The following is a 124,418-nucleotide window of genomic DNA, read 5'->3' as shown; positions in this document are numbered from 1 at the left end:
ACAGACTGGGTCAGTCCCCGCACAGACTGGGTCAGACCCACACAGACTGGGTCAGTCCCCGCACAGACTGGGCCAATCCCCACACAGACTGGGTCAGTCCCAAACAGACTGGGTCAGTCCCAGCACAGACTGGGTCAGTCCCACACAGACTGGGTCAGTCCCACACAGACTGGGTCAGTCCCACACAGACTGGGTCAGTCCGTGCACAGACTGGGTCAGTCCCACACAGACTGGGTGCGTCCCTGCACAGACTGGGTCAGTCCCACACAGACTGGGTCGGTCACCGAACAGACTGGGTCAGTCCCCCACAGACTGGGTCAGTCCCACACCGACTGGGTCAGTCCCAACACAGACAGCGTCAGTCCCAAACAAAATGGGTCAGTCCCCCCACAGACTGGGTCAGTCCCCACACAGACTGGGTCAGTTCCCACACAGACTGGGTTAGTCCCACACAGACTGGGTCAGTCCCACACAGACTGGGTCAGTCCCCGTACAGACTGGGTCAGTCCCACACAGACTGGGTCAGTCCCCGTACAGACTGGGTCAGTCTCTACACAGACTGGGTCAGACCCCGCACAGACCGGGTCAGTCCCTCACAGACTGGGTCAGTCCCCACACAGACTGGGTCAGTCCCACACAGACTGGGTCGGTCCCAACACAGACTGTGTCAGTCCCACACAGACTGGGTCAGTCCCCACACAGACTGGGTCAGTCCCCACACAGACTGCGTCAGTCCCAAACAAAGTGGGTCAGTCCCCACACAGACTGGGTCAGTCCCCACACAGACTGTGTCAGTCCCACACAGACTGGGTCAGTCCCCGCACAGACTGGGTCAGTCCCACACAGACTGGGTCAGTCCCCGCACAGACTGGGTCAGTCCCCGCACAGACTGGGTCAGTCCCACACAGACTGGGTCAGTCCCACACAGACTGGGTCAGTCCCACACAGACTGAGTCAGTCCCCACACAGACTGGGTCAGTCCCACACAGACTGGGTCAATCTCACACAGACTGGGTCAGTCCCCACACAGACTGGGTCAGACCCTGCAGAGACTGGGTCAGTCCCACACAGACTGGGTCAGTCCCCACACAGACTGGGTCAGTCCCCGCACAGACTAGGTCAGTAACACACAGACTGGGTCAGTCCCACACAGACTGGGTCAGTCCCACACAGACTGGGTCAGTCCCCGCATAGACTAGGTCAGTAACACACAGACTGGGTCAGTCCTCCCACAGACTGGGCCAATCCCCACACAGACTGGGTCAGTCCCCGCACAGACTGGGTCAGTCCCCAAACAGACTGGGTCAGTCCCCAAACAGACTGGGTCAGTCCCACACAGACTGGGCCAATCCTCACACAGACTGGGCCAATCCCCACACAGACTGGGTCAGTCCCCACACAGACTGGGTCAGTCCCCACACAGACTGGGCCAATCCCCAAACAGACTGGGTCAGTTCCCAAACAGACTGGGTCAGTCCCCAAACAGACTGGGTCAGTCCCACACAGACTAGGTCAGTCCCCGCACAGACTAGGTCAGTAACACACAGACTGGGTCAGTCCCCACACAGACTGGGTCAGTCCCTGCAAAGACTGGGTCAGTCCCCGCACAGACTGGGTCAATCCCACACAGACTGGGTCAGTCCCACACAGACTGGGTCAGTCCCCGCACAGACTGGGTCAGTCCCCACACAGACTGGGTCAGTCCCACACAGACTGAGTCAGTCCCACACAGACTGGGTCAGTCCCACACAGACTGGGTCAGTCCCCGCACAGACTGGGTCAGTCCCCGCACAGGCTGGGCCAATCCCCACACAGACTGGGTCAGTCCCCACACTGACTGGGTCAGTCCCCGCACAGACTGGGTCAGTCCCGCACAGACTGGGTCAGTCCCCGCACAGACTGGGCCAATCCCCACACAGACTGGGTCAGTAACACACAGACTGGGTCAGTCCCAGCACAGACTGGGGCAGTCCCACACAGACTAGGTCAGTCTCTGCAAAGACTGGGTCAGTCCCACACAGACTGGGTCAGTCCCACACAGACTGGTTCAGTCCCCGCACAGACTGGGTCAGTCCCTACACAGACTGGGTCCATCCCCGCACAGACTGGGTCAGTCCCACACAGACTGGGTCAGTCCTGCACAGACTGGGTCATCCCTACACAGACTGGGTCAGTCCCCGCACAGACCGGGTCAGTCCCTCACAGACTGTGTCAGTCCCCGCACAGACTGGGTCAGTCCCCGCACAGTCTGGTCAGTCCTTGCATGGACTGGATCATTGCCTGCACAGACTGGCTCAGTCCATGCTCAGACCGGGTCAGTCCCTGCACAGACCGGGTCGGTCCCTGAACAGACTGGGTCAGTCCCCCACACAGACTGGGTCAGTCCCACACAGACTGGGTCAGTCCTCCACAGACTGGGTCCGTCCCTGCACAGACTGGGTCAGTCCCACACAGACTGGTTCAGTCCCCGCACAGACTGGGTCAGTCGCCCACAGACTGGGTCAGTCCCCACACAGTCTGGGTCAATCCCCGCACAGACTGGGTCAGTCCCACACAGACTGGGTCAGTCCCCGCACAGACTAGGTCAGTAACACACAGATGGGTCAGTCCCCACACAGACTGGGTCAGTCCCTGCAAAGACTGGGTCAGTCCCCGCACAGACTGGGTCAGTCCCACACAGACTGGGTCAGTCCCCGCACAGACTGGGTCAGTCCCCACACAGACTGGGTCAGTCCCACACAGACTGAGTCAGTCCCACACAGACTGGGTCAGTCCCACACAGACTGGGTCAGTCCCCGCACAGACTGGGTCAGTCCCCACACAGACTGGGCCAATCCCCACACAGACTGGGTCAGTCCCACACAGACTGGGTCAGTCCCACACAGACGGGGTCAGTCCCACACAGACTGGGTCAGTCCCACACAGACTGGGTCAGTCCCCACACAGACTGGGTCAGTCCCCGCACAGACTGGGTCAGTCCCACACAGGCTGGGTCAGACCCCGCACAGACTGGGTCAGTCCCTGCACAGTCTAGGTCAGTCTCCACACAGACTGGGTCAGTCCCCGCACAGACTGGGTCAGCCCTCACACAGACTGGGTCAGTCCCCACACAGACTGGGTCAGTCCCACACAGACTGAGTCAGTATCACACAGACTGTGTCAGTCCCCACACAGACTGGGTCAGTCCCCACACAGACTGGGTCAGTATCACACAGACTGTGTCAGTCCCCACACAGACTGGGTCAGTCTCCACACTGACTGGGTCAGTCCCCGCACAGACTGGGTCAGTCCCGCACAGACTGGGTCAGTCCCCGCACAGACTGGGCCAATCCCCACACAGACTGGGTCAGTCCCCGCACAGACTGGGTCAGCCCTCACACAGACTGGGTCAGTCCCCACACAGACTGGGTCAGTCCCACACAGACTGAGTCAGTATCACACAGACTGTGTCAGTCCCCACACAGACTGGGTCAGTCCCCACACAGACTGGGTCAGTATCACACAGACTGTGTCAGTCCCCACACAGACTGGGTCAGTCCCCACACTGACTGGGTCAGTCCCCGCACAGACTGGGTCAGTCCCGCACAGACTGGGTCAGTCCCCGCACAGACTGGGCCAATCCCCACACAGACTGGGTCAGTCCCACACAGACTGGGTCAGTCCCAGCACAGTCTGGGTCAGTCCCACACAGACTGGGTCAGTCTCTGCAAAGACTGGGTCAGTCCCACACAGACTGGGTCAGTCCCACACAGACTGGGTCAGTCCGTGCACAGACTGGGTCAGTCCCACACAGACTGGGTGCGTCCCTGCACAGACTAGGTCAGTCCCACACAGACTGGGTCGGTCACCGAACAGACTGGGTCAGTCCCCCACAGACAGCGTCAGTCCCAAACAAAATGGGTCAGTCCCCCCACAGACTGGGTCAGTCCCCACACAGACTGGGTCAGTTCCCACACAGACTGGGTTAGTCCCACACAGACAGGGTCAGTCCCTGTACAGACTGGGTCAGTCCCACACAGACTGGGTCAGTCTCCGCACAGACTGGGTCAGTCCCTACACAGACTGGGTCAGACCCCGCACAGACCGGGTCAGTCCCTCACAGACTGGGTCAATCCCCACACAGACTGGGTCAGTCCCACACAGACTGTGTCGGTCCCAACACAGACTGGGTCAGTCCCACACAGACTACATCAGTCCCCACACATACTGGGTCAGTCCCCACACAGACTGCGTCAGTCCCAAACAAAATGGGTCAGTTCCCACACAGACTGGGTCAGTCCCCGCACAGACTGGGTCAGTCCCACACAGACTGGTTCAGTCCCCGCACAGACTGGGTCAGTCCCACACAGACTCGGTCAGTCCCCACACAGACTGTGTCAGTCCCCACACAGACTGGGTCAGTCCCCACACAGACTGGGTCAGTATCACACAGACTGTGTCAGTCCCCACACAGACTGGGTCAGTCCCCACACAGACTGGGTCAGTCCCCGCACAGACTGGGTCAGTCCCGCACAGAATGGGTCAGTCCCCGCACAGACTGGGCCAATCCCCACACAGACTGGGTCAGTCCCACACAGACTGTGTCAGTCCCAGCACAGACTGGGTCAGTCCCACACAGACTGGGTCAGTCCCCAAACAGACTGGGTCAGTCCCACACAGACTGGGTCAGTCCCACACAGACTGGGTCAGTCCGTGCACAGACTGGGTCAGTCCCACACAGACTGGGTCAGTCCGTGCACAGACTGGGTCAGTCCCACACAGACTGGGTGCGTCCCTGCACAGACTGGGTCAGTCCCACACAGACTGGGTCGGTCACCGAACAGACTGGGTCAGTCCCCCACAGACTGGGCCAGTCCCAACACAGACGGCGTCAGTCCCAAACAAAATGGGTCAGTCCCCCCACAGACTTGGTCAGTTCCCACACAGACTGGGTCAGTTCCCACACAGACTGGGTTAGTCCCACACAGACTGGGTCAGTCCCACACAGACTGGGTCAGTCCCCGCACAGACTGGGTCAGTCCCTACACAGACTGGATCAGACCCCGCACAAACTGGGTCAGTCCCCGCACAGACTGGGTCAGTCCCACACAGACTGGGTCAGTCCCCGCACAGACTGGTTCAGTCCCACACAGACTGGGTCCGTCCCTGCACAGACTGGGTCATTCCCTGCACAGACTGGCTCAGTCCCCACACAGACCGGGTCAGTCTCTGCACAGACCGGGTCGGTCCCTGAACAGACTGGGTCGGTCCCCACACAGACTGGGTCAGTCCCACACAGACTGGGTCAGTTCCCACACAGACTGGGTCAGTCCCTGTACAGACTGGGTTAGTCCCACACAGACTGGCTCAGTCCCCACACAGACCGGGTCAGTCTCTGCACAGACCGGGTCGGTCCCTGAACAGACTGGGTCAGTCCCACACAGACTGGGTCGGTCCCCACACAGACTGGGTCAGTCCCACACAGACTGGGTCAGTTCCCACACAGACTGGGTCAGTCCCCACACAGACTGGGTCAGTCCCGCACAGACTGGGTTAGTCCCCACACAGACTGGGTCAGTCCCCGCACAGACTGGGTCAGTCCCACACAGACTGGGTCAGTCCCAGCACAGACTGGTTCAGTCCCACACAGACTGGGTCCGTCCCTGCACAGACTGGGTCATTCCCTGCACAGACTGGCTCAGTCCCCACACAGACCGGGTCAGTCTCTGCACAGACCGGGTCGGTCCCTGAACAGACTGGGTCGGTCCCCACACAGACTGGGTCAGTCCCACACAGACTGGGTGAGTCCCACACAGACTGTGTCGGTCCCAACACAGACTGGGTCAGTCCCACACAGACTACGTCAGTCCCCACACAGACTGGGTCAGTCCCCACACAGACTGGGTCAGTCCCACACAGACCGGGTCGGTCCCTGAACAGACTGGGTCAGTCCCCCACACAGACTGGGTCAGTCCCACACAGACTGGGTCAGTCCTCCACAGACTGGGTCCGTCCCTGCACAGACTGGGTCAGTCCCACACAGACTGGTTCAGTCCCCGCACAGACTGGGTCAGTCGCCCACAGACTGGGTCAGTCCCCACACAGTCTGGGTCAATCCCCGCACAGACTGGGTCAGTCCCACACAGACTGGGTCAGTCCCCGCACAGACTAGGTCAGTAACACACAGATGGGTCAGTCCCCACACAGACTGGGTCAGTCCCTGCAAAGACTGGGTCAGTCCCCGCACAGACTGGGTCAGTCCCACACAGACTGGGTCAGTCCCCGCACAGACTGGGTCAGTCCCCACACAGACTGGGTCAGTCCCACACAGACTGAGTCAGTCCCACACAGACTGGGTCAGTCCCACACAGACTGGGTCAGTCCCCGCACAGACTGGGTCAGTCCCCGCACAGACTGGGCCAATCCCCACACAGACTGGGTCAGTCCCACACAGACTGGGTCAGTCCCACACAGACGGGGTCAGTCCCACACAGACTGGGTCAGTCCCACACAGACTGGGTCAGTCCCCACACAGACTGGGTCAGTCCCCGCACAGACTGGGTCAGTCCCACACAGGCTGGGTCAGTCCCCGCACAGACTGGGTCAGTCCCTGCACAGTCTAGGTCAGTCTCCACACAGACTGGGTCAGTCCCCGCACAGACTGGGTCAGCCCTCACACAGACTGGGTCAGTCCCCACACAGACTGGGTCAGTCCCACACAGACTGGGTCAGTATCACACAGACTGTGTCAGTCCCCACACAGACTGGGTCAGTCCCCACACAGACTGGGTCAGTATCACACAGACTGTGTCAGTCCCCACACAGACTGGGTCAGTCCCCACACTGACTGGGTCAGTCCCCGCACAGACTGGGTCAGTCCCGCACAGACTGGGTCAGTCCCCGCACAGACTGGGCCAATCCCCACACAGACTGGGTCAGTCCCACACAGACTGGGTCAGTCCCAGCACAGTCTGGGTCAGTCCCACACAGACTGGGTCAGTCTCTGCAAAGACTGGGTCAGTCCCACACAGACTGGGTCAGTCCCACACAGACTGGGTCAGTCCGTGCACAGACTGGGTCAGTCCCACACAGACTGGGTGCGTCCCTGCACAGACTAGGTCAGTCTCACACAGACTGGGTCGGTCACCGAACAGACTGGGTCAGTCCCCCACAGACAGCGTCAGTCCCAAACAAAATGGGTCAGTCCCCCCACAGACTGGGTCAGTCCCCACACAGACTGGGTCAGTTCCCACACAGACTGGGTTAGTCCCACACAGACTGGGTCAGTCCCTGTACAGACTGGGTCAGTCCCACACAGACTGGGTCAGTCTCCGCACAGACTGGGTCAGTCCCTACACAGACTGGGTCAGACCCCGCACAGACCGGTCAGTCCCTCACAGACTGGGTCAATCCCCACACAGACTGGGTCAGTCCCACACAGACTGTGTCGGTCCCAACACAGACTGGGTCAGTCCCACACAGACTACGTCAGTCCCCACACATACTGGGTCAGTCCCCACACAGACTGCGTCAGTCCCAAACAGACTGTGTCGGTCCCAACACAGACTGGGTCAGTCCCACACAGACTACGTCAGTTCCCACACAGACTGGGTCAGTCCCACACAGACTGGGTCAGTCCCCGCACAGACTGGGTCAGTCCCACACAGACTGGTTCAGTCCCCGCACAGACTGGGTCAGTCCCACACAGACTCGGTCAGTCCCCACACAGACTGTGTCAGTCCCCACACAGACTGGGTCAGTCCCCACACAGACTGGGTCAGTATCACACAGACTGTGTCAGTCCCCACACAGACTGGGTCAGTCCCCACACAGACTGGGTCAGTCCCCGCACAGACTGGGTCAGTCCCGCACAGAATGGGTCAGTCCCCGCACAGACTGGGCCAATCCCCACACAGACTGGGTCAGTCCCACACAGACTGTGTCAGTCCCAGCACAGACTGGGTCAGTCCCACACAGACTGGGTCAGTCCCTGCAAAGACTGGGTCAGTCCCACACAGACTGGGTCAGTCCCACACAGACTGGGTCAGTCCGTGCACAGACTGGGTCAGTCCCACACAGACTGGGTCAGTCCGTGCACAGACTGGGTCAGTCCCACACAGACTGGGTGCGTCCCTGCACAGACTGGGTCAGTCCCACAACAGACTGGGTCGGTCACCGAACAGACTGGGTCAGTCCCCCACAGACTGGGCCAGTCCCAACACAGACGGGGTCAGTCCCACACAGACTGGGTCAGTCCCCACACAGACTGGGTCAGTCCCCGCACAGACTGGGTCAGTCCCACACAGGCTGGGTCAGTCCCCGCACAGACTGGGTCAGTCCCTGCACAGTCTAGGTCAGTCTCCACACAGACTGGGTCAGTCCCCTCACAGACTGGGTCAGCCCTCACACAGACTGGGTCAGTCCCCACACAGACTGGGTCAGTCCCACACAGACTGGGTCAGTATCACACAGACTGTGTCAGTCCCCACACAGACTGGGTCAGTCCCCACACAGACTGGGTCAGTATCACACAGACTGTGTCAGTCCCCACACTGACTGGGTCAGTCCCCGCACAGACTGGGTCAGTCCCGCACAGACTGGGTCAGTCCCCGCACAGACTGGGCCAATCCCCACACAGACTGGGTCAGTCCCACACAGACTGGGTCATTCCCAGCACAGTCAGGATCAGTCCCACACAGACTGGGTCAGTCTCTGCAAAGACTGGGTCAGTCCCACACAGACTGGGTCAGACCCACACAGACTGGGTCAGTCCGTGCACAGACTGGGTCAGTCCCACACAGACTGGGTGCGTCCCTGCACAGACTAGGTCAGTCCCACACAGACTGGGTCGGTCACCGAACAGACTGGGTCAGTCCCCCACAGACTGGGTCAGTCCCACACAGACTGGGTCGGTCCCAACACAGACAGCGTCAGTCCCAAACAAAATGGGTCAGTCCCCCCACAGACTGGGTCAGTCCCCACACAGACTGGGTCAGTTCCCACACAGACTGGGTTAGTCCCACACAGACTGGGTCAGTCCCTGCACAGACTGGGTCAGTCCCACACAGACTGGTTCAGTCCCCGCACAGACTGGGTCAGTCGCCCACAGACTGGGTCAGTCCCCACACAGTCTGGGTCAATCCCCGCACAGACAGGGTCAGTCCCACACAGACTGGGTCAGTTCCCGCACAGACTAGGTCAGTAACACACAGACTGGGTCAGTCCCCACACAGACTTGGTCAGTCCCTGCAAAGACTGGGTCAGTCCCCGCACAGACTGGGTCAGTCCCACACAGACTGGGTCAGTCCCCGCACAGACTGGGTCAGTCCCCACACAGGCTGGGTCAGTCCCACACAGACTGAGTCAGTCCCACACAGACTGGGTCAGTCCCACACAGACTGGGTCAGTCCCCGCAAAGACTGGGTCAGTCCCCGCACAGACTGGGCCAATCCCCACACAGACTGGGTCAGTCCCACACAGACTGGGTCAGTCCCACACAGACGGGGTCAGTCCCACACAGACTGGGTCAGTCCCACACAGACTGGGTCAGTCCCCACACAGACTGGGTCAGTCCCCGCACAGACTGGGTCAGTCCCACACAGGCTGGGTCAGTCCCCGCACAGACTGGGTCAGTCTCTGCACAGTCTAGGTCAGTCTCCACACAGACTGGGTCAGTCCCCGCACAGACTGGGTCAGCCCTCACACAGACTGGGTCAGTCCCCACACAGACTGGGTCAGTCCCACACAGACTGGGTCAGTATCACACAGACTGTGTCAGTCCCCACACAGACTGGGTCAGTCCCCACACAGACTGGGTCAGTATCACACAGACTGTGTCAGTCCCCACACAGACTGGGTCAGTCCCCACACTGACTGGGTCAGTATCACACAGACTGTGTCAGTCCCCACACTGACTGGGTCAGTCCCCGCACAGACTGGGTCAGTCCCCGCACAGACTGGGCCAATCCCCACACAGACTGGGTCAGTCCCACACAGACTGAGTCAGTCCCACACAGACTGGGTCAGTCCCCGCACAGACTGGGTCAGTCCCCGCACAGACTGGGCCAATCCCCACACAGACTAGGTCAGTAACACACAGACTTGGTCAGTCCCCACACAGACTGGGTCAGTCCCTGCAAAGACTGGGTCAGTCCCCGCACAGACTGGGTCAGTCCCACACAGACTGGGTCAGTCCCCGCACAGACTGGGTCAGTCCCCACACAGACTGGGTCAGTCCCACACAGACTGAGTCAGTCCCACACAGACTGAGTCAGTCCCACACAGACTGGGTCAGTCCCCGCACAGACTGGGTCAGTCCCCGCACAGACTGGGCCAATCCCCACACAGACTGGGTCAGTCCCACACAGACTGGGTCAGTCCCACACAGACGGGGTCAGTCCCACACAGACTGGGTCAGTCCCACACAGACTGGGTCAGTCCCCACACAGACTGGGTCAGTCCCCGCACAGACTGGGTCAGTCCCACACAGGCTGGGTCAGTCCCCGCACAGACTGGGTCAGTCCCTGCACAGTCTAGGTCAGTCTCCACACAGACTGGGTCAGTCCCCTCACAGACTGGGTCAGCCCTCACACAGACTGGGTCAGTCCCCACACAGACTGGGTCAGTCCCACACAGACTGGGTCAGTATCACACAGACTGTGTCAGTCCCCACACAGACTGGGTCAGTCCCCACACAGACTGGGTCAGTATCACACAGACTGTGTCAGTCCCCACACTGACTGGGTCAGTCCCCGCACAGACTGGGTCAGTCCCGCACAGACTGGGTCAGTCCCCGCACAGACTGGGCCAATCCCCACACAGACTGGGTCAGTCCCACACAGACTGGGTCATTCCCAGCACAGTCAGGATCAGTCCCACACAGACTGGGTCAGTCTCTGCAAAGACTGGGTCAGTCCCACACAGACTGGGTCAGTCCCACACAGACTGGGTCAGTCCGTGCACAGACTGGGTCAGTCCCACACAGACTGGGTGCGTCCCTGCACAGACTAGGTCAGTCCCACACAGACTGGGTCGGTCACCGAACAGACTGGGTCAGTCCCCCACAGACTGGGTCAGTCCCACACAGACTGGGTCGGTCCCAACACAGACAGCGTCAGTCCCAAACAAAATGGGTCAGTCCCCCCACAGACTGGGTCAGTCCCCACACAGACTGGGTCAGTCCCCACACAGACTGGGTTAGTCCCACACAGACTGGGTCAGTCCCTGCACAGACTGGGTCAGTCCCACACAGACTGGTTCAGTCCCCGCACAGACTGGGTCAGTCGCCCACAGACTGGGTCAGTCCCCACACAGTCTGGGTCAATCCCCGCACAGACAGGGTCAGTCCCACACAGACTGGGTCAGTTCCCGCACAGACTAGGTCAGTAACACACAGACTGGGTCAGTCCCCACACAGACTTGGTCAGTCCCTGCAAAGACCGGGTCAGTCCCCGCACAGACTGGGTCAGTCCCACACAGACTGGGTCAGTCCCCGCACAGACTGGGTCAGTCCCCACACAGACTGGGTCAGTCCCACACAGACTGAGTCAGTCCCACACAGACTGGGTCAGTCCCACACAGACTGGGTCAGTCCCCGCAAAGACTGGGTCAGTCCCCGCACAGACTGGGCCAATCCCCACACAGACTGGGTCAGTCCCACACAGACTGGGTCAGTCCCACACAGACGGGGTCAGTCCCACACAGACTGGGTCAGTCCCACACAGACTGGGTCAGTCCCCACACAGACTGGGTCAGTCCCCGCACAGACTGGGTCAGTCCCACACAGGCTGGGTCAGTCCCCGCACAGACTGGGTCAGTCTCTGCACAGTCTAGGTCAGTCTCCACACAGACTGGGTCAGTCCCCGCACAGACTGGGTCAGCCCTCACACAGACTGGGTCAGTCCCCACACAGACTGGGTCAGTCCCACACAGACTGGGTCAGTATCACACAGACTGTGTCAGTCCCCACACAGACTGGGTCAGTCCCCACACAGACTGGGTCAGTATCACACAGACTGTGTCAGTCCCCACACAGACTGGGTCAGTCCCCACACTGACTGGGTCAGTCCCCGCACAGACTGGGTCAGTCCCGCACAGACTGGGTCAGTCCCCGCACAGACTGGGCCAATCCCCACACAGACTGGGTCAGTCCCACACAGACTGGGTCATTCCCAGCACAGTCTGGGTCGGTCCCACACAGACTGGGTCAGTCTCTGCAAAGACTGGGTCAGTCCCACACAGACTGGGTCAGTCCCACACAGACTGGGTCAGTCCGTGCACAGACTGGGTCAGTCCCACACAGACTGGGTGCGTCCCTGCACAGACTAGGTCAGTCCCACACAGACTGGGTCGGTCACCGAACAGACTGGGTCAGTCCCCCACAGACTGGGTCAGTCCCACACAGACTGGGTCGGTCCCAACACAGACAGCGTCAGTCCCAAACAAAATGGGTCAGTCGCCCCACAGACTGGGTCAGTCCCCACACAGACTGGGTCAGTTCCCACACAGACTGGGTTAGTCCCACACAGACTGGGTCAGTCCCTGTACAGACTGGGTCAGTCCCACACAGACTGGGTCAGTCCCCGCACAGACTGGGTCAGTCCCTACACAGACTGGGTCAATCCCCACACAGACTGGGTCAGTCCCACACAGACTGTGTCGGTCCCAACACAGACTGGGTCAGTCCCACACAGACTACGTCAGTCCCCACACAGACTGGGTCAGTCCCCACACAGACTGCGTCAGTCCCAAACAAAATGGGTCAGTTCCCACACAGACTGGGTCAGTTCCCACACAGACTGGGTCAGTCCCACACAGACTGGGTCAGTCCCCGCACAGACTGGGTCAGTCCCACACAGACTGGTTCAGTCCCCGCACAGACTGGGTCAGTCCCACACAGACTGGTTCAGTCCCCACACAGACTGGGTCAGTTCCCACACAGACTGGGTCAGTCCCTACACAGACTGGGTCCATCCCCGCACAGACTGGGTCAGTCCCACACAGACTGGGTCAGTCCTGCACAGACTGGGTCATCCCTACACAGACTGGGTCAGTCCCCGCACAGACCGGGTCAGTCCCTCACAGACTGTGTCAGTCCCCGCACAGACTGGGTCAGTCCCCGCACAGACTGGTCAGTCCCTGCATGGACTGGATCATTGCCTGCACAGACTGGCTCAGTCCACGCACAGACCGGGTCAGTCCCTGCACAGACCGGGTCGGTCCCTGAACAGACTGGGTCAGTCCCCCACACAGACTGGGTCAGTCCCACACAGACTGGGTCAGTCCCTGCACAGACTGGGTCAGTCCCACACAGACTGGTTCAGTTCCCGCACAGACTGGGTCAGTCGCCCACAGACTGGGTCAGTCCCCACACAGTCTGGGTCAATCCCCGCACAGACTGGGTCAGTCCCCACACAGACTGGGTCAGTCCCCACACAGACTGGGTCAGTATCACACAGACTGTGTCAGTCCCCACACAGACTTGGTCAGTCCCCACACAGACTGGGTCAGTCCCCACACTGACTGGGTCAGTCCCCGCACAGACTGGGTCAGTCCCGCACAGACTGGGTCAGTCCCTGCACAGACTGGGCCAATCCCCACACAGACTGGGTCAGTCCCACACAGACTGGGTCAGTCCCAGCACAGACTGGGGCAGTCCCACACAGACTGGGTCAGTCCCACACAGACTGGTTCAGTCCCCGCACAGACTGGGTCAGTCCCTACACAGACTGGGTCCATCCCCGCACAGACTGGGTCAGTCCCACACAGACTGGGTCAGTCCTGCACAGACTGGATCATTCCTACACAGACTGGGTCAGTCCCCGCACAGACCGGGTCAGTCCCTCACAGACTGTGTCAGTCCTCGCACAGACTGGGTCAGTCCCCGCACAGACTGGTCAGTCCCTGCATGGACTGGATCATTGCCTGCACAGACTGGCTCAGTCCACGCACAGACTGGGTCAGTCCCTGCACAGACCGGGTCGGTCCCTGAACAGACTGGGTCAGTCCCCCACACAGACTGGGTCAGTCCCACACAGACTGGGTCAGTCCCTGCACAGACTGGGTCAGTCCCACACAGACTGGTTCAGTCCCCGCACAGACTGGGTCAGTCGCCCACAGACTGGGTCAGTCCCCACACAGTCTGGGTCAATCCCCGCACAGACTGGGTCAGTCCCACACAGACTGGGTCAGTCCCCGCACAGACTAGGTCAGTAACACACAGACTGGGTCAGTCCCCACACAGACTGGGTCAGTCCCTGCAAAGTCTGGGTCAGTCCCCGCACAGACTGGGTCAGTCCCACACAGACTGGGTCAGTCCCCGCACAGACTGGGTCAGTCCCCACACAGACTGGGTCAGTCCCACACAGACTGAGTCAGTCCCACACAGACTGGGTCAGTCCCACACAGACTGGGTCAGTCCCCGCACAGACTGGGTCAGTCCCCGCACAGACTGGGCCAATCCCCACACAGACTGGGTCAGTCCCACACAGACTGGGTCAGTCCCACACAGACGGGGTCAGTCCCACACAGACTGGGTCAGTCCCACACAGACTGGGTCAGTCCCCGCACAGACTGGGTCAGTCCCCGCACAGACTGGGTCAGTCCCACACAGGCTGGGTCAGTCCCCGCACAGACTGGGTCAGTCCCTGCACAGTCTAGGTCAGTCTCCACACAGACTGGGTCAGTCCCCGCACAGACTGGGTCAGCCCTCACACAGACTGGGTCAGTCCCCACACAGACTGGGTCAGTCCCACACAGACTGGGTCAGTATCACACAGACTGTGTCAGTCCCCACACAGACTGGGTCAGTCCCACACAGACTGGGTCAGTATCACACAGACTGGGTCAGTCCCCACACAGACTGGGTCAGTCCCCACACTGACTGGGTCAGTCCCCGCACAGACTGGGTCAGTCCCGCACAGACTGGGTCAGTCCCCGCACAGACTGGGCCAATCCCCACACAGACTGGGTCAGTCCCACACAGATTGGGTCATTCCCAGCACAGTCTGGGTCAGTCCCACACAGACTGGGTCAGTCTCTGCAAAGACTGGGTCAGACCCACACAGACTGGGTCAGTCCCACACAGACTGGGTCAGTCCGTGCACAGACTGGGTCAGTCCCACACAGACTGGGTGCGTCCCTGCACAGACTAGGTCAGTCCCACACAGACTGGGTCGGTCACCGAACAGACTGGGTCAGTCCCCCACAGACTGGGTCAGTCCCACACAGACTGGGTCGGTCCCAACACAGACAGCGTCAGTCCCAAACAAAATGGGTCAGTCCCCCCACAGACTGGGTCAGTTCCCACACAGACTGGGTCAGTTCCCACACAGACTGGGTCAGTCCCACACAGACTGGGTCAGTCCCCGCACAGACTGGGTCAGTCCCTACACAGACTGGGTCCATCCCCGCACAGACTGGGTCAGTCCCACACAGACTGGGTCAGTCCTGCACAGACTGGGTCATCCCCACACAGACTGGGTCAGTCCCCGCACAGACCGGGTCAGTCCCTCACAGACTGTGTCAGTCCCCGCACAGACTGGGTCAGTCCCCGCACAGACTGGTCAGTCCCTGCATGGACTGGATCATTGCCTGCACAGACTGGCTCAGTCCACGCACAGACCGGGTCAGTCCCTGCACAGACCGGGTCGGTCCCTGAACAGACTGGGTCAGTCCCACACAGACTGGTTCAGCTCCCGCACAGACTGGGTCAGTCGCCCACAGACTGGGTCAGTCCCCACACAGTCTCTGTCAATCCCCGCACAGACTGGGTCAGTCCCCACACAGACTGGGTCAGTCCCCACACAGACTGGGTCAGTATCACACAGACTGTGTCAGTCCCCACACAGACTGGGTCAGTCCCCACACAGACTGGGTCAGTATCACACAGACTGTGACAGTCCCCACACTGACTGGGTCAGTCCCCGCACAGACTGGGTCAGTTCCGCACAGACTGGGTCAGTCCCCGCACAGACTGGGCCAATCCCCACACAGACTGGGTCAGTCCCACACAGCCTGGGTCAGTCCCAGCACAGACTGGGTCAGTCCCACACAGACTGGGTCAGTCTCTGCAAAGACTGGGTCAGTCCCACACAGACTGGATCAGTCCGTGCACAGACTGGGTCAGTCCCACACAGACTGGGTCAGACCCCGCACAGACCGGGTCAGTCCCTCACAGACTGGGCCAATCCCCACACAGACTAGGTCAGTCCCCACACTGACTGGGTCAGTCCCCGCACAGACTGGGGCAGTCCCACACAGACTGGGTCAGTCTCTGCAAAGACTGGGTCAGTCCCACACAGACTGGGTCAGTCCCACACAGACTGGTTCAGTCCCCGCACAGACTGGGTCAGTCCCTACACAGACTGGGTCCATCCCCGCACAGACTGGGTCAGTCCCACACAGACTGGGTCAGTCCTGCACAGACTGGATCATTCCTACACAGACTGGGTCAGTCCCCGCACAGACCGGGTCAGTCCCTCACAGACTGTGTCAGTCCTCGCACAGACTGGGTCAGTCCCCGCACAGACTGGTCAGTCCCTGCATGGACTGGATCATTGCCTGCACAGACTGGCTCAGTCCACGCACAGACTGGGTCAGTCCCTGCACAGACCGGGTCGGTCCCTGAACAGACTGGGTCAGTCCCCCACACAGACTGGGTCAGTCCCACACAGACTGGGTCAGTCCCTGCACAGACTGGGTCAGTCCCACACAGACTGGTTCAGTCCCCGCACAGACTGGGTCAGTCGCCCACAGACTGGGTCAGTCCCCACACAGTCTGGGTCAATCCCCGCACAGACTGGGTCAGTCCCACACAGACTGGGTCAGTCCCCGCACAGACTAGGTCAGTAACACACAGACTGGGTCAGTCCCCACACAGACTGGGTCAGTCCCTGCAAAGTCTGGGTCAGTCCCCGCACAGACTGGGTCAGTCCCACACAGACTGGGTCAGTCCCCGCACAGACTGGGTCAGTCCCCACACAGACTGGGTCAGTCCCACACAGACTGAGTCAGTCCCACACAGACTGGGTCAGTCCCACACAGACTGGGTCAGTCCCCGCACAGACTGGGTCAGTCCCCGCACAGACTGGGCCAATCCCCACACAGACTGGGTCAGTCCCACACAGACTGGGTCAGTCCCACACAGACGGGGTCAGTCCCACACAGACTGGGTCAGTCCCACACAGACTGGGTCAGTCCCCACACAGACTGGGTCAGTCCCCGCACAGACTGGGTCAGTCCCACACAGGCTGGGTCAGTCCCCGCACAGACTGGGTCAGTCCCTGCACAGTCTAGGTCAGTCTCCACACAGACTGGGTCAGTCCCCGCACAGACTGGGTCAGCCCTCACACAGACTGGGTCAGTCCCCACACAGACTGGGTCAGTCCCACACAGACTGGGTCAGTATCACACAGACTGTGTCAGTCCCCACACAGACTGGGTCAGTCCCCACACAGACTGGGTCAGTATCACACAGACTGTGTCAGTCCCCACACAGACTGGGTCAGTCCCCACACTGACTGGGTCAGTCCCCGCACAGACTGGGTCAGTCCCGCACAGACTGGGTCAGTCCCCGCACAGACTGGGCCAATCCCCACACAGACTGGGTCAGTCCCACACAGATTGGGTCATTCCCAGCACAGTCTGGGTCAGTCCCACACAGACTGGGTCAGTCTCTGCAAAGACTGGGTCAGACCCACACAGACTGGGTCAGTCCCACACAGACTGGGTCAGTCCGTGCACAGACTGGGTCAGTCCCACACAGACTGGGTGCGTCCCTGCACAGACTAGGTCAGTCCCACACAGACTGGGTCGGTCACCGAACAGACTGGGTCAGTCCCCCACAGACTGGGTCAGTCCCACACAGACTGGGTCGGTCCCAACACAGACAGCGTCAGTCCCAAACAAAATGGGTCAGTCCCCCCACAGACTGGGTCAGTTCCCACACAGACTGGGTCAGTTCCCACACAGACTGGGTCAGTCCCACACAGACTGGGTCAGTCCCCGCACAGACTGGGTCAGTCCCACACAGACTGGTTCAGTCCCCGCACAGACTGGGTCAGTCCCACACAGACTGGTTCAGTCCCCACACAGACTGTGTCAGTCCCCACACAGACTGGGTCAGTCCCCACACAGACTGGGTCAGTATCACACAGACTGTGTCAGTCCCCACACAGACTGGGTCAGTCCCCACACAGACTGGGTCAGTCCCACACAGACTGGGTCAGTCCCGCACAGACTGGGTCAGTCCCCGCACAGACTGGGCCAATCCCCACACAGACTGGGTCAGTCCCACACAGACTGGGTCAGTCCCAGCGCAGACTGGGTCAGTCCCACACAGACTGGGTCAGTCCCTGCAAAGACTGGGTCAGTCCCACACAGACTGGGTCAGTCCCACTCAGACTGGGTCAGTCCCCACACAGACTGGGTCAGTCCCCACACAGACTGGGTCAGTATCACACAGACTGTGTCAGTCCCCACACAGACTGGGTCAGTCCCCACACAGACTGGGTCAGTCCCCGCACAGACTGGGTCAGTCCCGTACAGACTGGGTCAGTCCCCGCACAGACTGGGCCAATCCCCACACAGACTGGGTCAGTCCCACACAGACTGGGTCAGTCCCAGCACAGACTGGGTCAGTCCCACACAGACTGGGTCAGTCCCTGCAAAGACTGGGTCAGTCCCACACAGACTGGGTCAGTCCCACACAGACTGGGTCAGTCCCAGCACAGACTGGGTCAGTCCCACACAGACTGGGTCAGTCCCTGCAAAGACTGGGTCAGTCCCACACAGACTGGGTCAGTCCCACACAGACTGGGTCAGTCCGTGCACAGACTGGGTCAGTCCCACACAGACTGGGTGCGTCCCTGCACAGACTGGGTCAGTCCAACACAGACTGGGTCGGTCACCGAACAGACTGGGTCAGTCCCCCACAGACTGGGTCAGTCCCACACCGACTGGGTCAGTCCCAACACAGACAGCGTCAGTCCCAAACAAAATGGGTCAGTCCCCCCACAGACTGGGTCAGTCCCCACACAGACTGGGTCAGTTCCCACACAGACTGGGTTAGTCCCACACAGACTGGGTCAGTCCCACAAAGACTGGGTCAGTCCCCGTACAGACTGGGTCAGTCCCACACAGACTGGGTCAGTCCCCGCACAGACTGGGTCAGTCTCTACACAGACTGGGTCAGACCCCGCACAGACCGGGTCAGTCCCTCACAGACTGGGTCAGTCCCCACACAGACTGGGTCAGTCCCACACAGACTGGTTCGGTCCCAACACAGACTGCGTCAGTCCCACACAGACTGGGTCAGTCCCACACAGACTGGGTCAGTCCCCACACAGACTGCGTCAGTCCCAAACAAAATGGGTCAGTCCCCACACAGACTGGGTCAGTCCCCACACAGACTGGGTCAGTCCCACACAGACTGGGTCAGTCCCCGCACAGACTGGGTCAGTCCCACACAGACTGGGTCAGTCCCACACAGACTGGTTCAGTCCCCGCACAGACTGGGTCAGTCCCACACAGACTCGGTCAGTCCCCACACAGACTGGGTCAGTCCCTACACAGACTGGGTCAGTCCCTACACAGACTGGGTCAGTCCCACACAGACTGAATCAGTCCCCACACAGACTGGGTCAGTCCCTGCACAGACTGGGTCAATCCCCACACAGACTGTGTCAGTCCTTCACAGACTGGGTCCGTCCCTGCACAGACTGGGTCAGTCCCAGCACAGACTGGGTCATTCCCTGCACAGACTGGCTCAGTCCACGCACAGACCGGGTCAGTCCCTGCACAGACCGGGTCGGTCACTGAACAGACTGGGTCAGTCCCCACACAGACTGGGTCAGTTCCCACACAGACTGGGTCAGTCCCACACAGAATGGGTCAGTCCCTACACAGACTGGGTCAGTCCCACACAGACTGAGTCAGTCCCCACACAGACTGGGTCAGTCCCTACACAGACCGGGTCAGTCCCCGCACAGGCTGGGTCAGCCCTCACACAGACTGGGTCAGTCCCCACACAGACTGGGTCAGTCCCCACACAGACTGGGTCAGTATCACACAGACTGTGTCAGTCCCCACACAGACTGGGTCAGTCCCCACACAGACTGGGTCAGTATCACACAGACTGTGTCAGTCCCCACACAGACAGCGTCAGTCCCAAACAAAATGGGTCAGTCCCCCCACAGACTGGGTCCGTCCCTGCACTGACTGGGTCAGTCCCAGCACAGACTGGGTCATTCCCTGCACAGACTGGCTCAGTCCACGCACAGACCGGGTCAGTCCCTGCACAGACCGGGTCGGTCACTGAACAGACTGGGTCAGTCCCCACACAGACTGGGTCAGTCCCACACAGACTGGGTCAGTCCCCACACAGACCGGATCAGTCCCACACAGACTGGGTCAGTCCCCAAACAGACTGCGTCAGTCCCAAACAAAATGGGACAGTCCCCACACAGACTGGGTCAGTTCCCACACAGACTGGGTCAGTCCCACACAGAATGGGTCAGTCCTTACACAGACTGGGTCAGTCCCACACAGACTGGGTCAGTCTCTGCAAAGACTGGGTCAGTCCCACACAGACTGGGTCAGTCCCACACAGACTGGGTCAGTCCGTGCACAGACTGGGTCAGTCCCACACAGACTGGGTGCGTCCCTGCACAGACTAGGTCAGTCCCACACAGACTGGGTCGGTCACCGAACAGACTGGGTCAGTCCCCCACAGACTGGGTCAGTCCCACACAGACTGGGTCGGTCCCAACACAGACAGCGTCAGTCCCAAACAAAATGGGTCAGTCCCCCCACAGACTGGGTCAGTTCCCACACAGACTGGGTCAGTTCCCACACAGACTGGGTCAGTCCCACACAGACTGGGTCAGTCCCCGCACAGACTGGGTCAGTCCCACACAGACTGGTTCAGTCCGCGCACAGACTGGGTCAGTCCCACACAGACTGGTTCAGTCCCCACACAGACTGTGTCAGTCCCCACACAGACTGGGTCAGTCCCCACACAGACTGGGTCAGTATCACACAGACTGTGTCAGTCCCCACACAGACTGGGTCAGTCCCCACACAGACTGGGTCAGTCCCACACAGACTGGGTCAGTCCCGCACAGACTGGGTCAGTCCCCGCACAGACTGGGCCAATCCCCACACAGACTGGGTCAGTCCCACACAGACTGGGTCAGTCTCTGCAAAGACTGGGTCAGTCCCACACAGACTGGGTCAGTCCCACACAGACTGGGTCAGTCCGTGCACAGACTGGGTCAGTCCCACACAGACTGGGTGCGTCCCTGCACAGACTAGGTCAGTCCCACACAGACTGGGTCGGTCACCGAACAGACTGGGTCAGTCCCCCACAGACTGGGTCAGTCCCACACAGACTGGGTCGGTCCCAACACAGACAGCGTCAGTCCCAAACAAAATGGGTCAGTCCCCCCACAGACTGGGTCAGTTCCCACACAGACTGGGTCAGTTCCCACACAGACTGGGTCAGTCCCACACAGACTGGGTCAGTCCCCGCACAGACTGGGTCAGTCCCACACAGACTGGTTCAGTCCGCGCACAGACTGGGTCAGTCCCACACAGACTGGTTCAGTCCCCACACAGACTGTGTCAGTCCCCACACAGACTGGGTCAGTCCCCACACAGACTGGGTCAGTATCACACAGACTGTGTCAGTCCCCACACAGACTGGGTCAGTCCCCACACAGACTGGGTCAGTCCCACACAGACTGGGTCAGTCCCGCACAGACTGGGTCAGTCCCCGCACAGACTGGGCCAATCCCCACACAGACTGGGTCAGTCCCACACAGACTGGGTCAGTCCCAGCGCAGACTGGGTCAGTCCCACACAGACTGGGTCAGTCCCTGCAAAGACTGGGTCAGTCCCACACAGACTGGGTCAGTCCCACTCAGACTGGGTCAGTCCGTGCACAGACTGGGTCAGTCCCCACACAGACTGGGTCAGTATCACACAGACTGTGTCAGTCCCCACACAGACTGGGTCAGTCCCCACACAGACTGGGTCAGTCCCCGCACAGACTGGGTCAGTCCCGTACAGACTGGGTCAGTCCCCGCACAGACTGGACCAATCCCCACACAGACTGGGTCAGTCCCACACAGACTGGGTCAGTCCCAGCACAGACTGGGTCAGTCCCACACAGACTGGGTCAGTCCCTGCAAAGACTGGGTCAGTCCCACACAGACTGGGTCAGTCCCACACAGACTGGGTCAGTCCGTGCACAGACTGGGTCAGTCCCACACAGACTGGGTGCGTCCCTGCACAGACTGGGTCAGTCCAACACAGACTGGGTCGGTCACCGAACAGACTGGGTCAGTCCCCCACAGACTGGGTCAGTCCCACACCGACTGGGTCAGTCCCAACACAGACAGCGTCAGTCCCAAACAAAATGGGTCAGTCCCCCCACAGACTGGGTCAGTCCCTACACAGACTGGGTCAGTTCCCACACAGACTGGGTTAGTCCCACACAGACTGGGTCAGTCCCACACAGACTGGGTCAGTCCCCGTACAGACTGGGTCAGTCCCACACAGACTGGGTCAGTCCCCGCACAGACTGGGTCAGTCTCTACACAGACTGGGTCAGACCCCGCACAGACCGGGTCAGTCCCTCACAGACTGGGTCAGTCCCCACACAGACTGGGTCAGTCCCACACAGACTGGGTCGGTCCCAACACAGACTGCGTCAGTCCCACACAGACTGGGTCAGTCCCAAACAAAATGGGTCAGTCCCCACACAGACTGGGTCAGTCCCCACACAGACTGGGTCAGTCCCACACAGACTGGGTCAGTCCCCGCACAGACTGGGTCAGTCCCACACAGACTGGGTCAGTCCCACACAGACTGGTTCAGTCCCCGCACAGACTGGGTCAGTCCCACACAGACTCGGTCAGTCCCCACACAGACTGGGTCAGTCCCTACACAGACTGGGTCAGTCCCTACACAGACTGGGTCAGTCCCACACAGACTGAATCAGTCCCCACACAGACTGGGTCAGTCCCTGCACAGACTGGGTCAATCCCCACACAGACTGTGTCAGTCCTTCACAGACTGGGTCCGTCCCTGCACAGACTGGGTCAGTCCCAGCACAGACTGGGTCATTCCCTGCACAGACTGGCTCAGTCCACGCACAGACCGGGTCAGTCCCTGCACAGACCGGGTCGGTCACTGAACAGACTGGGTCAGTCCCCACACAGACTGGGTCAGTTCCCACACAGACTGGGTCAGTCCCACACAGAATGGGTCAGTCCCTACACAGACTGGGTCAGTCCCACACAGACTGAGTCAGTCCCCACACAGACTGGGTCAGTCCCTACACAGACCGGGTCAGTCCCCGCACAGGCTGGGTCAGCCCTCACACAGACTGGGTCAGTCCCCACACAGACTGGGTCAGTCCCCACACAGACTGGGTCAGTATCACACAGACTGTGTCAGTCCCCACACAGACTGGGTCAGTCCCCACACAGACTGGGTCAGTATCACACAGACTGTGTCAGTCCCCACACAGACAGCGTCAGTCCCAAACAAAATGGGTCAGTCCCCCCACAGACTGGGTCCGTCCCTGCACTGACTGGGTCAGTCCCAGCACAGACTGGGTCATTCCCTGCACAGACTGGCTCAGTCCACGCACAGACCGGGTCAGTCCCTGCACAGACCGGTTCGGTCACTGAACAGACTGGGTCAGTCCCCCACACAGACTGGGTCAGTCCCACACAGACTGGGTCAGTCCCCACACAGACCGGATCAGTCCCACACAGACTGGGTCAGTCCCAAACAGACTGCGTCAGTCCCAAACAAAATGGGTCAGTCCCCACACAGACTGGGTCAGTTCCCACACAGACTGGGTCAGTCCCACACAGAATGGGTCAGTCCCTACACAGACTGGGTCAGTCCCACACAGACTGAGTCAGTCCCCACACAGACTGGGTCAGTCCCTACACAGACCGGGTCAGTCCCCGCACAGACTGGGTCAGCCCTCACACAGACTGGGTCAGTCCCCACACAGACTGGGTCAGTCCCCACACAGACTGGGTCAGTATCACACAGACTGTGTCAGTCCCCACACAGACTGGGTCAGTCCCCACACAGACTGGGTCAGTATCACACAGACTGTGTCAGTCCCCACACTGACTGGGTCAGTCCCCGCACAGACTGGGTCAGTTCCGCACAGACTGGGTCAGTCCCCGCACAGACTGGGCCAATCCCCACACAGACTGGGTCAGTCCCACACAGCCTGGGTCAGTCCCAGCACAGACTGGGTCAGTCCCACACAGACTGGGTCAGTCTCTGCAAAGACTGGGTCAGTCCCACACAGACTGGATCAGTCCGTGCACAGACTGGGTCAGTGCCACACAGACTGGGTCAGACCCCGCACAGACCGGGTCAGTCCCTCACAGACTGGGCCAATCCCCACACAGACTGGGTCAGTCCCCACACTGACTGGGTCAGTCCCCGCACAGACTGGGTCAGTCCCGCACAGACTGGGTCAGTCCCCGCACAGACTGGGCCAATCCCCACACAGACTGGGTCAGTCCCACACAGACTGGGTCAGTCCCAGCACAGACTGGGGCAGTCCCACACAGACTGGGTCAGTCTCTGCAAAGACTGGGTCAGTCCCACACAGACTGGGTCAGTCCCACACAGACTGGTTCAGTCCCCGCACAGACTGGGTCAGTCCCTACACAGACTGGGTCCATCCCCGCACAGACTGGGTCAGTCCCACACAGACTGGGTCAGTCCTGCACAGACTGGGTCATCCCTACACAGACTGGGTCAGTCCCCACACAGACCGGATCAGTCCCACACAGACTGGGTCAGTCCCAAACAGACTGTGTCAGTCCCAGACAAAATGGGTCAGTCCCCACACAGACTGGGTCAGTTCCCACACAGACTGGGTCAGTCCCACACAGAATGGGTCAGTCCCTACACAGACTGGGTCAGTCCCACACAGACTGAGTCAGTCCCCACACAGACTGGGTCAGTCCCTACACAGACCGGGTCAGTCCCCGCACAGACTGGGTCAGCCCTCACACAGACTCGGTCAGTCCCCACACAGACTGGGTCAGTCCCCACACAGACTGGGTCAGTATCACACAGACTGTGTCAGTCCCCACACAGACTGGGTCAGTCCCCACACAGACTGGGTCAGTATCACACAGACTGTGTCAGTCCCCACACTGACTGGGTCAGTCCCCGCACAAACTGGGTCAGTTCCGCACAGACCGGGTCAGTCCCCGCACAGACTGGGCCAATCCCCACACAGACTGGGTCAGTCCCACACAGCCTGGGTCAGTCCCAGCACAGACTGGGTCAGTCCCACACAGACTGGGTCAGTCTCTGCAAAGACTGGGTCAGTCCCACACAGACTGGATCAGTCCGTGCACAGACTGGGTCAGTCCCACACAGACTGGGTCAGACCCCGCACAGACCGGGTCAGTCCCTCACAGACTGGGCCAATCCCCACACAGACTGGGTCAGTCCCCACACTGACTGGGTCAGTCCCCGCACAGACTGGGTCAGTCCCGCACAGACTGGGTCAGTCCCCGCACAGACTGGGCCAATCCCCACACAGACTGGGTCAGTCCCACACAGACTGGGTCAGTCCCAGCACAGACTGGGGCAGTCCCACACAGACTGGGTCAGTCTCTGCAAAGACTGGGTCAGTCCCACACAGACTGGGTCAGTCCCACACAGACTGGTTCAGTCCCCGCACAGACTGGGTCAGTCCCTACACAGACTGGGTCCATCCCCGCACAGACTGGGTCAGTCCCACACAGACTGGGTCAGTCCTGCACAGACTGGGTCATCCCTACACAGACTGGGTCAGTCCCCGCACAGACCGGGTCAGTCCCTCACAGACTGGGTCAGTCCCCGCACAGACTGGTCAGTCCCTGCGTGGACTGGATCATTGCCTGCACAGACTGGCTCAGTCCACGCACAGACCGGGTCAGTCCCTGCACAGACCGGGTCGGTCCCTGAACAGACTGGGTCAGTCCCCCACACAGACTGGGTCAGTCCCACACAGACTGGGTCAGTCCCTGCACAGACTGGGTCAGTCCCACACAGACTGGTTCAGTCCCCGCACAGACTGGGTCAGTCGCCCACAGACTGGGTCAGTCCCCACACAGTCTGGGTCAATCCCCGCACAGACTGGGTCAGTCCCACACAGACTGGGTCAGTCCCCGCACAGACTAGGTCAGTAACACACAGACTGGGTCAGTCCCCACACAGACTGGGTCAGTCCCTGCAAAGACTGGGTCAGTCCCCGCACAGACTGGGTCAGTCCCACACAGACTGGGTCAGTCCCCACACAGACTGGGTCAGTCCCCACACAGACTGGGTCAGTCCCACACAGACTGAGTCAGTCCCACACAGACTGGGTCAGTCCCACACAGACTGGGTCAGTCCCCGCGCAGACTGTGTCAGTCCCCGCACAGACTGGGCCAATCCCCATACAGACTGGGTCAGTCCCACACAGACTGGGTCAGTCCCACACAGACGGGGTCAGTCCCACACAGACTGGGTCAGTCCCACACAGACTGGGTCAGTCCCCACACAGACTGGGTCAGTCCCCGCACAGACTGGGTCAGTCCCACACAGGCTGGGTCAGTCCCCGCACAGACTGGGTCAGTCCCTGCACAGTCTAGGTCAGTCTCCACACAGAGTGGGTCAGTCCCCGCACAGACTGGGTCAGCCCTCACACAGACTGGGTCAGTCCCCACACAGACTGGGTCAGTCCCACACAGACTGGGTCAGTATCACACAGACTGTGTCAGTCCCCACACAGACTGGGTCAGTCCCCACACAGACTGGGTCAGTATCACACAGACTGTGTCAGTCCCCACACAGACTGGGTCAGTCCCCACACTGACTGGGTCAGTCCCCGCACAGACTGGGTCAGTCCCGCACAGACTGGGTCAGTCCCCGCACAGACTGGGCCAATCCCCACACAGACTGGGTCAGTCCCACACAGACTGGGTCATTCCCAGCACAGTCTGGGTCAGTCCCACACAGACTGGGTCAGTCTCTGCAAAGACTGGGTCAGTCCCACACAGACTGGGTCAGTCCCACACAGACTGGGTCATTCCGTGCACAGACTGGGTCAGTCCCACACAGACTGGGTGCGTCCCTGCACAGACTAGGTCAGTCCCACACAGACTGGGTCGGTCACCGAACAGACTGGGTCAGTCCCCCACAGACTGGGTCAGTCCCACACAGACTGGGTCGGTCCCAACACAGACAGCGTCAGTCCCAAACAAAATGGGTCAGTCCCCCCACAGACTGGGTCAGTCCCCACACAGACTGGGTCAGTTCCCACACAGACTGGGTTAGTCCCACACAGACTGGGTCAGTCCCTGTACAGACTGGGTCAGTCCCACACAGACTGGGTCAGTCCCCACACAGACTGCGTCAGTCCCAAACAAAATAGGTCAGTCCCCACACAGACTGGGTCAGTTCCCACACAGACTGGGTCAGTCCCACACAGACTGGCTCAGCCCACGCACAGACCGGGTCAGTCCCTGCACAGACCGGGTCGGTCACTGAACAGACTGGGTCAGTCCCCCACACAGACTGGGTCAGTCCCACACAGACTGGGTCAGTCCCCACACAGACCGGATCAGTCCCACACAGACTGGGTCAGTCCCAAACAGACTGCGTCAGTCCCAAACAAAATGGGTCAGTCCCCACACAGACTGGGTCAGTTCCCACACAGACTGGGTCAGTCCCACACAGAATGGGTCAGTCCCTACACAGACTGGGTCAGTCCCACACAGACTGAGTCAGTCCCCACACAGACTGGGTCAGTCCCTACACAGACCGGGTCAGTCCCCGCACAGACTGGGTCAGCCCTCACACAGTCTGGGTCAGTCCCCACACAGACTGGGTCAGTCCCCACACAGACTGGGTCAGTATCACACAGACTGTGTCAGTCCCCACACAGACTGGGTCAGTCCCCACACAGACTGGGTCAGTATCACACAGACTGTGTCAGTCCCCACACAGACTGGGTCAGTTCCCACACTGACTGGGTCAGTCCCCGCACAGACTGGGCCAATCCCCACACAGACTGGGTCAGTCCCACACAGACTGGGTCAGTCCCAGCACAGACTGGGTCAGTCCCACACAGACTGTGTCAGTCTCTGCAAAGACTGGGTCAGTCCCACACAGACTGGATCAGTCCGTGCACAGACTGGGTCAGTCACACACAGACTGGGTGCGTCCCTGCACAGACTGGGTCAGTCCCACACAGACTGGGTCGGTCACCGAACAGACTGGGTCAGTCCCCCACAGACTGGGTCAGTCCCACACAGACTGGGTCGGTCCCAACACAGACAGCATCAGTCCCAAACAAAATGGGTCAGTCCCCCCACAGACTGGTCAGTCCCCACACAGGCTGGGTCAGTTCCCACACAGACTGGGTTAGTCCCACACAGACTGGGTCAGTCCATGTACAGACTGGGTCAGTCCCACACAGACTGGGTCAGTCCCCGCACAGACTGGGTCAGTCCCTACACAGACTGGATCAGACCCCGCACAGACCGGGTCAGTCCCTCACAGACTGGGTCAGTCCCCACACAGACTGGGTCAGTCCCACACAGACTGGGTCGGTCCCATCACAGACTGGGTCAGTTCCACACAGACTGCGTCAGTCCCCACACAGACTGGGTCAGTCCCCACACAGACTGCGTCAGTCCCAAACAAAATAGGTCAGTCCCCACACAGACTGGGTCAGTTCCCACACAGACTGGGTCAGTCCCACACAGACTGGGTCAGTCCCCGCACAGACTGGGTCAGTCCCACACAGACTGGTTCAGTCCCCGCACAGACTGGGTCAGTCCCACACAGACTCGGTCAGTCCCCACACAGACTGTGTCAGTCCCCACACAGACTGGGTCAGTCCGCACACAGACTGGGTCAGTATCACACAGACTGTGTCAGTCCCCACACAGACTGTGTCAGTCCCCACACAGACTGGGTCAGTTCCCGCACAGACTGGGTCAGTCCCGCACAGAATGGGTCAGTCCCCGCACAGACTGGGCCAATCCCCACACAGACTGGGTAAGTCCCACACAGACTGTGTCAGTCCCAGCACAGACTGGGTCAGTCCCACACAGACTGGGTCAGTCCCTGCAAAGACTGGGTCAGTCCCACACAGACTGGGTCAGTCCCACACAGACTGGGTCAGTCCGTGCACAGACTGGGTCAGTCCCACACAGACTGGGTCAGTCCGTGCACAGACTGGGTCAGTCCCACACAGACTGGGTGCGTCCCTGCACAGACTGGGTCAGTCCCACACAGACTGGGTCGGTCACCGAACAGACTGGGTCAGTCCCCCACAGACTGGGTCAGTCCCAACACAGACGGCGTCAGTCCCAAACAAAATGGGTCAGTCCCCCTACAGACTTGGTCAGTTGCCACACAGACTGGGTCAGTTCCCACACAGACTGGGTTAGTCCCACACAGACTGGGTCAGTCCCTCACAGACTGGGTCAGTCCCCGCACAGACTGGGTCAGTCCCTACACAGATTGGATCAGACCCCGCACAGACCGGGTCAGTCCCTCACAGACTGGGTCAGTCCCCACACAGACTGGGTCAGTCCCCACACAGACTGGGTCAGTCCCCGTACAGACTGGGTCAGTCCCGCACAGACTGGGTCAGTCCTCACACAGACTGGGTCAGTCCCCGCACAGACTGGGTCAGTCCCACACAGACTGGGTCAGTCCCCGCACAGACTGGTTCAGTCCCACACAGACTGGGTCCGTCCCTGCACAGACTGGGTCATTCCCTGCACAGACTGGCTCAGTCCCCACACAGACCGGGTCAGTCTCTGCACAGACCGGGTCGGTCCCTGAACAGACTGGGTCGGTCCCCACACAGACTGGGTCAGTCCCCGCACAGACTGGGCCAATCCCCACACAGACAGGGTCAGTCCCAAACAGACGGGGTCAGTCCCACACAGACTGGGTCAGTCCCACACAGACTGGGTCAGTCCCCACACAGACTGGGTCAGTCCCCGCACAGACTGGGTCAGTCCTACACAGGCTGGGTCAGTCCCCGCACAGACTGGGTCAGTCCCTGCACAGTCTAGGTCAGTCTCCACACAGACTGGGTCAGTCCCCGCACAGACTGGGTCAGCCCTCACACAGACTGGGTCAGTCCCCACACAGACTGGGTCAGTCCCACACAGACTGGGTCAGTATCACACAGACTGTGTCAGTCCCCACACAGACTGGGACAGTCCCCACTCAGACTGGGTCAGTATCACACAGACTGTGTCAGTCTCCACACAGACTGGGTCAGTCCCCACACTGACTGGGTCAGTCCCCGCACAGACTGGCTCAGTCCCGCACAGACTGGGTCAGTCCCCGCACAGACTGGGCCAATCCCCACACAGACTGGGTCAGTCCCACACAGACTGGGTCAGTCCCAGCACAGTCTGGGTCAGTCCCACACAGACTGGGTCAGTCTCTGCAAAGACTGGGTCAGTCCCACACAGACTGGGTCAGTCCCACACAGACTGGGTCAGTCCGTGCACAGACTGGGTCAGTCCCACACAGACTGGGTGCGTCCCTGCACAGACTAGGTCAGTCCCACACAGACTGGGTCGGTCACCGAACAGACTGGGTCAGTCCCCCACAGACTGGGTCAGTCCCACACAGACTGGGTCGGTCCCAACACAGACAGCGTCAGTCCCAAACAAAATGGGTCAGTCCCCCCACAGACTGGGTCAGTCCCCACACAGACTGGGTCAGTTCCCACACAGACTGGGTTAGTCCCACACAGACTGGGTCAGTCCCTGTACAGACTGCGTCAGTCCCACACAGACTGGGTCAGTCCCCGCACAGACTGGGTCAGTCCCTACACAGACTGGGTCAGACCCCGCACAGACCGGGTCAGTCCCTCACAGACTGGGTCAATCCCCACACAGACTGGGTCAGTCCCACACAGAATGTGTCGGTCCCAACACAGACCAGGTCAGTCCCACACAGACTACGTCAGTCCCCACACAGACTGGGTCAGTCCCCACACAGACTGCGTCAGTCCCAAACAAAATGGGTCAGTTCCCACACAGACTGGGTCAGTTCCCACACAGACTGGGTCAGTCCCACACAGACTGGGTCAGTCCCCGCACAGACTGGGTCAGTCCCACACAGACTGGTTCAGTCCCCGCACAGACTGGGTCAGTCCCACACAGACTGGTTCAGTCCCCACACAGACTGTGTCAGTCCCACACAGACTGGGTCAGTCCCCGCACAGACTGGGTCAGTCCCACACAGACTGCTTCAGTCCCCACACAGACTGTGTCAGTCCCCACACAGACTGGGTCAGTCCCCACACAGACTGGGTCAGTATCACACAGACTGTGTCAGTCCCCACACAGACTGGGTCAGTCCCCACACTGACTGGGGCAGTCCCCGCACAGACTGGGTCAGTCCCGCACAGACTGGGTCAGTCCCCGCATAGACTGGGCCAATCCCCACACAGACTGGGTCAGTCCCACACAGACTGGGTCAGTCCCAGCACAGACTGGGTCAGTCCCACACAGACTGGGTCAGTCCCTGCAAAGACTGGGTCAGTCCCACACAGACTGGGTCAGTCCCACACAGACTGGGTCAGTCCGTGCACAGACTGGGTCAGTCCCACACAGACTGGGTGCGTCCCTGCACAGACTGGGTCAGTCCAACACAGACTGGGTCGGTCACCGAACAGACTGGGTCAGTCCCCCACAGACTGGGTCAGTCCCACACCGACTGGGTCAGTCCCAACACAGACAGCGTCAGTCCCAAACAAAATGGGTCAGTCCCCCCACAGACTGGGTCAGTCCCCACACAGACTGGGTCAGTTCCCACACAGACTGGGTTAGTCCCACACAGACTGGGTCAGTCCCACACAGACTGGGTCAGTCCCCGTACAGACTGGGTCAGTCCCACACAGACTGGGTCAGTCCCCGCACAGACTGGGTCAGTCTCTACACAGACTGGGTCAGACCCCGCACAGACCGGGTCAGTCCCTCACAGACTGGGTCAGTCCCCACACAGACTGGGTCAGTCCCACACAGACTGGGTCGGTCCCAACACAGACTGCGTCAGTCCCACACAGACTGGGTCAGTCCCCACACAGACTGGGTCAGTCCCCACACAGACTGCGTCAGTCCCAAACAAAATGGGTCAGTCCCCACACAGACTGGGTCAGTCCCCACACAGACTGGGTCAGTCCCACACAGACTGGGTCAGTCCCCGCACAGACTGGGTCAGTCCCACACAGACTGGGTCAGTCCCACACAGACTGGTTCAGTCCCCGCACAGACTGGGTCAGTCCCACACAGACTCGGTCAGTCCCCACACAGACTGGGTCAGTCCCCACACAGACCGGGTCAGTCCCTCACAGACTGGGTCCGTCCCTGCACAGACTGGGTCAGTCCCAGCACAGACTGGGTCATTCCCTGCACAGACTGGCTCAGTCCACGCACAGACCGGGTCAGTCCCTGCACAGACCGGGTCGGTCACTGAACAGACTGGGTCAGTCCCCCACACAGACTGGGTCAGTCCCACACAGACTGGGTCAGTCCCCACACAGACCGGATCAGTCCCACACAGACTGGGTCAGTCCCAAACAGACTGCGTCAGTCCCAAACAAAATGGGTCAGTCCCCACACAGACTGGGTCAGTTCCCACACAGACTGGGTCAGTCCCACACAGAATGGGTCAGTCCCTACACAGACTGGGTCAGTCCCACACAGACTGAGTCAGTCCCCACACAGACTGGGTCAGTCCCTACACAGACCGGGTCAGTCCCCGCACAGACTGGGTCAGCCCTCACACAGACTGGGTCAGTCCCCACACAGACTGGGTCAGTCCCCACACAGACTGGGTCAGTATCACACAGACTGTGTCAGTCCCCACACAGACTGGGTCAGTCCCCACACAGACTGGGTCAGTATCACACAGACTGTGTCAGTCCCCACACAGACTGGGTCAGTCCCCACACTGACTGTGTCAGTCCCCGCACAGACTGGGTCAGTTCCGCACAGACTGGGTCAGTCCCCGCACAGACTGGGCCAATCCCCACACAGACTGGGTCAGTCCCACACAGACTGGGTCAGTCCCAGCACAGACTGGGTCAGTCCCACACAGACTGGGTCAGTCTCTGCAAAGACTGGGTCAGTCCCACACAGACTGGATCAGTCCGTGCACAGACTGGGTCAGTCCCACACAGACTGGGTGCGTCCCTGCACAGACTGGGTCAGTCCCACACAGACTGGGTCGGTCACCGAACAGACTGGGTCAGTCCCCCACAGACTGGGTCAGTCCCACACAGACTGGGTCGGTCCCAACACAGACAGCATCAGTCCCAAACAAAATGGGTCAGTCCCCCCACAGACTGGTCAGTCCCCACACAGGCTGGGTCAGTTCCCACACAGACTGGGTTAGTCCCACACAGACTGGGTCAGTCCATGTACAGACTGGGTCAGTCCCACACAGACTAGGTCAGTCCCCGCACAGACTGGGTCAGTCCCTACACAGACTGGATCAGACCCCGCACAGACCGGGTCAGTCCCTCACAGACTGGGTCAGTCCCCACACAGACTGGGTCAGTCCCACACAGACTGGGTCGGTCCCATCACAGACTGGGTCAGTCCCACACAGACTGCGTCAGTCCCCACACAGACTGGGTCAGTCCCCACACAGACTGCGTCAGTCCCAAACAAAATAGGTCAGTCCCCACACAGACTGGGTCAGTTCCCACACAGACTGGGTCACTCCCACACAGACTGGGTCAGTCCCCGCACAGACTGGTTCAGTCCCACACAGACTGGTTCAGTCCCCGCACAGACTGAGTCAGTCCCACACAGACTCGGTCAGTCCCCACACAGACTGTGTCAGTCCCCACACAGACTGGGTCAGTCCCCACACAGACTGGGTCAGTATCACACAGACTGTGTCAGTCCCCACACAGACTGGGTCAGTCCCCACACAGACTGGGTCAGTCCCCGCACAGACTGGGTCAGTCCCGCACAGAATGGGTCAGTCCCCGCACAGACTGGGCCAATCCCCACACAGACTGGGTCAGTCCCACACAGACTGTGTCAGTCCCAGCACAGACTGGGTCAGTCCCACACAGACTGGGTCAGTCCCTGCAAAGACTGGGTCAGTCCCACACAGACTGGGTCAGTCCCCGCACAGACTGGGTCAGTCCCACACAGACTGGGTCAGTCCCACACAGACTGGTTCAGTCCCCGCACAGACTGGGTCAGTCCCACACAGACTCGGTCAGTTGCCACACAGACTGGGTCAGTCCCCACACAGACTGGGTCAGTCCCTACACAGACTGGGTCAGTCCCACACAGACTGAGTCAGTCCCCACACAGACTGGGTCAGTCCCTGCACAGACTGTGTCAATCCCCACACAGACCGGGTCAGTCCCTCACAGACTGGGTCCGTCCCTGCACAGACTGGGTCAGTCCCAGCACAGACTGGGTCATTCCCTGCACAGACTGGCTCAGTCCACGCACAGACCGGGTCAGTCCCTGCACAGACCGGGTCGGTCACTGAACAGACTGGGTCAGTCCCCCACACAGACTGGGTCAGTCCCACACAGACTGGGTCAGTCCCCACACAGACCGGATCAGTCCCACACAGACTGGGTCAGTCCCAAACAGACTGCGTCAGTCCCAAACAAAATGGGTCAGTCCCCACACAGACTGGGTCAGTTCCCACACAGACTGGGTCAGTCCCACACAGAATGGGTCAGTCCCTACACAGACTGGGTCAGTCCCTACACAGACCGGGTCAGTCCCCGCACAGACTGGGTCAGCCCTCACACAGACTGGGTCAGTCCCCACACAGAGTGGGTCAGTCCCCACACAGACTGGGTCAGTATCACACAGACTGGGTCAGTCCCCACACAGACTGGGTCAGTCCCCACACAGACTGGGTCAGTCCCCGCACAGACTGGGTCAGTCCCGCACGGAATGGGTCAGTCCCCGCACAGACTGGGCCAATCCCCACACAGACTGGGTCAGTCCCCACACAGACTGGGTCAGTATCACACAGACTGTGTCAGTCCCCACACAGACTGGGTCAGTCCCCACACAGACTGGGTCAGTATCACACAGACTGTGTCAGTCCCCACACAGACTGGGTCAGTCCCCACACTGACTGTGTCAGTCCCCGCACAGACTGGGTCAGTTCCGCACAGACTGGGTCAGTCCCCGCACAGACTGGGCCAATCCCCACACAGACTGGGTCAGTCCCACACAGACTGGGTCAGTCCCAGCACAGACTGGGTCAGTCCCACACAGACTGGGTCAGTCTCTGCAAAGACTGGGTCAGTCCCACACAGACTGGATCAGTCCGTGCACAGACTGGGTCAGTCCCACACAGACTGGGTGCGTCCCTGCACAGACTGGGTCAGTCCCACACAGACTGGGTCGGTCACCGAACAGACTGGGTCAGTCCCCCACAGACTGGGTCAGTCCCACACAGACTGGGTCGGTCCCAACACAGACAGCATCAGTCCCAAACAAAATGGGTCAGTCCCCCCACAGACTGGTCAGTCCCCACACAGGCTGGGTCAGTTCCCACACAGACTGGGTTAGTCCCACACAGACTGGGTCAGTCCATGTACAGACTGGGTCAGTCCCACACAGACTGGGTCAGTCCCCGCACAGACTGGGTCAGTCCCTACACAGACTGGATCAGACCCCGCACAGACCGGGTCAGTCCCTCACAGACTGGGTCAGTCCCCACACAGACTGGGTCAGTCCCACACAGACTGGGTCGGTCCCATCACAGACTGGGTCAGTCCCACACAGACTGCGTCAGTCCCCACACAGACTGGGTCAGTCCCCACACAGACTGCGTCAGTCCCAAACAAAATAGGTCAGTCCCCACACAGACTGGGTCAGTTCCCACACAGACTGGGTCAGTCCCACACAGACTGGGTCAGTCCCCGCACAGACTGGGTCAGTCCCACACAGACTGGTTCAGTCCCCGCACAGACTGAGTCAATCCCACACAGACTCGGTCAGTCCCCACACAGACTGTGTCAGTCCCCACACAGACTGGGTCAGTCCCCACACAGACTGGGTCAGTATCACACAGACTGTGTCAGTCCCCACACAGACTGGGTCAGTCCCCACACAGACTGGGTCAGTCCCCGCACAGACTGGGTCAGTCCCGCACAGAATGGGTCAGTCCCCGCACAGACTGGGCCAATCCCCACACAGACTGGGTCAGTCCCACACAGACTGTGTCAGTCCCAGCACAGACTGGGTCAGTCCCACACAGACTGGGTCAGTCCCTGCAAAGACTGGGTCAGTCCCACACAGACTGGGTCAGTCCCCGCACAGACTGGGTCAGTCCCACACAGACTGGGTCAGTCCCACACAGACTGGTTCAGTCCCCGCACAGACTGGGTCAGTCCCACACAGACTCGGTCAGTCCCCACACAGACTGGGTCAGTCCCTACACAGACTGGGTCAGTCCCTACACTGACTGGGTCAGTCCCACACAGACTGAGTCAGTCCCCACACAGACTGGGTCAGTCCCTGCACAGACTGGGTCAATCCCCACACAGACCGGGTCAGTCCCTCACAGACTGGGTCCGTCCCTGCACAGACTGGGTCATTCCCTGCACAGACTGGCTCTGTCCACGCACAGACCGGGTCAGTCCCTGCACAGACCGGGTCGGTCACTGAACAGACTGGGTCAGTCCCCCACACAGACTGGGTCAGTCCCACACAGACTGGGTCAGTCCCCACACAGACCGGATCAGTCCCACACAGACTGGGTCAGTCCCAAACAGACTGCGTCAGTCCCAAACAAAATGGGTCAGTCCCCACACAGACTGGGTCAGTTCCCACACAGACTGGGTCAGTCCCACACAGAATGGGTCAGTCCCTACACAGACTGGGTCAGTCCCACACAGACTGAGTCAGTCCCCACACAGACTGGGTCAGTCCCTACACAGACCGGGTCAGTCCCCGCACAGACTGGGTCAGCCCTCACACAGACTGGGTCAGTCCCCACACAGACTGGGTCAGTCCCCACACAGACTGGGTCAGTATCACACAGACTGTGTCAGTCCCCACACAGACTGGGTCAGTCCCCACACAGACTGGGTCAGTATCACACAGACTGTGTCAGTCCCCACACAGACTGGGTCAGTTCCCACACTGACTGGGTCAGTCCCCGCACAGACTGGGTCAGTTCCGCACAGACTGGGTCAGTCCCCGCACAGACTGGGCCAATCCTCACACAGACTGGGTCAGTCCCACACAGACTGGGTCAGTCCCAGCACAGACTGGGTCAGTCCCACACAGACTGGGTCAGTCTCTGCAAAGACTGGGTCAGTCCCACACAGACTGGATCAGTCCGTGCACAGACTGGGTCAGTCCCACACAGACTGGGTGCGTCCCTGCACAGACTGGGTCAGTCCCACACAGACTGGGTCGGTCACCGAACAGACTGGGTCAGTCCCCCACAGACTGGGTCAGTCCCACACAGACTGGGTCGGTCCCAACACAGACAGCATCAGTCCCAAACAAAATGGGTCAGTCCCCCCACAGACTGGTCAGTCCCCACACAGGCTGGGTCAGTTCCCACACAGACTGGGTTAGTCCCACACAGACTGGGTCAGTCCATGTACAGACTGGGTCAGTCCCACACAGACTGGGTCAGTCACCGCACAGACTGGGTCAGTCCCTACACAGACTGGATCAGACCCCGCACAGACCGGGTCAGTCCCTCACAGACTGGGTCAGTCCCCACACAGACTGGGTCAGTCCCACACAGACTGGGTCGGTCCCATCACAGACTGGTTCAGTCCCACACAGACTGCGTCAGTCCCCACACAGACTGGGTCAGTCCCCGCACAGACTGGGTCAGTCCCACACAGACTGGTTCAGTCCCCGCACAGACTGGGTCAGTCCCACACAGACTGGGTCAGTCCCTGCAAAGACTGGGTCAGTCCCACACAGACTGGGTCAGTCCCCGCACAGACTGGGTCAGTCCCACACAGACTGGGTCAGTCCCACACAGACTGGTTCAGTCCCCGCACAGACTGGGTCAGTCCCACACAGACTCGGTCAGTCCCCACACAGACTGTGTCAGTCCCCACACAGACTGGGTCAGTCCCCACACAGACTGGGTCAGTATCACACAGACTGTGTCAGTCCCCACACAGACTGTGTCAGTCCCCACACAGACTGGGTCAGTCCCCGCACAGACTGGGTCAGTCCCGCACAGAATGGGTCAGTCCCCGCACAGACTGGGCCAATCCCCACACAGACTGGGTCAGTCCCACACAGACTGTGTCAGTCCCAGCACAGACTGGGTCAGTCCCACACAGACTGGGTCAGTCCCTGCAAAGACTGGGTCAGTCCCACACAGACTGGGTCAGTCCAACACAGACTGGGTCAGTCCGTGCACAGACTGGGTCAGTCCCACACAGACTGGGTCAGTCCGTGCACAGACTGGGTCAGTCCCACACAGACTGGGTGCGTCCCTGCACAGACTGGGTCAGTCCCACACAGACTGGGTCGGTCACCGAACAGACTGGGTCAGTCCCCCACAGACTGGGTCAGTCCCAACACAGACGGCGTCAGTCCCAAACAAAATGGGTCAGTCCCCCCACAGACTTGGTCAGTTCCCACACAGACTGGGTCAGTTCCCACACAGACTGGGTTAGTCCCACACAGACTGGGTCAGTCCCACACAGACTGGGTCAGTCCCCGCACAGACTGGGCCAGTCCCTACACAGACTGGATCAGACCCCGCACAGACCGGGTCAGTCCCTCACAGACTGGGTCAGTCCCCACACAGACTGGGTCAGTCCCCGTACAGACTGGGTCAGTCCCGCACAGACTGGGTCAGTCCCCACACAGACTGGGTCAGTCCCCGCACAGACTGGGTCAGTCCCACACAGACTGGGTCAGTCCCCGCACAGACTGGTTCAGTCCCACACAGACTGGGTCCGTCCCTGCACAGACTGGGTCATTCCCTGCACAGACTGGCTCAGTCCCCACACAGACCGGGTCAGTCTCTGCACAGACCGGGTCGGTCCCTGAACAGACTGGGTCGGTCCCCACACAGACTGGGTCAGTCCCACACAGACTGGGTCAGTTCCCACACAGACTGGGTCAGTCCCTATACAGACTGGGTTAGTCCCACACAGACTGGCTCAGTCCCCACACAGACCGGGTCAGTCTCTGCACAGACCGGGTCGGTCCCTGAACAGACTGGGTCAGTCCCACACAGACTGGGTCGGTCCCCACACAGACTGGGTCAGTCCCACACAGACTGGGTCAGTTCCCACACAGACTGGGTCAGTCCCCACACAGACTGGGTCAGTCCCGCACAGACTGGGTTAGTCCCCACACAGACTGGGTCAGTCCCCGCACAGACTGGGTCAGTCCCACACAGACTGGGTCAGTCCCACACAGACTGGTTCAGTCCCACACAGACTGGGTCCGTCCCTGCACAGACTGGGTCATTCCCTGCACAGACTGGCTCAGTCCCCACACAGACCGGGTCAGTCTCTGCACAGACCGGGTCGGTCCCTGAACAGACTGGGTCGGTCCCCACACAGACTGGGTCAGTCCCACACAGACTGGGTCAGTTCCCACACAGACTGGGTCAGTCCCCACACAGACTGGGTCAGTCCCACACAGACTGGGTCAGTCCCCACACAGACTGGGTCAGTCCAGGAACCGACTGATTCAGATCCAGCACTGACTGTGTCAGGCGGGGTGCAGTCAGGTTTAATCCCAGCAGAGGCTGGTTGAGTCCATGTATAGACTGTCCCATCAGCAGGTCTGACCCTTCAGAGGCGGTGTTCACCCCCTGAAATACAGCCAGGAGGGAGTTGCCCTGGAAGTCCTCAGTATTGACTCTGGGACCCCATGAAGTTTCATGGCATCAGGTTAATGATAAGTTCCCCATTATCTGATGGGACAGGACACATGGGGATTGTGATAGTGGTGTCGAGGATATAAGTTATGATTCTATGAGTATCACTGTGTCAGGCTGTTGCTTGACCTGTCTGTGAGAGGGCTCTTCCCTGATGAAGGGCTCTGGCCCGAAACGTCGAATTTCCTGTTCCTTGGATGCTGCCTGACCTGCTGCGCTTTAACCAGCAACACATTTTCAGCTCTGATCTCCAGCATCTGCAGACCTCACTTTTTACTAACTGCCAGGTGTTAGTAAGGAGGGGTTTGCCGTGCCAACACCGCTGGTTCTGCCGTTGACATTTTTGGCTTTTCTTTGTTCAAACTTCGTTGCAGTTGGTACAACTGAGTGGCTTGCATGGCCATTTCAGAGAGCAGTTAGGAGTCAACCGGATTGCTGTGGGTCTAGAGTCACACCCGTGTCAGGGCAGCGTATTTATTACTGGAAACTAGTGAACTCGATGGGTTTTTACTCCCACTGATTGTTTTGAATCCAGTTTCACCAGCTGTTATGGGGAATGTGATACTGAGCACTAATCTGGGGATGTGGATTATTAGGCCTCATTCTTGTTATTATCTGTGTCTGTCGATCTCCGTGTGCCTCTCTCTGTCACTGTAGATCTACCTGTGTGCCTTTGTTTGTTCAACTGTCTGTCTGTCTCTCTCTCTCTCTCTCTCTATAGCTTTGCCTGTACCTCTGCCTGCCTCTGGCTCTCTGCATGACTGTAGCTCTATCTGTACTCCTGCCTCTCACTTTCTGCCTATTCTTGTAACTCTGCCTGTACTTTTGTCTGTCTCTCACTGTCTGTCTATCCATGTACCTCTGCCTGTACTTATGCTTGTCTCTCATTCTTTGTCTATCCATTTAGCTCTGCCAGTCCCTTGCTCTCTGTCCCCCTCAGCCTGTCTGTGCGGGTGTGTGTCAGTCTGTGTGGGTGTGTTTCAGCCTGTCTGTGTGGATGTGTGTTAGTCTGTCTGTGTGGGCATGTGTCAGCCTGTCTGTGTGGGTGTATATTAGTCTGTCTGTGTGGGTGTGTTTCAGCCTGTCTGTGTGGGTGTGTCAGCCTGTCTGTGTGTCAGCCTGTCTGTGTGGGTGTGTTTCAGCCTGTATGTGTGGGTGTGTCACAGCCTGTCTGTCTGTCAGCCTGTCAGTGTGGGTGTGTTTCAGCTTCTCTGTGTGGGTGCATGTCAGCCTGTCTGTGTGGGTGTATGTCAGCCTGTCTGTGTGGGTGTGTCACAGCCTGTCTGTGTGGGTAGATGTCAGTCTGTCTGTGTGGATGTGTGTCAGTCTGTCTGTGTGGGTGTGTAGTCCTGATGAAGGGCTCTGGCCTGAAACGTCGAATTTCCTGTTCCTTGGATGTTGCCTGACCTGCTGTGCTTTAACCAGCAACACATTTTCAGCTGTGTGGGTGTGTGTCAGCCTGTCTGTGTTTCAGCCTGTCTGTGTGAGTGTGTGTCAGCCTGTCTGTCCAGATGTGTGTCACAGCCTGTCAGTGTGGATGTGTGTCAGCCTGTCTGTGTGGATAAGTGTCTGCCTGTCAGTGTGGGTGTGTCACAGCCTGTCTGTGTGGGTGTGTGTCAGCCTGTCTGTCTGGGTGGGTGTCAGCCTGTCAGTGCGGGTGTATTTCAGTCTGTGTGGGTGTGTGTCAGCCTGTCTGTGTTTCAGCCTGTCTGTGTGAGTGTGTGTCAGCCAGTCAGTGCGGGTGTTGCCACAGCCTATCAGTGTGGGTGTGTTTCAGCCTGTCTGTGTGGGTATGTGTCAGCCTGTCTGTCCAGATGTGTGTTACAGCCTGTCAGGTGTGGATGTGTGTCAGCCTGTCTGTGTGGATATGTGTCTGCCTGTCAGTGCGGGTGTGTCACAGCCTGTCTTTGTGGGTGTGTGTCTGCCTGTCTGTGTAGGTGAGTGTCAGCCTGTCAGTGTGGGTGTATTTCAGTCTGTGTGGGTGTGTCAGCCTGTCAGTGCAGGTGTGTGTCAGCCTGTCTATGCGGGTGTATGGCAGCCTGTCTGTGTGGGTGTGTCACAGCCTCTCAGTGTGGGTGTGTGTCACTGCCTCTCAGTGTGGGTGTGTGTCAGCCTGTCTGTGTGAGTGTGTCACAGCCTGTCAGTGTGGGTGTGTGTCTGCCTGTCTGTGTAGGTGAGTGTCAGCCTGTCAGTGTGGGTGTATTTTAGTCTGTGTGGGTGTGTGTCAGCCAGTCAGTGCGGGTGTTGCCACAGCCTATCAGTGTGGGTGTGTTTCAGCCTGTCTGTGTGGGTATGTGTCAGCCTGTCTGTCCAGATGTGTGTTACAGCCTGTCAGGTGTGGATGTGTGTCAGCCTGTCTGTGTGGGTGTGTGTCACAGCCTGTCCGTGTGAGGGTGTGTGTCACTGCCTGTCTGTGTGGGTGTGTCACAGCCTCTCAGTGTGGGTGTGTGTCACAGCCTGTCTGTGTGGGTGTGTGTCACTGCCTGTCAGTGTGGGTGTGTGTCACAGCCTGTCTGTGTGGGTGTGTCACAGCCTGTCAGTGTGGGTGTGTCACTGCCTGTCTGTGTGAGTGTGTCACTGCCTGTCTGTGTGGGTGTGTCACAGCCTGTCAGTGTGGGTGTGTCACTGCCTGTCTGTGTGGGTGTGTCACAGCCTGTCAGTGTGGGTGTGTGTCACAGCCTGTCTGTGTGAGTGTGTCACTGCCTGTCTGTGTGAGTGTGTGTCACAGACTGTCTGTGTGAGTGTGTGTGTCACAGCCTGTCAGTGTGGGTGTGTGTCACAGCCTGTCTGTGTGAGTGTGTCACTGCCTGTCAGTGTGGGTGTGTCACAGCCTGTCAGTGTGGGTGTGTCACAGCCTGTCTGTGTGAGTGTGTGTGTCACTGCCTGTCAGTGTGGGTGTGTGTCACAGCCTGTCAGTGTGGGTGTGTGTCACAGCCTGTCTGTGTGAGTGTGTCACTGCCTGTCTGTGTGAGTGTGTGTCACAGCCTGTCTGTGTGGGTGTGTGTCACAGCCTGTCAGTGTGGGTGTGTGTCACAGCCTGTCTGTGTGAGTGTGTCACTGCCTGTCTGTGGGTGTGTGTCACAGCCTGTCAGTGTGGGTGTGTGTCACAGCCTGTCAGTGTGGGTGTGTCACAGCCTGTCTGTGTGAGTGTGTCACTGCCTGTCTGTGTGAGTGTGTGTCACAGCCTGTCTGTGTGGGTGTGTGTCACAGCCTGTCAGTGTGGGTGTGTGTCACAGCCTGTCTGTGTGAGTGTGTCACTGCCTGTCTGTGGGTGTGTGTCACAGCCTGTCAGTGTGGGTGTGTCACAGCCTGTCTGTGTGAGTGTGTCACTGCCTGTCTGTGTGAGTGTGTCACAGCCTGTCAGTGTGGGTGTGTGTCACAGCCTGTCTGTGTGGGTGTGTCACTGCCTGTCAGTGTGGGTGTGTCACAGCCTGTCTGTGTGGGTGTGTCACTGCCTGTCAGTGTGGGTGTGTCACAGCCTGTCAGTGTGGGTGTGTGTCACAGCCTCTGTGTGGGTGTGTCACAGCCTGTCTGTGTGGGTGTGTCACTGCCTGTCAGTGTGGGTGTGTCACAGCCTGTCAGTGTGGGTGTGTGTCACAGCCTCTGTGTGAGTGTGTGTCACAGCCTGTCAGTGTGGGTGTGTCACTGCCTCTCAGTGTGGGTGTGTCACAGCCTGTCTGTGTGAGTGTGTCACTGCCTGTCAGTGTGGGTGTGTCACAGCCTGTCAGTGTGGGTGTGTGTCCGGGGTTTTCCGCCTCTCACTGATCCTTGGTTCGCTCTGTGAGCAGTGACAGGCGCTGACGTGTCTGAGCCGGGGTTTAAATGTTCGCGACTCGATGCTGAAGATTATTCGGGGCCAGCGGGAGCCGCAGCGAGTCTGAGGGATTGGAGCGAGATGCCTGAAGCTGGGAGAAAGCCAGGTGAGAGCCTGTGGGAGGGAGAGGGAGGTCAGTGTCCAGGGAGCTGATCGTTGTGTCGAGGTTTGGCAGGGAGTCCAAAGACACGCTCCAAACCATCATTGGGAATGTTCAGATACCTCCCTCCCATCGCCACCTCTCACCCTCCCCAGCACCACAAAACAGCTCTCCTCTGACAAGCCCTGTCACCCCATCCTGCCCTCCAACCTGGAGAGTCCCAGATCCAGAAAACCAGCCAGCCCTGAGCTCATTCAAGGCTGCTATCACCCCCCAGGCCAACGTCTCAGCAATAATGCTGAGGACTTATGCTCCCAGAACCTGCTGCTCCCCCCTGGTACCCAACAATGTGCAACATTGCACAGGTCTGACCCAAAAAGCAGGATAAATCCAACCCGGCCCAATCACTGCCCCAGCATCTGTAAAGTGATGGAAGGGGTCATCAATCGTGCTGTCACTTGCTCGGTGATGCCCAGCTTGGGTTCCTCCAGGGCCACGTTCAGCTCCTGATCTCATTAACTGCCTTGGTTCAGACATGGACAAAATGAGCTGAGCTGAGGTGAGAGTGACAGCCCTTGACATCAAGTCTGCATTGACCAAGTGTGGCATCAAGGAACAGGGCAAAACTGGAATCAGTGGGGATCAGGGGGCACATTCACCGGTGGTTGGGGTCATACCTGACACATAGGAGGATGGTCGTAGTTGTTGGAGATCAGTCATCTCAGCTCCAGGACATCTCCGCAGGAGTTCCTCAGGGTAGTGTCCTAGGCCCAGCCATCTTCAGCTGCTTTAACATTCATCTTCCTTCCAACAATAAGGTCACAGTTGGGGAGGTCACTGAGGATTGCATCACTGTTTGTGACTCAAATACAGCAAGAACTGGACAAAATCCAGGCTTGGGCAAGTAAATTCATGCCACACATTATCAATATTCGGGGGTGGGAGTGGGGGTGGGATTACCTCTTAGCAGAAACTGAACAGGACTCTTCATGTAAATACAGTGGCTACAAGAATAGGCTAAAGTCTAGAAATACTGCAGTGAGCAACTCATCTCCTGATTTTCTAAAGCCGCATAAGTCAGAAGTGTGGTGGAATATTCTCCACTTGCCTGGATGGGTGCAGCTCCAATAACACTCACGAAGCTTGACACCGTCCAGGACAAAGCAGCCCACTAGACTGGCACCACATCCACAGTCAGCGGCTCCCTCCATGTCCGTAGCAGCAGTGTGTATCTTCAAGGTAGAGAAATTGACCCAGGGTGTTTAGACAGCATCTTCCAAACCCACGGCCACTTCCATCTAGAAGGACAAGGGCAGCAGATACATGGGAACACCGCCAACTGCAAGTTCCCTCCAAACCACTCCCCATCCTGACCTGGAAATATAGGCAATCCCTGGCTTGTGAATGGTTTCTCTTCATAAGTTCGGTCACAAGTTGATTTTTACATTGGTCAGAACGCAATACAGGTCCACATAAAATAGCCACTCATTGAGTGCAGAAAATGTTCAGATGTTGGACTTTTAACATTGTTTGTAATCCAGGTCATTCTGTTATAACGCACATTTTGTCAACACTGTAATGTGAATGACGAATTGGGGACGCTGTTCCTCAAGCACAAACCTTTAAAAGGTGTGATTGCTGTAATGTGGGTTACAGGGCCAGCACTTTAACCATGGTTTCTAAAGCTCAATTTTTCGATAACACGGGGTTGCACGAGAACACAACCATTGCCTGATAGCCGAACTGACTGTGCAGACGTTTGTAAGTCGGTGGTTTGTAAATTAGAACTCCCTGTATATCATCATTCCTTCGGAGTAACTGGGTCAAAATTCTGAAATTCCGTCCTTAACAGCAATGTGGGTCGACCTACAGCATGTGCACTGCAGTGGTTCAAGTAGGTAGCTCACCACCACCTTCTCAAGGGCAACCAGGGACAGGCAATAAATAATACTGGTCCAGCCAGTGATACCCAGTTCCTGGGAATGAATAATATTAGCAGTCACTAGGATGATGATGTTTTTAATGTTAATAATTCTCCTCTCCATTACACAAAGACTGAAGCTTGTCCCATGTCTTGAGAGACTGCAGGTTCCAGATCTGTAGTTTGGGCTGTTTCCTTCTACATAGGTACAGTCTCTGGAGTCCTACAATTGAGGGCAATGGGACGAGAAGATCAGTCACTTTATGGTTAAACAGAATGGGTCTTAATCCAACCCAACTCATACCTAAAGTTCCTCTGGTGTATCTCCCAATCCAGACCTGGGACATGTCCACTTAGAACCTGTAATACCTGCCTGGAAGAGAGTGTGAGGGCTGTTGGAGGGGATGCGAGTGAGTTCATGGATGGATGGGGAAGGCATTGAGTGGGAGAGGAGGAGAGTGTGCAGGAGGGAGGGTTGGGAAAGGTATTTGAGTAGGGAGGGGAGAGTACCAGGTAGGTTAACAGTGTAGATATGTGGAGGTGTATGTGCATGTGGGTATCTGCATGTTGGAGGGTGTTCTGTGTGTTTGTCAGAAACAGACAGGCTGCTGGTATGGCGAGTGTGAGGCTGAGCACCTTTCTGAAATCCTGTGTCTCTCATTGTGTCCCACCTCCCTGTTCCCCCCCTGCTCAGCTTCCTCCTTCACAAAGAAGCCACGGAGCGCGGTGTTCACCGTGGGCAGTGATGCCACGTTCGCAGCGGAGACAGAGAAAGGGGTGACAAAGGTGAGATGGCAGCGGCATGGTGCAGACATGGCAGCGAGTGAGCGATGGACCATGGTTTCAGAGGGCACCTTGCACACCCTCACCATCCATTCAGTGAGCAGCCTTGACAGCGGAGTCTATGCGGTCATCGCCGGAAGTTCAAAGGTCAAATTTGAGCTGAAGGTCAAGGAGCCAGGTTAGTGTGCAATATAGAAAACAGCAGCAACAATCTGGGCTATTGGGGAATAGTAATCAACAAGGGAATGAAAAAAATAACTTACTCCTCCTGAGACAGGTGGGACTTTGGTTTGATTTAACTTGACCTTTAGCCTGTTGGGGTGCCAACATAGAGGGAGCTTGCATTTCAGGTTAAAACAGTGGAGGAAGCTTTACTTTCAGCTTAAAAGAAAAGAGGCAGCTTTAGATTAGATTCTCTACAGTGTGGAAACAGGCCATTTGGCCCAACAAGTCCACACCAACCCTCCAAAGAATAATCCACCCAGACCCATTTCCCTCTGACTAATGCACCTAACACTATGGGCAATTTAGCATGGCTAATTCACCTAATCTGCACATCTTTGGAGTGTGGGAGGAAACCAGAGCACCCGGAGGAAACCCACGCAGAATGTGCAAACTCCACACAGACAGTCGCCCGAGGCTGGGAATGAACCTGGGAACCTGGTGCTGTGAGAGAGCAGTGCTAACCACTGGGCCGTCGTGCCGCCCTGACTCTGTACCCAACTCCATGCTGACCCTGTCGTGGGAGTATTTGATGGGGACAATATCAAGAGAGCTTTACTCGCAGCTGACTTTTAGTTTAAGAGAGTAGGTGGAACTTCACTTTGTAGGAATGGAGTCTGGCCTGTGAGGGGTGACTGAGACATGATGGGTGAGTGGGCAGGGTATAGGATTTATGAGCCTGTGATACTGGGCGATGTAGTTTGGGTAAGGAAAAGGTACTTCAGTGAATGTGGAATGACTAGAGAAACTGGGAATGTACTCATTACAGCAGAAGAGGAATGGGAGATTGAAATTTCCTGTGGGGTTTTGGCAAAATAACTAGAATGGGAAGGTGGTGCTGTTTCTAATACCAGAGGTTATGTAAGGAGATTGTCAAAAGGTGAGGAAGATATTTTGACACAGAAGCCCATTATGATCTGGAACTCCCTGCCTGAGAAAGCTGGGAATTGTATCCTTTCCTTAAGTGGAACAATTGATCAGGAAAATATGAGGAGAGTAGGATTGATGGGACAGCAGTCTGAAACAGCGCAGTGCGTAGTAAGGAATCAAATCTTGGATTGTTCTGTAACAGTGTAGCAGGAGATTGAGCGTTAGCTGGGGGATGCATTTGGGTGTTCAGCAGCAATGTGGATTAGGAAAGACAGTCAGGAAGTTGCTTTCTGCTTTTGGGACATGTGCTCTATTCTGAGAACTGAGGAATGTCATCGGAGTTGGAGAAGAGAGCAATGTGTGCTGCAGTTATTCATAGTTCAAACAATGCCCATTAATAGCTTGTATCATGAGGGTTGTACTGATTAGGGTGGGGGAGGGTGACCAAGGTGACCAACTGTTGTGAACATCTCCCAAACATCACTTGCCTCTCCACTTGATCCAAACACCCTTCTCCCAAATATGGAAAACAAAACCTGCCAGACAGACACTTAGCTCAAGAGTTTCCACTCAGGACCAGATTGAGTGTTCAGCATTGACAGATCCCCAGAAGTGAGTCATAGACTGGACTCTAATCAAAGGTTTCAGGGTAGCGTATAGACAGGATAACAGATACTCAGGAGTGAGTTACAGACTGGAATCTAATTGAGGGTCTGGGGGTGGTTTATATATCGAATAACAGATATCCAGGAGTGACTTACAGCCTGGAATGTAGAGTGACGAATGTAATGATCAAAGCTTTCCATATATTTTAACATTTGATGCCTTTATATCTTGCTGTGTTGTTCACCTCAACGGGGAGGAGTTCCATATTCTCATCAGTCTCTGTTTCAAGCAGTTTCTCCTGAATTCCTTGTTGGACTTATTTGTTGTTATTTTGTATTTATTGTCGTTTATTACTTCTGGTTTGACCTCTTCCTATTCTCTCTGTGCACTGCCGTGGTTAAACTGGGAATGGGGTGATTGTAAGCCCTCAGGCTTGATGGCATAAGGGAATGTTTCACTTCCCCCTTTTCCTTTTATAAGGAAGACTGGTGGCTGAACCCCAGACCCTGGTTTACAGATTACACTTCGCTTGAAATCAGCCCACAGCAGAAGTTTTTACGATGAAACCAAAAATCAAGTTTATTAAACAGAGTTAGGGAATTGCTTCACTATGCCATTTTCACACAAAAGCACTCGGGAAATTCAGGAAGACGGGAACTGGGTTGCAAATTACACGTAGGAATTACAAACAATTAAGACTAAGTCCACAAGAGGTGCACTTTCCCTGAGGTCAGTGTAATGGTTTCCTTGGTGATTGGGCTCAGTTATTTTACCTTCACACAGGCAAAGTGTATGCTTCTTTCCAGACTGCCATTTGGAGACAGAGGTGAGGTGTCTGAGGCAAATTAAGTCCTGCTTTCTCTCTGAACATTAAACAACAATGAACTTTTAGAATCCAAGAATTATACATGTCGGCAATTATCCCAGTTCAGATTCCAGAACAGGCATTTCAGGATCTGATGACCCACCACGGATAGTTGGGGCGGAAAGGGGTGAAGTTTAACATGGATAAGTATGAGATTATCCATTTTGTTTGGTAGAGCAGAAAGGCAATTAATTATTTCAATGGAGAGAAATAATTTGGACTGTTTTTGCGCAGAGGGAGCTGGGTGTCCTCATGCATGAAACACAGAAAACTAATGTGCAGGAAATAAGGAAGAGAAATGCTAAAGGATAGAAGTTAAGAAAAGGAGGGAAGTGTTGCTCCAACTGTACAGATGTGAGACCACATCTGGAGTATTGTGTACAACGTTGGTAGCTTTCCTTGTTAGTAACATTGGAGGCAGCTCAGAGAATGTTCTCTACATTAATCACAGAGATGAGGGAAAACTCAACACACCTGACAACATCTGGGAAGAGAAATCACATCCAGTGATGCCTCTTCAGTCTGGAACCTACTGTCTGAGAGTGTGGTGGAAGGCAGCTTCACTCAAGACTGCCAAGAGGGTGTTGGACCAATGTGAGCAGAGGCAGGGAGAAGGGGGGAAAATGGCCTTCAGTCACAACGCTCATTGAGAAAGTAGTGCGGACACAGTGGACACTCTCTGCACTGTAACAATTCTCATTATGCAGAGACCAATTCAGGGGATGTTCACTCCGTGCTGTCTTGTTCAACGTGTTTTCACTTATGCTAGAAAGTAACAGGGTGGATTCAATTTGAAATGAACCATTGCTGTTTTACAGCTTTGTTAACCTGCTTTGCTACTTTGACTGGTGGGTATGTGTGTAATCCTAACACCCCTCGGTTCCTCTCTCTCATTCAGAGACCGACATCATAGAATCCCAACAGTGTGGAGACAGGCCATTAGACCTAACAAGTCCACACCGACCCTCTGAAGAGTATCCCACCCAGACCCATTTCCCTACTACTTTACATTAATCCTGACCAACACACCTAACCGACAACATCCCTGAACAGTGACCAATTCATCTGGCCTGCATATCTTTGGTTTGTGGGAGGAAACCGGATCACCCAGAGGAGACCCACGCAGACACGGAGAGAATGTGCAAACTCCACACAGACAGTCCCACAAGACTGGACTCGAACCCGGGTCCCTAGTGCTGTGAGGCAGCAGTGCTAACCACTGAGCCACCATGCCGCCCTGAGGAGGGTGTGAAGCCCTGCCTACTCTGATAATTGGTGTGTGTTTTCCAGTTTGAATTACCAGTCACAGAACAGCTTGGAGTACAGGGTGATACACTCACTGAGTTTGACCCAGACATTGGACTAGCTCCCTTGGTCGATGCTTATGGGAAGGAGCTGTGCTCTCAGTCAGAGACAGGCAGTAGCTGAGCTGTAACTGTTCTGTACCTTCACAGCAGACGGTGGATGTGGACCATTACCTCCAGGTGAAGGAGAACAAAAACTGACAAGAGATACACATGCAGGTAAGAGGTGAGATGGGGTTAGATCAGGGAGGGGATTGAAGGGGGAGCTGGGTGTTGATGTGGGAGTGGGGAGCAGTGGTTTGACAGAGGGGAGAGAGTTTGAGGGTGATGGGGATGGGGAAAGGGGCTAGGATTACGTGTGCTGCCACACTAGTGAATACAGGGACAGATGACTGTGTGGCTGAGGAGTTAGTGCAGGAGGAAAGGTTTTAGATTCCTGCAGCATTGGGACCATACCTGCACTTGAACTGGAATGGGAGATAACACCCCATCGGTTGGCGGGGTGGGGTGGCATTTACACATACTCTCAGCGTGGGGGCTTAAACAAATTTCCCAATGGATGAGAGAGGCTGTGGTGGTTCAGAAGGAAGTGATACACAAGTAAATATAGAAGACCCAGGTCAGCCTGGCAAGTCGGGTGTGTCCAGTCAAGCTCAGACACAAGGAAAGGGAGCTAGACAGATTTATACTAGTGCGAGGAGTCCTGGGGGGTAAGGTGGGTGAGATAGCGATGTGTAATCATTACTATCACAGACGCATGGCTGAGGGCAGGGCAGAAATGATAGCTGTGTATTCCAGGATACCAAATCTTCAGGCGAGGTGGGGGAGAGGTGGGGCAGTGTAAAAGAGGAGAACGTGTCACAATATTGACACAAGAAGGGAATGACCTCAATCGGCAGGAATGGCATTCAAAGGCTCCTCAATTGAGGCCTTTGAGGGTATTACAGACTCCTAAACAGTCAGGGAGAGAGAAGATGGCAGAAATGTCAGAAAATCTCAGGGGCATGGAAAAATATGTAAAGGTAAAAATCAATATTGTCCTTGAGGACTGCTCCCTCATGAGGTGGTGATGACTGGTGATGAGTTTAACCTGAGGGTCACCATGCCTCAGGCAAGGTTGAGTAGGTAATCTCAGCCAGGAAGTGGAAAGCTACTAACATGACACTCACTCATGATGCAGAGGAGGCCATTCTGTCCATCACATCGCTGCTGGGTCTCTGATTGAGCCTAGCCTTTCTCAGTGAGGCTCACAGCTCTGCCTGTAAAGCCGAGTGTGAGGGATATGGGCCTCCCAAGGAACATGAGCTGTCATTTCTCTTATTGTTTCGACAGCCTCCCCCACCGGGAATGTTTCAGCAAACAGCGAGGCAGCAGCTGGAGTCCCGGGCGGACAGAAGGTTCCAGAATCACACAGCACAGAGCAGGATCAGGAAGGGTGTGATGGAGAGAAAGTTCCAGCTCCTTCTGGAACAGCCCTGAAGAGGGGCAGTGTCGAGGGGGCATCTTTCCAAGATGGTGTTGCCTTGTTTCTGGAGAGACCCCAGTCTGGGACAGTTACTGTCGGTAAGGAGTGAACACAGGGACTGTCTTAGCTTAGGACAGTCTAACCCACACCCCTTAACCCCACAGTCACACCCCCTACTCCCATACTCACACCCTATACCCACACTCTGTACACCCTTTACCCTCATCCCCACACTCTAAACCCAATATCACCATACCCCAACTCATACCCTTTACCCCCATAGCCACACCATCTACCCCTTTACTCCAAAATCTACACCCCTTACCCTCATACCTCCATACGCACACCCTATATCCCTTACACTAAATCCACACCCTTTACTCCCATACCCATACCCACACCCCTTTACCCTAACCACACCCCTTACCCTCATACCTCCATACGCACACCCTATATCCCTTACACTAAATCCACACCCATTATTCCCATCCCCATCCCCACACCCCTTACCCCAACCCCATCCCTTACCTTCATACCCTACTCCCCTTACACTAAATCCACACTCTTTACTCCCATACCCATACCCAAACCCCTTACTCCCATACCCACACACTATACCCTCATAGCCACACCCGACGCCCCTTACACCAAATCCACACCATATACTCCTTACCACAATACACCCCTTACTCCCATACCCACACCCTATACCCCTTATTTCGATACCATCACCCTACACCCCTTTGGCCCCTACCCCGACACCCATATACCCACACCCCACAACCCAATACCCCTTACCTCCATACCCACACTGTAGCCCCACTTTACCAATCCCATACCCTCTCCCCACATACACACTTAACCAAATACCATCACCTCAGTCCATACCCCCATCTCATACCCCATACACTCTTCACTCACTCCCCTTTTGCTTTGTAACTCCTGTGTCCTAGGTCCTGGGACTATCACTCCTCATACACTCCATGTCACCCGTACTCCCCCTTCCAACCTCACTCCTTCCTAAACACCCTCACTTCCCCCCCCCAACCTGCCCATTCATTCACAACTGCCCTTGGTGCTCCCTCTCCATTCCCAAACACCCTCACAACTCCCCCACCCCTGCTAATTCCCAAACACCCTCACTCCCCTCCCACTAATTCCCAAACACCCTCACAACTCCCCCACCCCTGCTAATTCCCAAACACCCTCACTCCCCTCCCACTAATTCCCAAACACTCTCACAACTCCCCCACCCCTGCTAATTCCCAAACACCTTCACTTCCCTCCCGCTAATTCCCAAATATCCGCACTCCCTCTCCCTCATGCTAATTCCAAAACACCCTCACTCATTCGCAACTGCCCTCAGTCTTCCTTGTCATTCCCAAACACCCTCACTCCGCTCCCCGCTAATTCCCAAATACCTCACTACCCCCCTCACTAATTCCCAAACACTCCCACTCACCCCGCTAATTCCCAAATACCCTCACTCCACCCCTTGTTAATTCCCAAACACCCTCACTCCCCTCCCACTAATTCCCAAGCACCACCACTCTCTGTGCCCCTGCTAATTCCCAAACACCCTCACTCCCCATTCCTGCTTGTTCCCAAACACCTTTACTCTTCCCCCCCCCCCGAGTCTTTGTTTAGACCCAAATTCCCTCCTTTTCCCCACAGATCATTTCCAAAATGCCTTCATTCCACCCTCCCAGCCTCCCCATTAATTCCCAAATACCCTCACTTGACCCCTCACCTGCTGCCAAACACCCTTGCACCCAATCCCCCCAACGCCACCCCCCCAACCCCACCCCCACTACCACCGTTCCCATCCTGCAGTGACCTGGTCCTGGTGTGTTCTTGTGGCCCTTGTGCTGTGTCTGATGCGTGTGTTGTCATGTGCTGCTCAGGGTCGGACATTATCTTCACCAGCCGCGTCCAGGGCACCAACATCCTGAGGAAGCCCACCGTGCGATGGTTCAAAGGGAAATGGATGGATGTGTCCAGTAAAACCGGAGCTCACCTCCAACTGAAGGAGACATACGACCGTAACAGCAAGGTAGCAGACCTGGTCATTCCCAATAGTGAGCAGTCACTCCACCCAAAAGGGCAATAGCAGAGCAGTCGATTTTACCCTCCAAACCCTAGTGAGAGTGAATAGTGAGTAGTCAATTCCCTGGGGAAGACTAATAGTGAGCAGTCAATCCTCTGGTGATAGCCAATAGCAAGCATCCAATCCCCCTGGTGAGGCCAGTAGTGAGCAATTGATTCCAGTGCCCCCTCCCCGGGTGTAGTGAACATTTGATTCCCCCCTACTCCAGGCCAACAGCAAGCAGTCAGTCGTCCAGTGAGGGCCAGGAACAAGCAGTTGTTCCTGCCTCGTTGGTACCTATAGTAGCAATCTCCTGGTGAGAACCAATAGCACGCAGTCATAGGCCCCATGAATGCCAATCACAAGCAACTGATCCCCCATGAAGGCCAATGCGAGCAGTCATTCCCCCGAGTGAGGGCCAATAGTCCTGTCTGACATGTCACCTCTCTGCTGCAGACGTGCGGCCTGTTCAACCTAATTCAGTATCTGGAGAGACAGAAGGGCTAATCCTCTCTGAGGCATCTTTCACCCAGACTCACACAGAGGCAGGAGCTTCCCACAGGCTGCAGTGCTTTGCAGTGTGTGTCACAGTTAGAGACTGGGTGAAGGCTCACCACATCTCAAAGTTGTTAACCTTCCCTACGCTGTTGTATCTTCACTGAGGTAACGTTTACCCTTGCTGGCAGTCTCTCTCTCTCTCTCTGGTTCACACAGGTCTACACGTTTGAGATGCATATCATACAGGCAAAAAGCAATGACGCCGGGGGTTATCGCTGTGAAGTGACTGACAAAGACCGGTTCGATTGCTGCAACTTTGAATTGACCGTTCACGGTGAGTGCCCCCACAAACAGACAGAGAGGAAGGGAGTCCTCAGAGACCGTTGGCAGGTTGGGATGTATGATGACCAGCCAACATCCCAAAATAACCACCCCTATGTGGGAGTGCCAACATCCCATTTCAGTGCAGCTTACCCTGGTTCAGAAGCGAAAATACTGCCGATGCTGGAGATCTAAATTAAAATCAAAATGCTGGAGAAACTCAGCAAGTTAGGAGGCATCCATTAGGAAAGAGAAACTGTGAATGGTTCAAGTTAATGGTCGATGGGCCGAATGGCCTTACTTCCAATCCTATGTCTTATGGTCTTAAGTTAATGTATGAAAATTGGAAGAACTCAGAGATGTTATCAATCTTAAAGTATAGTTTTAAAAGGTGATATAAATTCTAAATGGGTTGCAGGAACAGAGGAACCTGGCTGCATATGTTGGAAGGTGACAGGATGAGTGAGGCAGCAGTTAATAGAGCATATGGTGTTCTCAGCTTTATTAATAGGGGCACAGAGACCAAGATCAAGGAGGTGATATTGAACGTGTCCATCCTCATGTGGAGTATTATGAAGTAAGTGAACGCACTGCAAAGAGTGCAGAGGTGATTTACAGGAATCGTTCCAGGAATGAGGAACTTCAGTTATGAGGATGGATTGATGAAGGTAGAATTGTTCTCCCTGGACTAAAGATTTAATCGAGATGGAGAAGATGCAAAAGTGAAAAGCAGAAATGATATCAGATCTTTTCCAGAAGACAAAATGGAAGCAGAGACTTTGATTTCATGTCATTGATCTTGATGCTGGGGCCAGAAGGTTAAGAAGTTCTCTGGCTAACATTGAACCTGACCAGAACAGCGCAGTAGGTTAAGGACAGAGGTGGGGATGTAAAATGACAGGTAGCTGATCGTTTTGAATCACTTTGCAGACAAGGTAAAAATGTTGCACAAAGCAGTCGCCCTGTCTGTGTTACATCTCCGCACATGAGACCACATTGTGAGCAGTGAATACCGTAGACTCGGTTGACTCACTGCCATACCTGAAAGGTGTGCCTTTTGGATTTGGACAGTGAGGAGATGAATGGGCAACTCCTGTGGAAAGATGCATGAGAAAGGAAGGGGAGGAAGAGTGACAATGAGAGGACATCAAATCATATTTTATTAAAAATTCCATTCGGGGCAAAGAGATGTACAGCGCAAAAACAGACCCTTCGGTACAACCCATCCATGCCGACCAGATATCCCAACCCAATCTAGTCCCATCTGCCAGCACCCGGCCCATATCCCTCCCAACCCTTCCTTTTCATATACCCATTCAAGTGCCTTTTAAATGTTGCAAGTGTACCAGCCTCCACCACTTCCTCTGGCAGCTCATTCCATACACGTACCACCCTCGAAGTGAAAAAGTTGCCCCTTAGGTCTCTTTTATATCTTGCCTCTCTCACCCTATGTCGTCTAGTACTGGACTCCCCAACCCCAGGGAAAACACTTTGTCTATTTATCCTATCCATGCCCCTCATGATTTTGTAAACCTCTATAAGGTCACCCCTCAGCCTCCGACACTCCAGGGAAAACAGCCCTAGCCTGTTCAGCCTCTCCCTGTAGCTCAAATCCTCCAACCCTGGCAACATCCTTGTAAATCTTTTCTGAACACTTTCAAGTTTCACAACATCTTTCCAATAGGAAGGAGACCAGAATTGCAAGCAATATTCCAACAGTGGCCTAACCAATGTCCTGTACAGCTGCAACATGACCTCCCAACTCCTATACTCAATACTCTGACTAACAAAGGAAAGCATACCAAATGCCTTCTTCACTATCCTATTTACCTGCAACTACACTTTCAAGGAGCTATGAACCTACACTCCAAGGTCTCTTTGTTCAGCAACACTCCCTAGGACATTACCATTAAATGTATAAGGAGAAAGTGAGGTATGCAGATCTGGAGATCAGAGCTGAAAATGTGTTGCTGGACAAGCACAGCAGGTCAGGCAGCATCCAAGGAACAGCAAATTCGACATTTCGGGCATAAGCCCTTCTTCAGGAATGAGGAAAGTGTGTCCTGCAGGCCAAGATAAAAGGTAGGGAGGAGGACTTGTGGGAGGGGCGATGGAGATACGATAGGTGGAAGGAGGTCAAGGTGAGGGTGATAGGCCGGAGTGGGGTAGGGGCGGAGAGGTCAGGAAGAAGATTGCAGGTTAGGAAGGCGGTGCTGAGTTCGAGGGATTTGACTGAGGCAAGGTGGGGGGGAGGAAAAATAAGGAAACTGGAGAAATCTGAGTTCATCCCTTGTGGTTGGAGGGTTCCCAGGTAGAAGATGAGGCGCTCTTCCTCCAACCGTCATATTGTTATGGTCTGGCGATGGAAGAGTCCAAGGAGCTGCATGTCCTTGGTGGAGTGGGAGGGGGAGTTAAAGTTTTGAGCCACGGGGTGGTTGGGTTGGTTGGTCCGGGTGTCCCAGAGGTGTTCTCTGAAACGTTCCGCAAGTAGGCGGCCTGTCTCCCCAATATAGAGGAGGCCACATCGGGTGCAGCGGATGCAGTAAACGATGTGTGTGGAGGTGCAGGTGAATTTGTGGAAGATATGGAAGGATCCCTTGTGGCCTTGGAGAGAAGTAAAGGAGGAGGTGTGGGCGCATCTCCTCCACTTCCCGCTCCTCCATTGACGATGCCGTCCACCGCATCTCCTCCACTTCCCGCTCCTCCGCACTTGAGCTTCGCCCCTCCAACCGCCACCAGGACAGAACCCCACTGGTTCTCACCTACCACCCCACCAACCTCCATATACAGCGTATCATCCACCGTCATTTCCGCCACCTCCAAACGGACCCCACCACCAGGGATATATTTCCCTCCCCTCCCCTATCAGCATTCCGAAAAGACCACTCCCTCCGTGACTCCCTCGTCAGGTCCACACCCCCCACCAACCCAACCTCTACTCCCGGCACCTTCCCCTGCAACCGCAAGAAATGCAAACCTTGCGCCCACACCTCCTCCCTTACTTCTCTCCAAGGCCCCAAGGGATCCTTCCATATCCACCACAAATTCACCTGCACCTCCACACACATCATCTATTGCATCCGCTCCATCCGATGTGGCCTCCTCTATATTGGGGAGACAGGCCGCCTACTTGCGGAACATTTCAGAGAACACCTCTGGGACACCCGGACCAACCAACCCAACCACCCCGTGGCTCAACACTTTAATTCCCCCTCCCACTCCACCAAGGACATGCAGCTCCTTGGACTCTTCCATCGCCAGACCATAGCAACACGACGGTTGGAGGAAGAGCGCCTCATCTTCTACCTGGGAACCCTCCAACCACAAGGGATGAACTCAGATTACTCCAGTTTCCTCATTTTTCCTCCCCCCCACCTTGCCTCAGTCGAATCCCTCGAACTCAGCACCGCCTTCCTAACCTGCAATTCTTCTTCCTGACCTCTCCACCCCCACCCCACTCCGGCCTATCACCCTCACCTTGACCTCCTTCCACCTGTCGTATCTCCATCGCCCCTCCCCCAAGTCCCTCCTCCCTACCTTTTATCTGAGCCTGCTGGACACACTTTCCTCATTCCTGAAGAAGGGCTTATGCCCGAAATGTCAAATTTCCTGTTCCTTGGATGCTGCCTGACCTGCTGCACTTTTCCAGCAACACATTTTCAGCATTAAATGTATAAGTCCTGTTAAGATTTGCTTTCCCAAAATGCAGCACCTCGCATTTAACTGAATTAAACTCCATCTGCCACTTCTCAGCCCATTGGCCCATCTGATCAAGATCCTGTTGTAATCTGAGGTAACCTTCTTCACTGTCCAGTACACCTCCAATTTTGGTGTCATCTGCAAACTTACTAACTGTACCTCTTATGCTCACATCCAAATCGTTTATATAAATGATGAAAAGTCGTGTCCACAGCACCGATCCTTGTGGCACACCACTAGTCACAGGACTCCAGTCTGAAAAACAACTCTCCACCACCACCCTCTGTTTACTACCTTTGAGACAGTTCTGTATCCAAATGGCTAGTTCTCCCTGTATTCCATGAGATCTAACCTTGCTAATCAGTCTCCCATGGGGAACCTTGTCGAACACCTTACTGAAGTCCATGTAGATCACGTCTACTACTCTGCCCTCATCAATCCTCTATGTTACTTCTTCAAAAAACTCAATCAAGTTTGTGAGACTTGATTTCCCACGCACAAAGCCATGTTGACTATCCCTAACCAGTCCTTGCCTTTCCAAATACATGTACATCCTGTCCCTCAGGATTCCCTCTAACAACTTGTCCACCACTGAGGTCAGGCTCACCGGTCTATAGTTCCCTGGCTTGTCATTACCACCTTCCTGAAACAGTGGCACCACGTTTGCCAGCATCCAGTCTTTTGGTCCCTCACCTGTGACTATCGATGATACAAATATCTCAGCAAGAGGCCCAGCAATCACATCACTAGCTTCCCACAGAGTTTTGGGTACACCTGATCAGGTCCTGGGGATTTATCCACCTTTATGCATTTCAAGACATCCAGCACTTCCTCCTCTGTAATATGGACATGTTTCAAATGTCACCATCTATTTCCCTACAGTCTATATCTTCTATGCACTTTTTTTACAGTAAACATTGATGCAAACTATTCATTTAATATCTCCCCCCATCTACTGCGGCTCCACATATATGCCGCCTTGCAGATCTTTGAGGAGTAAAAACAAGGTTGCTGGAAACCCAAGTCTAGATTAGAGTGATGCTGGAAAAGCATCTGAGGAGCAGGAAAATCGATGTTTCGGGCAAAAGCCCTTCATCAGGAATCGACGTAGGGTGCAGTTTTGAGGCACCCTATTCTCTCCCTAGTTACCCTTTTGTCCTTAATGTATTTGTAAAAACCCTTTGGATTCTCCTTAATTCTATTTGCCAAAGCTATCTCATGTCCTCTTTTTGCCCTCCTGATTTCCCTCTTAAGTATACTCCTACTGCCTTTATACTCTAAGGACTCATTCGATCTTTCCTGTCTGTACCTGACATACATTTCCTTCTTAACCAAGCCATCTATTTCCTTATTTATCCAGCATTCCCTATACCTACCAGCCTTTCCTTTCACCCTGACAGGAATATACTTTCTCTGGATTCTTGTTATCTCATTTCTGAAAGCTTCCCATTTTCCAGCCGTCCCTTTACCTGCGAACATTTGCCCTCCAGTCAGCTTTCGAAAGTTCTTGCCTAACACCATCAAAATTGGCCTTTCTCCAATTTAGAACTTCAACTTTGAGATCTGGTCTATCCTTTTCCATCATTATTTTAAATCTAATAGAATTCTGGTCACTGGCCCCAAAGTGCTCCCCCACTGACACCTCAGTCACCTGCCCTGCCTTATTTTCCAAGAGTAGGTCAAGTTTTGCACCTTCTCTAGTAGGTACATCCACATACTGAATCAGAAAATGCTCTTGTACACAATTAACAAATTCCACTCCATCTAAACCCTTAACACTATGGCAGTCCCAGTCTATGTTTGGAAGGTTAAAATCCCCTACCATATTCTTACAGATAACAGAGATCTCCTTCCAGATTTGTTTCTCAATTTTCCGGCTGACTATTAGGGGGTCTATAATACAATCCCAATAAGGTGATCATCTCTTTCTTATTTCTCAGCTCCATCCAAATAACTTCCCTGGATATATTTTTGGGAATATCCTCCCTAACTATAGCTGTAATACTATACATTTATCAAAAACTCCACTCCCCCTCCTCTCTTGCCTCCCTTTCTGTCCTTCCTGTAGCAGTTGTTTGCTGGAACTTATGGAACTGGCTGGCCCACATTTATTTGCAAGTCCCTAATTGTCTTTGGGAATGTGGTGGTGAGTTGTCTTTTTGAACTACTGCAGTCCTTGTGCTGTAAGTTGACCCCCAGTGTTGTTAGGGAGGGAATTCCAGGAGTTTGACAAGGATGTTTCTATCGTTGTCATTTCTGGTGCCTAAGGTTGATGCCAGGTTTCATTTCTTTGTTGAGACTTCCTAGCGGTCGATATAACTGAGTGGTATAGTCAGCCAAATCAGGAGTCAGTTCAGAATCAACCAGATTGCTGTGGTCTGGAGTCACATGGATGCCAGCCCAAGTGATGCTCGCAGACTTTCTCCTGTGAACGACATTGGTGAACCAGCTGGGTTTTTCTGACACTCAGCTGTGGTTACATAGTAGTGAATCGATTCTTTATTCCCGATATTAACGGTAACAGAGGAGGGGAGGGGAATGGCAATGGCCTCACACTAAAGGTGACAGAAAAGGGGCAGAGTTGTGTGTTGAATACAGACGTGTGGAAGGGGAGGTCAAGGGGACTGTTATTGCGGTCCTGGAAGAGAGGGGAAGGGTAGAGCAGGAGTGTAGGAAATATAGCTGGAGCCTGGGAGTGGAGGTGGGTGGTATACGTAGCCAGTGATGAACATATTGGACACACTGGTGTGGATGGATGGTGCTGTTTTGGATGGAGCGGGAATCTGAAACCCTCCAACAAGTCGGGTCAGATTTAGTGGGGGGAGATGCAGAGCTTCTCTGAAGAGAATTCCAGAGCTTGGGGCTTTGAAAATGGAAGGCATGGCTATGAATCCTTGACAAGGAAGAGGAACATAGGAACAAGAATAGGCCATTGAATCAGTCCTACATGGTCTTACAGTTCCAGAATTGGAGGAGTGTAGTTACCTCAGGGTATGGACTGGAGGTTACAGAGTTAGGGAAAGGCTGTGACAAGGAGGGATATGAAATTTAAAGGGAATGGACTAGGCCTATGAGAAGAGGGTTGATGGGTGTGTGACAAATGGAAGGCATGGTGTGAATCTGTTCTGGAAGTACTAACCCTGTGCGTTTTCATTCCAGATGCCCCGGTGCAGGAGGAGGTGAACCTTTTGTCTCAGTTCAGACGCACGTAAGTGATTCTCTGTTACTCCTCGGGATCACTCTGACAGGACAAAGTTAGCAGGAAGGACAGGAGGCAACAGAGAAGGTGCACGGAGATATAGAGAGGCGAGTGATAAATGGTCACAAGGTGTGAGGTTATTCACTTTGATAGTAAAATCACATATTTTTTGAAAGGTTTAGAAGTTGTAAGAGGTATTGTTCAGAGGTTTAGGTATGGTGATGCAAAAAACACAGTTGCCATATGCAGGAAGGCATATTCCTGCACTCCAATGCTCTTGTATTGAGGAAGTCTTGTTCCAGTTGTTTGTTGAGTCGACTGCTGGAATACTGTGTGCAGTATTGTTCTCTGTTCTCCATACTGAAGGAAGAATGTCCTTACATTGGAGACAGTATAGTGCAGGTTCACCAACTCGGTCCCTGAAGTGGGGAGCCACTGTGGGATGAAAAGCCGAGTAAATCAAGTCTACCCTCCCAAAATAGAGGGACATGGAAGTGGGGTTGAACCCAAGGTGGTTTTGAATGGTGATATAGCCTCGACAGGCTGGATGACCCACTTGTTTCCTGTGCTTGACAAACTCCACCTCGTACCCCTCTACCTTATTCCTGGAATTCCAAACAAATCATTTGCAGCCAGAACTTCCAACAAATCTATCATTATGTTGGGCCACTTGTCTCTGCACTGGAGCTGTATGTGCTGGTAGCTGGGCCAGGCCAGGCCAGTATTTGCCAGTCTGCGGCCTAGGACAGCTGAACACACTCACTGAGCAGGACAGAATGTGCCGGTCTAGTTGAGTCCACTGGGGATTCTCTGGGGATGGATCTCCCTATTGGGTAGCTTGCTACCCTCATTCCTGATGAAAGGCCCATGCCCGAAATATCGACTCTCCTGCTCCTCAGATGCTGCCTGACCAGCTGTGCTTTTCCAGCACCACTCTAATCTCGGCATCCATCCCATGCCTGAGGCAGGGAGGGTAAGCAGGCAGCTCCCACAGGTCCAAGGTGCCAATGTATTGGTCCATCTCTGTAGCCCAGTTCATCGGTCAAATGTGTGTCAGTGTAAGCTGGGAGATGATTGATTCAATGGGGCTGCTCACTGATTGCTGCAGGAAGCCAGTGTGTAACCCACCCGATTCCCACAGCCTCTCAGCTGCTTTGCTTTGGTAAATCGGCAGTTTATGCAGGTTTTGAAATGTAGGCCATGGTGACTGAGAAGTGCTGGGGAATATCTGAGATTGTTTGTGGACTTGTCACTGGGATCGACTTGAATCAGACAGTTACCGGACACAGCAGCTGTAACCTCTAATTCAACCTCCCACCAGGAGCCTGGCAGCAGCGGGATCTCGCAAGAGGACATTGACCAGTGGCAGGTAGTTACACTGAGTGGCAGCACTCCACCTCCCGGCTCTTAAAGGACCATCGACCACAGTGGGAGCCTCCAGGGCCTGCTCGCTGCTTCTCAATTGGCCAATGGGAAACCCCAGTGAAATCACAAATAGCAACGGGGAGATCCAGGACCCTGACAAAGGCCATGGATCTTTTAAGAGCCTGGAATATGGAAGCTGGTTAAACAGAATCCCCCTCCCCAGCATCGGGCCTCACTTGTCGTTGGGGAGGTGTGAGGATTCTGCAGGCACCTATGCTAAAAGAGACGAATCACCCAGTTCACATTGGTAACCTCGTGAGAATGACACACTTGGTATCTGGCTGAGACTTTCCCACACTTGACCAACCCACACTCATCCAGCAACACCCCTACACAATTTCACCGACACTGACCTATACCTCCAAAGACTGTGCACACCCAACAAGGGCCCAACACAATCCCTCCACCCCCATACCTGCCACTCCCTCTGCTTTTGCCTTCCCACATCCCCCTCCCTAACCATGCCCTCTGTCCTCACGTTTCTACCATTCAGCCCTCACACCCTTCACAGCTCTCCAATCTCCCACCCGCACCCCACTTCCATCTTATCTGCCCTCAACCTGCTTCTTTCCATCTCTCCCTCCCTCTTCCCATCTCGTCTCTCTCTCTCTCTCTTCCTCCCCCTCCCCCTCCCGACTACCTCTCCCCCTCTCCTTCCCCCCCCCATGCATTGTGCTGCCATCTCACTGCAATGACACAACAGCAACACTGCACGATTCCTGTAATCACCAGTCTTGATGGTGGCAGTGATGAAGAAATGAACTTTGCAGGATGAGTGAGTCAGAGTATGTCACAGTTTATGACACAAAATATAACCTAGTCTGAAGGAAGGTCGACTTCTGGAAGTCTCAACATCCAGGGCAGTGCCCAGTTGGTGAAGTCCTTTGTGAATATTGTCATTGAGGATTCTGGAATGGGGACAGTGTAGTGGAAACTTTACTCTGTATCTAACTCCGTGCCATCCCTGTCCTGGGAATGTTTGATGGAGGACAGTGTAGAGGGAGCTTTACTCTGTACCTAACCCTATGCTGACCCTGTTATGATGGGGGAAAATGAGCTCTATTTCTGTGTACAGCAGAGATGGACCAGCTCAAGAGGTTCCCTCCTGTAAAGGAATTGGTTGATCCATTCGGAATAATTTGAGGGGTGGGGCCTGGTGATATTTGAGCGACATTTACTGCATTTGAAAAGTTTGACCAAAGAAGCCAAAAATAACAAAAAAAAACAGCCAAGATTCCAGCACTCCAGCTGATAATTTGCAAAATGTGAGTTCACTAACTGTGACATACATCAATGACTCGCTGGAAGGAGCAGTTCCACTTTCTACGACTTTCTGATCTCTAACTGCCTCATCTCTGCAGTAGCACCGACGGAGGAGAAGAAGCTGGTGAACTGGACTTCAGTGCACTCCTCAAGAAGAGGTAAGATCCAGGACAGAGACCTCCCCCCACCCAACAGCACTGGGGCGGATACCACGCCACACTCCCACACACTAAGGTCTCCATCAAGACCCCTTCCCCTCCCACCCCCGCCACAGAGACTACCTCACTGATACTGTTTTCCCCTTACTGTGACACAGACTGTCACAGCATCTCCCATTCTCTCTCGCTCGCTCACGCACGCTCTCTCTCGTGCTCTGTCTCTCCCTCTCATGCCTTCTCGCTCTCTCTCCCTCTCTCTCTCATTGTTACAATCCCTGCAAAGACCCATCATTTTCCGAGAGACAAACATTATGTGAAATCTAGTCTTTCAGACTTTTATTGTAACAATCAAACCAAAATCCACTAGGCTAAACATCACTTACCAAGCAACTAATATATTAAATGGAAGTAATGTTCATTGACCCTTTAATGAACTACGACAACTGAATTCCTTTTACACCTCAGGTATCTGCCCCTCAGAAAGCACCCTGGGAGATTCAGTATGCAGGTATCTGGGGAAAAAGCAGGTGATTGGCACTTGGGTACAGAATTGGCACAGGCACGATGGACTGAATGGAGTGTAAGAATTCCGAGATTCCGTGAAAGACAGTGCCACCAACACAGAAAGCTGGGGCAGTCAGGAACAGGAGAATCGACGTTTCGGGCATGAGCCCTTCTTCAGGAATGAGGAGAGTGTGCCAAGCAGGCTAAGATAAAAGGTAGGGAGGAGGGACTTGGGGGAGGGGCGTTGGAGATGTGATAGGTGGAAGGAGGTCAAGGTGAGGGTGATAGGCCGGAGTGCGGTGGGGGCAGAGAGGTCAGGAAGAAGATTGCAGGTTAGGAACACGGTGCTGAGTTTGACTGAGACAAGGTGGGGGGAGGGGAAATGAGGAAACTGGAAAAATCTGAGTTCATCCCATATGGTTGGAGGGTTCCTAGGCAGAAGATGAGGCGCTCTTCCTCCAACCGTCGTGTTGTTATGGTCTGGCGATGGAGGAGTCCAAGGACCTGCATGTCCTTGGTGGAGTGGGAGGGGGAGTTGAAGTGTTGAGCCAGGGGGTGGTTGGGTTGGTTGGTGCGGGTGTCCCAGAGGTGTTCTCTGAAACGTTCCGCAAGTAGGCGGCCTGTCTCCCCAATATAGAGGAGGCCACATCGGGTGCAGCAGATGCAATAGATGATGTGTGTGGAGGTGCAGGTGAATTTGTGGTGGATATGGAAGGATCCCTTGGGGCCTTGAAGCACCCTCCGCTTCTTCCTTTCCTGCCGCACCAACCAGTACCCTTCCACTGACACCCTCCTTCGACTGACTGAACTGGTTCTCACTCTGAACAACTTCTCTTTCCAATCCTCCCACTTTCTCCAAACCAAAGGAGTTGCCATGGGCACCCGCATGGGCCCCAGCTATGCCTGCCTCTTCGTAGGATATGTGGAACAGTCCATCTTCCGCAACTACACTGGCACCACCCCCCACCTTTTCCTCCGCTACATCGATGACTGTATCGGCGCTGCCTCGTGCTCCCACAAGGAGGTTGAACAGTTCATCCACTTTACCAACACCTTCCACCCTGACCTCAAATTCACCTGGACTGTCTCAGACTCCTCCCTCCCCTTCCTAGACCTTTCCATTTCTATCTTGGGCAACCGAATCAACACGGACATTTACTATAAACCGACTGACTCCCACAGCTACCTAGACTACACCTCCTCCCACCCTGCCCCCTGTAAAAACTCCATCCCATATTCCCAATTCCTTCGTCTCCGCCGCATCTGCTCCCAGGAGGACCAGTTCCAATACCGTACAACCCAGATGGCCTCCTTCTTCAAAGACCGCAATTTCTCCCCCAGATGTGATCGACGATGCCCTCCACCTCATCTCCTCCACTTCCCGCTCCTCCGCCCTTGAGCCCCGCCCCTCCAACCGTCACCAGGACAGAACCCCACTGGTCCTCACCTACCACCCCACCAACCTCCATATACAGCATATCATCCGCCATCCTTTCCGCCACCTCCAAACAGACCCCACCACCAGGGATATATTTCCCTCCCCTCCCCTATCAGAGTTCCAAAAAGACCACTTCCTCCGTGACTCCCTTGTCAGGTCCACACCCCCCACCAACCCCAACCTCCACTCCCGGCACCTTCCCCTGCAACCGCAAGCAATGCAAAACTTGTGTCCACACCTCCTCCCTCACTTCTCTCCAAGGCCCCAAGGGATCCTTCCATATCTGCCACAAATTCACTTGCACCTCCACACACATCATTTATTGCATCCGCTGCACCCGATGTGGCCTCCTCTATATTGGGGAGACAGGCCGCCTACTTGCGGAACGTTTCAGAGAACACCTCTGATACACCCGCACCGACCAACCCAACCCCTCCTGGCTCAACACTTCAACTCCCCCTCCCACTCCTCCATCGCCAGAACATAACAACACGACGGTTGGAGGAAGAGCGCTTCATCTTCCGCCTGGGAACCCTCCAACCACAAGGGATGAACTCAGATTTCTCCAGTTTCCTCACTTCCCCTCCGCCCACCTTGTCTCAGTCAAATCCCTCGAACTCAGCAACGCGTTCCTAACCTGCAATCTTCTTCCTGACCTCTCCGCCTCCACCCCACTCTGGCCTATCACCCTCACCTTGACCTCCTTCCACCTATCACATCTCCAACGCCCCTCCCCCAAGTCCCTCCTCCCTACCTTTTATCTTAGCCTGCTTGGCACACTTTCCTCATTCCTGAAAAAGGGCTTATGCCCGATACGTCGATTCTCCTGTTCCTTGGATGCTGCCTGATCTGCTGTGCTTTTCCAGCAACACATTTTCAGCTCTGAATCTACCACTATCAACATCCTGGAGGTTACTATTGACCAGAAACTGACCCCAACACATTATACAGTGGCTACATGAGCAGGTCAGAAGCTGGGAGTACTGCAGTGAGTAAGTCATCACCTGACTCCCCAAAACCTATCCATCATCAACAAGGCACAAGTCAGGAGTGTGACAGAATATTCCCCACTTGCCTGGATGGGTGCAGCTCCAAGAAGCTTGACACCGTCCAGGACAAAGCTGCTCCTTAATTGGCACCATATCCAAAAATGTCCACTCCCTCCATCACTGATGCTCAGTAGCAGCAGTGTGTGCTGTCTACAAGGTGCACTGCAGAAATTCACCTAGAATCCTCAGATAGCCCCTTCTGAAACCATGACCACCTCTGGAAAGACAAGGGCAGCAGATACATGGGAGCATCACCTTCAAGCTGCTCACCATCCTGACTTGGAAATATCTTGTCATTCCTTCAGTGTTGATGGTCAGAATCCTGGAATTCCTGTTCTAACAGTATCATGGATCAGCTTGCAGCACATGGACTGCAGCAGTTCAAAACAGCAGCTCCACCACCATCTTGTCAAGGGCAATTCGGGATGGGCAATAAATGTAGGCCCAGACTGTGATGGTTGTGTCTTGTGCACAAATAGAAATGAGAAACTCCCCTAGTCCCCTGACCCTGGAGGCAAACTAAGTCAATAAATCCAACCGGGGATGGGGTGGCTGAGGAAGCTAGTCCCCTTTCTAGAAACATGGAAACTAGGAGCAGGAGTAGGCCACTCAGCCCTTTGAGCCGATTCCACCATTTAGTATGACAGTGGTTGGTCATCCAACTTAGTACCCAGCTCTCATTTTCTCTCCCTTACCCTTTAGCCCTAATAAACATATCCAACTCCATCTTGAAAACGTTCAAAGTCTTGGCCTCAATCTCTTGTTGTGACAGAGAATTCCACAGGCTCATCACTCTTGGGGTGAAAACATTTCTCCTTATCCTTAGACCGTGACCCCAGTCATTGGGAATATCCTTTCTGTGTTTACTCTTTCTAATCCTATTAGAATATTATAGGTGTCAATGAGATACCAACCTTATTCCTCTATATAGTGGTAACCGATCCAGTCTCTCCTCACACATCAGCCGTGCCCTCCCCACCCTGCAATGTGGTCCACTTTAAAGAATTCCTTTCTTCTCACAGGAATGTAAAGGTGGAGGAAGGGCCAAAGATTGACGTCTGGGAGATTCTCCAGAACGCTCCACCCACTCAATACGAGAAGATAGCGTTCCAGTACGGAATCACCGACCTGCGCGGGATGCTCAAGCGTCTGAAACGAATGAGGAAGGAAGAAAAGAAAGGCACAGGTTGGAGGAGGGAATGTGAAGGGGTGGGGGGGGGGGGGGGGCGGTGTTCCAGGAGCAGTGGTGGAGAGGGGGGAGTGGAAAGCTGCAGGGGGCTGGTGTGTTGGGGAGGCATTTTGTGATGTATGCCCACACTTTTGTTTCCTCTTGCTACGGCCCCACCCAGCCTTCCTGACCAAGTTAGCTGGAGCCTACCAGGTAGACAAGGGCCAGAAGATGAAGCTGATGGTGGAAGTGGCCAATCCAGACGCGGAGGTGAAGTGGCTGAAGAACGGCCAGGAGCTGCATCCCAGCGGCAGGTCAGTGGTGGAGGAGGAGTAACAAACAAGGGACATACACCCTCGGGGGGGAATGGCATCTGTATATAAACCCCATGTGGAGGGGGGGGGGGACAGTGACAATATATAAACCCCACGGCGGGAGGGGGAAGCAGTGACAATATATAAACCCCACAGGGTGGGGGGAGCATGACAATATATAAACCCCACAGGGTGGGGGGAGCATGACAATATATAAACCCCACGGGTTGGGGGGGGAGGAGCAGTGGTAATATATAAACCCCACGGGGGGGGGAGGGGTGGGCAGTGACATTATATAAACCCACAGGGGGGAGGAGGTGGGCAGTGACAATATATAAACCCCACGGTGGGGGGGGGGAGGGGGTGGACAGTGATAATATATAAACCCCACAGGGGGGGAGGAGGTGGGCAGTGACAATATATAAACCCCACGGGGCTGGATAACATCTGTATATACGCTCCCAATGCCAGGTGAACAATTGGACATAAATGCCATAGGGTGGCAAGTGATATAAACCCCAGAGTGGGATTCAATGTGGGGAGGGCACTGGTGGGGTTGGGGTGGGGGTGGGGGTGGTGGTGGCAATGAAGAACTGTCCATAAACTCTGCGGGCATCAATCGCCTGTTGACCTGGGCAGGGTCCTGTTTGTTTTCCTGAGTGAGGGCATTGAGCGGAGTGCAGGAGTGTGGTGGGAGGGAGTGAGTCAATGAGGGAGAGTGAGTGAGTGAATGAGGGCAGTGAGTGAGTGAGGGCAGTGAGTGAGTGCAGATGGCCATCACAGGTTGGAGGTGTGACAGGACAGAGGGGCTGGTTGCTGCAAGGCAGTGCCAGGTGAAAGGGTGGGGTAATAAACTCTGGGGCAGGAAGGCAGATTGGGAGCAGCCAGTATTGGTCATGCTGTAAGGGACCAGGGTCACACTGAGGGACAGGGAACTGTAGTTGGTTACTACCTGCTGTTCTCCTAATGTCTCTCTCTCTCTCTCTCTCTCTCTCTCTCACTCCATGTCCCTGGGTCATGGATTCACTCGTTCATTCTGCAACTGATTGGCTCCACAACTGATAACAAACATAGCAAGTATGTGATCTCAATCAGCAATGAGTGGGGGGTAATCCTAGGGCCGTGGTATTCGGGGGACATGGGGGTAAATGTGTGGTTGGGAGTGGGTTTATTTGCAGATGGGGGGGGTCAAAGTATTTGCAAGTGATGTGGGTGCAATTTTGTGGAGTTATTTGTGGGTGAGTATGGAAGCATATACACTTGGAAGTGTTTGTGGGTGAAACATATTTGTGGATTTTGAGGAGGGGTGGTACTTTGTGTGACATGAGGGTATTTGAGAGCAGGGGTTTTTGCAAGGTTTTTCCAGGTGGTAGTATGTGAGGGTGGTGGGGTATTTGCAGATGACTAGGGGATATTTGTGGGCAGGGTAATTGCAAGTGATAGGGCATTTGAGGGTTGGGGATTTTGTAGATGGGGGTATTTGTAGTGGGGTCATTTGAGGGTCATGGGTTATTTGAGAATTATTTGAGGGTGGTGGGGTATTTGTAGGTGGGGTTGAGGGTGATGGGTTCTTTTAGGTGGGATTATTTAAGGGTGGTGGGGTATTTGGAGGTGTTATTTGAGGTTGATGGTTATTTTGTAGGTGGGGTTAGTTGAGGATGTTGGAGTATTTGTAGGTGGGATTATTTGAGGGCGGTGGGATATTTTCGTGTGAGGATGCACTGGGGTACAGGGTTGTTGATCGGTTTAATTTGTGCCGTCAGGTTTATCTTTGAGAACATTGGGAACAAACGGATGCTGACGATTAACCACTGCTCACTGGCTGACGATGCAGCTTACCAGTGTGTGCTGGGAGATGAGAAGACCATCACAGAGCTCTTCGTCAGAGGTACTGTCAGAGTCCCTGACTCCCCGACTGCACCTTCCCCAACATTCCCCTTACCTGCCACCCAACTCCCCCCCCCCCCCACCAGCCCAGATCACCCCAACCAACCAACCCCAAATCACCCCAGGCCCTTGCCCACAAGCCTGACCCCATCTTGACCCTCAACCTGACCCAAACCTGACCCCAGCATAGACTTTACTCCTGACTCCAAATAAAACCAGAGCCTCCACAAATCCACCCACGACCCTCAACCTGACCCCCATCAGAAACACTCTCCATGATTGCACCCTTGCCCCTACGCTGACCTTTACCCTGAGGATGTAGCCTTCCCTAGAGGGAAGATCAATGTACTGAGGGGGAGGAACCGTCACTGTCTGAGGGGCCCTCAGTGAGGGGGAGGAACCGTCACTCTGTCAGAGAGACCCTTAGTGAGGGGGAGGAACCGTCACTCTGTCAGAGGGGCCCTCACTCTTTCATAGGGACCATCAATGAGGGGGAAGGGGCATTGAGCTGTCAGAGGGACTGTCACTGTTTCGGAGGCACGCCGAGGCGAGGACAAGGGGCCATCTCTAAAGGGTAGATGCCATTATTGATGCAGAGGGGCCTTCACAGATGAGTGGCTGTGTGCCCATACTAACTGCCTGTTCTTTACCATGACAGAGCCCCCAGTGTTGATTACTCACCCCCTCGAGGATCAAGTGGCAATGGTGGGTGAGAGAGTGGAGTTTGAGCTCGAAGTGTCTGAGGAAGGGGCTCTGGTCAAGTGGTAAGTGGCATACTAAATCCAGACATAGTAAACCCTGTAATACAAACAACTATATGTTACAAATCCATGCTACAGCTGGACATTATAAAACAACCTCATGTTAGTGAGAGCACGCATGTTGGACATTATGAACCCATCACACTGTAATGTGGGCAAGACATAGACTGCTGCTTCAGCTCCTACTAACCCATCACACTGTGCCAAGTGCGGTACAACTAGACATTTACTCATTTCACTGATGTGTGACAGACTTAAACAGAGGGAGGAAGGCAGAAAACTACAGCCAGTTAGCATGATCTCTGCCATCATCTTAATTATCATTTTCCTAATCGTTTATGTAAATTATAAATGGCCTAGTAATGAGAGTGGGTCTCGGGCCTCCCCACTGTTGGGGGTGATTGTGAAGTGCTAGGTTGGATAAATGCAAAGGCTAGACAAACATGTAGCAAAAGCAGAGAAATTGTAATGAAAATTTTATCTTCTGTAGGGGTTGGATTAAGCTTTCAAATGTCAGGCAGGCAGTGAATTTCTTGAATGTGTGAGAGTTAGTTTTCTGTGAACAAGCGAAAGCAGCGTGAGGAGTAATCAGTCAGATTCGGTGAACAGCTAATGATATCATACAGCATAGAAACAGACATTTGGCACAAATCTCAAACCACACTGATCCCATTTACCTGCAGTTGGTCTATGAAATCACTCCACAGAGGCCAGTATCTTGTCACACATGCACACTGATCCAGCTCCCTCACAGGTGAAGCCGATTTATGGATCGGGTTTACCAACTTGTCTCGGATCCCATGGAGCTCTTCCCTTTCGGAGCGGCTGTCCAAGTAGTTTTTTACTGCAGTCAATGTAAACCACAGCAAACCACATTACCCTCACTAATATACTTAGCTTTTAAAAACCTCAATTAAATTTATCAGATTGGATGACCCTCTAATGAATCCTTGCTGACTTTCCCTGACCATTCCCTGCCTTCCAAGTATTGATTAATCCTGTTCCTAAGCACCTTTTCCAATAATTTCCCTGCTAGTGATATCCAGGTAACCTAAATTACCTGGCCTATCCCTGCTACCCTTCTTGACAAAGGACCCACATTAGCTACCGTCCAGTCAGCTGGAACCTCATCTGTGGTGAGAGAGGTATTAAGTATCTCCACCAGGGCTGGACACCATGGTTCAGCTATAGATAGCCCTGCTTAGCCCACTTTTGCAGTCACTGAGAGCTGCTGTGGGCTCCACACCTTTGCAGGATATTAGCATGTGAGGGAGAGCAGTGCAGATTTATTGGAATGAAACCCAGCAGTCAAATGGTTAAATTAGGAGCGATTAAATAAGATGATCTCTTGCTTCTGGCATTTACAAGGTTTAAGGGGTGGAAGACCATTAGGAATGTTTAAGCTATTAATGGTAACAGTTTCTGCTGGTTGGGGAGAGAGTACAAAAGTCAACACCTTACAGGATTGAAATTAGGGAACAGTTGATGTGAAATCCGTTGTTGATTGGAAATCGGAGATTGAGGGGTTTTTGTTAACTGTTCAGTGATGAGGAGTTAGATCACTCATCAAACATATCCAGGTGAAATGACGGGTGGATTTGAATTGCTAAATGATCTCCTGTACCGAGATCTCTGTTGTGCAAGAAATAAGATGCAGCAGTGGGAATATTGAGTTACAATGCAGATCAGCTACGATCTAATTCACTGCTGTAACTGACTCGGGAACTCCATCACCTCGGCATTAAACAATATTTCCAAGGGTATGGGCATTTCTGGCTGGACAATCTTCATGGCCTCTCCCTAGTTACTCTGGAGAAGTTGCCAGTAAGTCTCCTTCCAGGTTCCTGGTGATTAGAGATGCCTCTGCATGCCGTCCTATAGCACCCCTGACTTGTGTTCCATGCCCTTGTGAACATCCCCTTTTGTTGCCCTGAAGTCCTTGGAAAATTGGCTTGGACCTAGTTTTCCTCAGTTTCCAGTGATGCAATTCCCTGTGTTCCTTTGATTACCTATTGATGGCGGCAGTGTAGGGTATTGTGGGGAAAAGCAGCATCCAGGGGTTTGGTGGCTTACATGATGTTGTCATGACGTTTTATTTTGTACGCAGGGAACGCAACGGCCAGGAGCTGAGACGAGAGGAGACGTTCAAGTACCGCTTCAAAAAAGATGGCAAAAAGCACGTTCTGTTCATCAATGAGGCTACCAAAGAGGATGCTGGTCACTACACTGCCAAAACCAACGGAGACCAGTCTGTGGCTGAGCTCCTTGTCCAAGGTAACAGGAGGAGAAAGTGAGGTGGGGGGTGGGGGGGGCCGGGGAGGTGTGGGGGGGGTTGGGGGGGAGGGGGGAGGGGGGAGTTGTGGGGGTTGCTGGATCCACTCAGTCCACTTCTCCTCATACTGTCTCAAACATTCCCCTCCCCCACACCCTTCCTCCATCAGCTATGGACGACCATGGATTGGCATCTCCTGAGTAAACTGGTCTTCTTAAACTGACAGTGGACTGTCGGTCCTGGTAACATGTGAACAGGTCCGAGTTTGGGACAACGTGGGTCAGATGTGCAGCCCCCTCTGCCCCTTCATTGATGTTTCCCATTTCTTAATGCAGCGTCTCTGACTTACGTAGGGTCGGGTTAGTCACAGTCCAGATTGACAAACCCAGCCCAGTGATTGGGGCTTTGATTCGTAAATCAAATCATTAGATCAACATAAGAGTGAATCGGGAGAAACTGTTCCAGTTTGTAAAAGGAACAAGAACAAGTGTGTGTAAATTTAACATCAAAGAGTGTGGCGCTGGAAAAGCACAGCAGGTCAGGCAGCATCCGAGGAGCAGGAGAATCGACGTTTCGGGCAAAAGCCCTTCATCAGCAATGTGGTGCGGGCCTGAGGGGACTGAGAGATAAATGGGAGGGTGGTGGGGCTGGGGGGGATGGTAGCTGGGAATGCAATGAAAGCGGGGGTTGATGGTGATAGGTCAGAGTGGAGGGTGGAGCAGATAGTTGGGAAGGAAGATGGACAGGTCAGACAGTTCAAGAGGGTGGTGCTGAGTTAGCGGGTTGGATCTGGGATAGGATGGGGGGGAGGGGAGATGAGTAAACTGGTGAAATCAACGTTGATCCCGTGTGGTTGGAAAAGTCCAAGGTGGAAGATGAAGTGTTCTTCCTCCAGGTGTTGACTGGCTCAGATTTGGTGATAGACGATGTCCAGGACTTGCATGGCCTTGGTGGAGTGGGAGGGGGAGTGGAGGTGTTCGGCCACAGGGCAGTGGAGTTATTTGGTGCATGTGTCCCAGAGATGTTCTCTGAAACGTTCCGTAAGTTGATGTCCTGTCTCCCCAATGTAGAGGAGACCACTTCGAGAGCAACGGACACAGTAGATGAGGTGTTTGGGTGTGCAGGAAAATCTCTGCCGAATGTGGAAGGATCCTGTGGCGTCTTGGACGGAGGTGTGGAGGGGTGGGGGCTGGGGGTGGTGGGTGCAGGTTTTACACCTCTTGCAATGGAGGGTGGGTTGGTGGTGGACATGGACCTGACAAGGGAGATGCAGAGGGAACAGTCTCAGAGGATCGCAGATAGGGGTGGGGAGTCGGTGGCTTTGAAGTAGACGTCCCTTACTCCCAATTCGTCCACCTACGCCAAAACGGACATCTAGTTCAAATTCACCAACAACTACCTGGACTACACCTCCACCCATCCCACCTTCTATAAAAACACAATCCCTTATTCCTAATTCATCCACCTCTGCCATATCTGCTCCCAGGAGGACCAATTCCACTCCAGAACATTAGAGATGGCCTCAAGGACTGCAATCTCCCCACCCACATGATCAGCAATGCCCTCCAGTGTCTCTCTTCCATTTCCCGCACCTCTGTCGTTGAACCCCACCCCTCCAGATGCAACAAGGACAGGACAGAACCCCCCCCACCCTGGTCCTCACCTTCTACCCACTAATCTCCGGATACAACACATTATCCTCTGCCATTTCCACCACCTCCAAACAGACCCCACCACCGGGGATATATTTCCCTCCCCACCCCTATCAGTGTTCTGCAGAGATTATTTCCTCCGTGACTCCCTCATTAGGTCAATGCCCCCCACCAAACCATCCTCCACTCCCAGCACCTTCTCCTTCCACCGCAAGAGGTGTAAACCCTGCACCCACACCTCCCCCCCTCTCATCTCCATCCAAGGCCCCAAAGGATCCTTCCACATCCAGCAGAGATTTTCCTGCACCTCCACACACGTCGTCTACTGTGTCTGTTGCTCTAAATGTGTTGTCCTCTACATTGGGGAGACAGAACACCAACTTGCGGTGCGTTTCAGAGAATGTCTCTGGGACACATGCACCAATCAACCCCGACTCTCCCTCCCACTCTGCCTGGGCCTTATCCACTGCCAAATCCTAGCCCCCCGACACCTGGAGGAAGAATGCCTCCTCTTCCACCTTGGGACCCTCCAAACGCATGGGATCAATGTGGTTTTCACCAGTTTCCTCATCTCCCCTCCCCCCATCTTATCCCAGATCCAACCTTCCAACTCGGCACCACCCTCTTGAACTGCCCATCTTCCTTCCCACCTATGCACTCCACCCTCTGCTCCTACCTATCACCATCAACTCCCACCTTCATCTACCTACCACATTCCCAGCTACTGTCCCTCCAGCCCCATCCCTCCTCCCATTTATCTCTTAGCACCCTTGGGCCCCCACCACATTCCTGATGAAGAGCTTATGTCCGAAATGTTGATTCTCCTGCTCCTTGGATGCTGCCTGACCGGCTGTGCTTTTCCAGCGCCATACTCTCAACTCTGATCTCCAGCATTTGCAGTCCTTACTTTCTCCCATAAATTTAAAATGATGTGCATGGGGAAGGAATCCAAAAATGGGATTTTCTGAATAAGTAAGCCAAAATATCCACTAACACCCAGAAGCAGGAGTAGCATCATGCTCTCGAGTTAACCTGTAGCCTCTGGTGGAGACAATACCCCGATTGCAAACACAACTCCAAACAAAGAACAAAGAAAATTACAGCACAGGAACAGGCCCTTCGGCCCTCCAAGCCTACACCGATCCAGATCCTCTAACTAAACCTGTTGCCTATTTTCTAAGGATCTGTATCTCTCTGCTCCCTGCCCATTCATGTATCTGTCTAGATACACCTTCAATGATGCTATCGTTCCTGCCTCTACCACCTCTGCTGGCATCATATTCCTTAAAGTTTTCCTCTCACTTTGAACTTGTGACCCCTAATAATTGAGTTCCCCACTCTGGGAAAACATTTCTTGCTATCCACCCTGTCTACACCTCTCATGATTTTGTAGGCCTCAATCAAGTCCCCTCTCAACGTCCGTCTTTCTAATGAAAATCATCCTAATCTACTCAACCTCTCCTCATAGCTAGCACCCTCCGTACCAGGCAACATCCTGGTGAACCTCCTCTGCACCCTTTCCAAAGCATCCACATCCTTTTGGTAATGTGGTGACCATAACTGTACGCAAACAAGCCAGCACTTCTTAAACTTCATCACACCTTGGAGAGGCGAAATGAATTTGGACTGGAATTGGTGCTGGAGTTCAGTCTGAGAATGAACTTTAACCTGGGGCCAAGACAGCAATAACCCAACAAAGATGGAGCTGATTACAAGGTTTCCTGAAGACCTAGATGCAGTGCCACAAGACATTTAATGATATTGCAAGGTCAGTTAATGCATTTTCAAGTGACTCACTTATTAAACCTCACACACTGGTCAATACAATCACAACTCAAACAACAAAATATTAATCAGACTCCAAATCTGACATTCAGATCCTACATCTCACAACAATCTAAATCTCACATTATTATAATTCCAGCTGATAGTATGACTGGACAAGTTAGATCCCAGAATGAAATTTAGCTTGATGGATCTTCTCATTAAATTTAACTGAAGGTCTCTCACTAAAGTACAAGCGCATCGATCTGCAGTTTTGGTTTTAACAAAACAAAAATAACATAAAACGAACCAAGCTATCAAAGATTGAAAGATTTGAAAATCCAGAAAAACAAAATCTCCAGTCCAACGCCATCACTTTGCACGTTGATTAATTACAAAGAAATTCCTTCACTATCAAAACTGTCGGTTCGACTTCATAGCTTCTTCTGAGTGCCAGTCCTGTGAGCTGTGAAGTCTTTTCTCTTAACCACTCACACAAGTGAGAGCTTAGACTTTCTCAGTCTTTTACTGATCTGTAGAGTTTTAACCAAACACTCCTGGTCTGGAAGGTTCTCCAGCAACACTCTTTCACTCAGGTAACTGCACATCTGCCTGGTTTTTTTGAGGAAATCCTTTAAGTGCGGGCATGTTACAACACTCCCTTCAGTAGTTTCAGTGACTTTAAACAATGCTAGAAACCCTGAAACAATTCCACCGTCACAGCAAAAGGCAAGTTTCTGAGATGGTGAGATGGACTTATGATGGGACACTGAGGATACTGGCCCTGTATTCTCTAGTGCTTTGAAGATACAGGATAGATACAGGGCTCGACAGGATAGATACAAGAAAAATGTTTCCTCCTGACTGAAGAGAATGGGGGAGGGGGACCTAGGATCTGGGGACAGAGGTTCAACATGAGGGGCATGCTATTTTGGATTAAAATGAGGAGAAATCTCTTCTCTCAGATAGGGACTGATTCTTTGCATCCTTTGCCACAGAGGCCTGTGGAGGATGTGTCACTGAGTGTGTTCGAGTCCAATGGCAATTGATCTCAGCGGATATGGGGGTAGTGTAGGGAAATGGCGCAGCGGGAGAAGGTGAACCATGGTCCCCATTGAATGGTGGAGTGGGCTCACAGGGCTGAATGGCCTTTTCCTGTTCTGATTTCAGTAATGCTTAGGAAAGTTGTTTAAGTACATAAATACTTTGGGCATGTAATAAGGGTCCGTGTAACTGCTGAATGCTTGTTCAGCCACGTAAGGTTCAGAGCTGGAGCAGGTTGAACTCCAGAATGACCAGTCTCCTGAACTACGTGCTTCCAGCTATAACCCCACTGCATGAAGATGAGCATCAGAGGCAAAGAGGGCATCCGGCCCAGCTAACAGCAAACATGACTGACAGAGGCCTCGCCAGAAGAACAATGACACTTGGGCACAGGATGGTGAAGAGTTGGATTTCGCTGCCAGAAAGTTTAAAATCAGAACAAAGAGAGATTTCTAAAAATCACTGGCTTCGTCATAGTAACCAAGCTGACTGGAGAATGAGGCCTAACAAAGGGGAAAATGTCTCAGGTAGATTAGTGGCTCACATATTGGGGAGCAGAGAGGTCATTTAATATATTTAAGGTACTTGGAGGTGGGTGAGATGGGCTTAGAAATATTGTTGTAGAGCCAGAGGAAGTAGCCCTACAGGAAGTGAGTCCCTTGCATCCATCTTCATTGGAAAAGGGGATGTTTCCCAAATAGAATATAGAACATTACAGCCCTTCAGCCCTCGATGCTGCGCTGACCTGTGAAAATAACCTGATGCCCATCTAACCTATGCCGTTCCATTACTGGAGGAAGGGGACATGAAGGGGAGCTGATAACATGATATAATGAAGGGGACATATTGGAGCTGATAAAAATGGATCAACTTGAGAGACCTGTAAGAATAGTGGTCATCAAAAATGAACCATTGCAGATGGATGACCTCTGAGCTGAGTGAGGTCAGTAAGGGTGGTGAAATGGCTGGTGCTCTGACCTTCCTTGTAAGTTCACGGCAGACTTGTTCACAAATTAAAGCCATGGGATTAAAGGGATTGTAGCAGCAGGGATTCTGGATGAACTATGGGCTAGGAGTTTTGGGGTGAAGGGTTTATTTTCAGACTGCAGGGGAGGATACAGTGATGTTCCTGTAAGATCAACTCTGGGACCACTGATCTTTGTGGTATGCGTGGATGAACTCCACTTGGTTATACTCTCATGTGTTCTCCTGTCCCTGCAGAGAAACAGCTGGAAGTTTATCAGGATATTGCAGATTTGACGGTGAAGGCTGAGGAACAGGCCGTCTTCAAGTGTGAGGTGTCTGATGACAAAGTCAAAGGGACCTGGTTTAAGAATGGTGTGGAGGTCATTCCCAATAACAGAATGCAAATCACACACATTGGCAGGTAAACCATTGTGGCTATGTCAAGAGCTCAGATCAAGAGTGGCTGGCATCGATATCTGGTCAGTTCGGTGACTGGTCTTGTGGGTTTGGCATCATTAAATTTTGCCCTCAGATCTTGTTTCTGGAGGATTACCTACCACTGAAGTAAAACAGACTGATCTATAGATTACTGAGTTTATCCTTCCAACCTTTCTTGAACAAGGGTGTAATGTTTATACTTCTCCAGTCCTCTGGCACCTCCCGTGAGTTTTGGGAAGATTGAAAGCTTATGACCAGTGCCTTTGTAGTCCTCATTCCCACTTCCATTAAAATCCTTGGGCGTATTCCATCTGGTCATAGAGGCAAACAGCACGGAAACAGACCCAAATTAAACTAGTCCCACGTACCTGAATTAGGCCCATATCCCTCGAAACCTTTCCTATTTATGTAGCTGTCTAAATGTCTTTTAAATGTTGTAATTGTACCTGCATCTGCCACTTCCTCTGGCAGTTCATTTCACATACAAACCATCCTCTGTGTAAAAGAATTTGCCCCTTTGGTCCCTTTAAATATTTCTTTTCCTTAAAAATATGCCAGGAGAAAGTGAGGACTGCAGATACTGGAGATCAGAGCTGAAAATGTGTTGCTGGAAAAGCGCAGCGGGTCAGGCAGCATCCAAGGAGCAGGAGAATCGACGTTTCGGGCATGAGCCCTTCTTCAGGAATTCAGCCCTTCTTCTCCTGCTCCTTGGATGCTGCCTGATCTGCTGCGCTTTTCCAGCAACACATTTTCAGCTTAAAAATATGCCCCCTAGTGTTGAACTGCCTATAGCTAGGGAAAAAAACCTTGGTATTCAGCTTATCTAGGGCCTCATGATTTTATAATAGACTATCCCTCAAGCTCCTCTGCTCCAAAGAAAAAAGTCCAGCCTATCCAGCCTTTCCTTACAACTCAAACCTTCCAATCCCAGAAACATCCTGGTAAATATTTTCTGCACCCTTTCTAATTAAATAATATCCTTCCTATATGCCAGGAGAAAGTGCGACCAGGAGCAGGGTGACCAGAACAGTACGCAATACTTTAAAAGTGGCCTCACCAATGTCCTGTACAACCACAACAACATGTCCCAGCTCTTATACTCTGTGCAATGAAGGCAAACATGCCAACTGTTGTCTTTACCACCCTATCTGATACAACTTTCAAAGAACTATGTACCTGAACCCGGGGTCTGTCTGGTTGACAACACTACCCAGAGCCCTACCATTAACTCTAAGTCCTGTGCTTGTTTGTCTTACCAAAGTACAACAACTCGCATTTATCTAAATTAAACTTCTCGGCCCATTGGCCCAATTGATCAAGATCCCATTGCGGTATTAGATAACCTTCCTCACTGTCCACTATACCACTACTTTGGTGTCATCTGCAAATGTACTAACCAGGTCCATGCCGTTTATATAAATGACAAACAACAAAGGACCCAACTCCTACACATAAGTCTTAAAGTCTACTTTTTATTTCCTAATTCCACCCCGAAATAAAGTTAAAAACCACCCAACACCAGGTAGCTACCTGATGAAGGAGCAGTGCCCCGAAAGCTAGTGCTTCCAAATAAACCTGTTGGGTTCCACCCCAGTCTAACACTGGCACCTTCACATCATGGCTACCCATAAATAACATATTGCCTTGTTTCCTTCTCATTAGTTTCCTCTCCTTATTCTTTCATCCTGAATCACCAAGACTCCTCCTTTGCTTCTATGTTTCCCCATAGGTTTGCAGTATTGTTGTATTACTACCAGACTCTCACTCTGTTCTGTTTGCATTCCTCAGAATCCACAAACTAGTGATTGACAATGTGAGACCTGAGGATGAAGGTGATTACACCTTTGTACCTGATGGCTTTGCCTTCAACCTCTCAGCCAAGCTGAACTTCCTGGGTAAGCAACTGAATCAGATGGATTTCGGGAAATTTGTCAGTGCAACGAATCCTGAGTAACAGTGTGTATTGCAATTGCATTGGAATGATGGATATCCGCTGACAGTGCTAGTCTTACCGGGGATCGAATGGTATCAGCTCAATCCTCATGATTCCAAACTGTTCACTAGCTTTGTTGCTTGATTTTGAGATCTCAACTGAGGAGTAAATCAAATCATACGAAATGGGTTTCCTCATCAATTGCCCTTGAACAAACTAATTGGGGTGAAGATGGGGCTTTAGAATTAATCAGCTTGGGTTGACAATGGCTGCTTGACATGTATCATTTTCCTCTAAGCTATGGGCATTAGTGTTGTGTTGAGTTCCCATCACCTCATTATAGGCAGGATATGGAAGCTATAGAGAGGATGCAGAGGAGATTTACCAGGATGCTGTCTGGACTGGAGGGCATGTCTTATGAAGAGAGGTTGAGGGAGCTAGGATCAGAGTGTGTGGTGCTGGAAAAGCACAGCCAGTCAGGCAGAGTCCGAGGAGGGGGAGAATGGACATTTTGGACATAAGCCCTTGATCAGGGATGTCCCAAAACGTCGATTCTCCTGCTGTTTGGATGCTGCCTGACCTGCTGAGCTTTTCCAGCAACACACTCTTCGACTCTGATCTCCAGCATCTGCAGTCCTCATTTTCTCCTAGTCGGGGTTTTTCTCATTGCGGCAAAGAAGGATAAGACGTGACTTGACAGAAGTGTACAAGGTGATGAGAGGCATAGATAGAGTGGATAGGCAGAGACCTTTGCCCAGGGTGGAAATGGCTATCACGAGGGGGCATAATTCTGAGGTGATTGGAGGAAGGTTTAGGGGAGATGTGAGAGGTAGGTTCTTTATACAGACAGTGGTGGGAGTGTAGGAGAAAGTGAGGACTGCAGATGCTGGAGATCAGAGCTGTAAAATGTGTTGCTGGAAAAGCGCAGCAGGTCAGGCAACATCGATTCTCCTGCTCCTTGGATGCTGCCTGACCTGCTGCACTTTTCCAGCAACACATTTTTCAGCAGTGGTGGGTGTGTGGAATGCTCTGCCAGTGATGGTAATAGAGTCAGAGACATTAGGGACATTTAAGCGACTCTTGGATAGGCACATGGAAGACAGTACAATGAAGGGTATGTAGGTTGGTTTGATCTTAGAGTAGAATAAAACGCACACACAACATCGAGGGCCGAAGGGCCTGTACTGTGCTGTACTGTTCCATCTGTACCTTTCTGCAGATAAGGTGATCATGTAGCTCAGTGGTAGTGTCCTTACCTCTGACCAGGAAGTTTGGGATACAGTCCCATATGCTCAAGAGGTACATACTAAAGTCTCTGAACAAGATGATTCAGAAAGTATCTATGTATCAGATCAAGAGAGACCTGTGAGGCAGTGGGTAGTGTCTCTGCCTTGGAACTCGGAGTTCTGGGTGTGACTCCTCCTTTCATGATCCTGTGTTGCCATGTTAACTTATAAATCCATCTGACATCGGCCATTCACAGACTTGTACTTTGTCTGCTGTGTCAAGGGGCGTGTGAACATTTCTAAGCGAACAGAGTATTGCAAGTTTTTCTTATTACTTAATTTTAAAGTTGTTTTATTCTCTTTCCCCCCACCCTTTCTCTTTCTCTGTTCATCACACCAGAGGTTAAAATTGACTACGTGCCCCGGCAAGGTATGAACTTTGAATCCGATAAATGATAACCCCGGGGATGGGGGTAGGGGAGCTGTGGGGATGGGGGTGGGGCAGCTGTGGGGATGGGGGTGGGGCAGCTGTGGGGATGGGGGTGGGGGAGCTGTGGGGATGGGGGTGGGGCAGCTGTGGGGATGGGGGTGGGGGAGCTGCAGGGATGGGGGTGGGGGAGCTGTGGGGATGGGGGTGGGGCAGCTGTGGGGATGGGGGTGGGGCAGCTGTGGGGATGGGGGTGGGGGAGCTGTGGGGATGGGGGTAGGGGAGCTGTGGGGATGGGGGTAGGGGAGCTGCGGGGATGGGGGTAGGGGAGCTGCGGGGATGGGGGTATGGGAGCTGCGGGGATGGGGGTGGGGGAGCTGCGGGGATGGGGGTATGGGAGCTGTGTGGATGGGGGTGGGGGAGCTGCGGGGATGGGGGTAGGGGAGCTGTGGGGATGGGGGTAGGGGAGCTGCGGGGATGAGGGTGGGGGAGCTGCGGGGATGGGGGTATGGGAGCTGCGGGGATGGGGGTATGGGAGCTGCGGGGATGGGGATGGGGGAGCTGCGGGGATGGGGGTGGGGGAGCTGCGGGGATGGGGGTAGGGGAGCTGCGGGGATGGGGGTATGGGAGCTGCGGGGATGGGGGTGGGGGAGCTGCGGGGATGGGGGTGGGGGAGCTGCGGGGATGAGGGTGGGGGAGCTGCGGGGATGGGGGTAGGGGAGCTGCGGGGATGGGGGTGGGGGAGCTGCGGGGATGAGGGTGGGGGAGCTGTGGGGATGGGGGTAGGGGAGCTGTGGGGATGGGGGTAGGGGAGCTATGGGGATGGGGGATGGGGAGCGGCAGGGCAGCGGGATGGGGGAGCTGTGGAACTATGACGGGGGAGCTGTGGGGATGGGGCATGGGGGAGCTGTGGGGATGGGGGTAGGGCAGCTGTGGGGCTGTGGGATGGGGAGCTGTTGGGATGGGAGATGGGGGAGCTGTGGGGCTGTGGGATGGGGGAGCTGTGGGACAAGGGAGGGGGAACAGTGGGGATGGGGGTGGGGGAGCTGTGGGGTGGGGGATGGGGAGCTGTCGGGATGGGGATGGGGGGCTGCAGGAATTGGGATGGGGGATCTGTGGGGCTATGGGATGGGGGAACTGTGGGATGGAGGAGCTATGGGGCTGGGGATGGGAAGCTGTGGGGATGGGGATGGGAAGCTATGGGATGGGGGAACTGTGGGGATGGGGGAGCTGGGGTTAAGGATGGCGATAGAGAAGCTGCAGGGATGGGGATGAAGGTCCTGTAGGAGTTTAAGACAATATGTTTCTGCACTCTGCAGATCCCCCCAAAATCCACCTGGACTGTTTGGGCAGGATTCCTGATGCCACCATCATTGTTGTGGCTGGGAACAAGCTCCGGCTAGATGTGCCCATCACTGGAGACCCGGTCCCTACCGTCATCTGGACCAAGGCTGACCAGGTGGGACCAGGGAGGGGGGGGAGGGTGGTTGTGGATCTTCCAATGGGGCAGACGTTGGAGAATCAGAATCTAAATTCCAAGTCGGTTGATGATAGACTATAGCCCCTCCTCCTCCTACACACGCACACACACGCACACACACACACACACACACACACACACGCGCATACACACACACACACACACACAGATATACACTGCACCACACACTCACAGACAGCAATGTATATGGCACACAGACATTTACATGCCACACACAGTCATAAACTGTGTACACAGCAATGCCTGTTACTGTACACACATTGTACACATTAATACAGTGTACCCATCAATGTTTTACTGTGTACTTGATGTACAGTAATACCTGTTGTACATATATTATAGTGTCATTCAGTGTACTCTAAAATACTATGTACAAAACATTATTGTATTGTAAAGTACACTCTTCAGTATACCACAATAGATATTTGTACCGTAACTGAATTACATTTACTATTTTGCCACTTACCTGACAACTCCATTTGTATTTCCTGCAGGCTACAGTTTTCTTCAATATCAAACACGCACCTTATTTTTAAATCCTCTATGAGCTTCTTCATCGTACTCCTACATTTAAGTGCAAATCATTAACACATACCACAAACAGCAGAGTACTGATCCAGTACTGAGCCCTATGGAACCCTACTGGAAACAGACTCCCAAACACAAAAACGCTATTGAACATTCTTCTTTGCTTCCTCCAATGGGGCCAACCCGTCACTTTGCCTTGGATTCCACGTTCTTTCTTGCCCCACTCACTGGCAATCCCTCATCGCCATGTTGAAGCACTTGGGGATAGAGGTGAGAGTTGACGTGTTCATAATTAATCTCTGAATGTTATGTGAGGTTACCACTGAAGAACCACAAACACCCGATGACTGGACCATCATCGCTCTACCCTCAAAGTAAGCTGGTTGGTTTAGTCTAGTGAACTCCATAAGATGGGATGCTGTTGTAGGCACCAACACAAGGATGATGGGTAGCTTCGGGTGAAGGTCCGAGATGGGTCTCAATGCAGGTGCTAGTCGGGGTGTAACTCTGACTGTGTTGCCATGGACAGGTGATCACAGAGCTGGATGGCCGTGTCCACATTGAGAAACACCCTGACCACTGTTTGTTCATCATGGAGGGAGCAGAGAGATGTGATCAGGGTGTCTACACCGTCCTAGTGAAGAACCCGGCAGGGGAAGATCGAGCCGATATCACTGTAAAAGTCGTTGGTGAGTATGTGAGACTTGAACCATAGCCTGGAGGCAGTCATTGGATGATGTTATCATGTTAATTTTTCACTGGATGAGCCAGATCCCAAAGTGAAACCTGGCTTGATAGATAAAAGAAATTTTAAAAAGTCATATATAGATTTACAACAGTTTTGAAAGATCTTAACATAAACAGTAAAACAAAGTTTCGACTTTTACCCCAGCAATATTCTTTGCAGATACTCATGCTAAGTGGAGTGTCATTGAACATTGTACAGTCCAGCGCAGAGTGGGCCATTTCGCCCACTATGTTGTGCCAAACATGATGCCAAGTTAAACTAATCTTTTCTGCCTGCCCTTGGTCCATATCCCTTCTTCCCTTGCACATTCCCTTAAACATCCCTATTGCATCTGCCTCTACAGCCACCCCTGGCAGTGTGTTCCATACTCCTGCCACTCCCTCTGTGTCAAAAAACTTTCCCCTCACATCTCCTTTGAACTTTCCGCCTCTCATCTTGAATGCATGCCCCCTAGTTTTAGACATTTCATCTCTGGGAAAAGGATTCTGACCATCAACCCTATCTATGCATCTCACCAGCTTATCGACTTCTTTCAAGTCTCCCCATAGCCTCTGCCACTTCAGAGAAGACAAGCTGAGTTTTTCTAATCTCTAATACCTTCTAATCCACCGGTAATTCTCTTCTGTGCCCTCTCCAAAGCTCCATATCCTTCCTATGATGTGGTGACCATTATAGGGTCACTCTTAACTTCACTCTTTACCTTCTTAACTGACTCTTTTGTAGGTTTGATGAACGAGAGACCCCTTTCCAGTTTCGATAGCTTGAAAACTCTACATACACCCTCACAGCTTGAACCAAACGAGTTTGCACAAACTGCTCTTCCTTAATGCTCAGGTGAACTGAAACTGGTTCGGGATAGAATCCAAAGAAAGCGGGTGTGTTTTCTTAAACTTCAGCCATTAACCCCACAGATATTGGACGCTTAAATCACATACCTTCTTGGAATTGGTGTCTTTTACACAGATCTATTTTACATAAATTTTAAAATCCAAATTGCCAAATTGTTATCACATTAATGTAAGGTGATTGGGTTCATCACTGAGTGCAGTACTCAGACCAGTTCCTGATAACGGAACGCTCCCTCACACAAACGCATCATCCCAAAAGCCGCTGTCAAGCTACATGACTGAACCACATAAGGAAGGAGTTAGGGTCAGCTGATTAAAAGCTTGGTCCCTGAGGGAGGCGAGGTAGAGCGTAGGAGAGATGAGCGAGGGAGTTCCAGAGCTGAAGGCCCAAGCAACTGATGTCACAGCCACAGACAGTGTAGCAATTAAAATCAGGAACGTGAAAGAGACCAGTGTAGGAAGAGGACAGGGATCTTGGAGAGTTGTGCAGGCCTGGAGAGGATCACAGAGATTGGTGATAATCTGATGGGTTGGGCCATAACCGCAGGAGGAGAACAGACAGGGGTGAGAGCTTGGAGGAGGGACTGGGCAGGAGAGGGAAGTAAGGAATGAGGAGAGTGAGTGAAGACCAGTGTGTTACTTACAGACATGCTGTTAAATTCCAAAGTCCCAGCATCCTCAAACTCTGACAGCCCATACCATATGGTGGTGTGTGAATCCTCAGCATGTCATCCTAATTTTCCCAAAGGTCAGAACATATCACAGTCACTGTCGCTGGGTCTAAATCCTTGAATTCCTTCTCCAACAGCATTGTGGCGGTTCAAGAAGGCAGATCACCACCATCTTCTCATGAGGTAGATTAGATTAGTTACACTGTGGAAACAGGCCCTTCGGCCCAACAAGTCCACATCGACCCTCCGAAGAGCTACCCCACCCAGACCCATTCCCCTACATTTACCCCTTCACCTAAAACTATGGGTAATTTAGCATGGCCAATTCACCTAACCTGCACATCTTTGGGAGGAAACCGGAGCACCCGGAGGAAACCCACACAGACACGGGGAGAATGTGCAAACTCCACACAGTCAGTCACCTGCGGTGGGAATTGAACCTGGGTCTCTGGCGCTGTGAGGCAACAGTGCTGCCCACTATGCCACCGTGCCGCCCACTCATTAGGGACAGACAGCTTTCCGTCCCATAATTCCCAGAAAATAGAATTACTTTTACTGTAATATATACAGTTATGCTGCTGTAAAACAAACTACAAGTGAAAATAGCTTTTGTTCAAAACTTTTTTCCTCCCTGAATTTTATTCACTGGAAAATTAGAAATCTGTTCGTGATCCACAAGAGACCTTAACGTGCGTAATAAAATTAATATTCACTGGAATTGTGAGATTGTTACCGATCATGATAAGATCCTATAGAGATAGGTTCCTGTGTTGACAGCCTAGTCCCAAACCCCCAGCTCATTTCTGACGAATACTCACCACCCACATTACTTGGTGCAGACACACAGCTCAGCAATAGAGAGATCCTGTTGTCTAAGGGAATACAATCCTCTTCACATACCCTCTCAACCCTCATGGCCCCCCCCCCCCCAAACCCCATCAGCCTCTCACTCCAACAGAGCCCATCCCCTCCTCCCCCCACCTCACACTCCTCCCCCTTCGTCACTGCCCCCACCTCACACTTTCCGTCATATTTGCCGCCCCCACACTCCCCCCTCACATTGCCCCCCCCACACTCTCATCACTGCGCCCTCTCATACTGACCCCCTCCCCCCCCATTCACTCCCTCCTCTCTCACTGCCCCAAACAGACAATAACGGCTGACAGCTGGGATTCTCCAGTTGACTCTGTGCGCTCTCTCCTCAGACGTCCCAGATCCCCCTGACGCTCCGTTGGTCCTCAGTGTTGGGGAGGACTGCTGCACGATCCAGTGGGAGCCCCCGGCATTTGATGGAGGTCAACCTGTGCTGGGTAAGAGTGAGACTGTGTCTGAAGGTTTCAGGCCAGGTAGAAGACAGGACCAAGTTATACACTGTCTTCCTCCTTGCTCTGCTCCCTCTCTCTCTTACCTCCCTTCCTCCCTTTTGTGCTCTCTCTCTCTCTCTCTCTCTCTCTCTGTCCGTCCCCTTGATTTCTATCACTCCACTACCTATTTCTATGTCTCTTATGCTCTTTCACGAGCAACCATTCTGTTTCTATCGTATTTTTTTTATTCTTCCTCTGTTTACTTGATCTCTTTATTTATTGGCATGTCCTTATTCTACCCCTTTTACACTGGCTTATTCTGTCTATCTCTCCATCTCTCTCTCTCTCTCTCTCTCACTCTCTCTCTCTATCTCTGTGTCTCTCACTTTCTGGCTTTCTCACTTGCCATCTGTTCCTCTTTCTCTGTATCTATCTCTCACTGTCTCTCTCTGTCTGTCTGTCTTTGTCTCTCTCTCTCTCTCTCTCTCTCTGTCTCTCGCTATCTCTCTCTGTCTGTCTATCTTTGTCTCTCTCTCTCTCTCTCTCTCTCTGTCTTGTCTGTCTCTCTCTTTTTCTCTGTCTCCCACAACACATCCCCACCGTTGTCCCCCCTCTCCTTTTCCTCCCTCACTGCTGGGATGGGACCACCTCTCTCCTTCTGTTTATCCTTTTCCCTTCACTCTCTCGGTTTCACAGGGTACGTGCTGGAAAGGAAGAAGAAGAACAGTTGTCGGTGGATGAGGCTGAACTTTGACCTCTGGAAGGAGACGACATATGAGGCAAAGCGAATGATTGAAGGGGTTGTCTATGAGATGAGAGTCTACGCTGTCAATTCGATTGGCATGTCGCGGCACAGCCAAGCAACCAGACCCTTCATACCGATCGGTGAGAGTCTGACCAGGACAGGGTTGGAGGTCACACATGGGCAGCAACATGGGGGAGCAGACAATAATACCTGGAAATGCATTGGTCTCTCAGTCCCCTCTCTCTCACAGGGAGATATCTATACACTGTCTGGTATCTCTCAGTCCCCTGTCTCTCACAGGGAGATATCTATACACTGTCTGGTATCTCTCAGTTCCCTTTCTCTCACAGGGAGATATCTATACACCGACTGGTATCTCTCAGTCCTCTCTCTCTCACAGGGAGATATCTATACACCGTCTGGTATCTCTCAGTCCTCTCTCTCTCACAGGGAGATTTCGATACACTGTCTGGTATCTCTCAGGCCCCTCTCTCTCACAGGGAGGTATCTATACACTGTCTGGTATCTCTCAGTCCCCTGTCTCTCACAGGGAGACATCTATACACTGTCTGGTATCTCTCAGTTCCCTTTCTCTCACAGGGAGATATCTATACACCGACTGGTATCTCTCAGTCCTCGCTCTCTCACAGGGAGATATCTATACACCGTCTGGTATCTCTCAGTCCTCTCTCTCTCACAGGGAGATTTCGATACACTGTCTGGTATCTCTCAGGCCCCTCTCTCTCACAGGGAGGTATCTATACACTGTCTGGTATCTCTCAGTCCCCTCTCTCTCACATGGAGATATCTATACACTGTCTGGTATCTCTAAGTCCTCTCTCTCTCACAGGGAGATATCTGTACACTCACTGGTTTTTCTCAATACCCTGTCTCCCACATGGAGATATCTATACATTGTCTGGTATCTCTCAGTTCTCTCTCTCTCTCACAGGGAGATATCGATACACTGTCTGGTATCTCTCAGTCCCCTCTGTCTCACAGGGAGATATCTGGACACTGTCTGGTATCTCTCAGTCCCCTCTGTCTCTCAGGGAGATATCTGTATACTGACTGATGTCCCTCAGTCCCTCACTCTCAGGGAGATATCTGTACACTCACTGGTATCTCCCAATCCCCTCCCTCAGGGAGATATCTGTACACTCACTGGTATCTCCCAATCCCCTCCCTCAGGGAGATATCTGTACATTGAATGGTATCTAGACTAGACTAAATTCCCTACAGTGTGGTAACAAGCCCTTCGGCCCAACAAGTCCACACCAACCCTCCGACAAGTAACCCATCCAGACCCGTTTCTCTCTGACTAATGTCTCTCAGTCCCTTTTCTCTCTCAGGGAGGTATCTGTACACTGACTGATGTCCCTCAGTCCCCTCTCTCTCAGGGAGATATCTGTATACTGACTGGTGTCTCCCAGACCCCCCTTCTTTCTCACTTAGGGAGATATCAGCACACCGACTGACTGGTGTACGTGTCTCTCTCTCTCTCTCTCTCTCTCAAAGAGGTATTTGCACACTGACTGGTGTCTCTAAGCTGAACATTGCTATCCCACCCAAAGTTGAGTATTAACTGATTCCTTTATTGCAGCACCCACTAGTGAACCCACTAACCTGACTGTGGAGGATGTGAGTGACACAACCATCTCTCTGAAGTGGAGAGCTCCCGAGAAGGTGGGAGCGGCTGGATTGGATGGCTATCTGGTGGAGTATTGCAAGGAGGGATGTGAGTATCTGACCACATAGCTGTTCACTGTGTTGTTCTGCCCTGAGGCTGTAGACACACACTGTTCACTATTAGATCATGCTATTGTAAGGGGCTGTGTGCACCCTGACAATGATTGGATGTGGATTTGACATTCCTGATGGAAGGTAGCTGTGCAGTATCCAAATGTGGGCAGTCACAGACATGCAAACAATGAATCTGCTTGGTTAATGACACTGTATGTTCTAGTGACCCGATCTGAAAGTAGCTCAACACACAGCGCTATGATGACTAATCACAACGCTGCCTCAGTGCTCACACTGAACAGATTTACACAGGGTTCTGCGCAATATTACTATGGCCATTTACAGCGAAATACCCCTGCAACTCAGTTTAATGCTGCTTTCATTTTCAATTTACAAGGAGGAGGTGATGGCCTCCTGGTATTTTCATGAGCCTGTTAATCCAGAGACCCCGGTAATGTTCTGGGAGCCTGGGTTTGAATCCCACCATGACAGACAGTTGAATTTGAAATCAAAGAAAATCTAGAATTCAGATTCTAACACTGAAACTATTGGAGATTATTGGGAAAGACCGAGCTAGTTCACTAAAGGAACAGCAACAATTTGCTGTTCTACATATCCATCATGCAAACATTGTCTCCATCTCACTCACTATCTCAAGCTATCTTACCTTCCTTTCTCCCTGTCTTATCCCTCACTCCTGTCTCCATGTCCCTGACCACCCCTCTCTCTTTTCCTCTCTTGCCTCCTCTGTCTCCCCCTCTCTTGTGTCAATACTTCTCTATTGAACATTGAACATAGAACATTCCAATGCATTACAGGCCCTTCGGCCCTCGATGCTGTGCCGAATTGTGAAACCAATCTGAAGCCTATCTAAACTAAACTATTCCATTCTCATCCATATGGTATCCAATGATCATTTAAATGCCCTTAAAGTTGGCAGGTCTACTACTGTCATAGGCAGTGCATTCCATGTTCCTACTACTCTCTGAGTAAAGAAACCACCCCTGACATCTGTTCTCTATCTATCATCCCTCTGCGTTTCTCTCTTCACTTCCTGGTTCTCCTCCACCTTCCTGTTTGTTTGGCCTCCTCAGCGAATGACTGGGTACCTGCTCAGCAAGGACTGACTGATCGTAACTCAATCCTAATCCACGACCTGCCCACGGGGGAGAGGATGCATTTCCGAGTGAAAGCCATCAACATGGCAGGACCGAGTGCTGCAGCCTCACTGAGCCAACCGGTCACCATCCGGGAAATAGTCCGTGAGTATCACACACACACACACAGACACGCACAGACACATACAGGCATGCACAGACACGCACAGACACACAGACATGTACAAACACACACAGACACACACAGACACGCACAAACACACACAGACATGGTGTTTGTGGGTGGCACGGTGGCACAGTGGTTAGCACTGCTGCCTCACAGCGCCTGAGACCCCGGTTCAATTCCCGACTCAGGCGACTGACTGTGTGGAGTTTGCACGTTCTCCCCGTGTCTGCGTGGGTTTCCTCCGGGTGCTCCGGTTTCCTCCCACAGTCCAAAGATGTGCAGGTTAGGTGAAGTGGCCATGCTAAATTGCCCGTAGTGTTAGGTAAGGGGTAAATGTAGGGGTATGGGTGGGTTTCGCTTCGGCGGGTCGGTGTGGACTTGTTGGGCCGAAGGGCCTGTTTCCACACTGTAAGTCTAAGTCTAAGTCTAAGACATGCACAAACACACACAGGCACGCAGAGACACGCACAGACACGCACAGGCACTCACACACAAACATGCACAGACACGCGCACACACAAACACACGCACAGACACGCACAGACACGCACAGACACGCACAGACACGCGCAAACACACAGACACGCACAGACACACACAGAGACTGACACGCACAGACATGCACACGCACAGACACGCACAGACACGCACAGACACGCGCAGACACACAGACATGCACAGACATGCACAGACACTCACAGACACGCACAGACACACACACAGACACACAGACACACAGACACGCACAGACACACACACAAACACACACACGCACAAACACGCACAAACACACACAGACACGCACAGACACACACAGACACGCACAGACACGCACAGACATGCGCAAACACACAGACACACAGACACACACAGACACACACAGACAGAGACAGAGACAGACACGCACAGACACGCACAAACATACACACAAACACACACAAACACACTGACACGCACAGACACACACTGACACGCACTGACACGCACTGACACGCACAGACACGCACAGACACGCACAGACATGCGCAAACACACAGACACGCACAGACACGAGCAAACACACAGGCACGCACAGGCACACACAGACAGAGACGGACACGCACAGACACACACACGCGCAGACACGCACAGACACGCGCAGACACGCACAGACACGCACAGACACGCACAGACACGCGCAAACACACAGACACGCACAGACACGAGCAAACACACAGGCACGCACAGGCACACACAGACACACACACACAGACACACACACACAGACACACACAGACACGCACAGACACACGGACACGCACGGACAGGCACAGACACGCACAGACAGGCACAGACAGGCACAGACACGCACAGACACAGACAGACACGCACAGACACACACAGGCACACACAGGCACACACAGGCACACACAGACAGAGACAGACACGCACAGACATGCACAGGCACACACAGACAGAGACAGACACGCACAGACATGCACACACAGACACGCACAGACACACATTGACACGCACAGACACACACAGATATGCACAGACATGCACACACAGACACGCACAGACACACATTGACACGCACAGACACACACAGATATGCACAGACATGCACAAACACGCACAGACATGCGCAAACACACAGACACGCACAGACAGAGACAGACACGCACAGACACGCACACACAGACACGCACAAACACACACAGACACACACACATACAGAAGCATACACAGATTTACACACACACACACAATCACACAAACATCCACAGAGAAGCACACACACGGACACAGGGAGATAATGGCCCCATGGTATTAATGCTGGGAGTGTTAATCCAGAGAGCCAGCTAATGACCTGGTTTTGAATCCCACCAAGGAAGATGTTGGAATTTAAATTCAATAAAAATCTCAGATTAAGAATCTAACGATGACCATGAAACCATTGTTGATTGTTGGAAAATGCATCTGGTTCACTAACGTCCTTCAGGGAAGGAAATTGCCATCTTTACCCGGCCTGGCCTACACTGCCCTCTGGGTTATTAAGGATGGGCAATAAATGCTGGCACGAGCCAGTGATGCCCTCATCCATGAATGAATGTAAATAAGACAGATACACACCATACAGGCACACACACACAGACACACACACACAGACACGCACAAAACACACACACAGACACGCACAAAACACGCGCACACACACACAGCATACATACGCATGCACACAGACACACACAAAACACACACAGACACACACACAGCATGCATACACATGCACACAGGCACACACAAAGACACACACACAGACACGCACAAAACACGCGCACACACACAGCATACATACATACACAGCATAGATACAGATGCACACAGACACACACAAAATGCACGCACACAGCCACACACACACAATACAGACACAGACACACACACAGCATACATACACATTCCCACAGACACACACACAAAACACGCACACAGACACACATCATATCTACACACGCACACACAAAACACACACAGATACACACAAAACACGCACACAGACGCATACACAAAACACACACACAACATGCACACAGATACATATGTGCTTACACACATACTCACACAGACCGATATTCCCAAAAATTATATACTCATTCACACACAGTGATATACATGACGTGACACATCATACATACACTTGCACATAGACAGATATATATACACACACAAACATAGACACAGACGCATGTGCACATGTGCATAAATATATGTACACACCTCAATAGATGTACATGTCTACAATGTAGGTACATAAAGGATTGGATTCAAACCCTAATCTATAGACAAGGAAGTGGAGAAGGAAATAGGCAAACAAATGTGTTAGTGCGTTTTGAGAAGATTTGTAGCTCAGGTTAAGGTTCTGGATATAGGTTTGCTTGCTGAGCTGGAATGTTCATTTTCAGACGTTTCGTCACCATACTAGGTAACATCTTCAGCGAGCATTTAGACGAGATGAATGTGTAACATAGAATGATTATTATGGGGGACTTCAAAATGAATGAGCCATAAAAGGTTTGGAGAATGGAGTTCCTCCAATTTGTACAGGGTTCCTTCCTAACCCAGATTGTAATCAGCCACTCAATAGCCAAAGGAATATTTGACTTTGGACTTGAACTATTCCAGGGCATAACTGTGGGCGGTGGTGGTAAAATGGCAGAAATATGAGAGAAGGATTAACTGTCAGTATCAACCAGGGAGAATCACCAGGACCGTGACGGTGCAAGATCAGTTCAGAAATTTCATATGAAGGGGAGAAATCTTAAATCAGCTCATAAAGCTCAAATAGGATAAGATTCTGGCCTGGAACAGAGAGTAAATATGACTGTTTCAGCTGAGCATCACCTTCAACACATTCTCCTCCGTATTGCAGAGCGACCCAGGATCTGTCTGCCTCGCAACCTCCGACAGAAGGTGCTGAAAGTGGTGGGAGAGTCAGTGAACCTCCTGATCCCCTTCCAGGTAAGCAATCTCCCCAGATCAGTAACACCATTCGACAAAGACACTAGCTGTCCGTCCCATTCAACGTTCCCCAAGTCCTCTTTCTGACATAGCTCTTCCCTCAGTTCCATTCCCCTGTGTCCTCTTGAATCATTCAGGACAGAGAAGGCCCTTCAGCCCCTCGGGTCTGTACTACCAGAAATACGCTACTAGCTGCAGTAGGTCCACTTTCCCACACTAGGCCCAAAGGCTTGAGAACACTTCACGTTCTCTTCCAAGTACTTTGTAAAGGTTTAAAGGTTTCCTGCCTTAACTTCCCTCCCAGGCAGAGCATTCTAGATTCCCACCAACCACTTGGTGAGAAAGACTTTCCTCAAATGCCATCTAAACCTCCTGACTTTAAAATTGTGTCCGCTTGACTAAGGAGATCAGCTGCTTTCAGTTCACCTTGTCTAAGCCCCTCATAATCTTATACTCCTCTATCAGGTCTCCCCTGAACCTTCTCAGCTCCAGAGAAAACAGCCTGAACTTATCCATTCTCACTCCATAGCTGAAATGCTCCTTCCCAGGTAACATCCTAGTAAATCTCCTCTGCACCCCATCTAGTGCAATCACATCTTTGTACAGTGTGGTGACCAGATCTAAACACAGTACACCAACTATGGCCTAACCAAAGTTCTATATAGCTCCATCATAATCTCCCTGCACTTACAATCTATACTTCAACTGATAAACGCAGGTGCCCCATATGTCTTCTTAGCTACCTTATTTACTTGTCCTACCATCTTCAGGGATCTGTGGACAAACATCCCCAGTTCCTGCTGTTCCCCTGACCTTTGTAGTATCCTGCCATTCATTTGAGTATGGGGAAAGGATGCACATTTTTGGATCATTGGAATCTCTTTTGGAGTAGAAGTGATTTGTACAAGAAGGATGGATTGCACCTAAATTGGAAGGGGACTAATATACTGGCAGGGAGATTAGCTGGAGCTGCTCGAGAGGATTTAAACTAGTAAGGTGGGGGGAGTGGGGAGAAGGTGGGACCCAGGGACTTAGTGAGGAAAGAGATCGATCTGAGACGGGTACAGTTGAGAACAGAAGTGAATCAAACATTCAGGGCAGGCAGGGACAAGTAGGACTAATAAATTAAAATGCATTTATTTCAATGCAAGGAGCCTAATGGGGAAGGCAGATGAGCTCAGGGCATGGTTAGGGATATCATAGCAATTACAGAAACATGGCTCAGGGATGGGCAGGACTGGCAGCTTAATGTTCCAGGACTTAGCAGGACTTATACACTTAACGGTAAGGTCCTAGGGGGTGTTGCTGAACAAAGAGACCTTGGACTGCAGGTTGATAGCTCCTTGAAAGTGGAGTCACAGGTGGATAGGATAGTAAAGGTGGCGTTTGGTATGCTTTCCTTTATTGGTCAGAGTATTGAGTATCGGAGTTGGGAGGTCATGTTGCGGCTGTACAGGATATTGGTTAAACCACTGTTGGAATATTGTGTGGAATTCTGGTCTCCTTCCTATTGGAAAGGTGTGAAACTTGAAAGGGTTCAGAAAAGATTTACAAGGATGTTGCCAGGGTTGGAGGATTTGAGCTGAAGGCAGAGGCTGAACAGGCTGGGGTTGTTTTCCCTGGAGCATCGGAGGCTGAGGGGTGACCTTATAGAGGTTTACAAATCTTGAGCGGTATGGATAGGATAAATCGACAAAGTCTTTTCCCTGGGGTCGGGGAATCCAGAATTAGAGGGCATAGGTTTAGGGTGAGAGGGGAAAGATATAAAAGAGACCTAAGGGGCAACTTTTTCACTCAGAGAGCAACCATCGGCCAAACTTTGTGCCATCCTCACATTTACCATCCCCCCCTCACTCTCTCTCCAGCATTATGAATATCACAACCAATAAGGGACCCAGCACTGATCCCTATGGTTTATCATTGTATACAGGCTCCAGTCTCACTGACAGCCTTCTGCCACCACCCTCTGTCTCCTGCCACTGAGCCAAGTTTGGATCCAGCTTGCTAATTTACCTAGGATCCCATGAGCTTTTACTTTCTTCATCAATTTCCTGTGTGGCATCTTGTCAAAGGCCTTGCTGAAATCCATATACATTTACATTAATTGTCCTATCCTCTTCCAAACACTTGGTCATCTCCTCAAAGGTGAACCAATTTGTTCAGCACGATCTCCCTCTGACAAAGCCATGCTGACTATCCCTGATCAAACCTTGCCTCTCGAATTAAGGATTAATTTTCTCCCTCCCTATTTTCTCCAATAGTTTCCCGACTATTGGTGTAACTCTGGACTATAGTTCCCTGGCCCATCTCTACTACCTTCCCTGTAAAGTAGACCCACACCAGCAGTCCATCAGTCCTCTCGCACCTCTATGGCCAGAGACAATTTGAAAATTTGGATCAGGACCCAGTTAAATTTGCCAAGCTATCTCATACTGCCTTGCTTCTGATGTCAATCTGCTTAAGAACTTCACAGCCCATCTTCTCAAATTCTGCGCTTGTATCCTTCTTCTCCTGAGTACTCAGTACTCATGAGGGACTGATTTAACTCTCTCCCAATGACCTCTGGCTTCCTGCACAGATTACCCTATTGGCCCCCAGTAGGCCCTATAGTTTTCCTGGTTATCCATTTCCTCTCGATATGTTTGCAGAATATCTTAGGGTTCTACATAATCCAGCATTTCTCTCATGCCCCTCACGTTTACTCTTCTAATTGCTGTTTTAAGTTCCACCCTGCATTTCCTGTACTCCTCCAGGGACACCATTGTTTTACTCCCTTTGTACCTGTAATACACCTCTTTTTTTTTGTTTTTATTCAGTCAGAGTCATACAGCACAGAAACAGACCCTTCGGTCCAACCAGTGCATGCTGAACCTAATCCCAAACTAAACTAGTCCCCCCCTGCCTTGGTCCTGGCCCATATCCCTCCAAACCTTTCCCATTCACGTATCTATCTCAATGATTTTTAAATGTTCCTGAATATTCCTAGACATCCATGGTTCTCTGGGTTCCTACGTTTCGCCCTAAAGGGAAGATGTTGGGCTTATACTCTCCCTGTTCTGCTATAAATTTACGCTCAAGTAGCCGATCCCAGTCTGGGCAATCTGCCTAACCCAATCCTTTTGTTTTATACAGACCATCTTTCTCTTTCTCCAGACCAAATTTAAGCATGCAGTGTTGTGGTCGCAATCATTAAAATGCTCCCGCACTGTCACCTTGAAAACCCTGTCTGACTTCATTCCCCAGAATTAGATCCAGCACTGCATTGTCCCTTGTAGGACCACCAACATGTTAACATACAAAAGCCCTCCTAAATACATTTCAAGAAATCTGTGCCCTCCAAACCCTTCACACTATGATTATTCCACTTAATACAATTCCCCAATTATTGTTTTCATACACATGTCTGCTCTTCAGCTACCCACTGACAGACCCAGCAAAATCAATGCCTCCTTTTTAATCATTCTAAATTCTACCCAGAAAGCCTCATTTCCAGGATATTACCAGTGCAGTAATTGACTCCTAAGTTGATAATGTGACACCACCACCACTTTTACACCCTCTGTTTTCTGGTCCAAAGATCCTATACCCTGGAATGTTGAGTTACTGGTCCTGCAGTTCCCTCAACCCCGTCTCTGTGATGGCAACCACATCACAATTCCATGTCTCGATCCATACCCTTCTCATCTGTCTTACCTCTAATATTCCTGGTTAAAGTCCAGGCCATCCAGCCTCACCTTCTTCTCCTGAGATGGACATGACTGAACCTGTTCTGACTTGGTTCCTTTCCTGTATGATGCTGTGCCCCTATTGTACTATCACATTGCATTGTCTGCTCCCACTGAACTAATTTATTCTCCCCCCAACAGCCCCCTCCTGTTCCAGAAATCTAAAACCCTCCTTCCTGAACCAACTGTTGAACCATGCATTCACCCACTCTGATCTGTTCATTCTAGACTTGCCTCGCACGTGGCACTGGGAGTATTCCAAAGATTACAACCTGACAGGTCTCTCTTTTCAGTCTATTGTTTCGCTCCATGAATTCTTGGTGTGAAACTTCATCCCTCTGTCAAACTATATATGTGCACCATGAGCTCCACCTTATCACCCTCCCACCGTCAGGATGCTTTGCAGCTGATCAGCCCTGACCCTGGCACTGCAGAGATAACAAACCATCCTGAAGTCAGCTCTGCAGCAGCAGATTTGCCTGTCCCTTCCCCAGATAATGAATCCCCTATCATTATTGGTGTGGTTTTCTTCTTCCTCCCCTCCTGTACATTCAGGCCACTTGGGAGAATGCCAGAAGCCTGCACTTCATTGAGGTACCTGTGCTCTCCTGAGCTTCCAGGACAGAAACCCGATTACTGAGCCTGATCCCAGGGGACTCCTGCACTGTCTGGTCGTCACCAATTCAGTTTTTCCCTCCAATTCCTTCAGCTACGTTGTGATCACCTCTCTAAATATGTTATCCGTGTACCTCTCCCCTCAGTCCCATTCCTCATGTCCTTTCTCTGAGAGAGCTCTCCCCCAGTCCCATTCCCCAGTGTCCTGTGTCCTCTCTCTCTCTCTCTCTCTCTCTCACATAGAGACTCTCCCCTCAGTCCCATTCCCCAGTGTCCTTTCTCTGAGAGAGCTCACCCTCAGTCCCATTCCCCATTCCCCAGTGTCCTCTCTCTCTCTGATAGAGCCTCTCCCCCAGTCCCATTCTCCTGTGTCCTCTCTCTCTCTGATAGAGACTCTCCCCTCAGTCCCATTCCCCAGTGTCCTCTCTCTCTCTGTCTCTGACAGAGCTCTCCCCCAGTCCCATTCCCCAGTGTCCTCTCCCTCTCTGAGAGAGCTCTCCCCTCAATCCCATTCCCGTGTCCTCTCTCTCTCTCTGAGAGAGCTCTCCCCCAGTCCCATTCCCCAGTGTCCTCTCTCTCTCTCTGAGAGAGCTCTCCCTGAGTCCATTGCCCAGTGTCCTCTCTCTCTCTGATAGAGACTCTCCCCTCAGTCCCATTCCCGTGTCCTCTCTCTCTCTCTGAGAGAGCTCTCCCCCAGTCCCATTCCCCAGTGTCCTCTCTCTCTCTCTGAGAGAGCTCTCCCCCAGTCCCATTCCCCAGTGTCCTCTCTCTCTCTGATAGAGACTCTCCCCTCAGTCCCATTCCCCTGTGTCCTCTCTCTCCCTCTCTCTCTGATAGAGACTCTCCTCAGTCCCATTCCCCTTTCCCGTGTAGGTGTAGGGAGGGTGCTGAATGGGGAAATGGACTTTGGGTAGTTTTGGGTCTTGGCAGTTTGACTTTGGACAGTGTAGGGAGGTAGGCAAGCAAAGAGCCTGCTGCAGTGCACCCACAAACTGTGTGTCACCCTCGGGAACACTGACTGACGTGCTGAAATGACAGACATTCGGAATAGTCACAACAGAAATGTATTGATCCGAGGCTCTGGCAATCAGAACATTGGCAGTCCCCCAGAGACTGAGCCGCACTGTGGAGAAACAGTGTTAGCCCCCCACCAGTCCTGCACAGAATCATTTACCTCCTTACACCCATGGATTGGGAGTTACTCCCATTCCCATCCCTCAATCTAACAGCCTGGGGAGAGGGGCATACCCTGTCACTCACTCCAGTATCCTGAGGATAGAACATAGAACAGCAACAGCAGAGAAATGTGCCCTTTGACCCACAATGTTGTGCCAAACATGATGCCAAATTTGATTAATTCCTTCTACCCACCCTTGGTCCATATCTCTCCATTCCTTGTATCTTAACGTTTTTATCCTTCAGTCCCTTCAATGTCCCTATTGTACCTGCCTCCACCATCACCCCTCGTAGTGTGTTCCAGATTCCTACCACTCTCTGTGTCAAAAAACGTACCCCTCACATCGCCTTTGAACTTTTCCCAGTTTCACCTTAAATACACGCCCTCTAACTATTAGACTTTTCAACTCTGGGGAAAAGGATTCTGATCGTCAACTCTAGCAATGTATCTCATGATTTTATAGATTTCTATCAAGTCTCCCCTCAGCCTTCCCTTCTCCAGAGAATACAACCCAAGTTTTTCTGGCCTCTCCTTATTACTCATGCCCTCTAAACCAGGCAGTACCCTGGTAAACCTCTTCTGCACCTTCTTCCTGTAGTGTGACAACCAGAAGTGAAGTAGTACTCTAAGTCCAGCCTAACCAAACTCTTATAAAGCTGCAACATGACATCCGGACTCTCATACTCAGTTCCCCGAACAACAAAGGCAAGGCTACCATATCTTTCCCACCCTATCTACTTGCATGGCTACTTTCAGGGAGCTATGGATTTGAACCCCAACATCCTTCTGTACATCAACGTTATTCAGGGTCCTGTCATAAACTCTATATGTTTCCTTAACATTTTGTCTCCCAAAGTACAGCACCTCATACTTAGATTAGATTAGATTACTTACAGTGTGGAAACAGGCCCTTCGGCCCAACAAGTCCACACCGACCCGCCGAAGCATACCCACCCAGACCCACTCCCCTACATTTACCCCTTCACCTAACACTACAGGCAATTTAGCATGGCCAATCCACCTGACCTGCACATTTTTGGACTATGGGAGGAAACCGGAGCACCCGGAGGAAACCCACATAAACACGGGGAGAATGTGCAAACTCCACATAGTCAGTCGCCTGAGGCAGGAATTGAACCCGGGTCTCTGGCGCTGTGAGGCAGCAGTGCTAACCACTGTGCCACCGTGCCGCCCACTAACCCAGATTAAACTTCATCTGCCACTTCTCTGCCCATATCTGGAACTGATCTGTATCCCACTCTATCCTTGGACAGCCTTCCACACTATCCACAATGCCACCAACCTTTGTATCATCTGCAAACTTACCAACCCACCTACCTGTTTTCATCCAAGTCATTTACATATATCATAATCTGGATCCCGGCAGAACACCACTAGTCACAGATCTCCAGCCAGGAAAACACCTTTCCACCCCTTTGCCTTATGTGGGCAAGCCAATTCTGAATCCTCACAGCCAAGTCACTGTGGATCCCATGCATCTTAGTATTCTGAATGAGCCTACCATGAGGGACCTTGTCAAAAGCCTTACTAAAATCCATGTACACAACCTTAACTGTTCTATATTCATCGATCACCTTTGTCACCTCCTTGAAAAGTTCAATCAAGTTAGTCAGGCATAACCTGTTCCACATTGAGCTACGCTGACTGTCCTTAATTAGGCCACGCTTTTCCAAATGTATGTAAATCCTTTCCCTGTGAATTCTCCTAATGGCTTCCCAACCACCAATGTGAGACTCACTAGTCTATAGTTTCCTGGATTAACCCTATTTCCCTTCTTGAACAGAGGAACAACATTAACTACTCACCAGTCCACTGGAACCTCTCCGGTGGCTAGCAAGGATACAGAGATCTTGGGCAAGGCCCCAGTGTTGGAGAAATTAGCCCAATAAAGCAGAGATCACAAAACACAGACCAAAGTGAAATTAACAAACAGTTTATTAGTACGGCGATATCGCGGAAGGGAAATTGACGAAGCTGAAACAGCACAGAGAGTCTGTCCAGGTAGCTGGACTGCTCTTCCTCGAGCTGACAATCCAGCCAGGTTTTATAAGAATCTTGTACAATGAGGTTGATTAAAATGGGGAAAATACAATGTACTTGAAAATTAAGTAATCCAGTTACAACAGTGCTAAGTGCGGACCAGTTATCAGAAGAATGTCATGATTTTGGATACAATGTGCAATCCTGGCAGCATCAAACAGTTGTTGATGGGCTCAGGAGATTCCAGCTCTCTTCGAGGGTAGGTGAGAATGTCCCCTTTCTTGGCAGTAAGGTTTCTCTCCTGTGAGTGAGGTATACTGGTGCCTCTCCGTCTGACCTGTCCTTTGTGTGGCTTTGGTATCACTGGGTTACGAGACTACTCTCGGGGCTTTGGGACAGCTGTGTTGACTGGGTCCAGGAAGTTTATTGTTAGTTTGTCTTGGGAAGTGGATTCCCTGGTCTGCGGGTGACTATAGTCATGTCTGGTTTCCCTTGTCAGCCTGTTTGGTCAATGCTGAGGCATTCTGGGTGTTTCCTGTATGGTTTGGACAGACTTGATTTCCTGTGTTCTGTGTGGGCATGCTATGGGTAGGCAGAGTGGCAGATTTTTTCCCACACCCAGAAATCTCCTCTCTTGCCTCTCTCAGTAACCTGAGGTGGATACCACCGGGCCCTGGGGACTTATCTACCTACATGCTCTTCAAGTGACCCAACACCACTTCTTTCTTGATCTCAAAATGCCTTAGTGTATTAGCATGCTCCACACAACTATCACAATCCTCCATATCCTTCTCCTGGGTGAATACCGATGCAAAGTACTCATTTAAGATCTTACTCACATCCTGTGCCTCCAAGCACAAGTTCCCTCCGTTATCCTTGAGTGGTCCTATCTTCTCCCTAGTTATCCTCTTATTTTTAACATATGTAGATAATGTCTTGGGATGGCCCCATCTTGCTCTCCTAATTCTCTGCTTGAGTACTTTCCTGCTTTTCTTATATTCATGTGCCCTGTTTGATCTTAACTTCCTAAACCTTACATATGCTCCTTTTTCCCTTTTGACTAAATTCACATTCTCCCTGGTTATTCCCTTGCCATCCTTGTCCTCCCTCCTTACTGGAACATGTTGATCTTGAACTGGTCAGCAGGTCTTTAAACAATTCCCGCTTGTCAAATATGGACTTTCCTGATAACAACTCCTCCCAATTACCACTCCCCAGCGCCTGCCAAATACTGATGTAACTTGCCCTCCCCTAGTTTAGTACATTCCTGCAAAGTCCTGACTTATCCTTATTCACAACTATCTTAAAACTTAAGGAGTTGATTCCAAATGCTACCCTACTGAAAGGTCAATCACTTGGCCTGTAACCCTTGATTTGATCAGGAATCTATCTCCGCCTTAAATATGCACAAGGACTTTGCCCCTAAGATCTCTGTGGTAAGGTTTTCTAAAGACTCTCAACCTCTGAGGGAAGAAATTCCTCTTCATTTCAGTCTTAAGTTGGGGCCGCTGTATTCTGCGATTCTGTCCTGTGGTGCTAAACTCTCCCACGAGGGGAAACATCCTGTTTAGCCTCCATAAGACAATACCATGGATCATCCTAGTGAATCTTCTCTGAGCTGCGTCCATTGAAATTATATCTTAAGGAGACGAAAATTGTTCACATACTCCCGATGTAGTCTCACCAACACATTTTACAGTTGCACTAAGACTTCCTTGCCCTTATAATCCAACCCCTTTAAAACAAGGGCTGGCATTCCATTGATGACTTGCTGCATCAGTGTGCTACCTTTCTGTGTTTTGTGTACAAGTACGCCCCCCTCCCCCCACCCTGTGTTACAGCTTTCTGCTGTTGAATTTAAATAATACTGTGTTTAGTTCTCCTTTTCAGAATGAACAGCTTCGCATTTTCCCACACTAGTCTCCATTTGCCAGTTTTTTGCCCTCCAACATAATTTGTCAATATCTCTCTGTAAACTGTTTGTATCCCTCTCGCAACCTGCTTTTCCACCTATTGTCATCTGCACATTTGCCTACAGTTTTTATGAACCAGACCAGACCCCCCGTCAAAATATTTTAGGAAAGTAGCCTAGACCTTATCTTTTTCTTATTTTAAAGTGAAACATAAAATGCTATGTTCCCAATACAATATTAGATCAGATTCCCTATGGTATGGAAACAGGTCCTGCGGCCCAACAAGTTTATACTGACCCTCTGAAGAATAACCCATCCCCCTACCCTATATTTACAGCTGACAATGCACCTAACACTAGGGGCACTTTAGCGTGGCCAATTCACCTGACCTGCACATCTTTGGACTGTGGGAGGAAACCCACTCAGACACGGGGAGAATATGCAAACTCCACACAGACAGTGACCCACGGTGAGAATGGAACCCGGGTCCTTGGTGCTGTGAGGCAGCAGTGCTAACCACTGAGCCACCGTGCCGCCCATATGGCTGGTCAAATTACTCAACTTGAAGCAAAACACCATTTATTCAAATACTACAGTTAAAATAAACAAAAACAAACTTAGAATAATTCAACTCTATTGTAAAACTTAACAGAATAATATACAGTAACTATTAATAGTTAACTGTTCCAATAAAGTAACATCCCATAAACACACCCTTTGGCTAAAAGGCAAGTTCAGAAACTAGATTTGCCTCCCAGGTAAGCCAGCAGCAGACAGAAAGCTTCGCTTCTGGCTGTAACCAAGAGAAGGAAAAGATGGCTTCTATTCAAGACTCCAGCAGCATCTGCAGAACCTAAAAGCTAAAAAAACCCCTGGAAATCCTGGTCTGTGAGAGCTGGCTGTACCCCCATCCTGGCTGCTTCTACTGGGGGTTGCTTTTGCTAACACTATTGGGGAGGGTTTAAATGTGGAAGGGGGATGGGAAACAAATGAGGAGGTTAGTGCACAGTAAGGAGGTACCATCTAAAGCCTGTAAGGAACTAGATAATGAGGTCAGCATGATTAAGGGGAAGAGTAGGCGGGGAGCAGACAATGAACGCAAAGGGAGAGGTGGTCTGAGGTGCATTTGCTTTAATGTGAGAAGTGTAGTGGGTAAGTCGAGGAACGTCTGGCTTGGATTAGTACCTGGGAGTATGATGTTAGTGTTATTACTGAGACGTGGTTGAGGAAAGAGCAAGATTGGTAACTAAATATCCCAGGACATAGATGCTACAGGCGGGTTAGAGAGGGAGATAAAAGGAGTGGAGGAGTTGCATTACTGGTCAGAGAGGATATCACAGCTGTGCTGAAGGAGGGCACTATGGAGGACTCAAGCAGTGAGGCAATATAGGCAGAGCTCAGAAATAGGAAGGGTGTGAGAACAATGTTGGGCTATACGGTGGCACAGTGGTTAGCACTGCTGTCTCACAGCGCCTGAGACCCGGGTTCAATTCCCGCCTCAGGCGACTGACTGGAGGTTGCATGTTCTCCCCGTGTCTGCGTGGGTTTCCTCCGGGTGCTCCAGTTTCCTCCCACAGTCCAAAGATGTGCGGGTCAGGTGAATTGGCCATGCTAAATTGCCCGTAGTGTTAGGTAAGGGGTAAATGTAGGGGTATGGGTGGGTTGCGCTTCGGCGGGTCGGTGTGGACTTGTTGGGCCGAAGGGCCTGTTTCCTCACTGTAAGTAATCTAATACTACAGACCTCCTAACAGCGAGCATGAGCTAAAAGTACAAATATATGAACAGATTATGGAAAGATATAGGAGCAACAGGGTGGTGGTGATGGGAGATTTTAATTTCCCCAACATTGACTGGGGTTCACTTAGTATTAGAGGTCAAGAGGGAGCAGAATTTGTAATGACCATCCAGGAGGGGTTTATAGAACAGTGTATAAATAGTCCAACTTAGGAAGGGGCCATACTGGACCTGGTGTTAGGGAATGAGCCCGGCCAGGAGGCTGAAGTTTACTTTGGGAACAGTGATCACAATTCTGTAAGTTTTAGGATACTTATGGACAAAGACGAGAGTGGTCAAAAGGAAGAGTGCTAATTAGGGAGAAGGCAAACTATAGCAACATTTGGCAGGAGCTGGGGAGTGTGGATTGGGAGCAGCTGTTTGAGGGTAAATCCACATTTGGTATGTGGGAGGCTTTTAAAGAGAGGATGATTAGAGTTCAGGAGAGATATGTTCCTGTGAAAATGAGCAATAGGAATTGCAGATTAGGGAACCGTGGATGACAGGTGAAATTGTGAGACTAGTTAAGAGGAAAAAGGAAATATTCATAAGGTCTAGGTGACTGAAACACAGAAGAATATCGGGAATGTAGCACCAATCTGAAACAACAAATTAAGAGGGCTAAAAGTGATATCTTTAGCAAACAGGGTTAAGGAAAATCCCAAAGCCTTTTATTCATATATAAGGAGCAAGAAGGTAACTAGGGAAAGGGTTGGCCCAGTCAAGGGCAAAGGAGGGAAATTATGTGAAGAATCAGAGAAAATGGGTGAGATTCTTGGATCGGTATTGATGTATCGATATTTACCGAAGAGAGAGACATGACGGATGTTAGGATTAGGGATAGATGTTGATTGCTCTACATCAAGTCAGCATAAGGAGGGAGGAGATGTTGGGTATTCTAAAGGGCATTAAAGTGGACAAGTCCCCAGGTCCGGATGGGATCTATCCCAGGTTACTGAGGGAAGTGAGAGAGGAAATAGCTGGGGCCTTAACAGAATCTTTGCAGCATCCTTGAACACGGGTGAGGTCCCAGAGGACTGAAGAATTACTAATGTTGTCCCCTTGTTTAAGAAGGGTAGCAGGGATAATTTAGGTAATTACAGACCTGTGAGCCTGATGTCGCTGATAGGGAAGCTGCTGGAGAAGTTACTGAGGGATAGGATCTAATCCCATTTGGAAGAAAATGGGCTTATCAGTGATAGGCAACATGGTTTTGTGCGGGGAAGGTCATGTCTTACAAACTTAATAGAATTCTTTGAGGAAGTGACCAAGTTGATTGATAAGGGAAGGGCTGTAGATGTCATATACATGGAATTCAGTAAGGTGTTTGATAAGGTTCCCCATGGTAGGCTGATGGAGAAAGTGAAGTTACATGGAGTCCAGGGTGTACTAGCTAGATGGATAAAGAACTGGCTGGACAACATGAGACAGAGAGTAGTAATGGAAGGGGGTTTCTCAAAATGGAGACCTGTGACCAGTGGTGTTCCTCAGGGATCAGTGTTGGGATCACTGTTGTTTATGATATTCATAAAAGATCTGGAGGGTGGTATAGGTGATCGGATTAGCAAGTTTGCAGATGACACTAAGATTGGTGGAGTAGCAGACAGTGAAGGGGCCTGTCAGAGAACACAGCAGAATATAGATAGATTGGAGTTGGGCGGAGAAATGGCAGATGGAGTTCAATCCGGGCAATTGCTTGGTGATGCGTTTTGGAAGATCCAATTCAAGAGTGAACTGTACAGTAAATGGAAAAGCCCTGGGGAAAACTGATGTACAGGGAGATCTGGGCGTTCAGGTCCATTGTTCCCTGAAGGTGGCAACGCAGGTCAATAGAATGGTCAAGAAGGCATATGGTATGCTTTCCTTCATCGGGTAGGGTATTGAGTACAAGAGTTGGCAGGTCATGTTACAGTTGTATAGGATGTTGGTTCGGTCACATTTGGAATACTGCGTATAGTTCCAGTTGCCACATTACCAAAAGATGTGAATGCTTTGGAGAGGGTGCAGAGGATATTGCCTGGTGTGGAGGGTACTAATTATGAAGTGAGGTTGAGTACATTAGGATTATTTTCATTAGAAAGACGGAGGTTAAGGGGTGGACCTGATTGAGGTCTGCAAGATCATGAGAGGTACAGATAGGATAGATAACAAAGAAGCTTTTTCCCAGAGTGGGGGACTCAATTACTCGGGGTCACACGTTCAAGGTCAGAGGGGAAATGTTTAAGGGAGATAGGCGTGGAAAATTCATTACACAGAGGGTGGTGGGGGGTCTGGAACACATTGCCAGTGGAGGTGGTAGGGGCAGGCATGATAGCATCATTTAAGTTGTATCTCGACAGATACATGAATGGGCAGGGAGCAGAGGGGTACAGATGCTTAGAGAATAGGGGATCTGGATCAGTGCAGGCCTGAAGGGCTGAAGGGCCTGTTCCTGTGCTGTAATTTTCTTTGTCCTTTGTTCCAACTTTAAAAAAAATCCAAGTCCTCACAAGATGTTTGTGTTACCAGTGACAGCTCGCTCCGTCTTGTTCAATCTCACTCTTAAAAGAAATCAGGACAAAACAACCTCTTAAAGTCACAGCAAGATTACTCAGTACATATCACTCCCTTCAACTCATGAATATATGAGTTGTGGTCTCAGTACTGATCCTGATGGGAACCCCACTGTTCACAGGTTGCCAATCTGAAAAATAACCCCTTATCCCTAAAATAACTCCATCAAGGCTGGTATCCTGTCACCAAGTCACCCTTTATTTATACACGGAGAGGCCTTGACACTGCTCCAACTCCCTCAGAGTGAACAAAACCTCTGACACTCCTGTTCTTTTTTATTTTATTAAACAATACAAGGTACAAACAGTTAACAACATGAACAGCTGTATACAAGAAACAGCAATTTACAGGGGGATGGGGGCGTCAAAGCCAGACCCCAAACTCCAGCAGTTCACAGGGAAACAATGACAGACCTCGAATAGCACCTCAACGTTATGGAGAAGATAGCAATAAACGCAATCACATAGAGACAGTGCTACACACCGAACAAAAACACTCCTGTTCGTTTATTTTACTTTTCTTCCCCCCACACTACCACCTGTCAGCGGTAATGTTTATTTTCCCCCCGCACCCATGTCGTGTGTGTGTGTGTGTGGGGGGGGGGGGGGGGGGGGGGTGGTCTGTGTGTCTGTGTGTGTGTGTGTCGGTGTGGGGGGGGGGGGTTGTGGGGTGTGTGTGTTTGTGGGTGTGTGTGTGTGGGGGGGGTCTGTGTGTCTGTGTCTGTGTGTGTGTGTGTGGGTGTCTGTGTGTCTGTGTGTGGGGGGGGGTTGTGGGGTGTGTGTGTGTGTGTGTGTGTGTGTGTGTGTCAGACACAGTGAAAAACAACAAGTGTGTAAATCTTTATTTATATCAGGGAAAGAGGAAACACCCGAGTGGCCAGTGACAAGCAGTGCCCTTCACATCAAAGGGCAATGCTGTGTGATCAAACACTGAAGGGAAGGGGAGGGATTAAATCAAAATATAATGTACTCCACTCCCTGCGGCGCCCACCTCTCCCTGAGCAACTCCAGGGTGTTGGTGGAGACCGCGTGCTCTTTCTCCAAGGACACTCGGGCTCTAACGTAACCGCGGAAGAGGGGCAGGCAGTCGGCCCTCACGACCCCCTCCACAGCCCGCTGCCTGGACCTGTTTATGGCCAGTTTGGCCAGGCCCAGGAGCAGACCCACAAGGAGGTTCTCTACCCTACCCTCCCCCCTCTGTACCAGGTGACACACTCCTGTTTATATCTCCCTGATCAGGCCAGATTAACAGCTCCAATTTGGGAACTCATAACTAATGAGGGTTACCTGGCTGACCTCGTTACAATCACTACAATCCCCACGTGCTGTTTCCTGCCCATTAGACAATTCTCTACCCAGACCAACACACCATCTCCAAGACTATGATCTCTGATCTTATGACTAAACATTTTGTCAAATGCCTTCTGAAAGTCCAAAGTCCATCTAGTGCTTCCCCCCTATCCAGTCTGGTTGGGTTTCGTCAAAAAACTAATAAATTAGTCAGATATGATTTCTTTTTCATGAAGCCATGCTGACTTTGATTGAATTATGATACTCCAAATGTGCTATTACTTCTGTAATAATTCATTGCAATGCTTTTCCAACAACAGATGTTATGCTAATCACTTTTTGCCACCCCCCCATTTTGAATGGGGATGTCACTTTAGCAGTGTTCCAATTCTCTGGTACTCCTTCAGAATTTGAGGATTTTTGGAAAATTACAACCGATCCACTCAGTATCTCTGGAGTGACTTCTTCTAGGATCCTAGAATGCAAAGCCAGGAGGTTTATCTGCCTTTAGCCCCATTAGTTTGTTTAATGCTTCTTCTCTAGTGATTGTATTTAATCCCTTGCTAGTATTCTATGGTATTAATGGGATGTTCAAAATACCTTCGTTAGTGAACATTGATGCAAAATATCGGTTACCTCCTTTGCCATTTCCTCTTTCCCCATAACTATCTCCCAATGGTCTTCCAAACCCTCAGTGCATATCCTCTGTCCCTATCTACCCTGCTATGTGCTAGATGTCTCTGATCTCTACTCTGTATGAAGCCTCTTACTGCGTCCTGTGGGGAGGGATAGTACAGTCGCTGCTCGTGCATCTCCCGTGAGATGTGGTTGCCTGACAGGAATTGTTGCTGTGACTGACTGTACAGGGCAAGCCCAGACCAGTGGTCAGCTGGCTGAAGGATGGACAGCCTCTCAATCTGCAGGACGTCACAGTCCGCAACAGCGACAGCGACACCATTCTGTTTATCCGCAGTGCGGAGCGTGGACATTCGGGCATCTACCAACTGCAGGTAGAAGTTGAGAGTGCCCAGGACACAGCCAGCATCCACATCCAGGTCATAGGTAAGTCCATGTCACTAATTGCACACTGCAGTTTCCACAAGCAATTCCCTCATCAGTTAGGAACAACACAGGGTTAGATACAGAGTCAAGCTCTCTCTACACTGTCCCCATCAGACACTTGCAGGACAGGGACAACACAGAGTTAGATACAGAATAAAGCTTCCTCTATATTGTCCCCAGGTTAGGTACAGCATGGGGTTAGATACAAGGTGAAGATCCCACTACATTGTCCCCTTCATACACTCCCAAGGCAAAGCAACCCACTTGGTTGGCATCATATCCAGTCCCTCCGTTACTGAGCTCTGTAGCACTAACTACAAAATACAAGGCAGAAATTCACCAAAAGATCCTTAGACAACACCTTCCAAACACACATTGAGGACAAGGATAGAAGATACATAGGAACACCACCACCTGCTAGTTGCTCTCCAAGCCATTTAGCGTCCTGACATGGAAATATATCGCCGCTCCTTCATTGTTTCTGGGTCACATTCCTGCAATTCCCTCCCTAAGAGCATTGTGGGTCAATTGACAGCACGTGGACTGCAGTGGTTCAAGAAGGCAGGTCACCACTATCTTTTCAAGGGCTGCTAGGGACTGGCAATAAAAATGCTGGCCATCCAGTGAAGTTCCCATTCCACAAGTGAATAAAAAAAGAGGACACAGGGTAAAGTTGCCATTACACCGTTCAGGTCAAACCCTCCCAGGACAGGAACACAGAGTAAAGCCTCCTCGGCACTGTCCCCATCCCACTCTCAAGACAGGCACAACATGGGGTTAGATACAGAGTAAAGCTCTCACTATACTGTCCCCATCAAATATTCCCAGGTTGGGGACAGCACGGGGTTAGATACAGAGTAAAGCTCCCTCTGCTCTGTCCCCATCAAACACTCCCAGGACAGGAGTCGTTATCACATTGCTTCAGTATGCTCAGTATAAATTAATGCTATGGTGATTATAACCAATGAGATCATCTCGAAGAGCAAAGTGTTTTGTGACCTTTGGAGTTTGTGGAAGGTTGTTTCACAATTAATCAAGCATTTCAGAAAACATGTCTCAATATGCTCGGGTCTCGAACCTGTTCTCTCTAACAGCTCGGGTCTTGAACCTGTTCTAACAGCTCTGAAAATCTTCCAGGGAATACAACCCAAGTTTGGGTCATCTCTCCTCATGTTGGAGCACATGTATCACTCTAGTAAATACACTGTTGTCCCTGAAACACTAATATCTCCTTCCAAATGGATGAGGCTCAGAGCAGCTCCCAGTGACTCCAAGACGAAAAGCAGAATTCCATTTGGACTTGTTAGATCAGTTTGTGGATCTGTTCAGAATATTTTAATGATCTGCAGAGCTGGAGCCACACAGTGTGCATTTGTTTGTGCACTGCTTTTCCCCATTTAGTTTAGATTCCCCACAGTGTGGAAACAGGCCCTTTGGCCCAACCAGTCCACACTGACTCTCCGAAGAGTAACCCACCCAGACCCATTTCCCTCTGACTAAGGCATCCAACACTATAGGCAATTTAGCATGGCCAATTCACCTAACCTGTGGGAGGAAACCAGAGCACCCGGAGGAAAACCACACAGATAGTCGCGCGAGGCTGGAATCGAACCTGGGACCCTGGTACTATGAGGCAGCAGTGCTAACCACTGAGCCATAATGCTGCCCGAATTTAGAAGGAGACCAGTTTTCTTCTTTTTAGGTCACAAGTGGGTGACCTCACAAATACCCACATTGTAATCTACTTAGCTCAGTTTTACTCAATCACTCCATCGACTGGGAATTACTGAAAACAGAGACAATCGAAACAATTTTTACTGCAGGAGAAAAGGGCCACAAGATTTGAGCTGGAGAGTGCTAATTGGTTGACAGGTCAGTTCTGATTGAGCACTGAATTGAAAATGCTTCAGCCTATTGGAATTTTGCATTTTTGCATCAGTCCTGACTGAAATTTGGTGTTCTAGTATCTGTACTAACTGAAGTATGGCTTTCTTGCTTCTGTCATGATGAATGCAAGATAAAAAATCTTTAACAACTCAACTCTCCCTTCAACGATCCGTGGGAACTTGTGTCATGCTTCAATCTACAGTCCTGATTCTGCTGCCTGCTCTCAACGTAGATCCTTGTCAGCTATCACTGATCACAAACTACTAGTTACTCTATCCACTCGATAGACCTCCTCTCCCTCTCCAGACACTCAGCCTGTTCAGCTACCAGCTCAGCCTGAGTGAAGGGCATCCGAGAACCCTAGATTCCTTCAGTCATACATTGCAAAGGAGGCTCTTTGGCTCATCAAATCTGTACCACCAGAAAGATGGTAACTCTGCACTTGTCCCACTTTCCTCCACTAGGCCCAGGCAGTGCATTCCACACCCTGCCGCCTTCTCAATTAAAAAAAAACTTTCCGCAGATTCCCTCTAAACGTCCTGCCTTACATCTTAGAATTATTCCCCCTTGTTATTGACCCTTCAACTAAGGGGAATCCCTCCTCTCTATTCACCTTGTCCATGCCCCTCATAATCTTAAACACCTCTGTCAGGTTCCCCTCAGCCTACTCTGCTCCAGCGAAACCAGCTTGAGCTCCTCCAGCCTCTCTTTGTCGCTAAGATGCTGCATCCCCGGCAACATCCTGGAGAATCTCCTCTGCACTCCCTTCAGTGCAATCACATCCCTCCTGTAGTGTGGGACCAGGACGGGACACTGTACTCCATCTGTGGCCTCACCAAAGTTCTGTTCAGTTCCACCATTTAGCTCAAGAGGGTTGGAATATAAAAGCACCGTTGAGCTACTGAGACTTTATAAAGCTCTGGTTAGGCTCCATTTGGAGTACTGTGTCCAGTTTTGGTCCCCACACCTCAGGAAGGACATACTGGCACTGGAATGTGTCCAGCGGAGATTCACACGGATGATCCCTGGAATGGTAGGTCTAACATACGAGGAACGGCTGAGGATCCTGGGATTGCATTCATTGGAGTCTTGTAATCATTGGATTGTAATGTTCTAAGATTAAGGGGAAATCCAATAGAAACTTACAAGATAATACATGGTTTGGAAAGGGTGGACGCTAGGAAATTGTTTCCGTTAGGTGAGGAGACTAGGACCCATGGACACAGCCTTAGAATTAGAGGGGGTCAATTCAGAACAGAAATGCGGAGACATTTCATCAGCCAGAGGGTGGTGGGCCTGTGGAATTCATTGCCGCAGAGTGCAGTGGAGGCCGGGACGCTAAATGTCTTCAAGGCAGAAATTGATAAATTCTTGATGTCACAAGGAATTAAGGGCTATGAGGAGAATGCGGGTAAGTGGAGTTGAAATGCCCATCAGCCATGATTGAATGGTGGAGTGGACTCGATGGGCCGAATGGCCTTACTTCCACTCCTATGTCTTATGGTCTTATAACCTGTCTGCTGTTGTAATCTGTGCCTTGACTGAAGTGTCCTATTTGCCACTTTGACCTGAACCTTGGTCAGGCCAGAATTGGATTACTGGACACCACACTTCAGGAAGGATAGGCCTGCACTGGACGGGGCTGCCGAAGAGATTTCCCAGGATGTTGCCAGGGATGGAGCACTTCAGCTATGAAGAGAGGTTGAATAAGCTTGGGTTGGTTCCTTTGGTGAGAGGAGACCTGATTGAGGTATATAAGACTGAGGAGAATGGACAAGGTAAAGAGAAAGCAACTGGTCCACTTAGATGAAGGGTCAATAACAAGGGGAAATGTCCACCACGGCTCTTACCAATTGTTATAGATCCTATCTGGATACATTATAGTGTGGTCCAGCAGCTGCTCTGCCCAAGGCTGCAAGGAATCGCAGAGAGTTGTGAACACAGTCCGAGGCCATCACACAAATTAGCCTTCCTGCCAGTGACTCCATGTACATTTCCTGCTACCTTGGGAAAGCAGCCAATGGGGCGGCACGGTGGCTCAGTGGTTAGCAATGCTGCCTCACTGCACCAGGGACCCGGGTTCGATTCCAGCCTCGGGCGCCTGTCTGTGCGGAGTTTACACATTCTCCCCGTGTCTGCGTGGGTTTCCTCCAGATGCTCTGGTTTCCTGCCACAGTTCAAAGCTGTGCAGGTTAGGTGAGTTGGCCATGCTAAATTGCCCAGAGTGTTCAGAGATGTGTAGGTTAGGTGCATTAGGCAAATATAGGATAGGGGAATGGGTCTGGGTGGGTTACTCTCCAGAGGGTGGGTGTGAACTTGTTGGGCCAAAGGGCCTGTTTCTATACTGTACGACTTTAACTCTAATTCAATTAATCAAACATCCCTCCCACCCTGATTATAAAATACAAAACTTTGAAAATACTTACCAACTGATTTCAGAACAGCTTCTTCCCCTCTGTGAGCAGACTTATGAACACACCACTCATATATTAGAGTTGATCTTTCTTTGCAGCTCTAACACTACAGTCTGCATTCTGTTCTATGTGCTTAGGTAAGGTGTCATTTGTATAGTTAGCATGCAAAACAATTTTTTTTGTTGTATCTCAGTCCATGTGACAAGAATAATCAATCAAATCAAAATGTATTAGTCCTGTCCCTCCCACCTTCAGAGATTAGCCAAACACCCAAAGATCCCTCAGTTCCTCTGAACTTCTTACTGCCCTGTTACATCTGTACAAAGCTTCATTCAGACCTCTGTCGCCTCACCTCAGGAAGGATATGACAATCTTGGAGGGGGTTGTTTATTAAAAAAAAAGGATTCTGGGACTGAGAGGGTTAATCCCTTTAGCCCTAATAACTACGTCTAACACCTTCATGAAAGCACTCAGTGTTTTTGCCCACATCTCTTCCTGTGGTCGTGAATTCCACAGACTCACCACTCTCTGGGTGAATATCTTTCTCCTCATCTCAGTCCGAAATGGTTTATCCCATATTAATGAATGTGAGCTCTGGCTCTGGACTGCCTGGTCATCAGGACCATCCTTCCTGTGTTTATCCTGTCTGGTCCTGTTCGAGTTTTATAGGTTTCTATGAGATTGCCCCCTTCATTCTTCTAAGCCCCAGTGGAATTAGCCCTAACCAATCCAGCATAAATCAGGGACCAGTCTGGTCAATCTTCACTGTATTCCCTCCACAGGCAGAACATCATTCCCCAGAGGAGGGGACCAAACTGCACGTAATACTGCAGGTGAAAAGACAGGTCAGCCCAGACTAACTGAACAGTGTTGAGGAACCAAATCCCCTCCTTCTGTACCCACTATCGAAGGCATGCTGCAGTCCCAGTTAGATGCAGAATGAAGTCCCACTTCTACTCAGTGCTAGTCCGGTATTTTTAATGTCACTCACTCACTCAGGATTAGATTCCCTACAATGTGGAAACAGGCCCTTTGGCCCAACAAGTCCACACCGACCCGCCGAAGAGTAACCCACCCAGACCCATTCCCCCGCCCTATATATATCCCTGACTAATGTGCCTAACACTATCGGCAATTTAGCATGGTCAATTCACCTAATCTGCATATCTTTGGACTGAGGGAGGAAACCGAGGCACCCAGAGGAAACCCACGCAGACACGGAGAGAATGTGCAAACTCCACACAGACAGTCGCCTGAGGTGGGAATTGAACCCAGGTCCCTGCCAATGTGAGGCAGCAGTGCTAATCACTGAGCCACCGTGCCGCTACCTCACTCACACTCACTCACTCACCCACCCACCCACCTACCTACCCACCCCTCCTGCAGTCCCCATGCTGAGTTATTCTCACTGTCCAGTGTGCTCTCCCAGACAGGCCAGGACCCCCTGTCGCTGTGAAGATCCGTGAGGTGTGGGGCTTGAATGTGGCTCTATCCTGGCTACCCCCTAAGGATGATGGCAACTGTGAGATCACTGGCTACACCATCCAGAAGGCTGACAAGAAGACCATGGTAAGAGTGTGCCAGAATGTTGTGGGATGAGGGGGAATGGCAACACACAACAGACCACTGCCACTCACTGGCACTGCCACCAGTTGGCAATGCCCAGTACTGGGGATTATGCTGTGACCAAATCCCCAATCGATCTTCAATTGCTGGGTAGCAGTGCCATAAGTTGGCACGGACCCTCAATCCGGGCACTGGGAGGACCTGTCCCAGAGTTGCCACCGGGGAACCCATCACTTCCAACAGAAACAGACTGGGCACAAGAAAACAAACAGGAGGAGGGGCAGGAGGAGAGTTAGTGGGGGCAAGAAGGCATGAGGGGAAAGATGGTCAATGAGACTTAAACAGGAAAGGGAATGAACAAAATAAGGAAGGAAGAGCAGGATAACCGAGGGGCAGGGACGGGGAGGGTGAGTGGGGACACTCAGAGGCATGTGAGGGTGGTTTTGGTGGCGGAAGGGATGGGACATTAGGTTGTTCAGACTTGGGGAGGAATAAGGGAGGACAAAAGGGTGACTGAGTTGGAGAGATGCAGGAGTGGTGTGTAGTGAGCCAGCGGAGGGGAGGAAGAGTGAGTGAAGTGAGACGGGCAGAGGAATGAGCGGGTCAGTCTGTCTGTACAGCCTCATTAGCAGCTGCCCAGGAAGTGCCCGAAACACTGAACTGACCCTTTTCTTAGTTCGGTAATTCAAGTCCCCTGGAAAAAAAACAATCAAGCCCACATTCAATCTCTCGATTACCATCAGACAGTGGAGCAGAAGTAGACCATTCGGCCCACTCTGCTCTGCTACATAATCCTTTTCAACACTCTCCTCTTACTTTCCGAGAGACCTTACTACTTTCTCTTCCTCTTGTTTATGGTCTGTGTGCTAATGTCTCTCTCTCTCTCTTTCTCTCTGTCTGGAACTCATTCCCTTACTTACTCGGTCGCTGCCTTCCTCATTCCCCCTCTCTCTCTCTCTCTCTCTCTGTGTGCTGCTCCAGGAGTGGTTTGTGGTGTATGAGCACTGTCGGCGGGTTGAGTGCTCGGTGTCGGAGCTGGTGGTGGGGAACGAATACTTCTTCAGGGTTTTCACGGAGAATCTGTGCGGCCTGAGTCAGGAGGCTGCTCAGACCAAAGACAGTGTCTACATCCAGAAGCCAGGTAGGCCTGGAGTATCCGTCGCCATGGGAACCTTCACTGTGCTGACAGGAGCTGGGGGCTGCTCTGGAGCTTTCGTGTAATCTTGGCGTTTAGTCAAGTCTGGGCACTGGCCCTGGACTCTCTGGCTAGAACAGACTTGAGTCAAACACCTAGTTTTTTATTCATGTTTCTTATCTGGCAACATTTGGAATGAGAATTGTCAAGGTCACGCAGTCAGCCAGTTTTACTCAAACATTAGGGGTATCTAACTGAACTGGGGGCCATTGAAGTGGGAGATCAGTAAAGCATGCGTTGTAAGATCCAGCCGGATTCATCTGCTCCCGAGCGTTTACCAGGTTACAGTGACAAAGGGCTGGTGGAGGGGCAATCCTAGAATATTCAAGAGGTCATACAGCATGTGGCTGAGCGAGGGAGAAGGGGCTAACTGCGGACTCTGACTCTGTGTCCTCCTGCTGCCTCACAGGGACAGAGTACAAACCACCCAGCTACAAGGAGCATGACTTCACCGAGCCCCCCAAGTTCACCCGGCCCTTGATCGACCGCTCGGTGATTTGTGGTTACAACGCCACACTGAGCTGTGCTGTGCGAGGAACACCCAAGGTAACAGTTCACCACTAGCAAAGAATAAATTAGTGACTCCTATCCAGCCTGACTCAACTCTCTCTTTCACTCCCCACCTCACTTTCCCTTCATCTCTCTTACTCCCACTGTTTCTCCCTTCTCCACAACTTCCTAATTCCAGCCCAACTTTGCCGTCTCTGTCTCTCACTCCCTGTCTCGCTCCTATCCCATGTTCCTCTGTTCCTGCTTTTCTCTCCCTTCCTGGCTCTCTTTCTATCCGATTGTCTGCCACCGAGTTTTTGTTTGTTCCTGTCAATCCCCACCCAACCCAATTCCCTCATTCTCCTAAACCTCCTCATCCCTGTCTCTCCCTCCTTGTGTGTGTGTCTCTCTCTCCTCTCTTTGTGTTCACATACTCATTTCTCTTCCTCCACTTCATCTCTCTCTCTCCCTCCCCCTCATCCATCACTTTGTCTCTGACTCTCTCACTCCCCCTCATCCGTCTCTCTCTTCCTCCTGCCCCCATTCTCACATTTTCCCTCTCCTGTCCTCTCCCTGTCACTGTTCTGACTCGATCTCCTTCGTCTTTGCTCTCTCCAGCCCAAGGTGGTGTGGTGTAAGAACCAGGTGGACCTGTCTGGTGATCCACGCTACAGGATGTTCAGTAACCAAGGAGTACTGACCCTGGAGATCCGCAAACCAAGCTCCTTCGATGCTGGGATCTACAGCTGTGTGGCCAGCAACCCCCTGGGAGAGGCCAGGAGCAACTGCAAACTGGAGGTCCGAGGTAAAAGAGGTGTTCAAGGGAGAGGGTGGGAGCCAGCTCCATGGGGGAGCGACTCAGACTGAAGGAGAACTCTTGCAAACTGTACCTTCTGACAAATTGATGGCTTTTGAAATGGACACAGAAACACCCTGGGTTAAAGTCCTGAAATTCCCTCCCTAAGGCCATTGCAGGTCTACCTACAGCATGTAGACTGCAGTGGTTCAAGAAGGCCCCTTCAGACAAATGGTTCACCACCACTTTCTCAATGGCAACGAGGAATGGGTAATAAATAATGCATGCTGGATCAGACTGCAACCCCATATTACCTGAAGAGGTGAAACAATAAAACCGAGTATTTGGTCATTATTTCGGTGATGGTCAGATGGTGTAGTGCGGCACTCCCTCAGACTGACCCTCTGACAGTGCGGCACTCCCTCAGTGCTGACCCTCCGACAGTGCAGCACTCCCTCAGTGCTGACTCTCTGACAGTGCGGCACTCCCTCAGTACTGACCCTCTGACAGAGCAGCACTCCCTCAGTACCAACCCTCCGACAGTGCAGCACTCCCTCAGTACCAACCCTCTGACAGTGCAGCACTTCCTCAGTAGCAACCCTCCGACAGTGCGGCACTCCCTCAGTACTGACCCTCCAACAGTGCGGCACTCCCTCAGTACCGACCCTCCAACAGTGCGGCACTTCTTCAGTAGTAACCCTCCAACAGTGCAGCACTCCCTCAGTACCAACCCTCTGACAGTGCAGCACTTCCTCAGTACCAACCCTCCGACAGTGCGGCACTCCCTCAGTACTGACCCTCCAACAGTGCGGCACTCCCTCAGTACCAACCCTCCAACAGTGCGGCACTTCTTCAGTAGTAACCCTTCAACAGTGCGGCACTCCCTCAGTACCAACCCTCCGACAGTGCGGCACTCCCTCAGTACCTACCCTCCGACAGTGCGGCACTCCCTCAGTACTGACCCTCCAACTATGCAGCACTCCCTCAGTACTGACCCTTGGACAGTGCAGCACTTCCTCAGTACCGACCCTCTGACAGCGTGGCGCTCCCTCAGTACTGATCCTCTGACAGTGCAGCACTCCCTCAGCACTGACCCTCCACCTGTGCAGCACTCCCTCAGTACCAACCCTCTTACAGTGCAGCACTCCCTCAGTCCCGCCCCTCCGACAGTGCAACACTCCCTCAGTACCAACCCTCTGACAGTGCGCACTCCCTCAGCACTAACCCTCCGACAGTGCGGCACTCCCTCAAACCGACCCTCCGACAATGCAGCACTCCCTCAGTACTGACCGTCCAACTGTGCAGCACTCCCTCAGTACCGACCCTCCAACAGTGCGGCACTCCCTCAGTACTGACCCTCCAACTGTGCAGCACTCCCTCAGTACCAACCCTCTGACAGTGTGGCACTTCCTCAGTACTGACCCTGTGACAGTGTGGCTCTCCCTCAGTACTGACCCTCTGACAGTGCAGCACTCCCTCAGTACTGACCCTCTGACAGTGTGGAACTTCCTCAGTACTGACCCTGTGACAGTGTGGCTCTCCCTCAGTACTGACCCTCTGACAGTGCAGCACTCCCTCAGTACTGACCCTCTGACAGTGCAGCACTCTGTCAGTGCTGAGCCTCCTGCAGGCTTTAGTTCTTTCCCTGTGGGTCTTGCAGGCCCTTCGGCCCACTTTGGTGTCAGGTCTGGACTGTTCTAGGTGCTCCTATGAACTCTGAGTCCCAGCTGTTTGTAAACTGGTCACTTGCTGTCTGTGTCTGCTGTTCTCTGTCCGAACCCTAATCATTAATCAGTTGTGTTTTATTTTGCAGTGCCATAGTGGCCTTTCACAGCTCTCCACACAGGCATTGGAGGTAAGCTGTAAATTATGGAGGAGGGGGAAAAGTGGGGGGGGAAACTGTGAAAGGAAGGAAGGCAGATGAAGGGGGACACAAAAGAAGAAGACCTTGTGTTCGTACGTTACCTTTTATGTAAAGTATCCCAGAGAGCTGGTCAGAAGTTTAGCCAAGTGAATCCTGGCAGTGCCTGGGACGTGTGGGTTGGGAGGGGAACCCAGAGCTTTCATTGGGTATATAATGAGGGTCAGTACTGACATTGGGTACGAGGACAGTGACCCTGGGTTTGCAGGTGGCTACAGAGTCCTGGTCCATGGAGGGATCAGAATGCAAGTATGAGAACTTTAAAATCCAAGTGCTCCATCACTGCGGTCTGAGAGGTCAGCAGCACAGGGAGCGATCAGTAAAGAGGGCTCAGGGTGCGTTAGAACATCCCCAGCTCTGCTTTCTAGCAGGTAGAACACAGGATGGCAGCCCAGGGAGTTTTGGAATAGGTACGTGTACAGGAACATAACAAAGACGAGGGCTTTAACCAGGTGCTAAGCTGAGCTGTGTGGTGGAAATGAGTCACTTTTGTGATCTCACAGCTACAAGATGGGGAACTCATCCTGTGGTTCAAAGCGATAGCAAGGTTGCAAACTTGGCCGGGGAACAGGATCCAAGTTTGAACAGACTGAGAACAAATACAAGGGAGTATATTTTATTATTTGATTTTATTTTGTTGGATTTGGTCATCACTGGCCTTTACTGCCCATTGCAAATTTCTCAGGAGAAGGGAAAAGGTGTGGAAGGATTAAACAAACACAATTAAGATAGGGAGATGTAATCGGCTGGGATGCTGGCACAGTGAGAGCTCAGGTTGTGAAATGTTGGGTGTGCAGTAGGTAGTGAGTACAGTTAGACATGGCTTGGACATTAGTTATTTTTGTCAAAGTCCTGTTCATACCATTGAGCTGTGTTCTAGATTTCAGGCCTGGGTTCACTGGCTAAGGATACAGAGGAAGACAATCACCCCAGCTGGAAGGCTGAAGTATTGGAGAGGATGGAGATGGCAAACCTCAGCTGCTTAATCTGCCTCTAGGTTCTCGATCTCTGATTGAAACTGAGGCATTCCTACCAAAGCCACCCTGCTCTGAAACCCAGTCTCACTTGCCTGTGTCCGCGTGTGTGCGTGTATTTATAGCCAAACGTGATGCTCTGATCCCATCCAATTGTTGCAGACTTTTTGTTTTGTGTCATGGGTTTATTCTTTTGTGTGGTCCTTCTCTTCCAGTTACCCAGAACGTTCTGAATGTGTGATTGCACAGAGAGTGACCATTGAAGGGCACCACCCTCTGGTTCCCAGGACGATATGCGTCTGGTTGCACTGTGTTTGTAATGATTTGTAAAACCCTGCACTACATTTCTGAAATAAAGAGCCTTCTTAGCAACACTGCAATCTGTCTGATCACATTCAATTCCACACACCCTCTTAGTGGCTCCACTCCAGTTAAACATTGCACAAAGTTGCAGATGACACAAAAATAAGTGAAAAGGCAGGTTGTGAGAGGGATATAAGCAGTTTATAGAAAGATGTTGACAGATTAAACGATTGGGTTAAAAAGTTAGTAAATGGCTTATAAGTTGGGAAAATGTGAAGCTGTCCATTTAGGAGGGAAGAACAGTATTATTTAAGTGGGGAAAACGGCAGCAAGTTGCAACACAAAGGGACTTAGGGAGCAGACTTGTGTCTGAAACACAGAAAGCCGGCACACAGCCGATAATCGGGAAGGTTCATGGAATGCTGGCCGTTATGTCAAGGGAGTTGGAGTAAAAAGAGTAGGGCAGTTCAGAGATGGTTCACCCGGATGATCCTGCTTTGGAGGGAGTAAGTTTTGAGAAGATTTGTAG

The 124,418-nt window shown here is 52.4% G+C and overlaps 1 protein-coding gene across 1 annotated transcript; it reads left to right on the top strand.

Moving 5' to 3' along the window:
* The first annotated feature begins 43,781 nt into the window (after positions 1–43,781).
* Positions 43,782–123,960, top strand: LOC132824336 (myosin-binding protein C, cardiac-type-like). Its single transcript, XM_060838690.1, has 31 exons — positions 43,782–43,838; positions 46,448–46,714; positions 50,554–50,622; positions 51,736–51,966; positions 53,773–53,921; positions 54,669–54,786; positions 61,632–61,680; positions 64,458–64,517; positions 68,531–68,694; positions 68,858–68,990; positions 70,065–70,067; positions 70,754–70,878; positions 71,536–71,641; positions 73,746–73,912; positions 79,592–79,757; positions 81,563–81,669; positions 83,334–83,363; positions 84,680–84,819; positions 85,919–86,078; positions 88,862–88,966; positions 89,657–89,845; positions 91,309–91,443; positions 92,543–92,710; positions 96,148–96,236; positions 112,149–112,344; positions 118,075–118,214; positions 119,193–119,352; positions 119,816–119,952; positions 120,514–120,700; positions 122,505–122,546; positions 123,493–123,960. Exons 1-30 carry the CDS (start codon positions 43,814–43,816, stop codon positions 122,510–122,512), a joined length of 3,783 nt encoding a protein of 1,260 aa, XP_060694673.1. The 5' UTR covers positions 43,782–43,813; the 3' UTR covers positions 122,513–122,546; positions 123,493–123,960.
* Positions 123,961–124,418: the final 458 nt, after the last annotated feature.

This window comes from Hemiscyllium ocellatum, chromosome 18 (assembly GCF_020745735.1).
Source record: "Hemiscyllium ocellatum isolate sHemOce1 chromosome 18, sHemOce1.pat.X.cur, whole genome shotgun sequence".
Classification (NCBI taxonomy): domain Eukaryota; kingdom Metazoa; phylum Chordata; class Chondrichthyes; order Orectolobiformes; family Hemiscylliidae; genus Hemiscyllium; species Hemiscyllium ocellatum.
The sequence above is the reverse complement of the archived record's forward strand: the minus strand, read 5'-3'. Positions and strand labels throughout refer to the sequence as shown.

Excerpts from the sequence above, each read along its gene's own strand:
- LOC132824336 (XM_060838690.1), top strand. The coding sequence starts at position 43,814 with ATGCCTGAAGCTGGGAGAAAGCCAG. Across the intron at positions 70,879-71,535 it reads CACAGAGCTCTTCGTCAGAG|AGCCCCCAGTGTTGATTACT; the intron begins GTACTGTCAGAG and ends TTACCATGACAG. Across the intron at positions 79,758-81,562 it reads CAAATCACACACATTGGCAG|AATCCACAAACTAGTGATTG; the intron begins GTAAACCATTGT and ends TGCATTCCTCAG.